At 37.1% G+C, this 136,264-nt stretch overlaps 3 protein-coding genes and 1 long non-coding RNA gene across 5 annotated transcripts; 1 reads left to right on the plus strand and 3 right to left on the minus strand.

Moving 5' to 3' along the window:
- Positions 1 to 746: 746 nt before the first annotated feature.
- Positions 747 to 42,271, minus strand: LOC149839453 (uncharacterized). Of its 2 annotated transcripts, none has more exons than XM_090002559.1 (9): positions 41,634 to 42,271; positions 21,611 to 21,796; positions 4,396 to 4,488; positions 4,139 to 4,321; positions 3,948 to 4,050; positions 3,527 to 3,709; positions 1,831 to 3,176; positions 1,210 to 1,748; positions 747 to 1,114 (listed from the first exon to the last, which is right to left on the minus strand). In XM_090002559.1, the coding sequence occupies exons 1-9, from the start codon at positions 41,844 to 41,846 to the stop codon at positions 1,102 to 1,104; spliced, it is 2,859 nt and encodes a 952-aa protein (XP_089858685.1). In that variant the 5' UTR covers positions 41,847 to 42,271; the 3' UTR covers positions 747 to 1,101. The 2 variants fall into 2 exon arrangements, with proteins under 2 accessions (XP_089858685.1, XP_089858684.1); XM_090002558.1 differs by having other exon boundaries at positions 747 to 1,124.
- A 53,043-nt stretch (positions 42,272 to 95,314) lies between these two features.
- Positions 95,315 to 105,479, minus strand: LOC149839454 (sugar transporter ERD6-like 7). Its single transcript, XM_090004132.1, has 12 exons — positions 105,363 to 105,479; positions 103,965 to 104,029; positions 103,780 to 103,872; positions 98,944 to 99,024; positions 98,757 to 98,841; positions 98,499 to 98,545; positions 98,342 to 98,404; positions 98,194 to 98,253; positions 97,850 to 97,903; positions 97,701 to 97,760; positions 97,471 to 97,585; positions 95,315 to 95,776 (listed from the first exon to the last, which is right to left on the minus strand). The coding sequence occupies exons 1-12, from the start codon at positions 105,466 to 105,468 to the stop codon at positions 95,622 to 95,624; spliced, it is 984 nt and encodes a 327-aa protein (XP_089860258.1). The 5' UTR covers positions 105,469 to 105,479; the 3' UTR covers positions 95,315 to 95,621.
- Positions 105,480 to 124,913: 19,434 nt separating this feature from the next.
- Positions 124,914 to 125,618, minus strand: LOC149839455 (sugar transporter ERD6-like 7). Its single transcript, XM_090004871.1, has 4 exons — positions 125,565 to 125,618; positions 125,412 to 125,471; positions 125,263 to 125,328; positions 124,914 to 124,970 (listed from the first exon to the last, which is right to left on the minus strand). Exons 1-4 carry the CDS (start codon positions 125,616 to 125,618, stop codon positions 124,914 to 124,916), a joined length of 237 nt encoding a protein of 78 aa, XP_089860997.1.
- Positions 125,619 to 129,272: 3,654 nt separating this feature from the next.
- On the plus strand, positions 129,273 to 131,010 carry LOC149839456 (uncharacterized). The gene is made up of 2 exons (XR_016431484.1): positions 129,273 to 129,701; positions 130,225 to 131,010. It is a non-coding gene; the product is annotated as an uncharacterized LOC149839456 (long non-coding RNA).
- Positions 131,011 to 136,264: the final 5,254 nt, after the last annotated feature.

A 136,264-nucleotide genomic window follows, 5' to 3' on the forward strand; every position in this document is an offset into this window, starting at 1 on the left:
GGGGGAATGACCAATCCATGATTGAACCGCACATTAGCACCACCTCTATTTTCTACCTGTGTACTGGCACTCAATGGATGAAAGTTCCATTTGAGGAAAAGAAAACAGAAGAGAGGAAGGGGTCTTCCGTTTTCCCCATGTTCTGTCATGCAATCTCTGTAAGCTTCAGTGTCAAAAGTCCTACAGCTCCATGCAGCCACATTGCACTGATGGATCACTTTCCTGGCTCTGAACTGAAAGGCAGATTTTCTTCAGATGACCATTGATCTTGTAAGTTTTCTCACACACAACTCATTGATCATGATAACACGGACCAACCATTCATTGTTTCCCACACACTTCCTTCAAATCATCACTTTCCATGCACCCAAAGTATCAGCAGGCCAATTTGTGACTTAATAATCCAAGTCATTTCTGAGGCAATCTACTTACGGCTACACCTTCCCAAAACAAACAACCAGAGTCCTACTCATGCTGCATCAATGAAATTGACACCACCAACACTCGTCCATACAACACTGGGTTGACCAAACATCATCATCTGAATGGAAACCAATTACAGTACCAGATAAGCCAACGGCCATCTCCCTGCATCAGAACCCATATCCATGTGACAGAGACATGCAGCCATCAAGAAACAGACATGGTCATACCATGCAGAAAAAGTTGGAAAGCAGAAACTCTCTTCGGCAATTGCAAGAAAATTCAACATGCAAAGATCGAATCAACCATAACAGAGGAATCACATTAAAAAATCCAATCAATCTTGGAACTAGCCAATGATTTTCTATTTTGTATATTGGTGGAATTACTCTATAATATCATTAGCAACTTGTGCCGCCCACTAAAAAAAAGGGAAAAAAGGAGCGGCTTTCAATAAAAAATCTAATCCTGCAGTCACTATATAACAAAGAAAAGAAGACAAAAATCAGGCAAAAATGTACAGACCGCCCCTTCCGCTACTAAACTTTACAGTTTAAAATTAGGCTAAATTCAGATTTTGTTAGTGCTTGCTGTTTCCATTTTCTACTTCTCAATTGATCTTTATATACCACCTTCCTAAATGTGCTTATACAGAAAGAGGTGGGAAGTCTTCATCTTTCAGATGATATGACTGCAGGGCCCTGCGTTTTTTTTAGTTAGCAAATGTCAACCAATAAACAGGTATTACCTGAAAATGAAGAAATTTTAAAGAGATTGCACACTTACTTTTCTTGGCTCACACCAAGTACTGGCCTCTGTACAGATGATCTTGGAAGCGTAGCCACAGATGCTGCTGTATATACAGAGCTCGGTTCCTGTTTTCTACTCTGCTCTCTTTGCAGAGAACCCCAGGGTGGGGATCCTAAAGAACCAAACTCAAGCCCCTCAGTGGAGGGAGACAATCCATTTGTGCCAGGAGGATACCTCATAATTGGCCTACCACTTAGGAATTCCGCCGAGTTGCCACGACCACTACCAAAAGGATAAGCAGGCTCTGTTGCTGGTGATCCCAGTTTTGGCCAACCAGTGCTATTGGGGGCATTAAGTGCAGGATAGGATGGTTGCGGTATTTCCCGTCTGGAGGGCTCATTACTACCTCTTTCCTGCAAGCCTGCATCAATGCCCTGCTGTCCACTTGAGTTAACATCAATGGTAGCAATAGCAGAACGCCCATTATTACGAGGTCTCTGGGATGATATGTGGTTAGACAATATATGATGTCTACCTCTACCTGCAGACTGGCGCTCCCTGTACATGCGTTGACTCTGTAGAAGTCCAAGGCATGAGAAACCAAAGAGAACAGAAAAAAGTTTAACACTTACACCCATATTTTCAGAAATAACATACCATGTTGGGGAAGTACGTGCCAATTCCTCTAGGCTTTGGCAAATCTTCAATATTGAAGCCACCAGAAATAATAGATGAGTTTGTATGATAATAACTGCCAGTCATAGAGAAAGGAGGACCAGGCATCGCTCCATTTGCAGGCACATAGGGAAACATGCACTTTGATTGTGAAGAGTGATGAATCCCTTCATATGGCTGTCTGTTCTGAAGATAGGGACTTGGACTTGATACTGCAGGAAAAGGAAGGACAGGCCCAAGCAATGACTCATAGCACCACCTACCATATGCTAGGCTTTGCATATGGCTGTCGATATCACCAGTTAGATCAGACAAATGGTTGACAGCCACACAATTTTCAGCAGCTGCAGTCATTAGACCGGCATCTGGCATATCACTACTGCTCCCAGAAGGAACCATGCCAATGGAAATTGCCTGTGATTCACTTGTCTGGCATACAACATCATCCGCTGGGTAGGATCCCATATCGTGGAGCGAAAAATCAAATGAGCTCTCATTGCTTCTGCAAGATCCAGGTGCATCACTGGTCACAGATACATTCTTCTGTATATCCTCTGAAAAAAGGCAAACTTGATCATTGGATGCTCGCTGCCAAGAAGTCTCAAATATATCAGAGGTGCAAACATCTGACTGATCAATATGGGCAACTGCCATCTTTCCAGGATATGTATTTGACCGAGAGAATCGAAGATGAGGCAACTCAGGAATTCTTCCAGATGATGAAGTACATGGCTCATGACCAGACTCTATGTTGGTCTCTTTTCTAGAACTTGGAACCATAATTCTGTTGCTGGCAAGATCTTTCACATCTTCCACCAGACGGCTTCCTGAAACAACAGCTCCTTCAATAGATGCATCACTGTCTGATCTCATGGGGTTGTAACCCTTCTTGTAACTGCTTTGGGACATATTTTGTACATTGAAGTACTTTGACCCTATTTGAAGCTTAGCACCACCATGGTCTTCCCTGTCTTCCATCTTAAGCCTAGCAGTGTCCTCACACAGTGAATCACAATGATCGGTCAACCGTTCAGCTGCTGTGCTAGTATTCTCAACAGATACTATTTTGGAGAACCTTTGATCCTCCATACATCCCTCAGCATCAAAGCTCAATGCAGCTCTGAATGCACTAACACCAAATAATGCTGTTTCAAGAAAAATGGGACTAAGATCTTGCACATCAGGCCGTTGCCCACTTCCATGCCGATCCAATGTGTTCATAAAGAACTTGTTAAGTTCCCCTGAAATGTCTTCCTCTGAAGAAAGAAGAATCCGCCCAAGCTTTTTAGCACCATATGAGAATGCACTACGGATCCTGAAAAAATTACCTGTGCAAGAAAAGGGCAATACATCAGACGGTAACGACTTTACAGGATAAACAGAAGGTACAAAGCTAAGGTCAACGAAAAAGTAAGACTCCCAACTCGAGATGACCAAATGGATACACTGAGCCATCATGTGGTACCACTCAGCATATGTCAGGTAAGATCCAGACACTTCGTGATGATAAACAGTTATGGCGTCAGTTGCATGTCTAGAAGCTTAGCCTAGAATATTGTATAAGGTAGTAGCAATGCCAAAATGTCTTGATTTGAGTATGACATTTACAGGTATTTGAAGAAGAATAACATAAAAACAAAAAAAAGGATAGCAATGAAACAGAACAAGAGTTGCTGACCTCTGCTGACACTGCGTCCAAGATTGTTGTTTTCTTTCAAAGGATCAACTATGTTAAGATGCTTTAAAGGAAATGAGCGTGAGCTCTCAGACATTTTTGTTGGAACTGAATAAATTTCCATGCAATTTCTAAGAAATTCTTTGCTAAGCAATAAATCACTCACATCTGTTTCTGGTGCCTCCACTGCAAATAAAAATCATCTTGTAAAAGACAGAATATAAGAAAGAAACTGATCAGATCATTCATAATTGACACTCATATTTCTAGAACCAAACATATCCACGACCAATGGATTGCCTCATGTTTCTAGATGGAAGATATATAAGGCAGATAGCCCAAAACAAAGCCCAAACTAATTCATAATTCTTACAGCCTTAATAGTTTGTAGAATACAAGCACACATCTGTAGACCATTTCTTACCTGTCATTTCTGGAAGAGCAGATATTGGAACAGGACCATTCAAACTGACACAGTAGTTATCCCAATCAAACATGGTAAAATAGTCCAGAAACCTGTACAGAACCTGCCAAATGATGCAAGTTCAGTAAATACTATTGCATAGAATAGCTACCTTCAGCGAATCAATTGTAGTCTCTCATAAGTTGCTTTACCTCCAAAGGACCATGTAGGGAGGAATGGAAAAGATGGAAGATGTATAGGACCAGCGTTTCCAATGCATACGTGGAAATAAGGCCATGGTGAGCACCAAGAATGCGGCTTTCATAATAACACCAAGCTTTAATCAGTATGATGCTTTGCTTGAATAAATGCTCTTTAGCAATCATCCGATCAACCTGGGTAAGCAACACACTATCAAGTGCCTGAATGCCAAAGTTGACATCATGAGTAAACATCTCACAATTCTTGCCTGCTCAAGAAAACAGAGAGTACAAAGCCCTCCTAACTGATTAAAGGAGATGTCCACAACAATGTTCTGAACAAGGCATTTCACTAGCTTGACCTACAATCAGAAATGACAAGGAATCAAGTGATGTCGTGACAAGTAATACATGTAAATCTTGTTCAGCAAAATGCATCATTCAAAACCAGAAACATATTATACAACCCAATAGGTAGCAATATCAATGTTCAACTCCTTTAAAAGCATACAGGAAAATTGAAGGACAGCAGGATCAATTTCAATTTCAAACATATGAGAATTTCGTTGGGGCGTTCCCTACTGAGCGACGCGCTGTACTCTCTAGGCCCGGAGGCAGTGATAAATGTGCAAGGGTTGCTAGGTCGTCGCCCAGAAGCGACGCGTCACACCGGCGCCCGGGTGTGGTGTCAAATACGCAAGGGTTCCCTCACTTTGTTGGACGGGTGGGGGTAAAGAAGTTAGTCCAAGACCATAAAATTAGGTTAGCCACTTGGAACATAGGGTCTTTAACTGGTAAGTTGGTAGAGTTAGTAGATGTTATGTGTAGGAGAAAGATTGATATTTTATGTCTTCAAGAGACCAAATGGGTAGGTGAGAAAGCTAAAGTGATAGAACCTTGGGGATATAAGATTTGGTATACAGGAATAAATAGGAATAGGAATGGAGTAGGGATTGTTATGAGTCGTCAGTTTATAGATAATGTAGTTGAGGTCCGTAGGAAGGGTGATAGAATTTTACTTATTAAATTAGTATTAGGTACGGATATTATTAATATTATTAGTGTTTATGCACCTCAAGTAGGTTTAGATGATTCCATTAAGCATCAATTTTGGGAAGATTTAGATGGAGTAGTACAAGAGACATCTTATGGAGAAAAGCTTTTCATCGGCGGTGACCTTAATGGACATGTAGGCATTAGTAGGGATGGATTTGAGAATATCCATGGAGGCTATGGTATAGGAGAAAGAAATGAAAGTGGAGAAAGGATTTTAGATTTTTGTTTGTCCTATGATATGATCTTAGCAAACACTTGGTTTAGGAAGAGGGAGTCTCACCTAGTAACATTTAAAAGTGGGGTTAATACGAGTCAAATAGATTTTTTCCTACTTAGAAAGAGAGATAGGGGTTGTTGCATCGATTGTAAGGTTATACCAGGAGAAAGTGTAGCTACACAACATAGAGTCTTAATTTTAGATCTTAGAATTAGACAATGCCGCAAAAGGGATAGACATAGGATAGATCCTAGAATTAAGTGGTGGGCACTGAAAGGAGCTAAACAAGGAATGTTTGTAGAGCAGGTAGTTAAGGAAGTTGATTGGTGTCTCGAGGAGGATTCAGAATCAATGTGGAATAAGATAGCGGGTGGTATGAGAAAAGTAGCTAAGGAGGTATTGGGTGAGTCTAAAGGCGGTGCACCACTAGGTAAGGATACATCATGGTGGAACGAGGATGTCAAATTAGCTATTAAGGTTAAAAGAGAGTGTTATAGAAATCTAAGTAAGAGTCGTGATAATGAGAATTTGAAGAAGTATATGATAGCAAAGAAGGAAGCTAAAAAAGTTGTTCGAAACGCGAGGGCTAAGGTATATAAGGAGGTTTATGACAAGTTGGATACCAAAGAAGGCGAGAAGGATATTTATAGGCTTGCAAAGATGAGAGATAGGAAATCGAAGGATTTGGGTATGGTTAGATGTATCAAAGATGAAACGCAAAGGGTTTTAGTCAAAGATGAGGAGATTAAGGAGAGATGGAAAGATTATTTTGATAAGCTATTTAATGATAGTCATGCTCAAGATCTTGGAGACTTCTCCATTCCTTTTTATGAGATAAATCGTGACTTCATGCGCAAGATTCAAAAGAAAGAAATTGCAGAGGCTTTGAAGAAAATGAAATCAAGAAGGGCAGTTGGCCCAGATGGTATACCTATCGAGGCTTGGAAATGCTTGGGAGAGAAAGGTTTAGAATGGTTGACAAATCTTTTTAACTTGATTTGGCGAACAAATAAGATGCCTAATGAGTGGAGGAAGAGTACTTTGGTGCCTTTATATAAGAATAAGGGTGATATACAAGATTGCACAAACTATCGTGGTATAAAACTCATGAGTCATACTATGAAACTTTGGGAGAGGGTGATTGAGTCTAGGTTGAGGAAGGTTGTCATGATATCGGAGAATCAATTTGGTTTTATGCCTGGAAGATCAACTATGGAAGCTATACATCTTCTTAGACAACTTATTGAAAGATATAGAGAGATGAACAAAGATTTGCATATGGTTTTTATTGATTTAGAGAAGGCATACGATAGAGTACCTAGGGACGTTCTCTGGTGGACAATGATGAAGAAAGGTGTTTCTCTCAAGTACATTAGTATAATTAAAGATATGTACGAAGGAGTAGTAACCAATGTCCGCACTTGTGGAGGGGTGACAACCAATTTTCCGATAACGGTTGGGTTACATCAAGGATCTGCTTTAAGCCCTTTCCTATTTGCGATAGTGATGGATGAACTTACGAGATCAATTCAAGAAAATGTACCGTGGTGTATGTTGTTTGCTGATGATATTGTTTTGATTGATGAGTCTAGAGATGGGGTTAATGCTAAGTTAGAATTATGGAGACAGACATTGGAAGCTAGAGGTTTTAAGTTGAGTAAGAGTAAGACTGAATATATGGAATGTCGGTTTAGTAAGCAACGAAGTAGTGATGGGAGTGTAGTGAAGCTTGGTGAGCAAGATATACCGGTGAATGATTATTTCAAATATTTGGGATCCATCATTCAAAAGTATGGAGAAATTGATGGAGATGTAAATCATAGGATAAAGGTTGGGTGGATGAAATGGAAAAGTGCTACTGGAGTGCTGTGCGATCGTAGAATGCCATTGCGGTTGAAGGGAAAGTTTTATAGGACGACTATTAGACCCGCTTTACTATATGGTACGGAATGTTGGGCTGCCAAGAGACATCATATTCAAATAATGAGTGTAGCTGAGATGCGGATGCTTAGATGGATGTGTGGAAATACAATAAAAGATAAGATTCGGAACGAAGAGATACGTAAGAAGGTAGGTGTTGCACCCATTGAAAATAAGATGCGAGAGAATCGTTTACGGTGGTTTGGACATATTCGGCGAAGGCCTAATGATGCTCCAGTTAGAAGGTTGGAGAAATGGGAAAATATATTAGTTAAAAGAGGTCGGGGTAGGCCTAGGAAGACTTGGATGGAGATGATAGGAAAGGATATGAATGCTTTGAACCTCACCGAGGACATGGCGTTGGATAGAAATGATTGGAGGAAAAGGATTCATGTGGAAGACCCAAAATGAATTTCTTTTTGGTTCATATCGCTGACCCCAATTGTTTTGGGATGAAGGCGTAGTTGTTGTTGTTGTTTTTTCTTCTGAATCCAAAGGAAAGACATGTATCAAAATCAGAGAGGATAACCCATGCCTAGAAGGAAGAATTTGAGGATCATATTCAAACTCAAGCAGATGCCTGAACATTATTTTGCTGGTCATGAGCTCTGTGAACAATCCCCCACAAAAGACAATCTTTTAAGTAGTGATTGCACATAACTTGTCGATCATCCACATGGAAAAACTACCAGTGAGTTGATATGCTTAATTATAGCATTTTCCTACTTTAAAATATACAAATAAACCTCCAATATACCCGTTTTGAACCTTGCACCTCTAGGCAATATAAAGCGAACTTTTTATGACAAATAAAAGTTTGAAGAAGTGATAGCAGTCTCTGTCAGATCTGTGACTCAGATCATGGCAAGTTTTTGCTGAAATCACATAATGTATCCATTGCAGATAATGAGTGCAATACAGGGTCAAGGAAGATACGTGCCAGTAGGAGATTATTCACAGGAAATTCCAAGCCATTGAAGCTATCCTTATTTATGGATTGTTTTTTGCCAGATTGGTTTAACAAGTCTCTTACTGGCTGTGTGTTTTTTTTTAAGTGAAGTTGAGTTAATTTAAAGACAAAGAGAGAATACAGTATGAGCTCAGTGGTGAGGTGATTGAAAAAAATGGTAGTGAAGGATGGCTTTCAAGAAGTTAGTTATGCAGAGAATTCATGACAAGATATGTATATATGCATTACACGTATACCAAATATTGGGTGAGATTCCTCTGAAGAAATAAATATACAAAGAGAAGTAGTTGTCATACAGTGCAACTGTTAAATCTTGAGCAAATAATTGTTTTAAAGGAGACTCGCTTGGAGTCCAAGAGCACAATTCAGCTAATTATGCAGTTAATGAAGACAAAGGACAATAACAAATAAACTGTCAAGAAGACAAAGCATTATTGCCCAAGACATTCTATATGTTTAAATCAGTATGTCAAGCATTTTAATCCTTTGTTTGGCAATCCTTCTCAAAGTCCAAGCATCTCAAATCAAATGTGTGGCAGTTAGTAGGTTTCTGTTACGATCCATTCATTTGGACCAAACTATAGGGAGCTAAGAGTTCAATGTACCATTTGGAAGAGCATAGTTGAAAGAGAATAAAGTAGTGCCATCATCCTTCTACCATTGCTTACAGATTCCACCAACAATGGAAGCAGAAGTTGGAAACCTGAATCACTTTAACAATATAGAGGCATGCTGATTCAGCCCTGTCAAAGGCTTGGCTGCATCATTATCCCCTAGGAATCCCTATCCCAACTGCTGGAATAGGAACTATAAACTCTTTCTTTTCCTTTCGAAAATAGACCCCACGCATTGCTATCCTCCCAGGTACTCTATTTTCTGTTGGATCACCATTGAAGGATGATGGTTAGAGTCCCAACTATTTCCACCCAGTGCCTAATTCAGAAATTAAAAACAGACAAAACTCAGTCACAGTTGCTCAAAGACACATTTTGACTTGGACAACATCCCTGTGGTAAAGCCATCTTATAGGCCTGAATCGCTTTAAAGGACAGACAGTTTTCAGTTATGACATCTTAAATTAGAGATTTGTGTTATATATATATATATATATATTATGTATATGTGTATATATAGTTTTATGTTTTTTATTGTTTAGATTGTGCCCGCCTAGCTAGAATCCACTCCTATTTTGAACCTTCAACCTACAACAAAGCTAAGGAACATTTTAAGTGGATGGCTGTTATGAAACTAAAATTAGAGCCCTTAAAAAATTTAGAACATGGAACATTCAAGATCTACCCAAGGGTAAGAAACTAGTATGTTCTAGGTGGGTTTACAAAGTTAAGACTAAAAGTAATGGATCATTAAAAAGATACAAGGCTAGGTTAGTGGCCAAGGGTTATTCACAAGAATATGAAATAGATTATAATGAGACCTTTGCACATATCACTAGAATGACTTTGATTAGAACCTTCATAGCAGTTTCTGCAGTAAAAGGATGGCCTATTTATCAAATGAATGTCAAAAATGCATTTTTGAATGGAGATTTAAAAGAAGTCTATATGGATCCACCTCTTGGATATGAGATTCCTTATGAAAAAGTTTTTCATCTTAAAAAAGTTTTATATGATTTAAAAAAATTCCCAAAGCCTGGTATGATAGATTTAGTAGTGTTATGGTAAAACTTGGATATATATCTTGTTATAGTGACACTGACTTGTTTACTAAGTCTTCTGATGCAAGTATTGTACTTTTACTTCTTTATGTTGATGACATGATCATCATTGGAGAAGACAAATAAGCAGTCAACAATACTAAAAGCGCTCTTAAAGAAAACTTTAAAATGTTAGATCTTGGATATCTTAGATTTTTCCTTAGAATTGAAGTTGCCTAATTCTCCTCGAGGACATTTGCTAACTCAAACTAGGTTTGCCAATGAGATTGTTAACAGGTCGAGAATTTTTGATGAAAAGAGAGTTGATACCCCAGAAGTGATCAATACAAAAATGAAGATCGGTGATGGAACACCTCTGGAATACCTTACGTCTTATCGTCCAATGATTGGAATTCGTACATATTTATCCATTACTCGACCTGACATCTCATGCAATTCATATGGCGAGTCAATTCCCTACCGCAATGCATATAACTCTGTGATGAAGACTGTTAGATATAATTAAAATTCTTTTTTTAAGGACTTTTGTTATCTTCTTTTCCTCTAGAGTTAATTGCTTGTTCTTATTCAGATTGGAGGGGTCCTCATGATAGACGCTCAACCACTAATTTTTGTATCTTTTTAGATGTTTTACCGGTGTCGTAGAAGTATAAGCAACAACATAAAGTGCTATTATCATCAATAGAGGCAGAGTATCATGATATTGTTAAGATTACTCTATCCTTTTTATATGTATATAATATATTATATATATGTACATATATATATGTGTGTGTATATATTTATATACATATATATTCATTGTAGAGTCAACTAAAGTTACTTTACACTAGTTGTTGGGAACTCAACCCAACAACTAGATTTGTGTTGGGAACTAAGCCCAACAGTCTAGTTGTTGAGAACTCAGCCCAACAACCAGATTTGTATTGGGAACCGAGCCCAACAGCTAGATTTCTAGTTCAATGTCTAGAGAGGACATTCTCTCTCCTCTCTTTACTCTATCTCTTCCTCTCTATATATACGGGGTGTGTCTGCCTATTGTGGGAGAGGGAGTGATGGATAATTTTAGGTTCTTTTGTGTGTTTTTGAGTATATTGTAGTGAGGCCCTTATGTATTTATTTCTTTTATGTATTTTGTTCATTATGAATGAAATCATTTATTCATACAACTTGTACCAAGTTTTGCATATTGTTAGTATATATCATAATGAAAATTATATTTTGCAAGAATATGTGGTTTCTTAGAATCTTAAATACTATGCTTACATGTTTTTTATGTTTACAAAAAAAGCCAATTTTTGTTATATGTATTGTGCTTATCGTAATTGGTGACTTTATGCACACGTCAAAGCATGATCTTTCAATTTTATATGTACTTAAGAAATTTTAAATTCTTGTATGTGTGCTTATATGTCACATGGGTGCGGGTGCGGGGGTGCGGCACTTTCAAAAACCTTGGGTGCGGGTGCGGCAAAAAAAAAAAAAAAAAATATATATATATATATATATATATATATAGAAGGGGGGTCCGGGGGTTCCCCCGACGCTTCAATAAGATTTTTTTTTTTTAAATTCCGCAGCCCATTTCATAGGGCAATTTTTTTTTAAAAAAAAATCCAAAAAATGAACCGAAATGACGCTGGGTGCGGTCAACGCACCCATGGTCGGGTTGACCGCACCCGGTGCCGCACCCACACCCGCATCGAGTCGAGTCGACGCGGGTGTGGCACCCTGCTAGCCGAATCCCTGTTACATAGGTGTGCTCTCATTAGTCATGCCATGGATGGTTTGTATGATCTCATGAGTTTGCTCTATCAGTATATCATCTACATATTCATGTGTCATACACATGTCCATGCAAGCTTTTATGTGTCATTAATGATTATGTGTCATTTCAATATTGTTGTTTGGTATTTTGTTGAAAAATTAGATGTGTTCTCAAATTAATTGAAATTAATATTTTCTCTTAAAAATGAGGTATTGTTTTATTGGTTCTTGCATAAGCATGATAATTCAAAAAATTTATTTTTGGTATGTTAGTATCTTTATGGCTATTTATGCATGTTCATATACATATCTTATGTGATCCTTCTTAAGCTTTTGTATAGGATGTGTCTTAAAGTCATTAGATTATTGCATATACATGATATATATAGAAGGGGGGTCCGGGGTTCCCCCGACGCTTCAATAAGATTTTTTTTTTTTAAATTCCGCAGCCCATTTCATAGGGCAATTTTTAAAAAAAAAAAATCCAAAAAATGGACCGAAATGACCCTAGGTGCGGTCAACGCACCCAGGGTCGGGTTGACCGCACCCGGTGCCGCACCCACACCCGCATCGAGTCGAGTCGACGCGGGTGTGGCACCCTGCTAGCCGAATCCCTGTTACATAGGTGTGCTCTCATTAGTCATGCCATGGATGGTTTGTATGATCTCATGAGTTTGCTCTATCAGTATATCATCTACATATTCATGTGTCATACACATGTCCATGCAAGCTTTTATGTGCCATTAATGATTATGTGTCATTTCAATATTGTTGTTTGGTATTTTGTTGAAAAATTAGATGTGTTCTCAAATTAATTGAAATTAATATTTTCTCTTAAAAATGAGGTATTGTTTTATTGGTTCTTGCATAAGCATGATAATTCAAAAAATTTATTTTTGGTATGTTAGTATCTTTATGGCTATTTATGCATGTTCATATACATATCTTATGTGATCCTTGTTAAGCTTTTGTATAGGATGTGTCTTAAAGTCATTAGATTATTGCATATACATGATCTTTTATCTCTTTGAGAGTATTCATGATTAGTTGTACTTGTGTATGCTCTTAGTTTTCTCTATGGTTCTTTGAAAAATCTCTATATAAGTTTTGGCCCATTTAACGTTAAAAATCACTATTGTCTCATAAATAGACTTATAAAGTTATAATCTAGATTGAGCTACCTCTATATAGCTTGTTTATATTGGCCATGTTAATCTTTCATTGTTATTGATGTAATCTTATTTTGTGAAAAATTATCAATTGTCATCTTGTTATGCACACGATTGCATTATATTCATTCTAAATTTTTCATCTATTGTTATTTGATTTGATTTGAAACTTTGTTTTTTTAAATCGGTTCTTATATATGAAGTCACTTATTTGGAAATTAATTTTCGTGAGTATTTATTACCTTCTTATGGCATGTGGTTGTCCATCTAAGAATTTTATATGATGCATCATTTTCTTTTGGCCTTTTTTGTTGGGGTGAGTTATGTGCACCTCAGTTTGTGTCAGTTTAGATTATCAGCTTGTAGTCCGACTCTAACTGACAATTGTTTGATTTCTAGTTCTATGAGTGTATCGTATCACTCATTTGTTTATTTGGCCATTGTTATTATGGATGCTTATAATTATAATTATATGTGATGGCTATCTATTTTCGAAACCACAGTGTTTTGAAAGATTATTAAAATTGATATTCTTATTTTTCTTGATGACATTAGTTTGTTTTCATTACAAGCTCTCCTTACCTCGTATGTTTTCTCTTATTATGCCTCTTATTTAAGTATCATTATATGTAGACAAGAGATGTTTATTCACACTTTTGTGTATTTTTTTAGCCTCATAAGTGGTGTTGCGATTATACTCTTGTTCTAATAGCTGATACACTTATTTTGAGTGTCATTGGTGAGTTATGTGCACTTGTTGATTATTCACACTTTTTGTGTGTTTGTTTAGCCCATAAGTGGTATTGTAATTATACTCTTGTTTTAGTAGCTGATACACTTGATTTTTGAGGTTTGGAGGTCTAGTAAAGTAATTGCTTGTGGTGGTTGAACTATTATTGAGATTTGTAAATATCATTCATTGTATTATGTGAGATTTTTAAATCTCTATAAAATTTCTAAATTTAACTACTCATTTGTCTTTGTATGAAAAATGGTTATTGAAATATTTTCAGGCATTTTGCATTAAATATGCTTTAATTGCATGATTAAGGATACTTTAAATTTGTTTCATCGTTGTCTGCCTAGTGTTTTTGCATATATATTGATATTCACAAACTATCATTTCTTAATATTTATGGGATTTTAAATCTCTTCGTATGTCTTCTAAGGTGTTGCCTCTTAAAAGTTTTTCATTGTTATCTCTTAAAATTGGTCCATAAGTGACTTTTTCAGTGATTCTAAACTATTGCATGATTAATTCATATATGCATTAGTTGTGTGGTTAATATTGCTTCTAAAATATAATAGTTAATTGATCCATGATTATTTGTATCTTCTTAAATCCTTATTAAATGACTTTAATCATTTCTTATATCTTCCATTGTGTAAAAATGATTTGTTCTTGAAAGAAAATCTAACTATAAGTAATTTACTCTCCTTTATGGGATTTTGGGATTTAAACTCTTTTGTGTGTTATTTCTTCATGGTATTGATGTTGGTTAAAAATCTATGTCTTTTATGCATTAATGTGCTTTTCGTGATAGACATATGTGAGTATTGACTTTGAATAATACATGTTTTCATGAATTTTTAAAGTAATTAATGATTTATGAGTTTATCTTTGAGATATTTTATGCATGCATTTCACTTTTTGATAATATGCAATTATATTCTCTTATGAATTAAGAACTAAGATTTCTTAAAATTATCTATTGAAGTGTCTCTCTCAATGATTAATGTGTTTGAAAAATTAATGATTTTCAAAATTAATTTTTTAAATTAATTTTGAAAAATATTAAATTGTCTTATTAAAGTTGAGTAAGAGTAAGACAAAATATATGGAATGTCGGTTTAGTAAGCAACAAAGTAGTGATGAGAGTGTAGTGAAGCTTGGTGAGCAAGAAATATCGGTGGATGATTGTTTCAAATATTTGGGATCTATCATTCAAAAGTATGGAGAAATTGATGGAGATGTAAATCATAGGATAAAGGTTGGGTGGATGAAATAGAAAAGTGCAACTGGAGTGTTGTGCGATCGTAGAATGCCATTGCGGTTGAAGGAAAAGTTTTATAGAACAACTATTAGGCCCGCTTTACTATATGGTACGGAATGTTGGGCTGCCAAGAAACATCAAATTCAAAAAATGAGTGTAGCTGAGATGTGTATGCTTAGATGGATGTGTGGAAATACAATAAAAGATAAGACTCCGAATGAGGAAATACATAAGAAGGTAGGTGTGGCATCCATTGAAAATAAGATGAGAGAGAATCGTTTACGGTGGTTTGGACATATTCAGCGAAGGCCTAATGATGCTCCAGTTAGAAGGATGGAGAAATGGGAAAATATATTAGTTAAAAGAGGTTGGGGTAGGCCTAGGAAGACTTGGATGGAGATGATAGGAAAGGATATGAATGCTTTGAACCTCACCGAGGACATGACATTGGATAGAAATGATTGGAGGAGAAGGATTCATGTGGAAGACCCAGAATGAATTTCTTTTTTGGTTCATATTGCCGACCCCAATTGTTTTGGGATGAAGGCGTAGTTGTTGTTGTTGTATTAAATTGTCTTATTAAATATTTTTATATATTATATTTTTTGTGTGTTTGACCATCCTCTCTCCATAATATATAACTTATGTAATTTATTTTTGAAATCTTTTATGTTTTATGATATATATGTGTATAGTTGGGATTTTTTGTTAACTCTATTTATAGGTTGTAAAATATTGAAGATTCTAAAGACCCTATGTATAATAGAGCAAATGATTGAAGATCAAGAGGATCCTTTAAAGAAGCAACGAATAAAAGAACTTGATGAAGTCAACGAAGACATTTTATGTAATGGGTTCTTTCTTTGTAATTGTAAACTCACAGTGAGTCACCACAAGTTTGAGGGGGGTGTTAAGATTACTCTTTCCTTTTTATATGTAAATAATATATTATATATATATACATATATATATGTATATATATTTATATACATATATATTCATTGCAAAGTTGACTTCACACTAGTTGTTGGAAACTCAGCCCAACCGCTACATTTGTGTTGGGAACTCAGCCCAACAGCTAGATTTGTGTTGGGAACTAAGTCCAACGGCTCGATTTCTAATCCAATAGCTAGAGAGGACTTTGTCTCTCCTCTCCTTACTCTCTCTCTCTCTCTCTCTCTCTCTCTCTATATATATATATATATATATATGTGTGTGTGTGTGTGTGCCTATCGTGGGAGAGAGAGTGATGGGTAGTTTTAAGTTCTTTCGCATGTGTTTTAGTGTATTGTAGTGAGGCCCTTATGTATTTATTTCTTTTATGTATTTTGTTCATTATGAATGAAATCATTTATGCATACAACTGGTATCAAGTTTTGCATATTATTAGTATTCAAATACATTTTGATTGGCATTTGGACTACGATTTGTAATGTCTTGGGTTCCATGCTATTCCGTGACAGCTAAGAGATTGCATGGTTGATAAGATTTCTTGAGGATATGAGGGTTTACTTAAAGACATAATTTAAAAACTCGCCGGGTTGACCCGATGACTTGGTTGACTTGGCCCGGATCGCCCAATCATCGGGTCAAAAACCAGGTTGATCTCAGCATTAACAAAATTCGACCGAGTCATGGGCAAGTCAGTCGAGTCATGGGCGAGTCATGCATATATATACATATATAATATATTTTACATATAATTACATATATTATATGAAATATAATATAAATATTATGTATATTCTATATAAAAATATGATTATATATGTAAATATATTAAAAAACATATCATATACTATATATTATATATAATATATTGGTAAAATACTATAAAATATAGATAATAATCACAATATATACATATATTTATATATTTATATAAAATATAAAGTTAACATGACCCGACTGAGCCACCGAGTTGACCCGCCCGAGCCACTCAAGGACGAGCCGAGTGATGAGTCACCGGTTTTTAAAACCTTGCGTAAAGGCACCCTCAAAATTATGCATTGATAACGAGAGTGTCATTTATATAACTAGCAACCATACGTTTCATAAAAGAACTAAACATATTGAAATAGATTGTCAGTACGTTCGTGAAGAATACATGAACAATACTTGAAGAAGACTATCACATTGCCTTATGTTACTTCTGAGTATCAGTTGGCTGACTTCTTCATCAAGGCACTCCCGTCTCCTCGATTTCACTTCCTCCTTGACAAACTTTCAGTGATATCACCGTAAGTTTGAGGGAGAGTGTTATTATATGCATGTATATCTATGTCACACGGACTCGGCTAAGGAGGTGCCGCACCCGAGTCGACACGCCCCGACACGGGTGCGGACTCGGGTGCGGCTTCGGACTCGGCCCGGACTCGGTCAACGCCGAGTCGGACTCGGTCAACGAGTCCAGGCCGAGTCCGTCCACATTTTGGACTCGGTCAACTTTGACCGAGTCCAAAAATGTCCCTAAAAAACTAATTTTTTATATTTTTTATTTAAAAAAAATATATATTAAAAAAGGCACAGTGCAGACTGTGACTGTGCTGCGTAACTGTGACTGTGCACAGTCACAGTCTGTAACTGTGCACAGTGCACAGTGTTGTGCCTGTGCACAGTGCACAGTGCACAGTGTTGTGCCTGTGCACAGTGCACAGTGCACAGTGTTGTGCCTGTGCACAGTGCACAGTGCACAGTGCTGTGCCTGTGACTGTGCACAGACACACAGACTGTGCTGTCAGCTGTGGCATTTTAAAAATAAAATAAATTATATATATATATATATATATTTATTTATTTATTTATTTATTTTTTTGCCGAGTCCCCGTGTCCAAAAATTTTAAAATTGTGCCGCACCCGTGTCGCACCCGCACCCGCACCCATGTGACATAGATGTATATTCATATGTACACACACACATAGATTGTATCAGGGGTATTCTTGTAATTTTCCCTTTTATTTTTGTTTGTTTTATTTTCATTTTCCCTTAACGGCATTTTAGTAAAATGGCAGTCTAGCCATCTCCCAACGGCTAGTATGACTCTCCATTTAGGTGTATATATATAAGGGACTTATGTCCCTTGTAAGATATGCTTCTCTTGAGCATTTATTAATAAAACATATTTTTTATATTGCGCACTTTGAGATGTGCTTGTGTGCAACCTTGTGATTTATGAGTGCCCTTAGTGGCCTATGTTATTTTGCCCATTAGTGGCTTTGTATCTTTGTATTCTTGAAGACACTTCATTACAATATGCTCCTCTCTAAGCATAGTAAAAGGTGTCCTAATGTTGCCTACAATTTGAAACTAAAATGGTTTTTTATATGATGTTCGTCAAAGAGTCAAACATCACAAAATCTCTTTCTTCAATAGAAGTAATGAACCATTTGACCTTGCTTACTTTTAATTTGGTGATCTGCCCCGATTAATGCTCACTGATAAAGAATTCCTCTTACACCAAATGTGCAAGTACATCTTAAGTAATGGTAATGGGCAGTATGCATCTTCCAAATGATCAATAAAATGGTGTGGCCAAAATGGAAAACATCACTAGTTGGAAGTTATTTCAGCTCTTATTCTTGGTGTAAATGTTATCAGTAGATTATTGTTTGAAGTTTCCTATTATACAATATCTATGTGTGTGGCAGCACCCAGCAGTACTGACATCAGCACGCATATGCTAGGCATTTTGAAGTACCCATGCATCACAATGTGCATAAAAAATAAGCACTAGAAACTTACACACACACACACACAATATCATCAGACGAAAGTCGGACATGCGGCGCATACTTTTTTTTTTTTGAAAATTTTGAGTTTTAGCGGTGGTTTTGAACCGCCGCTGATCGCGCGCCCGATCTTGTGTTGGACAAGATGGGTGTATGATGATACACCCATCTATCTATCTATCTATATATATATATATGTGTGTGTGTGTGTGTGTGTGTGTGTGTGTGTGGATTATCCTGACCCCTTTTTTGTTAGGACACTGTTAGGGCCCTCCACAAATCATAGTTTTAGGCGTTTTATGCTCAAACTGAACCATTAGATGTGGTTTTCATTGTTTATTCAATAGACAATATGTATTTGATTAATCATCGTTATGCTCAGGTGAGTATTTTAAAGAGGTAAAAAAATCAATAGTTGATATTGTACTAAAATTTTATGTTAAAATATTCACATTTTTACATCAAATCAATTTGAAAAAAAAAAATCTCTTAATAATAAGCAGTGATAAACACATCTAACGGTTCAGATCGACCATAAAACACCTAAAACTATGTTTTTTTGGAGGGTCCTAACAGTGACCTAACGAAAAACGGGGCAGGATAATCCCCACTCTCTCTCTCTCAGATATATATATATATATATATGTGATTCTCTAATTCTAGAGACCGATGCCTTCAGGAATAGTAGGTGGTCGGACGCTGGTTAATCAACGCCAGGTGAGTTATTTGGAAAGAGGGAAACAGTAGGACCTGCAAGGAGATTTGGCACTCGGTTGATATGCTACTGAAACAGATTTATGTGGATGTAATCCAGTGTGTCAGATCCAAATGGGAAGGATCTGATCTGTCCTGGCTAAAAATCTTTGAGGCCTCGGCCAGGTTGACACCTTGTCATCCTACTATGCGTCTGATGTTTTGTTCTCTCATCTATATTCCTTACTTTTCTTCGAAATAAAATTCATTGTCTACATCTTAAACTTATTTGTCTTCTTTCTTTTTATCTTTTTTATTTATTAAAAAGCTTCTATATCTCTTATTTATATTTTTAGCAAAAAATAGTGATCTAAACCTATTAATTCTTATTATTGTTTTATTTTTCTTTTTTAAAATGTGCTATTATTTCTTATTATTGTTTTACTTTCTTTTTTAAAATGTTTCAACAACCAAGATTTATCAAAAAACCCTATAATCTATGTCACATGGGTGCGGGTGCGGGTGCGGGTGCGGATGCGGGGGTGCGGCAAAAATATAAATATATATATATATATATATATATATATATATATATATATATAAAGTCCAAAAGTTGGACATAAATGACCCTGGGTGCGTTGACCGCACCCAGGGTCAGGTTGACTGCACCGGGTGCCGCACCCGCGTCCCGAGTCCCTGTGACATAGCCTATAATAATCGGAGATTTTGCCTTACCAAGATCGATATGTGACTATGATATACATGCAAGATACCCAAATGAACTTTGAAGAAATTGTCTACTAAAATATTACACGGCTGTACAACAATGTTAAATATACATACAGGTTTGTTGTATACATGTAGTTTCTAATGCTTATTTTGAAATGTATGTGCACTTAGGCATGGATACCTTTTACTTCTTTTAACATACATATATAAGTTAGGTACTTTTTACACATCACTGTTGCTCAGGAAAAGTAGGGTCTTAATTCTTAACTTTCTTGAGATTAATATCTTTTGTGAATTATAAAATACAAAACACAGCATTGTCAGTTGCAAGTGCACAAGTTACCGGAGAGTGTTCTCATCTGGTCACAAGAAAAATCACAACTACTTATTAGAATCATATATCAGATTGCAATTTTAAAAGTTTGGATCTGATCAGGGAAATGCCTAATCTGGTTTGACCAACATCCTATATTGGATTAAAATTGAATCACATGATCTTCAATCAAATCAAAGTACAAAAATTAATGGTGTATTGCAGTTCAATTTAGTATAATATATGCGATCTTCTTTTACAGAAAGTGAAGTACCATGCTTGCAATGCTTATTTTACCAGACAAGTCCTAGAATTGTCACCCAGATTGTATAATATAAAGTCAGACCAAGTATCATAATTTTTACTTTCAAAGAAAAGCTTTAGCTTAAGCTTTTTTTCTTCTATAAATGATTTTGAATTTGACCACATATTGTAGATTATCCCCTTAAACAAGCCTCAGCCATCACACATGCTGCTCTCATCTGCCTATCTCAAGTCTCACTTTCCATCTTCTCAACCTTTTTCCATTTGTGATCAGTAGAGTCATCAGTTTTACTTGATAAGATTACCCCTTAGAGAACCTTTGCAGGAGGCTTCTGGTGTGAAGGAAACTTTAGCCACTGTAGTTGATAACAAGTGACCTTATAAATGGCAGGAAGCCTAGACAAACAGAATAGATTTTCATGGAATATAGGCAGATGTTAGCAACTAATAAACATGGATTTTATGGGGATTGTACAGTCTTAGGGAACTGCAGCTGCTTCTGGTGGCTTGTAGACAGTGTGGGTGCTGCTCGCCTTGTGCATGTGCATGTGTGTCTACACGTGTGTGCATGAGAGAGAGAGAGAGAATTGGTTCATACAAAAAACCGATAGAACTTGCTAAAAATACTCATTTGGAAGTAAATGCCAAGCTGCTTCTATAGCATGGCATGCCACTTTGTTAACAGGTACGAGTTGCAATTTCTTCTCTTTTTAGTTTAATGTGGAATAGTCTATGTAGAATTCTAGATATTTACTAGTGCTGAACAAGCATCATGAAGCACAAATCTTCTCAATCAACATATGCTGACGGTCTTCCTGTGAACTTGTAATGAAAGTCAAATTGATGTGCTCACAACCATCAAAATGCTTGCATCTTTTGAATTTATATGAAAGTCATGTAAACATGACACAATAGAAAAAAGACTACAAAGCACCTTGAGAAGACCATGACTTACAGGCAAGATAAATGATAAAGAAACAAGACAAACCTCCGCATTAATGTATTGTATATCCCTCACTTCAAACTCTGTGACTTTGTTTTGTTCTTCTCCTTCAAGGACCATACGGACATCATTGGCCAAAGCATCCTCCTTTCGAAAAGTGCTAAATGCACTCAGATCAATATCACCATCCGGAAGATAAGTTTTCAATGGTACTGAACCAAATGGAAAAACCTAAAGAACGTTGACAGCAATAAGTGGAAATGCAGTAGCAAAAGGTGATTGAATATGAGACATATGCACCCTAGCGAACTTATTGTTTCCACAACAAAAGTTGCAGAATGCAAATTAGGCTCTATAAGTATTTGAAGAGTGCAGCTTTGTAACCTTCAACACATTGTAATAATATAAAAAAGTATATGTAACACACAGAAGGGGGAAAAATTGGACCATCAAGGAAAAAGTCATAGCAATCAATCAGAAAGTTAAAAAAAAAAGAAAAAAAGGAAGAGTAAGGAAAGTTCAGCAAGTAGAAGAGTTAGCTTGAGAGAACTATAATTACCTATTACCTATCAGAAACGCAAAAGGACAGAATATATGCATGTTAGGCAACTTAAAGAGCAAATATTGAGCATTACTTGGTTAATATTTTTCATTTCATAATAAGTGACACTTCATTAAGATGCATGGTTACTTAAATATACAGTACAATAAAGAATCATTTCTGAGTGCCAAATATGCATTACTGGATGAGTCATACCCGATATCACACACAAGATAAAGCTACAAAATCACAAGAAAAAATATATCCACTTCAAGCATGATCTCTTATCTAAGAAGTTGACATACTTCTATCTTATTGCTGTAAACTTTGAGATTGCACTCATCACAAAACAAATGTTCATTATGTATGCACAATTTTCAAGTATGCAAGATAATGTGCAGTTTTTAAGCTTGCCAGTTGAGAACAGGATCACACTCTTTCCAATCATAAGGTGGTAATGTAAAACCCATGTATATATAAATATATATATATATATATATACACACACATCGGACCCGGGTCGGGTCTGGACCCGACCCAGGCCCGTCCTCGTTAGGGTTTTAAAACCCGACTCAGGGAGAGGATTTTTTTTAAACAAATCCTCTTCCCGAGCGCCGCACCCCACCCGTGCCTTCGACCTGATAAGGGAAACGCATCAAGGTTTCCCCATTTATCCCCCCCCCTCCCCAGAGCTCTTTAAGAGCATCACAGGAGGGCAGAGGGGGCACGCCTCCCTCTCGAGTCTCCACCTCCTCCTCGCATCGGCGCCCCTTCTCGCGAACCCCGCTGCCGCCGCTGCGACCACCGCCGGCGACCTCGAAGGTACGCCTTTTCCCCCTTCTCCTCTCTCGTTTTCTAATCCCTCTCCCTCTGTGTCAATCAGAGGGCCGACAGATGGCCTATGAGCCCCTGTCGTCTCCCCCTCTCTCCTGAGGTTGCCGGAGACCCAGCAGGGGGTAGTCACCCCTGTGGCACCCCCTCCTCCCCTGTGGGCTATCGGGCAACCGATGGGAGGTCGGGCGACCCCTTGTCTCACCCTCCTCTCTCTGTCGTCTCGCTGGGAGGCCGGCAGGAGGCCGATGGCCCCTGTCGTGCCCTCCCTCTTTTCCCTCTCCTTGAGGGCTTGCCGAAAGGCCGACAGACGGCCTCTGTCATGCCCTCCTATTCCCTCTATGCCTACCTGAAGGGTGGCAGGGGACCGACACCCCCCCCCCCCCTGTCGCACCTTCCCCCTTGTTTCACCATTGTTTCGTCAGGCAGGGGTCAAGGCCCCTGCCATTATTCGTTTCGACAGGCAGGGGTCAAGGCCCCTGCCGGTTGCTGTTTTGTCTAGTAGAGACTGAAGCCCCTGCCATTCATTGTTTTGCAGGGGGCGAGGCCCCTGCCAATTGCTGTTTTGTCTAGCAGGGACTGAGGCCCCTGCCAATCATTGTTTTGCAGGGGCCGAGGCCCCTGCTGGTTGTTGTTTTGTCTGGCAGGGACTGAGGCCCCTACCATTCATTGTTTTACAGGGGCCAAGGCCCCTGCCGGTTGTTGTTTTGTCAGGCAGGGACCGAAGTCCCTGCCATTTGTTGCTTTCATGAGGCAGGGGCCTCGGCCCCTGCCGTTCGTTGTTTTGGCAGGCAAGGTCCGAGGCTCCTGTCGTTCGTTGTTTTGGCCGGCAGGGGCCGAGGCCCCTGCCCTTCACTGCTTTGTCAGGCAAGGGCCGAGGCCCCTGCCATTTGCTGCTCTGTCAGGCAGGGGCTGAGGTCCCTGCCATCCGATGTCCTGTCAGACAGGGGCCGAGGCCCCTGTCATTCGTTGTTTGGTCAGACAGGGGCCGATATCCCTGTCACTCATCTGATTCTGCCGACAGGGTAGGTCTTACCACTGGCCTTTTGTTCTTTTTGACAACTACGTCATAATAACTCTCACACTCTTGCAGATTTACGCAACGGGTCCCGTTCGTGCTCCGCGGCCCGACCCTCGTATTATCTACACGCGTAGGCGTACGCAACTACACAACATCCCGAGGTAGGGGAAAAATCGCACGAAGACTTTGGGAAATGTTTGGATTCTGAGATATTGCATGTTTGTATAGATAAGTATGACTTATTCCTGTTTGTCTCGGACTTGCTGAAACCTTAGTGTTTTTCCTTGTATCTTGCATGCAGGAGCTTGTACTACGTTACTTTGCCATTATTGCTTTCCCTGTACTAGTTAGCTATTGCTATCACATTGTGGATGCTTAATTTTGCTATCACACTTTTGTTTAGAGTGCCGCCCTCAGGCAAGCCTCATAGGGTGCGTAATTGCACATACAATATTTCATAACCGTTGGAAGGAAGTGTGAAATTGAGTTTAGGCACAGTAGTGCCGATGATAGGGCCTTCTTGGTGCAAGGCTTGACTTATCGAGCTCAAAAGCATAAATATAAAGCAAATGTCTCTCTCTGTAAGTTGCTAGTTATAACTATCTGTACTTTGTGTTCTTGGGTCAGAAAACTAGCTTGCTCGCATATATTATGCCATGCTGTGTTGGATTATCTCTCGAGAAACCCATGACCTACCATTGTAGTCGGACCTCTAGAATTGTACTGCTTGTACACTACGATGAGTAGGATGTAAGGTCGATGAGTACCTCAAAGCGTGCTTTGAGCATTGGATTGAAACATATAAGAATAAATTGCAATATAGTAGATTTAAACCAAATAAATTGTAATATAGTAATTGTTTCCCCTCTCATCGTAGTCGTACCTTCAGACAGGTACGATCGTACTTTTGGACAAGTACGTCACTTTGGTGTTACGATGTTAGGATGAAGAGGTTGTGGCAACCTCGAATTATGCTTATATCAGATTATTGAGATCACATACATGGTGATTTTTCGCCTTCACAGGCAAGATGTTCAAGTGGGTTGATAGACCAGAGCATAGAGATTGGGGCGGCGTTTAAGAAACCTCTGTCGTGCCCTTTCGACCTCACGGTTCATCAAGGGAGATGATAGATGGTAAAAAAACTCCGATGGATAGGTTGTTAACAACCACCCTACGGGCAAAAGACCCGGCTTTCCCAGTCATCAGAGTTAGGGGAATTGGGATTACCATAAATTATCCTAGGTGGTAACTCCCAGGCACTTCTGCAGAAGTTGGATGCATCCATGGGCCACGAATGCCTTTGGAGATTTACTCGCTTGGTCATTGACCATCCCTTTAGGAGCGGACTCAGTCAGCCATCCGGGTTAATAAGAAAAACACTTGACATAATGGACCCTCGGATGGGTCTCGACTGTTTATATGTTTCGCGTCTGTGCGTACCCACAGGCCATATATATATATATATATATATATATATATATATATATATATATATATATATATATATATATCAAAACTTAAATAATATCCTGCTCATAGAAGTTGTAGAGTTACATTAGTGGTTATTTCTGCCTATGATATATGCCCTGTGTAGTATAGTGATAATCATGATGAAATGCTAGACTTAAGTCTCTTATTTTCTAATTATACTTATTGTTACTGTCACTGCACTGAATTAAATATTGTTTATCTCATGCATATCCTGCTATATTCTATATTGTCTATTTGTGCACCCTACTAGTTTATCACAAAACTGACCCATTTCATGGGCAGGTGAGGAGTAGGACTTCGCAAGTAGCCGATGGCGCAATGCAACATGGCTCAAGTTTTTTCTTATTTCTACTGGCGTTCTGGCTCGGAGTTTTGGGATTTTTGTTGGGTTTATGGATTGTGGAAAAACTGTTATTTGTTAAACAGCAAAGTCTAGAAATAAATGATTGCTTTTGTTCCTTACTACTCTGAGAATTTGTTTGATGATTGGTCTTCGAGCTAACGTACCCAGAATTCATCTTCCCTGAATTGCTTCCGCTGATGTTTTCGAAATTTTAAAAAGGGTTTGTTACTAGTGTTTTCAAAATCACAAGTGGTAAATTTTGGGGTGCAAGAAAAATCCAGTAACTCCAACATGATTCCAAGAATTTCCTCCCCACACCTATTCATTTTGTATGAAGAACCTATATTCTGATAATAACAAACAATCAACTAGTTTTGGCAGAAAATCTGTATCAGGAGTCGTGCAATGAGATAACTTGTGGAAGAAGAAATAAGAGAAGATAGAAAAAGGGGGTTGTTCCTCTATTGTGAATCAAGAGGATGCCCTACAGACTTCATTATATATATATATATATATATATATATATATATATATATATAGTACAAAAATACCCCTGTTGAGGGAAACAGTTACAACAAGAGTACAATAACAATAAAGACAGAAATACCCTGATAAAATAACAGGTCACACACACACACACATACTTAACACCCCCCCTCAAATTGTACATGGGTTAGGACCATGGACAGTTTCCTTTTAAGCATCCAATGACGTGTCAAAGGCAACGGTTTGGCAAAAAGGTGAGCTACTTATTTTTCTCCAGGAAGAAACAATGGTTGTATATCCTCATCTTCTACGCTTTCTCAGATAAAATGTTGATCTCAACATGTTTCATCTTCCCATGCTGAACTGGATTAGTGGCAATGGCCACAACACTTCGATTATCACAAAAGATAAGGGATTTGTGCACATATTGTCTTAATGCAGTAAGAAGATGACGAATCCATAGGATCTTTGTAGTAACAACTGCCATTGCCCTATATTCTGCCTCAGTGCTTGATCTCGCCACCGTTATCTGTCATTTGTTGGACCAGGAGATCAAGTGCTTGCCCAAAAATACTCAATAACTTGTTAATGACCTCCTTGATGTAGGATCACTGGTCCAGTCAGCATCAGAATAAACAACAACCACAAGCTTTATCGAATGAATGTGACCTGTAGAATTGGAATACACAAGATCATCGGTAATTGTGCCTTTAATATATCTAAGAATTCTTTTGACAGCATCCATATGGGTGCGCTTAGGAGCATGCATAAATTGTGACACTTGGTTGACAGTATAGGCTAAATTCGGGTGTGTAAAGGTAAGATATTGTAGCCCTCCTACTATGCTGCATAATCTTTCAGAAAAATCAAGTGGAGCATCATTTTCATAACCTTCATGCAATTTTGAATTCAATGCCATGGGTGTCTTAGACGGCCTGCATTCCAACATGCCACTACATTGTAAAAGATCTTGAGCATATTTGCTCTATGTGAGGATCAAAGAATCTCGTGTTCTATCAACTTGAATACCAAGAAAATATCTTAAAATGCCAAGATCCTTCATATGGAATTTATCATGAAGAAAGCCTTTGAGACTTTGAAGGTGGGACAACTTGCTTTTGGTAATGATTACATCATCAACATAAACAATAATTAACATTATGCCATGGTCATCAATGCGGATGAATAAAGAATAATCACACTGACTACGCATAAAACAAATCGATCTCACCGTTGTGCTAAAAGTCTCAAACCATGCCTTGGATGCTTGCTTAAGCCCATAGATAGCCTTCTTTAGCCTTAATGCAGTCTTTGCAACGTCATCTCCTTCAGGGTACCCAGGAAGATGCTCCATATATACTTCTTCAATAAATCACCATGAAGAAACACATTTTTAACATCTAGCTGAAATAACTACCAACCAAAAGTAATAGCAAGAGAAAGAATAATTTTGATAGTTCTCATCCTGACAACTAAGCTAAAAGTTTCATCAAAATCAAGGTCGTGATCCTGAGTATAACTTTTAGTTACTAATTTGACTTTATCTCTTTCAATGCTACCACCAGCCTTATACTTAATTTTGTAGACTCATATGCATCCAACGATGTTCTTATTCAAGGGTCTATCCACAACTTCTAAGTGCCACACTCATGAAGAGCATTAATTTCCCCATTCATTGCATCAATCCATCGAGCATTTTTACACGCCTCAAGAAAGCTACCCGATTCCTTTTCTTGATTAAGAGCGGCTACAAACAATTGAAAATCATCTAAAAAAGTTTCATAGATTACCCACTTATCAGGCGGATGACGTGACCTAGTGGATCGTCTCAACTGCCCTTGTTGTTCAACATCATTAGGAAGGTTCAGCAGCTGCTCTTTCACTTTCTGCAGCCTCATGTGCAATTCCTTTATGATCATCAACATTCATTTAGGGTCACCTTGTGTATACTAGAGGATGATGTTGGAACCGAGCTGAACTGAAATCTTTATAAGCATCAGCAGCAGGAGTAAATAAACCATTATTTTGATCACTTTTGATGTAAAAATGTCATCGTTTGAGTTATGAAATTTTGGCACATTGTAGGCTGTTGATTTTTGGACCCTTTTAAAAACCTAATTACTTGTCATAATCACAAGGTTCAAAACAAGTCGCCTACTAAACAAACCATGCAGATCACATCTGCAACATTTGATCTACAAAAAATTGGAATTTTTTTACGAAAAGAGTGATTTTTATTCATTAGTTCCATACCTTCATTAGTAGCCAATACTTATCCTATATAGAGAGAGAAAAATTGGTAGCTGTGAAATGGTTAGGTACTAAATCGGTGGTCAATCGCGTTGGTCGTCCATCGCGTGCGTTGATGAACAGTCACGCGCAAAAAAAAATAGCATCAAAATGCTGAGTTTTTTCGCCGAAAGGGCATTAGCGGAGATAAAATTGTTGCCACTAATGCTCAATCGAGCATTAGTGGCGACAAAAATCGCTGCTAAAGGTCATTAGGGGCAATTTTTGTCGTTGCTAATGCTCATTTTTTCACCCAGAGCATTAGTGACGATAATTTTGTCGCCACTAATGCCCATTTTGCTGAAAAACTCGTCAAAAATGCGATTTTTTGTTTTGCTCTAGCCGTCCATCAACGCGGTCGATGGACGGTCAATGCATTTGACCACAGATTTAGTACCTATGGATTTCGCAACTACCAATCACTATATATATATACCCTCCCGCACCCCCGCACCCAAGTTTTTTTTAAAGTGTTGCATCGCCGCACCCGTACCCAAACCCTCACCTATTTGACATAGTTGTTGATGTCACAGGCCAGAATTTCGCAATCGACATAAACTGAGTATGATCATGCTCATCCACAGGGACTGCACATTCATTTTCATTAAAAATCACAAGATGAGATATCATGAGATGATTAGCTTTTAGGCTGAAGCACCAATAACCTTTAAATTCCTCATCATAGCCCACAAATGACAAGCTTGAGCCTTAGGTGCAAACTTATCCAGAAGAGAATCATCAACATGCACATAGCATTTGCAACCAAAAGCACAAACAACAATAACAACAACAACTACACCTTCATCCCAAAACAATTGGGGTCGGCGATATGAACCAAAAAAGAAAATCATTCTGGGTCTTCCACATGAATCCTTCTCCTCCTCCAATCATTTTCATCCAATGCCATGTCCTCGGTGAGGTTCAAAGCATTCATATCCTTTCCTATCATCTCCATCCAAGTCTTCTTAGGCCTACCCCGACCGCTTTTAACTAATATATTTTCTCATTTCTCCATCCTTCTAACTGGAGCATCATTAGGCCTTCGTCGAATATGTCCAAACCACTGTAAACGATTCTCTCTCATCTTATTTTCAATGGATGCAACGCCTACCTTCTTACGTATCTCCTCATTCCGAATCTTAGCTTTTATTGTATTTCCACACATCCATCTAAGCATACGCATTTCAGCTACACTCATTTTTTTAATATGATGTTTCTTGGCAGCCCAACATTCCGTACCATATAGTAAAGCGGGTCTAATAGTCATCCTATAAAACTTTCCCTTCAACCGCAATGGCATTCTACGATCGCACAACACTCCAGTTGCACTTTTCCATTTCATCCACCCAACCTTTATCCTATGATTTACATCTCCATCAATTTCTCCATACTTTTGAATGATAGATCCCAAATATTTGAAACAATCATCCACCGGTATTTCTTGCTCACCAAGCTTCACTACACTCCCATCACTACTTCGTTGCTTACTAAACCGACATTCCATATATTCTGTATTACTCTTACTCAACTTAAAACCTCTTGCTTCCAATGTCTGTCTCCATAATTCTAACTTAGCATTAACCTCAACTCTAGACTCATCAATCAAAACAATATCATTAGCAAACAACATACACCACGACACATTTTCTTGAATTGATCTCGTAAGCTTATCCATCACTATAGCAAATAGAAAAGGGCTTAATGCAAATCCTTGATGTAACCCAACCGTTATAGGAAAATTGGTTGTCACCCCTCCACAAGTGCGGACATTGGTTACTACTCCTTCGTACATATCTTTAATTATACTAATGTACTTGAGAGAAACACCTTTCTTCATCATTGTCCACCAGAGAACATCACTAGGTACTCTATCGTATGCCTTCTCCAAATCAATAAAAACCATATGCAAATCTTTGTTCCTCTCTATATCTCTCAATAAGTTGTCTAAGAAGATGTATAGCTCTCATAGTTGGTCTTTCAGGTATAAAACCAAATTGATTCTCCGATATCATAACAACCTTCCTCAACCTATACTCAATCACCCTCTCCCAAAGTTTTATAGTATGACTCATGAGTTTTATACCACGATAGTTTGTGCAATCTTGTATATCACCCTTATTCTTATATAGAGGCACCAAAGTACTCTTCCTCCACTCATTAGGCATCTTATTTGTCCACCAAATCTTGTTAAAAAGATTTGTCAACCATTCTAAACCTTTCTCTCCCAGGAATTTTCAAGCCTTGATAGATATATCATCTGGACCAACTGCCCTTCTTGATTTCATTTTCTTCGAAGCCTTTGCAATTTCTTTCTTTTGAATCTTGCGCATGAAGTCACGATTCATCTCATAAAAAAGAATGGAGAAGTCTCCAAGATCCCGAGCATGACTTCCATTAAATAGTTTATCAAAATAATCTTTTTATCTCTTCTTAATCTCATCATCTTTGACTAAAACCCTTTGCGTTTCATCTTTGATACATCTAACCATACCCAGATCCCTCGATTTCCTATCTCTCATCTTTGCAAGCCTATAAATATCCTTTTCGCCCTCTTTGGTATCCAACTTGTCATAAACCTCCTTATATACCTTATCCCTCGCGTTTCGAACTACTTTTTTAGCTTCCTTCTTTGCTATCATATACTTCTCCAAATTCTCATTATCACGACTCTTACTTAGATTTTTATAACACTCTCTTTTAACCTTAATAGCTAATTTGACATCCTCGTTCCACCATGATGTATCATTACCTAGTAGTGCACCGCCTTTAGACTCACCCAATATCTCCTCATGCCACCCGCTATCTTATTCCACATTGATTCTGAATCCTCCTCGAGACACCAATCAGCTTCCTTAACTACCTGGTCGACAAACATGGCTAGAATAATTAGGGTGTTCTCCGAAGAGCCTAAAATACGGTGTGTCACCATTCAATCCATACAAAGGCATACGATTAATGAGGAACACAGCTGAGTAAAAGGCTTTTGTCCACAAATCAGATCTCAATTTAAAATTTGTCTTCATGGCTAGGGTTGTTTCAGTTACATGTCGATGTTTTCTTTCAACATCCCCATTTTAAGTTGGGGTCCTTGGACAAGACATTTCATGTACAATGTTATTATCACGAAGATATTGAATAACATAACTCAAGGTATACTCACCACTCCCATCACTACGAAAAGCAAGAATTTTTCTAGAAAACTGAGTTTCGACATAGGCTTTGAATTGTTTAAAGACAATGAAAACCTGATCCTTGGACTTTAAAAAGAAAATCCAAGTATACCTACTAAAATCATCCACAAAATTCACGTAATATTTAGACGTAGAATGAGACAAAATAGGTGCAAGCCCCCAAACGTCGAAATTGGATCAGATCAAACAGGAATGAAGTTCTTTTATTAGAATGGCCAAAAGACAACTCATGACTTTTACAAGTACGACAACTATCATAAGAAATAAAGGACTCATTGACTTTGTTTCTCAATTGAATGAGATTTCTATTACATAAGACATGCAAGAACACATAATTACAATGACCGAGACGACGATGCCATAACTCGAAATCACTAAGATGACGATCTACTCCCGACAAGAGCAACGAACAGAAAGAGGAAGACATTATAGAATCTAATGAGGTGGAACTTCATTCACCACATAAAGACCACCACACATTTTCTCTTCAACGAACATTTGCTTCGCGTGAATGTCCTTCACAGAAACAGAGGACGAAGAAAAGGAAACATGAGAATTCATTTGATCCGACAATTGTGAAACAAAAATAAGATTGTGTTTAATGCTAGGTGCAAGAATAGTATTGGGCAAATAAAGGGGACCTGAACTAGTGGGAACTAAGACAATGCCTATGTGAGTGATGGGGTGGTGTGCACCATCTCGTCACAATTCGACCCTGTCCTCGATAAGGCATGACATGAATAAATTTATTTGAATTCCCTGTCACATGATGGGCTGCTCCTAAGTCGAGATACCAGGTATTTTGTGGAGATGAAGAAGGAAGTTGTTGTCCCTTATTATTTGGCTGCACATATGAACCAGAAGGCCATGAGTTCATAAATGAAGGTTGATTCACACTTAGCTGATTGAATGTTGTACTCAAGACATCATGATCATGCACAGATGCTACCGAAGTAGGATATGATGAATATGATCCCATTCCAGATGGTCCTGGGAGGAGTGTGTGGCCTCTAAGCCCCAAAAGGAACTCCATCAAGGGACCGGAATCACTCTAGAATAGGAACCATGGGTGGACAATATGTAGGAACATACCTCCAATAACAATCGGAGTTGATATGCCCACATTTCCCACACATCTAGCACTTAACATTATTGTTGGGATGTGGTCCACCACCTGGAGTAGGTAAAATACTTGCCCCTCTGCCAAAGTTATTAGACTTGCCACGTCCTCTACCTCTGTCTCCACGACCGGGTCCCATAAACGAACCTGAAAAGAGTACTTCATTGGGTCGTTGATCGACATTCTTCTTCCTAGATACACCACTTAAATCAAACATAGATTTGTGTTAAAATAACATGGAACACAACTGATCAAAAGGTGGCTGATGTCTCATCCCCGTATACATAGAAACAAGCATATTGTATTCGGGACCTAATCCTCATTATCTTCTGCATGCAAATCTCTTCATCAGGAACTGGTGCGCCTATAGCAGTCAATTGATCAGTGATAGATTTCATCTTATTCAAGTCGTCTATCACGTTAGAATCTCCCTTGACAAGTTTCCAAACTCCCCTTTCAAAAAATAAATTTTGAGAGTTAAGATCTGCTCAAACCAACGGTGAAGAATCGGTCAAAGATCACAAGCTCGCGCACCCGTGGGAATGTGAAGCAAAACCTCACGGGAAAGAGTGGTCGTCATATATGCCACCACAACTTGATTGTTTCTAGACCATACAGAGTAGTCTAGATTTGGTTTCAACATTTTCACCTGTTTTCCATCCTTTGAATCTGAGTTCAACAGAAATTCTGCAAGAACATGCAGAGACCCATCGAGATGCCCCATCAGACCATGGCAGTTGATAAACAGAGTAATTTGCTTCTTCCAAGTAACAAAGTTGGAAGAATCCAACTTCTCAGTGACGAGTTGATAATGATAGTAATAGAACTAACACGTTAGAATCTCCACTGAAGAAAGATGCATTAATTGGAAAACTTGAGACTAAAGAGGACATGAGATAATGACAGAACTAAGAAGTATTATTTTTTTTGAAATACGACCAGATATACCAGATATATTTTTGGCCTTCCTTTTTTTTAAATATATGAATGAATTTATTTTTATTTTTTTTGGTCGATACCTTTTTTATCGTATGTAAGAGAGGAATCAGGAAGAGGAGCAAGCAGGATCAGATGAGTCCTACAGAAATCTATGCTGACGGGTAAGATTTTTATTTTTTTTGGAAACCAAAGAAAAAGGATGGATTTTTTTTTATGTTGATAGACAAGAACACAAATAGATATTGGATTAGTATGTTGGGTTTATGCTTGATTTACAAAGGAGAAACAAATAAAAAGGACAGGCCTTGTCTCAAAACTGAAAATACAGGATAGATCATGAAAGGAAAAGAATACGACCCAAAATAAAAATGAGAGAAAAGGAGAACAATCAATAATCTTAACGACAAGAGCAGAAAAGAAGGATTGAAAACTGGATGGAAAGATTGAGAAGAGATTGGGAAGGAGAAAGAAAAGAAGAATAAGAGAGGAGAGAATATAAGAATAAAAGGAGGATACCAGCATACCTTTGATCTGATGGGGTGATCACTCTCGCTCCTGTTCTGATGCCACGTTAGTTTTAAGGAAAAGTTGTCTTGGGAGTCGTGCCCTGAGATAACTTGTGCAAGAATAAATAAGAGAAGATAGAAAAAGGGGATCATTCCTCTGTTGTGAATCAAGAGGACAACCTACAAACATCATTATATATATATATATATATTATTTATATTTTGTTGTACAAAAATACCCCTGTTGAGGGAAACAATTACAACAAGAGTACAATAAGAATAAAGACAAAAGTACCCCTGACAAAATAACATGTCACACACACACATAACACATACTTAATAATAGCATGGTAGTGATGAGAGGCAGCAAAATGCAGGTCAGAACTATCAACGAGATCCAGAGAGGAAGCTTGCTATCACTACATGACAATAAGCTGAACGCATAGGTGACATGTCAAACTCTTTTGATCCTTCATAATCCAGCAGAAGAGCATAATAACATTGAGAGGAAGAATAAGACGGATGATGGAGACTTGCAGCCAAAACCCTAACCTTATTATGAGATTAGGGTTGGACCTCCACTTATAATTGTTCTTATAGTCTTAATTACATATACATGGACCAATATACCCTTAATGCAAGCTATATAAGGACTCTTATTATACAATCTGACCCATATAGTTAAGAATATTACAGGTTTGCCATCAACTCACATTCCAACAGAGTGACGCCTCATCCTAAGTTATGATCATTCCATGCTCCATACATAGCCTAGTACAACAAAAGGATGAGAAAAAGCCACCTACCTTGATAGTCAAGGGCAAGAAAAAATATTGATGCTTAATATACGATCAACTTGCTAAACGCATCGCTAGACACTTCCATGGTTTCGTTAAGGGAAATGGCACATTCTAATTCTCCACGAATAATAATACAATCCACATTTTCTTGCCTCCTCTTGAGTTGAGTGATCCAAGCTAGTTGCAGCCATAACCTATCATGTCCTTAATAAGTCATGTATCAAGCACAGATACCTGTAAGGCTGTAACTTTCTCCAAATATATGACAGCATTGGAGACATCATTCACTGTCTTTAGCTGCTTAGTTTATATCATGTCCCATGTTGATTTTCATCATCTTCTTGGGAACTGATAAAATCATGACAATGCACATACTTTTCTACCTGATATTTGACTTCAGTCACCGCAGTAAGTAGTCTGTACTATACAAATTTCAAGAACACAAAATTTTCAGTCTTAATGTGATAAGATGTCATTGATAGAGGAATCCCAGGTTAGATATTTAGACTGGTAACTACTCCTGTCTAATCCAGGGTAGAAAAGAATCAAAGTGTTTAATGAAGTGTAAATGCTCAGCAAGATACCTTCATGTGGTATTGGGGATAGAGGCTTCATATATAACAAATCCAAACTCTAATCCCTATGTCAATTTCCTAAGTCTCTCTTGTGAAACCTCACTTCATCATAAGGCTTTGGCATGAAATGTAAATGCAGTGCATAAACAAAGAAAATCCCATACCTGTGCATGTTGATAGTGTTTAGCGAACTTTAACATCTTAAATATACCCCACCTGCCATCTGCCACATCAATTTCACTGAAAAGGTTTTCCATCACATATCTTGCTGGGTCCAAAGTTTGAAATTATAGGACATACTTTGAAAAAGGAGAGGAATACCATATCTATTCACCTAAAATTCAAGAATAGATTTCCTGCTTATGCTTTTTCTTACATACTGGGTGTATAATTCATAGTTCCATTTCAAGAAGTTTTGGTAAAAGGCAACAAATATTATCAGTTGCCCATCAAATATTACAGAGCAACACTTCCATTTGAAGATCATGTAAAAAAGGAAATGTTTTATGTACATTCTTGTTTTCATACTACTGCCTATTCATTTTCCATTTAAAGAAAAATTATCAAACTTTTGTAGGTGGCAAGATGCTTCCAAGGGTTGCCTATCAAAAAACAAAAAGATGCTTCCAAGAGTCACCAGAAACAAAAGAACGGTCAACAATCACCAACGGGGGCTCCGGTTGTCTGTTAGAAGCAGTGACTGCACGTCTCCTCATGTTGGGACGTTGAGAGTTCAAATCCCAATGGTATGGTTATATAATTGGTGGGTGTCTGCCTAACCCCAGCTTGCCTATCAAAAAAAATAATCACTCCTATTTTCTTGAATCCAAAGATACAAGATAATACTTCCAGAGAGTTAGAATTGCTAAAAATTGACTTCTTTTAGTCTACCACTGACAACTTTTAAACAGGAGAATGCAAGAGGTCAGCTAAATGAAATTAAAATTCAATGGAAATTATAGTCATAAATAATAGCCACAGGACCAAGAAGATAGGATTACAGACTATACACTAAGGCCCTGTTTGTATGCATTTTTAACTTATTTTTACAAACATAAATAGAAGCACATTTTATAAATAAGAAATTTTGTCTTTATTTATAATCAAGTCAAAGTTTGGATTACAAATCATTTTAAACTAGGACGAGCAAGAAAGAAAGAAGGGTAGGTGGTGGGCAGGAGAAGAAGAGAAGAGGCATAGGGAGGATAAAGACTGGGCATGGTGGTGGTGGTGGTGGCGGCGGCCTTGGTGTTGAAGGATTGCTACGGGTCTTGATGGCAGATTTGGTATTGATGATGGTGGACGGTGGTGGTGGTGGTGATAGCCTTGGTGATGAAGAAGGGGAAGCAGCGATGGTGGTGAAGAAGGGCTAGTAGTGGTGGTGGTCATGGCAAAGAAGAAAAGGTGGTGATAGTGGTAGTAGTAAAGAAAGCATGGTGAAGGAGGAGCAGTGGTGGTGGTGGTAGTACAAGAAATGGCAGTGGTGGTGGAATGGTAGAAATAGAAAAGAAAAATAGGTCGCCTCCTTGTTCCTGTAAAAGGGCATGATTTTTACTTTTTCTTATTAAAACTTGTTTTAAAAAGGTAAAAAATAGAACTTCAAACATGAAAAGTTGATATTTAACATAAATATAAATAGCAAGGAGCCATTTCTAAATACATGCAAACAAGGGGTAAGTGGTGTCAACATGTCACGTGCTCTACATCCTTAACAGTGACGGACCCTTTTAGGTCAATGTGGTAAGTAGGAATTTAGGAAACTCCTGGAAACTCAAATTCCTTCAATATTCTTTTATAAACTAATATCAATTTCTTTCCCTTCTCAAAGAGAATAAAACTGGAAAGCAGAAAAGGAAAATGTATTGAAAAAGAAAAGTGGTATTCAATTTCCCCAACCATATACTTTTATACTTCAATAAAAGACCATAAACAAATTTTTTCTGGCGATAAAGGCACTGTAATAGCATTGAAGACGAAGTTTTTGGGCACAAAAGAGGATATCAAAAAGAAAGCCACTGACAGAAAGATAGGTAAAAAGGAGAACCCAACAATTTGATCTGACCCCAGCCAGAACAGATTTCCAAACGAAATTACATAACAATGTCTCAAGACTCGACCAGACATGATCTTGAAAAGATTGCTCTTGATCACCAAGTGCATGCACAAATCGCTTTTCCCCATAAACTGACCACATGGGAATCACCAGTCTAAAAAAAATTCCTACAACAAACTTGTGGCATGTCAATTGTTTCTTGCAAAAAAATCTGGTCATCTAAACATGTAATTTAGCCAAACTAGAACATACAGCCTAGAAAATATCATTAAGCAGCTCTGTAAGGATAAATAGCCACACAACGCCATCTCCAAGGTTATCAGGATTCAAACAAAAACAGTGCACAGTGAAATGGTGGACAAATGGTCAACATACTTATCTAAAAAACACTATCATTCTTTAAACAAATACTTCCAAAGCTACACTCCAGTAAGTACAATACATAAGTCCATAGAAATATATATATATATATATATATATATATATATATATATATATATATCATAGTTTCCAGAATGGGAACAGAAAACAGGAAGCAGTAATCAGGATCGGATCATTTCAAAATTTTGGAGGATTAGGGAATCGGGCAGCAAGTGGGAAGCGAGTAAGAAGCTGTATGAGAAATTGTTTAGGAAACAAAATGTGGAATCATATGAAATACTCATGAGTTGATGAAGATAATAAAACTTTGAAGAAAAGAAGATCATCACCAACAACTATATCATCCTATTAAATTTTTTTACATAACTATGTTAAGAGAATAACACCCAAACATACATGGAACAAAAGTACAAAATATTAAAAAGGCAATTTCTTAAAGCTTACTTTGGACACTATATATTAAAATAATAAAGAGTTTGTGCAGTAATTTATGCATACTTTATCACATATATTACAAATCTAGGCAAATCATTGATATTTTCATCTAAAAGACAAACTTATGAAGCAACAACAAAATATTTTCATATTATCACAAATTTTGCAAAAGAAATCTTACATCCAATAGTGTTATGACACTATAGTTTTATGGAAATTTCTAACATTCAAATAGTGCCATGACTTGGAATCGGGATTCCGGTAACTATGAAATATATAGACAATGATTTTACTCCTTCGAGGATAATATAAAAAAAAATCCAAAGCTACATGTGGGTAAGTGCAATAAATCAGTCTACAGAAATAAGAAAATAAACAATTCCAGGCTAATAATAAAAATTAAGAACACATATGTACTTGTTAAAACATTTTCAATTAGGATGGAAACTGTATAAGCCAAAAATCGCAAGCTAGGAATAAAAGAAGAATCACCCATCAATCTAACATTGAAGCTAATGGAACCATCAAGATTTCTTAAAACAGATAGAGTTATTCACAGAAAAAACAAATCTAATATGTGAAATAATAAAAACACATATAAGAAGAAAATCATTTCACTAAATATTAGGGCCCCATTTCAATTACATTTTTGGAAATTATCTCTGATAAAATACTTTCCAAAAATAATTTATCTGAAGCTAAAATTTTAAACCAAAATTTAGTTCAGAAATATGTTTGATTGCAAATTTGTGTTAAAAATATTTTTTGCAATTTTAATAAAAATTAAGATGAGGATCTTTTTGCACACCAAAACAGGTGACCCTAACAAGGGGGTGGTGGCAAGGGTCTCAAGCTCAATTCGTCGGTTTCCACCATTCTAAAAGGAGATGGATGTGGCATTTGTGAACTCACCAATCCTCATATGAGATTGGATCAGTGGGCTCGTACAAAGGGCCACCTGCATGGATTGATGAGCAATCAGGCCCCTTACATCAACAATCCCAATAAAGCAAGCTTGCAAGGCCATCATCTTGGCACAAACCAATGTCCACTCAACACTGTATGAGTCACCCTCAACCTCGCACGACACACCATGTCCCAAAGTCATGATTGCCACCAAAAAGCTTGCTGGAAGGACAGAGGTGGGCTTTCAAGTAGGAAGAAGTATCATGAGCATGGTCAGGTGAAGAACAAGCAAAAACTGTGATTGCTAGCCGTTTCTAGTCATTGGTAAGGGTGTGCGGGGAGTTGGGGCTCAAAATTGTTATAGAACGACATCATCTTTCTGTTCAACCCATGGCCAAGGGATGCCAGAAAATGGAATGGGAAACATGTGGTCATTGATGAAGGGCCAGAACAAGGAAGAAGGGGAGATTAAAAGGGAAACAACCCTCAAAAGAAAACAATGTTTGTGAAAACATGGGTGTTCTTTGTTTTTCTAAAAGCAGTTTTCGGATTACAAAACATATTTTTTATCTTTACTTCATTTTGACAGCCAAAATATTTCTATTGTGGATTCATTTTCATAGTGCTGTTTTAGGTGCTATCCAAAATAGCCCATAATTTGGTAAGTAACCAGAAAATATTTCCAAAAGCCCACAAATTTGAGCCAGCAATGGCTGATATCTTAGCCAAAGAAACTTTTGATCTTTGATTACAAGGATAGATCGTGCCTTTTATGGTAAATGGATGGACAAGCTGTAGACGTGGTTGTTGAATATTTACAAGAAATGATTGATTCTTGAAGGCCATGTTATCACGAGCAAAAGTCAAAAGAGCAACAATATAACAGTTTAATATGTAGCATATGGAACTTCAAAATGGTGAAAGCATTTGGAATCCTTTTCAAAAATATATATATTTAAAACAAATAAAGCAAAATGATGAGCTCAAAATAGAGAAATCCTAAAAAAATGTGACTACTCTATAGAAAACATTGTTTTGAAAGATGGAGGTAAAAAAAAATAGTTAAATTCGGAAACTTTTATAATTGTTTCTTGCCAATAAGAAGATATCAGGTGATGATGCTCGCAATTAAAAAGGCTAAATAAATACACAAATCACATATCCATAGCATCGATGGAATGATACGAGGATTGCATTCACTCACAAGCGGACACGAGAATGCCTGACAAAGTTACTATAAGTGACACGAGTACCAAATATCCAAAGGAAACTCAGAATCTGTACAATATCAGTATCTAAGCTGCAAGCCATCCTTGTGAGGTAGCCAAACCCCAGAATAGGTAGCAGGAAGAGACATTCCCGCATTAACATTTTATTAAAACAGCGATCCATCAATCAAGTGTAAAGCCTGAACCAAAGCATTATACACGAAAACAGAAGCATGCACATATACAGGCACGTGCATCAGATCTCCAATCTCCAACGATCCATGCAGCGGCAGGTCTGCAGCATCTCACAGTAAAAACTGCCAAAATGTACACATTTATGACATTTACCTCACCAGGACACTAACACTTTCTCCACCCATACATGATTCACTTTTAATTCTAAGTTGAACTCTCCTCTTCCCACACCATGCTGAAGGAAAATGGTCAACCAGAGGCATTATCATTCAGATACAACATACCCCAGTCCCTTATTCCAAGCCAATGTGTCTCGAAAAGAACTAAAAAGGCCTGATTGTACATACTAAATCTGCAAATTGAATTCATCAAAATTTCACCTGAAGATCATCTTAAGGCACTGTCACTCCACAATGCAACAACACCCATGTCAAAATCTAACATAATTGTTGATTATCAGAAGGAAGCAACTACCACCATTGATCAAATTGTGCATGTTCCATTGACAATCCAAATTAAACAGCATCACACACGACTCAAATCCAAGCAACAAACTACAGAACCATTTGAACTGAATCGAAGTTAGGATCGGCACAATCACCATCTCGAAAAGCACCACTAATCAAAATGGAAAACAAAACTGAAAATTCACTTACTCGTTTTGGAGAAACAAAGAAGAGAACCATGCATGCAAACAGATACAGGAGAGGAAAATGATGAATGAGAAAAGAAAAAAAGTAAGTAAATTTCTCACCTCGGCACCCAGGCATCCACGAAGAAGCCTCTGCACATATTCAACGACCGCCTTCCTCCTCGTTTCCGAGACAACAGTCGGCTGAATCCGGCATATTATCTCGAGCGTCCGCTCCTCTACTCGGCTCCACCGGTCACGAGGGATCGAGGATGGGTGGGGATTCTCCTCTGCCAATCCGCCATTAGGCTGCCCCCAAGCTTGGTAATCGCCCATGCAAATTCCCGAAAAGAAAAAGAAAAAAAAAAACGAACCTAAAACCAACAATTATCACGAGAACCCTCTTGTTTTCAGGTCGATTTTCCTTCGACCCAGATCTTCATCAACCTAGTAAGCCCTCCAAACACCACCAGAACGCAACTACGCCAACTGGGTAGCCCAGAATCGCGAAGTAAAATGGGTGTTTTCGCAGAGAAGAGGATTGCCCACAAGCAAATTCACGGTCAATTGAGCGAGAACCCAATTCAACTAGACAGAGAGGAGGAAAGATACCCCTCTTGATTTATATTGAGAATGGGCTATCGCTGGAGATGGCAACATAGGGCCCTTTGGGGGGGGGGGGGGGGATGGGTAATCAATATCCAAAAAATTTTCTCCCTTTTTAGTCGGCCGCCTGCTCTCTCTCTCTCTCTCTCTCTCTCTCATGTAAGTAGAAAGTGAAAACCAGTTTTACTTGCCACCAAACCTTGGTCCGTTTCTTGCCATGCTATTTCACACCTGCTTAAGTGCAGCCCTCCTCATGTTTCCCTCAAGACCAACCCAACCTTGGGTTTCATTGCCTTTTTTTTTTTTAATGCCCATGAAAGTGTGCTACTCACTCTCAATGCATGAAAAAAAAAATCAAAATACGTTCCTTGGTTAGTTTGCTTATATGATAATTCATAATTTTTCAGTATTTTTCTCTTTTTTCTTTTATTATTTTTCTTTGTGTTTGCAAAGTTATATTTTCAATTATTGTGAAGCTTTTTTTTTTTTGAAAAATTGGATTCTATAATGATTTTACGTCTTTGTTTCTCGGTAATAATGCCATCCAGTTACTGCAAAGAGAAGCATATTTATATTTCAATGGCAGATAGAAATTTTCGCTAACCAAGCAGCTACTAGAATTTTTCACTAGCATCTGAAGAATACATTACCATGATGATATGATCAAGACACTCATATTAATAGTAGCTGAATTTGGTAGCTAAAATAATTTGATAAAAATCGATCGTGCAGACAGACTTACTCAACCATGATTTCATATGATAAATCAAGCGTACATATGAAACTATTTCACAATAATCACATATGGTAAATAAGAATACAGACTAATCTGCTCAACAACCTCTAACATTCTATGTTGGACTTACTTTCATGTCAAACACTCATTCTTTTCTTCGAATAGCAAGCTAAAGATTGTCACTTATGAGATTTAAATTAGAGATCCATCCGTTAGGATGTGATCATAAGTAATCCAATGATCTTATGCGACCCATACACATTTTTGTTAATAAGCTAATATTTAAGAAGATATGTGCAACAAAATTTAATTTCAGGACTAAGGACTAATAAGCAACGCATTATTGCAGCATGATAAATAAAATAACACATCTTTCTATAAAATTTTGCAAAATGCCACTAGTATTGAATTATAGTGAAGTAATCTCGAGTGCGATGTGCTCAGTGGCAGATGGTCAATCCCGGAAGCGCCCCTATAGTAGGGGAAGCGCGCTTCCCCGATATGCGCTTTGGAAGCGCGAAACGTCGCGCTTCCGAAATGTGTGGGGAAGCATCCCCTTTTTTTGGGAAGCGCGCTTCCCCCACACTTCACCCTCGCTTTCCTCTTTTTTCTATTTTCTATTTTATTTTTTATTTTTTTTATTTTTTGCTTCCCCCTCGCTTCCGGTTCGCTTCCTAGGTCGCTTCCGAGACAATTCGTAACTCGCTTCTAAGTAGTCTCACGCTTCCCGCTTCCTAAATTTTTGAAAGTGCCTCGCTTCCCGCTCCTGCTTCCCGTATCGCTTCTCGTTCCCGCTTTTTCGACTGGCAACCATGGTCAATCCTTATTTCATGATGTTGCTCCATTCAAATTTTTTATACCAAATTGGAATTTGTTTTTTTTTACATTTTAATTGTGCTTTTGGATATATATGAAGTGTCCACTGTTATCGGATGCTTTTCCAACGCTTATCGCACAAAGATCAGCGATGGGAAAAAATTTAGAGCTAAAACGGGCATTAGCGGTGGTCATGCCCATTTTTCTGCCCAACACATTACGACCGCGACAACACTATTTTTGCACAAATCGGATGCGCAAGGCAAATCTGACGCAAGTTTGATGGAACGCCTGTCCACTGTTATGGTTATATAGAGAGAGAACTTTGTAATTGCACAATAAGAGTACAGTTGCGCTGGCTGTTGGATCTTAATAAGATATATGGCTAGCAACAACCCTACTTAAAAGTGAACTGCAGCCTTTCTCCCCCATTTTCGCAAGTCTCTCTCTCTCTCTCTCTCTCTCGTGGAGATCTCCGAACGTAATTGTCAAAGAGGAGTCTTTTGCGCTTGATCTGCTCTTGGGCCCTATTGAAATTAGACGATGCAAGCGGTGGTGACTGATCTGGAAGACATGGTTGCTTACTACTTGGTGGTTTGTTTGGATGGCACGCAATGATGCTACTTTCCGTCAAATTCCGGTCATCCTTAATCATCTTGTCCATAAAATCCTGGTTGACGTATATGCGATTTTACGTATGCATCTTAGAGACCTCTCCTTTCATCTGAACAATGTTCACTCAACGGTGGTTTCTTCTAATCCAGCCGGTCCTGGTTGAGCTGGCTTTGTTGTTTGTTGCTAGCTGTTTGTAGTTTCTTTTTCTTTAGCTTTTGTTTTTTCTATATTTTAGTTTTGTTTTCTATTTTGTTCGGTTCATGGGTTCAACATTTTGTTGATCTTCATGAGTATTAATGTTGATCTTCTTTCGTCTCTCTCTCTCTCTCTCTCTCTCTCTCTCTCTCTCTCTCTCTCTCTCTCTCTCTCTCTCTCCTGCTCTCTCTCTCTTTTGTTGAGCACCGTCGGAGGAGCCTCCCCTGAGATGAGCATTATCGGATCCCCTTCCCCTCTTGTCGTCCTGCTTCACCCAGTCGCTCTCTCTCTCATCACAGGTAGGGGTGTCAACGGGTCGAATTTGGTTCGGACCCAGGTGGAACCCGACTTGGACCTGATTTTTAGGTATGATATTGGGTCCAAATCCAGTATAATCGGGTCCACTATAAAAAAAACATACTCAGACTCAGACCCGATAAGAACTACATGAACCAGACATACTCGGTAAAACCATATTTTTTATCATTTTTATATTAAAAATTTGTGGGTCTTAATCGGAACACGGGTCAGATATAAAATTTCACAAACTATACCTGGGTCTATGTATTAATCCTACTTTTGGGTCAGAACCCAGGTCTGGGCCCTATAGGGGTTGGTTTGTGTCGAGTCTGGGTAAACCTGACCCGTTGACACCCCTAATCACAGGAGTTGCCTCAGGCTCACAGCCTGAGGTGAATCCTTTCTTGAGCCAACCTCAAGCTTGCACTTAGTTGAGCTCCACCGACCACCATCACCATAGAAATTTGAGTTAGAACATGCACACCAACCGTCGAAGGCTTCTTTCCTTTCTTATTTAGTGTTTTTGAAAACAAGCATCTAAGGACAAAGTAAATTTGTGGTACAAGTTTCTATCCCAACTGTACATCTTGCTAACTAATAAGTAATTGATTGAAGAAAAACCTCATAGTGGCTATTTTTCAAGGCATTATATTTTCAAATCTAACATCAATCATACAAATAAAACATAGCTTCCTATCAAAACTAGGTTGCACGTGCTGTTAGTGAAGCCTTTCCTCTTTTAGTTTTTATTTGAGTCTCTCTTTGATGTGTTTCTTTTCAAGAAAGCTTTGACAAACATCATGATTTATGCTAAATAGTAAAATATTAACAGAAAATTTGCAATCTTCAACGAGGAAGAAGGATGAATTCACTATGAGCTTGTTTGGACAGTTTATACAAGATATGAAGTTATGCTTGAGTTGTGTATTTTTATGTTGAGATCATTGTTGTGTTTATTCTTGGGTATGTTGCAGATTGGTTGGTTGTAGATATTTTTTGATGTAGAAGCATAATTAAGAAGGTGATCTGCAGATTCTACTGTTGTTTAGTTCTTATATTTATAATGTTGCTTGAAGATCGGTTGATTCACACTTATGACATTTGTGGTGTTGGTTTTTGGCTTGTTAACATAGGTTTTGTTTATTTTGCACATTTTGTAAATGTGGTTAACTAAGTTCCATGTTAATTTAATGTAATAAGTTGCTATATATCTTCTTGTTTTTGTAATAGATTCCTTTAATCATGCCAAATGTTTAAGCTTGATGCATGTCTCTGTGTTGTTTGCATCCTACAGAATTTGCCAGCCATCATAACTAGAAGCATTTGAGATGGTGTGCGCACGTCATAGTTGTGCTCTTTTATACATATGAATGTCTGCAAAGTCATCATTTCATGTGTAGCCTTTTCCAAAAGGCTGGAGCGATGTAATTAGTTAACACTTGAAATGGTGTGTGCATGCACGCAGTTGAACATTATTTATCTTCAGTAGGGCTTGAGATACATACATACTTGGTACAAGCACACAGATGGCGTAAAAAATTACTCATTGAAATATTGTAGATGCATAAATTGCATGGATATGATCTGTACATGATTAATCTGTGATGGGAAAACTATTGATATCATACACATGATAACGCATCCTCCAGCTGCCATAATTGGGACTAGGAAATGGGTTGCATGTAGATCACACCTCTATATGTGCCACAACTATTGAAAAGGAATCTATTTGGATCAATCATTGCAATTTTTCATGTTATTTGGATGGATACTGCAAATTTTCAGGTGACTGATTTTCTTGTTATTTTTGTGGTGACTGCAACTTTTCATGTTATTTTTGTAGCAACTGCAATTATTTTGATGCCTTGATAAGCATCAAAATAATGAGTTGTAATGTGATACGCCGCCCTTGCATTAGGTGTGAATGTGGTGAAGGGTTATGCAAAAATTTTACACCAAATACGGAGAAAAATAAAAATAACAAATTTTACAAGTGCCCAATGCATGCAAAAAAAATTATTTTTATATGTTATTAATGAAAATGTTATATCAATATGATATCTTAGTTGTAATAAAAAATTTGCAGGGTGCGAGTGTTTGTGTTTTTTTTAATGGTGCGATGAGTATGTCGGTACAACCAGAATGATACCTACACAAATTATAGCACCTGGCATATGCGACAGATTCCCTGCTTTGTCTATAGAGCTGGGTTTAATGAAATCATAACTTGTGCAATCAAAAACTCAAATTAAGCACTTGAAGATGAAACTTGAGCTTGTCTAAGTGAAACATGAGGTAGAAAAGGATAGTTGAGAATATGAAAAGACAATTTTGGTCATGCCTGGCATGTACATTTAAGGTGAATTAGAATCATATGCCAAAATCAAGTATTTTTGGCTCATTTCAAGGCAAATATAACTTTGACTTTATTTTTAATCTTTTAAAATAACATTTTTAAGGTTTTTTTTCAAAAGATGAATTAATCTAGAGGATGTTAACTTTAAAACAAGCAAAAAAACTAAGTCAAATTAATATCAAAGTCAAAAGTTACGACCAAAACTAAATGACTTGTTAATAAAAATCTTATTTTACAGGTAGAACTCAGTTTCAGTTAATTTTAAACCACCAAAATGATCTGGAAGATGTTGACTTTCTAACATACCAAACCATGCCTCAATAACGGATTCGAAGTACAACCAGATTTAACAAAACACAAATTGCAGTGGGGCTCTAATAAAAGTGCAATCATCATTTCACAATGAATGGTGGTGATTGAGGCCCTGGACGGTGGTGATTTCAAAACACAAAAATCACTAGATATTTTTGTGTTTTCCAGAAAAAGCGATTTGTGAATAGTGACTATATGGCCTCGGTTGAACGAGTCAAAGCATAGAATAATCACCCCCGGCCCAAGTTGCTCGTAGTGTACGTCATGATAAATCCGTACCTGAATTGGAGTCATCATTTTCTCCCTGTAAATACTTAGCTTGTCGACCAGTCGCAGTTGGTTCCGAAGGAGAGGCACACCTGTGACCCTTTGCAGTTCACCACCTTAATTAATCATGTCAACTTCCATTCAGTTACAAAAGATCACGGTGACAGAAATTAATCAAAGCAGGTTATATGTCCCCCCCAACAGGGCACTTAGCTACATCTCATGTTCGGGGTCCTAAAGAACACCACGTATGTAAGCATGTGCGTCTCCTATCCCCATGTTTGTCAGCATTAATTAATGTTGGAGTTTGATGCGCTTGCAAAGACTTAAGTACCCTCTTCTCCATTGGTGCAAAAAAATGACGATTCTTAAAAAAAAGTGGTTGTAAAGACTTAAGTGCCCCGAAGATGATTATTTAAGACTCAGTCTCTGCACTGCAGGATTATCCGAGAAAAAAATCTCTCTTGGAGGAGGCTATGAACATCAACTCTCTCACTCTCTCTCTCTCTTCTATTTCTGCTTCTGTGCACATCCAGTAGAAGATCATACATTGCTCCATCAAGCACCGACTGACCTGCACATTGACTGTTGTGGAGCCTGATTCAGAGTTTTTACCCTTACAGGAAGAGGGTTTGGAGGCTCATCCCAACGTGGGTAGCATCATTCAAATAAGTGAGTTGTAAATCCTGATTCAGAGTTTTTACCCTTACAGGAGAGGGGTCTCGGGGCTCCTCCCAGCGTGTGTAGCATCATTCAACTTGAAGAGTTTGTGGAGTCTGATTTAGAGTTTTTACCCTTACAGAAAGGGGGGTCTGAGAGCTCATCCCAGTGTGGGTAGCATCATTCAACTTGAAGAGTTGTGGAGTCTGATTCAGAGCTTTTACCCTTACCGAAGGGGGGTTTGAGGGCTCCTACCAGCGTGTTCATGGCCTTTTGCCCTTACAGGAGGGGGTCCGGGGGCTCATCAACCCTCTCACTCACTCTCTCCCTTCTATTTCTGCTTCTGTGCACATCCATCAGAAGATCCTACATTGCTCCATCAAGCACCGACTGACCTGCACATTGACTGTTGTGGGTCCTTACTGATGAGTTGCCTCTAAATTTATTCGACTCTGGGTCCTTACTGCACTTGAAGTTGAGTCGTTGTATTTTTTGTTGTTTGGTGGGTGGTGAGGCCCTCCTCTACTCTCTCAAGACTCTTAGCTTGGGCAATCTTTCTTTTGATGATTGTAGTTGTAATGTATCGTTGAAGTTAAAATGGGGAATGAAATGACAATAGAAATCACTGAAAATTTACAGAAATAAACTAGACTCAATAACGAAAACACCACTTTTTACGGATTTGGAATATGACCTCCGGTTAGGGAGATATGACCCTGACAAGTTGGTCTTAATTCGTGTAGCGATTTACAGCGATTTGCTTACTGAATAACACTGCAAATCGCTATAGCGATTTGCGGAAGACACTACAAATCACTATAGCGATTTGCGGAAGAATCTACAAATCGCTATAGCGATTTGCGATTTGTAGTGTTTTCCGCAAATCGCTATAGCGATTTGTAGTGTCTTCTGCAAATCACTATAGCGTTTCATTGGAGACCAAAAAATACTACAAATTGCTATAGGAAAGCCCGATAATACTACAAATCATTGTTGGAAGGCCCAAAAAAAATGTGGTCTGGAGGGCGCTGCCCCCCAAGCCCCCCGCCAGGGGCGGCCCCCCTGGACCCCCGCTCGCTGACCACGCAACGGGATCCGCGCCGGGGGGAGCCCCCGGACCCCCCTTCTGTAAGGGCAAAAACTCTAAATCAGGCACATAAGTAGAGAGGGAAGGGAGAGAGAGAGAGATGGTTGGTTTTCATGGCATTCTCCAGGATGAACTCTTTACCTCCCTTGATTTCTTCTCTAGAGAGAGAGAGAGAGAGGGTTTTACAGTGTTTTACGAAGAAGGAAGAAGAAGAAGATGGCGATGGATCAATGTAGGATCGTCTGTTGGATGTGCACAGAAGTAGAGAGAGAAGGGAGTGAGAGTGAGAGGATTGATGTTCATGGCCTTCTCCAGGAAGAACTCTTTGCCTCCCTTGATTTCTTCTCTAGAGAGAGAGAGAGGGTTTTACAGTGTTTTACGGATAAAGAAGAAGAAGACTTTGAAGAGTCAACATCATCCTCGACTTTTTGGATAGAGGACATGTTTGTCCTTTTTTTGAACAGAGAAAGAAGAAGAAGACTTTGAAGAGTCAACATCATCCTCGAATTTTTGGATGGAGTACATGTTTGTCCTTTTTTTGAACTGTTTGTTTTTTCTTTTTTGAATGAAGGACATTTTTGTCATTTTCTCAAACCGTCACTTTATGAGAAGAATAGCAAGAAAGGGTACTTAAGTCTCTGCAACAACACCACAGTTCGATGCAAAGTTATGTCAACATACACGGGAATACGAGCCTCATGTGCTTGTATACGTGGTGCTCATTCAAAGCCCCGAACACAGACGTGGGATTCAGTGAATCATCGGGGGCGAACATACACCACCCTCTCGAAATTAATAGGGACACTGCATGTTGTTGTGCATGCGGCCTCCCATTCACGTCAAAATACTTGTTCATTTGCCGCTAGTGCAGTTACTTCCTCCATTGCTTCTGCACGGCACTGCCGCTGGGAACTGGGCACCCTTTGCACCCGCCGCACGAGCTCAAGCTTCTTTACGAGCTGGGCTGAACGTCAGGGGCAGCCTTCCGATTCGGCATCTGCAGTGGTCGGGAAGGCACAGGGTTCAACTACCACTGCAATGATTGCAACTTCGACGTCCATGCTTTGTGCGCTCTCATGCCTTAGACAGTAAAGAGCCACGCCCACAATCACAAGCTTGACCTCTTGTTTAGCTCGCCTCAACCGGGGAAGCGCTTCGACTGAGACATTTGCCGCAACCCTGTAGAGCGTTGCGGCTACAGGTGCAGCCGTGCAAGAGTTGCAATTATAATTCACACCCAAGTGAGTATTGGATTTAGACACAATGAGCATGTCTGTCAGCTAATATAAACTTGTCCATTATAATTGCAATCTTGCCTTCCTTAAAAAAAAAGTGCAATCTTGATTTCTAAATGGAAAATAACTCCAGGATTTCACAGTATCGATTACATGTTTTTTTATATTCCCGTTTCTGGTATTGTTTTGCTTTTCAGAGTTTATCAAATACATGTAGACATTAACTCCTTTATGTTCACTTCCATTACATTCAACGGCTATAAAAAAATCTTGCCGCAAGCAATAATGGTGAGATTTTTATCCCGGCTAATTGATAGGTAATAGCAGAAATATAAATATATTATCGTTATTACTCTACTACAGTCATGAATGTCGCCACTATAGATTCATCAATAAGGACAATATTTATGTCTTCACTAATGCCTTGCCCCAATACACATCACACTGTTAAAGACTTATATATAACGGTGAGGTTTTTTTACCGTCAAATATTGTGTTAAAATAGATTAACAAATATATTTAACGGCCATAAGATCACATTGATTATTAATCAATAAAGGTGAAATCTAGTTGTCGCAGTTATAGAGTAAAGTCAAAGCCCCCATTTGACCAATATTTGAAAAATCTTTTTAAGAGGGGGGCCCCAACGAGGGGCCTCCCTCTCTTCCTCTTTCTCTCATCTCTCGATCTTCGCTGTTCACTCTGGCAACCCCCTGCCTGACTCCCTCACCTTTCTCTCTCTTTATATTTCTCTCATCTCTCCCTGCTCTCTAGTTGTTGGCACATATAGGGAAGCATCTCTACAATATTGATCATTGTTGCAAGGTACTCTCTCTATGAATCCTGTGGTGCATGCAACTCTGATTGAATATGGGTTTTATTTTTAGGGTTTTTGCCATGAGGAATATGATTCAACTAAGGGTTTTAGTTGATAGCCATATGCTTAAAATGAATCAAAGGCTCAGACTTAGGGTTTGATTCATGTTTGATTCATAAAGAGCTTGATCAAACTCGTAAAAGAGTCCTCGTGTCTCATGACTCTTTTTCTCATGAGAATTTGCTTCATATGAAAAGTTTTTCTTCAAATGCATATGAATAGAATTTCATAAGCAAGGCAGGAAATGTATTGTATATTGATAAGCATTTGTTACCCATGTGGAAAGCGGTGAGAATTTTCATGGGGAGTGATGCAAAAACATTTTCACACTGATGGTGGCATTTTTCAATGTCCCGTGCTTGAAAAAATCACTGTGAGACATGAAAATTGGATTTCTCATGAAACCAAACTTTTTCTCCATCTGAACATATGCTAGAAATTGATGTGTCCATTTGGATTATTATTTAGACTTGTTTTTCATTTCTTTTATAGTGCACTATCTTTTTGTTGCACTGCATTAGTTATGAATAAATATTAAATTAATTTCAAAGAAAAGAAAAATAACAACTTTTGTTCTTGAATAACTAAGGAGAACCACCTCGTGAGTTCATTGGTGTAAAACTTTAGGTCCCCTTAGCCCATCAGTGGGTTTGTTTAATGCAAGCTCAACTTGGTTTTTGTGGTGAACCGAGTTGAGCTTGAATTCATCGGCAAGCCATGATAAACAAAATGAGTTTGAGCTCAGGTTAAAAAAGACATTATTAAAATAAAAATAATAGCATTTGAACTGTAAATGTTTGTTTTTTTAATAAGAAAAAAAAGGTTGAGTTCAAAATCTATTTTTTATGTAAACCTTCCAAGCCAATCTAAAACCAGCTCATTGACAAATAAATACATTGGTTTTTAAGAGCATTTATACTTTAAATTTATTTATTGCAAGCAAAACACTTCAACCATTCCTAAAATCATATAAAAACATATATGAAATATTTTTATAACTAGCTAATAAGGCTATACAAGGTGAACATTAATTGCCCATCTTTGGTTTTCTGATCTTGTTTTTATGAGTTTGAACGAGCTCTTTATGACCCAAACATGAGTGTATCTTATCTTATTTCCTAGCCATACCCATTAGGGTGTACTCTCAACCCTAGCCTTGTGATAAGGGGCATGTGATATGGGTTTTGAACTTATGATGTCCCTTCAGCTCAGGAGTCACCCTTATAGTGACAAATCATGCTAGATTTATGAAAATTTTGTGAAAATATCTGAAAGTAAAATATGGTAATTTCTCATGATATTTTAAATTTCTTGTGAGTTTTTTTGTTAAAAATGTAAGTATCATGTTTAAATGTGATATATATGTTCATTTTTTTGGACTTTTTGTTGCTCTTTAGAAAGAAAATTTTGCATTTTTTTTTGTTTAATATATGTTTCATGGTTGTCTCTATTTTTTCTTCTCTTTCTTTAATTTTTGTAATTTGTTACTCTTGGATAAATTTGGTTGATCTTTTGATATGTGTGCCTTAATAGGTCATATGTGTTGTTTTGGGATTCGTAAACACTACAGCATGTCTCCATCACAAGCAGAGAAGAAAGACTTTGTGTTGTCACTAAGTATTAATTGGTTAGAAGACTCATGGCTAGACCCATAAATTGATATAAGTGCAATTGAACATTTACCTAATGAAGAATTGACAAAGCAACTAGGGTCACAAAGGAAGTGTAATGTAAGTGCATATGTTATTGCTCTATTTTCTTCCTCTATGTTTTTTTTTCTTTTGAAAATGAGTTAAAAAATGTATATGACCCTTATTTATATTTCATAATTGTGTATTATCTTAACTCCATGATTTTGTTGTTATCGTTCAGTTGATATATCTGTAATTTATGAATAAGTTATTCGTAATATATATCAAATTTAATGTTGTTCTTGTATGATAGTGAATATTCATGTATAATTCAATTATGTACATTATAGTTCAATCTAGTATTGTTTGCTACAAATGTTGTCATATTTACGATGTGGATGTGGGCATTCTTCCGCTCTTAGGATAGGTTTACCACCCGCCAGCCAAGGTGAACACCTAGTCGGGATAGACTTCATATCACAAGTAGGTGATACTTCAAAGGAGGGAAGAGATGACACTCCACACACCACAGGCCACTGCAATTCCAGAGTTGTTCACAGTGACCTCAATTAAATATTAATCAAATATTTCTTTATTACAATTAAAAATTTATTATTGTCATTCCTCTTAGTATTTATTTTGTTTCTTAATACAAATTAACAACTACATAATCTTTTCAGTGCAAATATGGAAAGAACAAATGCGCAGCCCACCAAAGGCAAATCAAGCAACGAAATGTGTCAGTAACTATCAAGTCTCGGATGTAAGAAGTCGTTGATGAGGGCTCCTCTATATTCTCTAGGAAGCTTTCGTGCATCATCAGGAAACATGTTATACTCACTCACAACTCATAGAAGAAGGTCTAAGATGATGATGTATAAGATAGTTTATGTAAGTATACTGTTTAACTATAGTTTGATAAATAGATTAATCCATAAAATAAGTGTTACTAACTATATTTTGATAATTTGGTGTAAGAAAAGTTTGATTTAGATAAAGATATAGTTGAGCATCAAATGTGCAATGAGAAACAGTTTTAGCTATCATACTCAGGAGTGCGAGAAGGTTTCTACAAGCATTACCAGAAGTTTTAAAACCATAACGTAGCAGAACAACATTCTCCCAAGGGAGTCAACTATGAAGTATGGAAAGGGATTTGCATATTTTTTATTGGAAACTATTAAACGATAAATATTAAATGTATATATATTTATAAGTAAATAAATATTCAAATTTTTAAATTTTCATCTACTAATTAATCTTTCTTTGGTTAACAGTGAGCGTCAAACAAAAATTTAGCAAATAAAGCAAAACAAATGTTCATACATACTAGTGGATCATCTTCATACTTCTAGAGGTATCATACTAGGGTAAGTTTCTTATTCCCTAAGTTTATTTTTTCATATAGTATAGTGCTAAATATGTTTGATCTAATAGATTCTTAATTTGTTATTTGCAGACTAAAATAGATAGGCAAGAACTGATGATGAGTGTGTTCTACAAAGAGACACACACCCATTCAGATCGCACAACATTTATCTATAGCGAAGTAGAAGATAATCTTGTAAGTAACTCACACTTTATAGTGTCACATTCATTCATTTTATTTTGTACATTGTCATTAGTTATTGATAACAAATTTTTAACAACATGCAGATGAATTTGCAATATGTGGAAATTGAAAATTCAATATCTTTTTCACATGAAAGCTCATCGATAATGCAACAAGATGTCTTTACCAACGTCCTTGGGAGCGATAAAGACATGTGAGGGAGATGGGTCATTTTTTCCTCTATCCAAACCATCATACTCTGGCCAGACCCAAACTTCACAACTATCTATATACTTAGTTGAAAGTGATGCAGACGAAGGTCCAACAATTAAGAGATGAAAATGCGAGAGAGAGAGAGAAGCAACTAGGAAATTCAAAGAGGAGATACATGCCTTCATGGATGCACAAAGACGCCCCCCCCATCCTAGATCTAAATTTTTTATACTCTTTGCTTATATGAAAAGTGTATATGTTTTGTTGGATTATTTTTTTGCTATAATTGCTACAATTAAAATTTGATTTATGTGAATATTAGAAGTGTATATGTTTGTTGCAGGCTTGAAGATGATAAAATGACGTGTAAGGAGTTTGTATTTGAAGTGTGTTTGTTGCAGGCTTGGAGAGGATGTAGTGGATTTGTATTTGAAGTGTATTTGTTGTAGGTTTGGAGATGATGAAATAGAGTGTAAGGAGTTTATATTTGAAGTATGTTTGTTGCAAGCTTGGAGATGATGGAGTGAGTTTGTATTTGAAGTGTATTTGTTGTAGGCTTGGAGAGGATGTAACGGGATTTGTATTATTGAAATGCATGTTTATTTTTTAAAGTGTATTTAAAGTTTTTGTTAAATATATGTTTGAAGTGTATGTCAATAGTTTGAAGTATGTTGAATGTTTAAGGATGTATGTTTGAAGTGAATGTTTAAGGACGTATGTTTAAAGTGTAATATTGTTTTTATTGAATGTATGTTTCAATTATTAATTTTAGTATATTTAAAATGTTGTTGAAGTGTATATTTTTTAATGTAATTTTTTTAAACTAATTGGTAGTTTTTAATTTACAGGTTTATATCATATAACAATGGCATTTTTGTCTCGTTGCTATATGTGAGATCTCTTTCTTGCTGTTATAGTCAGCCTATAACGGCAAGTTAATTTACTATTATATCCTACAATGGCGAGTTAATGCTTGCTGCTATAGGCTATGACAGTGACACAAGAATGTTATAACCTATGGGTAGCCTATAACGGCGATTCAGAGATCTCACTGTTATAGGGTACCTAGCTGTTATTAGTGTTCCTAGTTTCGACGAGTTATCTGACTGGTGTTGGGTTACCTTTAACAACAACCTATAAATATCGTCGCTATTGATCAACAAAGATCATTTCTTTATGATGACTTAACGGCAAAAATTCTTGTCATTATATGCCAATAGCGGCAATAAAAATCACCGCTATTGACCCTCATCCTTATATTGTGGGGTTAGGCAGTCCCCTGTCAGTTATACATGCCATACTATTGGGATTCAAACTTGCAACATCCCAACAATTGCTCCTGCAGAGCCCCCATTAGTGTCGTTTCACCAATGTTAAAAGAGCATTTTTCACATATTGTGGTTCAATGGCAGCTTGTTTAACTTGGAAACCATCAACCAGCTCAGCCAGCAAAGTGTCCAAAATGGAAATTGTAACTCTCTGTCTCTCACGTGATGTACATCATTCAATTAGTGAAAATCAGCATTTAAATCACCGAAATCCTAGTGTGCAGGATTTTTAGACTATTCAAAAATCAACAATTGACAAAACACAAAAAAAAAAAAATTAAAAATCATATTTTTTCACGTAAGAATGCAACCACATCTGATTTTGTATGAATCTGCAACAGGAAATACTATCTTGAATTTGGATTGAATAAATGACAAATTAACCCCATCTATACATACCATAGGAGTTTCTCTCATCCTTTTTCCTGAGATCTAAGAACCAGTTTTAAAAAGTTTGACGTCTAGGTTCAAAAGCTTGGCGTCTCATTGGGTCATGGGGTAAGCCCTCGAAGTTTTATGCTAACATGAACAGCGATCATAGAATGGCAGGCTAAGCCAGTGCGGCTAAGTCTTAGTGCTTGGGGCAGTTTCTCAGAGTAAAAAAAAAGAACAGTTTTAATAAATGATACCCATATTGGTTCTGTACGAATTGCAGTAAGTCAAGTCAATCAGGAGCTGGCGTCTAAATTGGGCCACCCGAGATCCAATGCCATCTGCTTGCTATTGAATAGGTAAGGTGGGGTATGGGATCATCAGGATGCTATCCATTGTCCAATGAACTGCATCCACCTCAAGGAAGATTTTTTTAGGCAAGGAAAAGTTATTTGGTGAACAAATTTTTGAGGAAATTATTCTCATCGTATTTCTTAAATACTATAATAAAAACAGAAGCATGGGTAGTGAAGGCCAAAATGTTTATTCTTTAATGAAATTTATCGTGTCTTTATTCAATGAAATTATAGATTTCTTTGGGCATTTGTAACTTTTTTTCACACAAAGGAATGCATAAATTACATGGCACTTCTCTAATTTTTTGCACAAAAATAGGAGTTACCTTTCCATATAAAAAATATTGGCATTTCCCAAAACATCTCTCTCTTTCTCTCTCTTAATATTGTCAATTATCAACCTTTTCTGTTTTTTTTTATAACCGTCAATTGCCAACCTTGGACGACCGAACAAGTGGTATAGAAAACTATTTTTTGTTTCAATAAACTTTTCATATATATTTTTTAAATATTTTAGTTTTAGATGTATACATATTGTTTATTAATCATATTTTTGTCATAATAAATTTTTTTAATATAAACTTATTTATCTAGAGTCCGGACATATGGACGGGCCACAATAGCATGCTTGTTTCACTAAAGAACATAAAAAGATTGAACAAAACTATGAAAAAACAAAAAGTATATAGAATTAGGATCAAAACGATAATAAATTAGAAATAAGCAAAATTTTTAATATGTCATGATTCTGTCACGAACTTGAAATCCTATGAAGTTTTTGAAATAAAACTACTAAGAATCGAGCTTGCAACTTGAGAGAAGATGCATGGTTATATTGGAGCTAAATCATGCATGGTTGATTCAGGTTTGGATGTGTCTTTCATAATATCCAAATGGCTGGGTTGGATTCAGGCCTCCTATCATAAAAGTGGATCCGAGGAAAGGTTGGAAACTATGTCACAGAGACTACAGCCATTTTGGCTGTGTCACCCTGGAGACACAAGCGGCCATGCTCAGACACGTTGAGATGGACACAGACATGTACGATATTATTTTAATATTTTAGTTTAGTTTAGTTTTATTTCAATAAAAAATCATTTTTAATGTTAAAATATTCAAAAAATAGTTTTTATTGATTAATTAAAAAAAAAAACTCTGTCCTCGTGTCCCATTTTTGAAAAAAAAATGAGCTTTCGAGTCAACTGTGAATCCCATCCTCGAGTCCACGAATCATTGTGACATAGGTTGAAAATGAGGGTTTACCATGCAAAAAGTAGAAACAGTGTCCTAGCTACACACTGAACCACGGGATTTAGAGAGAATCAGGTCAAGGTCGCCCCTGATGGCGATATCGTCCATCTTGAAAATGAACGGCATCCATTAGATGTGTACATGCAGTTCTTTGTGAGCCAGGGTGCCCTTGGTCTTTGACCTGATCCTGTCTCTCGGGAGTTTGGCCAAAAAACTGGAGACAAGGATAAAGTCAGAGGCAGATTACCCATTGACGAGAGGTGGAAGGAATTGGGAATTATATGCCTGCCTATTGAGATTTGGAAGACCACGCCAAGTTGGTGGCCTTTCTATGAGCCACCCTTAAAAAAAAGATCATACCAACCAACCAAGAATGTTTTTACTTTGATGTAACAACTTCTTTCTCACTCAAAAACTTTAGTGTCTGAGGATGAGAATTTAGGAGTCTATGTTAATCCACTTTTTTTGTCGATGTCTTTAGTTTTTATCTAAAATAAAAAAAAAGGAAACAATCTCAAATTTCAAAACAAAAAAAATCTGATGCTTCCCATTCAACAAATCACTTTCTAGGATAGAGCTTAGAAGGAGAAAATTGAGGAGCTCATAAAATTTCTATTTACATGACATATAGTCATTCTTACCCAATTCCTTCAGAGTTAGTGCATGAGCAATCATTCCCTTGTGAGTAAATTGTTAAAAATTTAGTAGAGTCTATGCATGTCAAAAGGTGTGTTATTATTGGGCAATCATTTCAAGCTAATGACTTGGTTCTTAATGAAAAGCTCTGTGGCATTCAGATTTGTAAAGACCATATATTGTCAAACAATCTTAGGGCAGTGCCATGCATTTGAAAGGTTTATTATTTAAGATTGGGTCAATTTTTAAAGTCTTGAGAATTGTTCTTTTATGAAGGTTGATTAGGGATGATGTCATTGAAAACAAAATCTAAATGACTAAGTTATAGAAAAGGTGAAGAGGTGGTGAGGTAGAGTTATACAAATTATTATATCCTAAATAAAAGCTTAGAGAGATGAATCATTGGAATTCAAGTTAGTAATCCTATAGACTGACATAAGATTACATAGGACCTACTTAGGTTACTAACTCCAGCTTAAAAGCAGGATAAAGAGCAAAAAAAAGAGGCTAAATGTGAAAAACATGTGTAAAATGTGAGAAAAACCTTGCTTGATGGTTTCTATGAAAGATATTGTTCGGTCTTAAGTTCAAGTGATAAAGGTCAGAGAGGTGAAAAGAGCCCAAATGGTTACACACGGATAAACATATTAAAAAAGGAGTCAGAAGAGAGTGTGTGAAGGTAAGGAAATGGAGAGGTTGTTGGTTGAAGAAAACCGTGAAAAGGTTATATGGCTTAAGGCAAACCTAAACTTATAGTAATTATCTTTTCTTTCTCAGGGCCAACAAAAATTTCCATAAGTGCCTTCCTTGTTAAGAGGCATATAGAGTTTTAGCGCCTCTGCGACTCATTATGTCATTTTCACATGAAAATAAGTTTTTTGATGATTGATTATACAATGGTGTCATGTAATTGGCTACTGCACTGCACATACTCGAGCTCTTAACCGCTCCCTGGATCCCAACTCTTTACATGTGCCATGTGTTTCAATATATATTTTAACAAAATAAAATTAATTATCATAATGGTTAAGTCCTTGACAAAATTGTCATAGAATCTTTTTATTGCTTTTTCAAATTTGTTACACTTAAAATGCAATGTTTTTTGTTTCCTTTCTTTATAATTTTTCTTCACAATTTTACATAAAAAATACAAATCTTATGATAGCAATTGTCACAGGCTTATCTCTTCAATAGGCTAGTGCGGTGCAACAGTTCTTTCTTACCACTACAAGTCTTTCGATCGCTCGCTCGCTTGCCGCTGCAGAAGTTTTGATAATAGAGAGTATAAGAGAGCGAGAGAGAATAGAGAGTGAGAAATCACAATCATTTGAAAGTAATCACAATGAGGGTGGACAAAAGAGAGCTCAACGCATTTGCATTCATTCATAATTTTGCCCGCAGACTCATTATAGTTCAAATCTACGGGTTAACCCTTCAGGGTATTGATAAACCTAAACCAAAGTGCAAGGATGGCCCGAAGAAAGTTACAAGTAACTCAATACTTACATCAAAACTCAACCAAAGCAAAACAGACTCCATATACAATTATACAAAGTAGGTCACAGGGGAACAACAAGAGTGTAGTTGCTAATAAAATCCATAGGATGATATTTGTGATGGACTCTAGTGCGACAATACATGGTCTCATGGCCTATGTTCTTCACTGAAGTTGCATGCACTTATAATGCCACAGACTCATGACCGCATTCAGACAACACAACTTAGTGGCTGGTCTTCAACCGAGTCAATGGGATGACCCTTCAAGGAGAAAATGGATCTTTTGAAGGCAGAGGACAGAAGTGATGGGATCTCCCTTGCAAATAGGGGTGTCAAACGACAGGGGCTCCACTTGTCTGGTAGGAGCAGCTAGTATACGCCACCTTGTGTTGAGACGTTGCAATTTCAAATCCCAATGGTATCGTTGCATAACAGGTAGGGTCTGCCTAACCCCAGCTTGCCTTTCAAAAAAAATAAAAATAGGGTTGCCAACCGATCAGGTTTGGTTTGGACCCAGGTGGAACCAGACCTGGCTCTGATTTTTTGGTATGGTATGGGTTTGAACCCGGGTCTAATCGAATCCATCATAAGAGAAACCATACCCAGACACGATAAGAACTACATGAACTAAAACCAGCTATACTCGGCAAATTATAATTTTTTTATCATTTTTACATTGAAAAATTATGGGTCGTAATCGAAACTCGGATCGAAACTGGTTATGATATAAAATTTCACAAACTATACTCGGCATCATGTATTAATGAGATCTTTGGGTCCAGACCTGGGCCTTAATTAGGTCTTCTTATTTATCACCATACCTAGACCCTATAGGGTTTGGTACAACATGCAGCTGAAGAGGTTTGACAATTTATATGATTTGCAAAAAAAGTTGGAAAACATATTAGTAGTATACAAAATGAAAATAGATTGTCCCCTTTGATTACTTCAACCTTTGACAATGGATTTAATCATGACTTCAACCATCTACAGGAATGATTTCATGACTGACTCAATTGGTAGGCCTCTTGATTCCAGAGTCTCCAAGATGGCTGGTTAGTTATCATCGCACAAACCATGAACACATTTTCTTTTATGACGAGGAACCCTTGCCGAATCGAGGAAAACCCCAGGTCGGGATAAACCATGAACACATTTTATGTAGACCATAGTTTGGTATTGTGCATGACATATACCTCGCGCCACAGGCAAAAGTTGGCTGGAAAAGGAGTTTGAATCAGCACTGCAAACTCTTCGCGGGAAGGATGCTGATATTATTCAAGCGGTATAAATTCAGGTTCATAACTTCATCCCCATGTATCAAAGCAATATTGTAGAAAGATTGACATGGAACTCATGCAAAGTAGTTAATGTTTGAACCTAAAGTCTCTGCAACTGAGGCCTCAGGTTATCCTGTGAGTTGCGACTAAGCTGTGCAACAAAACCCTGTTGAACTGGAATTCTATGAACATGTTATGAAAATGGATCATATCCTATGACATATGATGCTGCAAATCATATGTTGATCCTGGCCATCCAACAGAATAAGTCCTCACCATTCACATTCTCACCCGTTCATACATATGATCCTAGCTATCTAGATGCATTCAATTGGACAGCTAGGATTAACACATGATATGCATGTCATATGTAGGATGTGATCTTTTTTCGTTTGCTTATGTCAAAAAACAAAACAAGGGATTACAAGGTGACAGAAGCTGACAACCCTAAATAGGAAGGAATGGAGAAACATGACCCATGTGCCTGCTGGCCCCAGGTAGTTGCCATAAGTTTGTTTTTATATCCTAAGAAAAACCACCTCGCCAAGTCCATTGGCATAAAATCCCAGGTCATCCTTGTTCACCATGGATTACGCCCAGTTTTGCCCTTTACGCAAAGGGCGTGCACCTGTGGGTTTCCAACTCGTGATGTCCGCTCAACTTGGTGACATTCATGAGTGGCCTTTACCAAATGAGCGGGGTGAGCAGATTTGATTATGACATGACTACTATTAACGTGCAGGATTATACAGAAAGTCAGGCACTCCTTACTAAGGCTAAAATACAGGATTTATTTCAAAAGTATGCTCATCCAATCATTGTGAGTATACAATTTAGTCCCAATTCCTTCTTTCTTTACTAAATGATTTGGTGTTTTATCTTGTTTTAAAGTCATTTCACACTGATCTTGTGATACTGACGATATGATCCTCTTTGATCGTGCCTCAGTGCAGCAAATATTGAGATTCAAGCTTATCCTTCAGTTTTTCCTCAATCTGTCGGGTTTATCTCTAAATGGCAGTAAATGTTGCTTGTCCATGTTCAATGCCCCCCCTTCCTTGCTATCCTTTGGGTATCAGATTTTTGGTTGTGCTACTTCGGATCTTCCAATTTCTTATTTGGGCCTTCCTTTGCAATTAATGTGCATCCCCTCAACTGCTTGGAATGCCACTCTTCGAAAAGTCCATACCAAAATTTCCTCCAGGAAGGCTTCCTACCTTTCCATCGCAGGTAGTCTTACCCTCATCAAGCATGTCTTATCCTCTATCCTGGTATTCCTTATGTCTATGTTCTTGATGCCCTCAGGCATGGAGAAGAAATTCTCTCGTTTGATGGCAGATTTCCTCTAATCTAGCTGTCATCCTCAGACTAAGCATCATCTGGTGGGTTGAAATTCTCTACTGCTTCCTAGGTGTATGGCAGGTCTGAAGATTCTTGCTCTGAGACTTAGAAGTATTGCTCTCGTCATGAGGCAATGTTGGATGGTGCACCATCGTGGCAAACCATGCACTCCCTTACTGCATGCTAAATATGGCTCCCTTGAGTCTTTCTTTTTTTATCGTCGTCATCACAGGGTTCCTACTTTGCACCTACGTCGCATGTGGCTTAAAGCCATGTATTTCGTCCTCATGAATAAGGGCGGTCCCGACCCTGCCACCCAGCTTTTGCATCGAGCAATTGCGCCTAGCAGTGCTTTCTGCACCAAATCTCTTTATCGGTCTCTTCTTCATCCTGAAGCTGACTAGCTACTTGAGCATTTGTTATGGGCTAAAAGCCCAACTCCGCGTTCTCGGTTCTTAGCTTGGTTGATTCTGCATGATCCGGTTCAGATAGACAACTTCCTCAAAAGAGTGGGTTTTCAGCTTCTGAGTCGGTGCATTCTGTGCAATGCGGCGGAAGAATCCACCTATCATATGTTTTGGGCTTGCCCCATCTTTGTGGATCTCTTCAAGAGTACATGGAACAAACCTGATGTCAACGTGCGACAGAACTCCTTCGCGCTCGATCTTTTGTGGGGTCTGCCGCAGGTGCGCGGTTGCAAGAGATGGCAGCTAATCTGGAGAACTTGGCTCCTCACTACCTGGTGGACTGTTTGGATGACCCACAACAATGTGATATTCCGTCAAACTTTGATTGTTTTCAATAAGCTCGTGTATTGCATCTTGGATGATGTGTACTCAATTTTGCGCCTCTGCTGCCCTGGTCTCTACCGCCTTCAGCCGCCCTCTCTTCCTCCTGACCCTAGCTGAATTTGTCAGATTTTTGTTCTTTTTTGGACTTTTTTCCTTATGTTTTCTATTTGCTTTCATGTTTTCGGCCCTTGGTTTGGGTCTCTTGTTTGTTTGCTCACAGGTTCAACGTTTGTTGACCCTTTGTCTTAGTAATGTTGATGTTTAGTTCGTCTCTCTCTCTCTCTCTCATCAGCCACAAATTTCGGCAACTTAGGGTAAGCATAGAGCAAGGCAAGAGAGTAGGGTGAACCCACCATCAGCTTCCCACAACAGCGATTGTTTATGGAAGGATCAATAGTGAAGGATGCTTCAAGGTATTCACTATCTTTTCTTATAGTTGAGTAACATGTATTTCGTTAGGCATAGGCATTCAATCATGGTTGGCATTCTCGAGACTCGGTATCGTATAAGACACATGCAACTTGGCGACTCGGACTAGTGGTGACTCAGGTGAGTCAAGGTTTTTTATTTAATTTATTAAAAATGTATAATATATATTTTTATGGTACAAGAAATTTTAAATTAATATATGAGTGTGATTTATTATGTATAATAATACACGTAACTTAAAAATTTATGGTGACAATTGGCAATATTTTCAAAATATCACAGAAAAAATAAAAATATGTTAGTTACTAATAGGGCAAAATTGGCATCTTTTTTCAAGGAAAAGTGAAGTTTAAAATTTCACGATGCCTAATAGGGCAAAATTTTCTCATTGTCCAAATTTTTAATCATTTCCGAGGGTCTGGCATGATTAGAAAAAGGGATGTTAACATTTTCCATCTGTGGCCAAAAATTTCTCATAAGAAAGAAAAGCAGACATTGTTTTTTTAAGGAAAGGAAATCAAACTTATATTAAATTATTGGAAGAATTAGACCATATTACAATAAGTGATGAGGTATCAATTCTACAAAAACAGAAAGAAAGAATTGGCTCTCATGCAGAAGCTCTAACAATTCACCCTCTGGAAGCCACCATGACATTACTGCGAATACTATCCCTGGTCCTACTACTCCCTGTCATTCCAAACAGGAATCCTACAATATTAAATCAAGCCACTGCCATCCATCTCCGTGTAGAATCTGAACTTCTGCACTATAGGCTGTTTTGTGTACTATCTGCCAGCTATGTCACAAAGACACCATTCAGGAGATCGTGTCTAGGGGACATGACACAACATGTGGACGCGGCATGTTATTTCACATAAAGGCATTATTTTATTTTTGATCATTTTAGTAATATTTTTACATAGGTAAAATACCTTTTTACATATTAAAATGTCAATAATATTTTTAAGATCAACTGGCTTGGACCTGGCACCTTTGCTTGGTTCCCAATGAGAATAAATGTGGGAGAATAATTCTCACAAGCCCATTTTCACACCATCCAAGCAAACATGAGAAAATGAAGTAGCGTATAAATGAATCTCACAAGCCTGTTTTCACACCATCTACCAAACGTGCAAAAATGGTTCTGTATAGATGAATGATATGATTCAAAAACGTGCAAAAACCCAACTTCTCGAATCTGAACATGTTAGTCTAGGTTGAACTAGTGAGTGTCTCGTGCACCACTAATTACTTTTTAATCATGAAATTTTGGTACATTTTGGAACATCAATGTTTGAAGCCCTTGGAAAACCTGCTTATGGCAACAATCTTTGCATGTGAAGCTATGAACCCTTAGGAACTCAATGATGACTCCGTAGAAGACAAACCAAATATAACTTTATGCTCGTAAATCATGATGAGCAGCTTGTCATGTGATTGCCAGCAATTAATGCATGCTGAGATGTTGAAAAATTATTCGCTCAGTGGACAAGGCAAGAACGCTTGAAACAGGTGCACTCTCCCTCTAGGCAATCCCACGCTATCTTTCATGTCTTTAACTTAAGATCAAATTTTTGGTACAATGAGTATTCATGCAACCTTGATCATTGGAGTTTTCACTTAAAGGTAAGACTAAGATCGTATCCTAACTGACTCCAACATATTTTTTTTCATAGATCCTTTAAGTGAGATCCAAATGTATTTCAGATTAGACCTTCTCGAATCTTATTTGCATATGAATTTAGATTTGGATCTATTATTTGAGATGAAGATTCAAAAGAAAGAAATTGCAAAGGCTTTGAAGAAAATGAAATCAAGAAGGACAGTTGGCTCAGATGGTATACCTATCGAGGCTTTAAAATGTTTGAGAGAGAAATGTTTAGAATAATTGACAAATCTTTTTAACAAGATTTGACGGACAAATAAAATGCCTAATAAGTGAAAGAAAAGTACTTTGGTGCCTTTATATAAGAATAACAGTGATATACAAGATTGCACAAACTATCATGGTATAAAACTCATGAGTCATACTATGAAACTTTGAGAGAGGATGATTGAGTATAGGTTGAGGAAGGTTGTCATGGTATCGGAGAATCAATTTATTTTTATACCTGGAAGATCAACTATGAAAGCTATACATCTTCTTAGACAATTTATTGAGAGATATAGAGAGAGGAACAAAGATTTGCATATATATTTTATTGATTTGGAGAATGCATACGATAGAGTACCTAGGGATATTCTCTGGTGGACAATGATGAAGAAAAATGTTTCTCTCAAGTACATTAGTATAATTAAAGATATGTACGAAGGAGTAGTAACCAATGTCTGCACACGTGGAGGGGTGACAACCAATTTTCCTATAACAGTTGGGTTACATCAAGGATCTACTTTAAGCCCTTTCCTATTTGCTATAGTGATGGATAAGCTTACGAGATCAATTTAAGAAAATGTGTCGTGGTAAATGTTGTTTGCTGATGATATTGTTTTGATCAATGAGTCTAGAGTTGGGGTTAATGCTAAGTTAAAATTATGAAGACAGACATTGAAAGCAAGAGGTTTTAAGTTGAGTAAGAGTAAGACAGAATATATGGAATGTCAATTTAGTAAGCAACGAAGTAGTGATGGGAGTGTAGTGAAGCTTGGTGAGCAAGAAATACCGGTGGATGATTGTTTCAAATATTTGGGATCTATCATTCAAAAGTGTGGAGAAATTGATGGAGATGTAAATCATAGGATAAAGGTTGGGTGGATGAAATAGAAAAGTGCAACTGGAGTGTTGTGCGATCGTAGAATGCCATTGCGGTTGAAGGAAAAGTTTTATAGGATGACTATTAGCACTATAAGAAAATAGTGAATTAGCGACGACAGTTAGCGACAGAATTATTCTGTCGCTAACTAGCGACGGATTAACGAGAGAAAAAAATCCGTCGCTAAAATCAGTAATATTTACGAAAATAGCGACGGAATAGCTTTCGTCGCACAATCCGTCTCAAATTAGTGACAGAAGGTTTTGTCGTAATAACCCTGACATTTAGCGACGTATTTTGGCAAGGGACATTATGTCGTCGCTATCTAGCGACGGATTTAGAGACAGAATATTTCTGTCGCTAACTAGTTATGTAGATTTACGACGGCTTAGCGACAGAATAATTCCGTCGCTAAATCCGTTGCTAAATGTCGCTTAAATCCCTAATCAGAGCCTTCTTTCTCTTTCCTGTTTCGCTCTCCCACCCGTCGGTCGGCCTCTCCTCGGCCCCCATCGCCCACCGCTCGTCGATCGACGCTCCCCGTCAGCCTCCTGCCACTCCCCGTCAGTCACCCGCCGCCCGGCGATGCTCAGGTATATTAAATTCGATTTTTCCGGCAGGGGGGTCGCCCCTCTGCTTTTTCGGCAAGGGGGTCGCCCCCCTGGTTTTCTGGTAGGGGGTCGCCCCCCCTTCTTTTCCAGCAGGGGGGCACCCCAACGCCTTTCTGGATGGGGGGCACCCCTTGCCTCTTTGGTTTTTTCGGCAGGGGGTTCGCCCCCCTGATTTCCCTGCAGGGGGTCACCCCCTTCTTTTTCAGATGGGGGGGAGCCCCAATGCCTCTTTGGTTTTTCTGGCAGGGGTTTTCCCCCCTGGGTTTTTTGGCAGAAGGTCGCCCCCCTTCTTTTTCTGCAGGGGGGCGCCCCAATGCTTTTCAGGATGGGGGGCGCCCCCAGCCTCTTTGGTTTTTCCGGCAGGGGGGTTGCCCCCCTGCGTTTCCGGTAGGGGGGTCGCCCCCTTCTTTTCCGGCAGGAGGTCGCCTCCTGGTTTTTCGGCATGGGGGCGCCCCAATGCTTTTCCGGATGGGGGGCGCCCCCTGCCTCTTTGGTTTTTCCGGTAGGGGGTCGCCCACCTGCGTTTCCGGTAGGGGGGTCGCCCTCCCTGGTTTTCCGACAGGGGGTCGCCCCCCTAATTTGCCACTAGGTGCTTGGGTGCTCGGCTTCTCAACGCCTCTGTCGTGCTCATGCTCGTGTGCACGACATGTGCTTTTTGGGATATCTGTGTTTGCTTTTCCTTTGTCGTAGCGGAATCATGTCCCTATTTGGTGCTGACAGCTCAACTGCAAGGTTCCTTGTGCATCTTGCCGGAGGGCTTGACATGCGGTTTGGCAGACCATATTTTATCATTTTGTGAAACTGTGAATGGCTCATTAAATCAATTATAGTTTGTTTGATGGTTCCTACTACTCGGATAACTCTAGTAAAGCTAGAGCTACTACGTGCACCAAAGCCCGACTTCTAGAAGGGCCGCATTTTTTAGATAAAAGGCCAATGCAAGATTTTTTCATTTCAACAGACGGTGACTTCATTTTAACACATTGTCTCTTGTAAATTTCTCAACGGATCCCGCTTGTGCCCCGCCACCCGTGGTAAGTAACTTACAAAATCAATGCAAATTGGGTCAATACTCACGATGAGTACGTAATGCAAGTGCATCACATGTTATTTAATTTATTTGATGCAACACTTTACTGTTCGCACACTCACTTAGTTGTTGATATTTAGGACTGTTTTGTTGGAGTTTGAAGATTATGCTGAGTATAATTTAAATGTATGAGAATAAAAGTGTTCTTATTTTTGGAGTACGAATTTCATGTTAGGCATGGTAGTAGTTAGCCGAATATTGGAGTGTGTTTGCTGCAGGTACATGTTTGACATTTTTTTGATATGAATAGTTTTTATGTATTGCAATGTTGAATGTGATTGTATTCATGCTTGCATGTAGTTACTTTCAATTTGTTTATTATTTACATGTGAAATTGTATAATGAAAGCATGCTTCAAGTGAATGTATTGTTTAATAAATAGTTTGCACATGAAAATATTAAGTTATCAATGCACGCATCATAATTCTTCTGATTGTATGACATCATATATTGCATGATAAATTTAATATTTTCTTCATCATAGAATTCTGATGGTTCTCTTTTAACTGATTAGGATACTATTCATAACATCATACGACAAAATGACTGCAAACCGTGAATGGACCGGTCACTCAATAGAAAGAGTATCCAAAAGAGAAAATAGACAGATTGTGGTCCTCATTCACGGTATACAGTTGTTTGTCATAGTTAATGTGTTTCATATTTAAATTTTTTTATAGTCATGTCTACTAACTTTCTAAAAATATATATAGGCTTTGAATCGCTTTGCGACTACAGTGAAGGAACATGATGCAAGGAAGGTGTGACAGAGGCTGACTGTCAATCGATTTGCAGACATGCTGCACAATATGAAGACTGCAGCAAAAAAAACATCTGGCGGAATAGATGATCCACTACAGTGGAAGGGCCATGACCCTATTACTATCAGGAGAGATTATTGGGAGAGAATGCGTGACAAGTGGGCGGGGGATGCATTTTGAAATCGCTCTGCGAAGGTTGTACAAAATCGAGCGAAAATGCCCGAAACCCATCTACACACAGGTGGATCAAAGACTTTTGGGAGCCACTTGAAGAAAATGGTAACTCATCAATATATATATTATCAATTTTATAAGTATTATTGCAAACCTGTTAACTAAATTTTTTATCATTTAACTTTGCAGGAAGCAGAAAAAGGAGACATTGTACCATATAAGGATGTGTTTGTTGAAACACATAAACAGAAGACCATCGGAGACTTCGTATCAGAGAAGGCGAGAACGACAACAATATGTATTTATTCTATTAATAATCATTATAATATACAAGTTATCATAAACATTATAATTCTTAATTATTAATGCATACTGTAAACATTATTTTGTAGGAGGCATATGAGCAACAGATGATAGAGCGATATGGCGATAACTCTACTCAGCATCCATCATTTGATCCTGCAGCATGGGTGACTGCAACAGGTGAACCCAAAAAGGGTCGTGTGTTCGGGTTTGGGAGTAATATGAACACCTCACTTGTCGTTGCTTCCTCCAGTCACGGCTCACAGACTTCTTTCGTCGATATAAGCTCCAAGCATCCTATTTTTTCTGGTGATGATGTATGACAGATCGTTAAGGACACAATGCGTGAATACTTCTATGAAACCATCTCAGACGCTCTCCGAGCTGAGTTCAACAGTTTTTGCTGAACAAGGGAACTTCGATTGCAGGTGCCTCTTAGGTATGAAAGTTTCATGTGATATATTGCATGTCGTTAGATTTCATATAACTTTGATTGCCTTAACTTAGGTGCATTAAATATAATTTATTTCAGTATAATATGTTTACTGTCTTTGAACACATATACAACACGAGCATGCTATAATCACATATTCAGTTTTTTTGACCGCCTTAGAATACATATGAGCATGATAAAATCACATATACAGCTTTTTGCCTGCCTTAGAGCACATATGAGCATGGTAGAATCACATATCGAGTTTTTTTGACTGCTTTAGAACACATATGAGCATGATATAATCACATATACATTTTTTTTACTGCCTTAGAACACATATGAGCATGATAAAATCACATATAAAGTTTTTTGCCTGCCTTAGAGCACATATGAGCATGATAGAATCACATATAAAGTGTTTTTGACTGCCTCAGAACACATATGAGCATGCTATAATCACATATTCAGTTTTTGACTGCCTTAGAACACATATGAACATGATAGAATCGCATATACAGCTTTTTGCCTGCCTTAGAGCATATATGAGCATGATATAATCACATATAGAGTATTTCTGACTGCCTTAGAACACATATGAGCATGATTTAAACACATATAGAGTTTTTTTACTGCCTTAGAACACATATGAGCATGATAGAATCACATATAATGTTTTTTGCCTGCCTTAGAGCACATATGAGCATGATAGAATTACATATAAAGTTTTTTTGACTGCCTTAGAACACATATGAGTATGCTATAATCACATATTCAGTTTTTTGACTGCCTTAGAACACATATGAGCATGATAGAATCACATATACAACTTTTTGCATGCCTTAGAGCACATATGAGCATGGTAGAATCACATATAGAGTTTTTCTGACTGCCTTATAACACATATGAGCATGATATAATCACATATAGAGTTTTTTTACTGCCTTAGAACACATATCATTCATGATAGAATCACATATAGTGTAAAATTTATTTCAATATATTTTGTTTATCAATACTAACATTTCTTTTTTTGTGTAGGTTGCTGGCGATAATCAGCCTAGTGGAGCTGAAGGGACAGATCATGGCAATGAACAAGAAGACACATAAAATCTTGGCGATGATTAGATTAATGTGTTGAATTTGTTCTACTTTCTTTGTGTTTCGAAAATGTAAATGTTGAATTGTAAATAATTAAAACTTGTGGATTTTAAAGTGGAACGATTAATTGCTTTAGTTTCCTATTATATGTATTTTTATGTGTACTTTGTTTTTTATTCACAGGAAATATAAATTGTAGCACGAGAAATTTTTTCTTGATATTTAATTTTCAAATATTTTTTTAATTTTTTCCTTGTTTGCGACGGATTTGCAACAGATATATCCATCACTATTTATTATTCCTGTTGAAGTCAGCGACGGATATAAATCCGTCGCCAAACTGAAGTCGCCGTTTAGTAACGACGACCTAGCGACGGAAATTGCCATTTGTTACTCCGCCGCAACTTAGCGACGGAACTGGCGACAGATAAAGTATGTCACTACTTAGCGACAGAGTGGGCGACGGATATATGTTGTTGCTTATTAGCATCAAAAAAATTGCGATGGAAGATATATGTTGCTACTCCGACGCTAATCCGTCGCTAATGTGGTTAGCGACAGATTAGCGACGGATTTAGGTCGTCGCTAATCCACTGGATTGTTGTAGTATAGGCCCGCTTTACTATATGGTACGAAATATTGGGCTGCCAAGAGACATCATATTCAAAAAAAGAGTGTAGTTGAGATGCGTATGCTTAGATGGATGTGTGAAAATACAATAAAAGATAAGATTCAGAACGAGGAGATACATAAGAAGGTAGGCATTGCATCCATTGAAAATAAGATGAGAGAGAATCGTTTACGGTGGTTTGAACATATTCGGCGAAGGCCTAATGATACTCTAGTTAGAAGGATGGAGAAATGGGAAAATATATTAGCTAAAGAGGTCGGGGTAGGCCTCGGAAGTCTTGGATGGAGATGATAGGAAAGGATACGAATGCTTTGAACCTCACCGAGGACATGGCATTGGATAGAAATGATTGGAGGAGACTGATTCATGTGGAAGACCCAAAATGATTTTCTTTTTTTGGTTCATATCGCCGGCCCCAATTGTTTTGGAATGAAGGCATAGTTGTTGTTGTTATTGTTGTTGTTGTATAAGGATCTAACTAGATTCAACTCGAGTCCAACCTATTGGAAGCCCTTTTGAGAGAAACCATTGCTGCAGTTTGAAAATCTTGCTATGGGCTGAGACGTGCAATGTTTAACATAGCTCAGTTTCAGTGTCCATTTACATATAAAACTCTGCTAGAATTTACCCCTACTGATCAGGGATAGTTCTCATTGGCTTGAGCCTTTATGGCAAGGGATGCACACACGAACTCTTGATGTCCTCCAACTTGAACGACCTTAAGCCAACCCACCTAGCTAGGTGTGCATAATCCTAGCTTGTGGGGCTAGAATATATATATATATATATATATGATTAAGTAATATCCATACATGTTATGTAAACAAGCTCCTTATCTGTTTACACTCACCGCAGAACGTGTGCAAGGGGGTTGATCCATCAGGACCTTGAAAGCATAGTGACAAAAGTTAAAAACGGCAAAATCTCGGCAAGAAAAAAACTCTCAAGAGATTTTGAAAATTTTCATAAATCTTGATTTTTTTTGGAAAAATTGTGAGAATAAAAAATATAAAAAAACAAAGTTTTATAAGAAAATATAAATGAAACACATTTAAAAATAAAAATCTTGGGGGTTTTCATGATAAATATTTTTTAAAAATATAAATATCACGATATTTGTCACAGTTTGAAAATCTCACAAGAAATTACCGTTATAAACTTTCAGGCAAATTCTTGCAATTTTTTTTATAAATCTCACTATATTTATCACAGAGACTCAAAGTAAATGTCATAAAAAAGAGAACATTAAGGAAAATACTGCTTCAGTATATGAAACGAAAGGTTTAGTCCTAAAAACAAAATCAAAGAGGGACTAGGTAGCTTGCTCAAGGTACCCTGTGTGGTTTTCAAGTAGGGGTCACAAGTTCGGGCCTAGTGCATGTGTGTACATAAATAGTAGGATTGCAAACTGTTCGGATTCAGGAAGGGATTTTTGCAAATTTTGGCTGTCCCGAATCCGATCCTATGCGACTTCCCAGTGTGTTTTGGGATCCAAAATCCGAACCGTTAGCATCCGTAAAAAACAGGGTAAACTTCATTGTTAGATGTGACATATAAAGCTTTTGTTGATAGATAAAACAGACTGCTGCCTTAAGCCAAAATGCTGTTAGTAATGCTTCAAATTCAAGCATGAAAGAGTTCAACGTATTTTACACCAGTTATCATAGTATTGCAGATTTATGTTGACATAAAAAATGGTGATTTGTGTGTTAATATCATGAATTGAATTTATCATGATATTAACATAACTAAAACACAATTTTTATATTTTTATTTTTCTTTATAATGTTATAATTTGTTCTTAGATTTAACATATGCCAATATTTTCCTGAGAAAAATGAAGGGTGCGTTTGCAATGCCGTGTGAAAGTGGGATTTTTCTCAAGTTCTGCTTACAAATAAAAACCACACAACTTTCGCAGGGCAACACAAGTGTGAAATTCGAATCACATGTTGAGGAATCACATCTGTGACCAAAACAAAAGTACCAGAAATGTTCTAATTTATCATGAGATTTTTCTTTAGCCGAGAAATGCGGGGACTTGTGACATTGTCATAGAAGCTGCTTGTACAAAATGGAAGCTTACCAATTAGTGCTAGTGTGTGACGATTGTTCCCAGTATATAACCAAATGATGAGCCAAGCATTTCCATTAGCTGTGAGATTAGCAAGATAAGCATAAACAATTAAGTACTGGGAAAGTTGACCAAATATATCAGTTGGAGCTTATGAAGAGACCTGGACACCCTATATGACATGACAAAGATTTGGCAGCCATGGAGAAGAGATCTGGTCATATTCAATGTCACCAACATTTGGTGATATTGAATTTAGATCATGAAAGTGTCAGTCTTTGTGGTCCCAATCTGATGGATAGGAAATGGGTCTGTTAAGATTTAACTAAGTGTGTCATGCCATCTTATTTTCATCGTCACCAAGGTATATGTGTAGTTCACGTTCAGTATCACCAATTTTTGGTGATATTAAATATGCAGGATCTCTTCTGCAAGCCATGCAAATCATTTGCCAGTTTAATATAGACCCTCTTTGGAAAGGAAAGTAGAAAGAGAAAGTTGAGGCTTATGAAAGTTTTAGCTTCACTCCTAAAGGGCTCGAGTGATTTGGCCTTCCTTTCCTGATAGCCAAGTTGAGACAACCCTAGATGGTAAAGTCTCAGCTTAATGTTGGAATCCAGGGATCGTTGAACTACTTGCTTATGTGACACTAGCCAATCTAACAGATCCAAGAACACTATGAAAGGTAGAACAAGCTCACACGCACAGAGAGAAAACACGCACAAGGGCAAAGCAATGTACGTGGTTCAGTCAGGAGTAACCTACATCCACCAAAACTCTCTATTCTCTCTTGAATATAGATTCTGCTTCTAATTACATCATTCACCATTGGGTTGGAAATACGCTGGACCATTGCGCGCTACAGGATCATGCTGGCCATCCATCACAAGGCGTGATGGATGGCTAGCGCAAAAAAAAAACATGGAAAAAATGCTGGAAAAGCGAGCTTTTCTGCATTGAAAAGGAATTAGCGCGCTTTCAGAGCGCCACTAAAGCCTATAAAGGACGTGCCCATCCTTTTAAAAGAACTTTAGTGGTGTTCAGAAAGCACCGCTAAAGCCATTTTTCAGTGTTTTTGACTCTGCGTTTTTCACAGAAAAACCGTGTTCAACTAAATAGATTCAAGTTTAAAATTTTCAGTATTTTTTTTTCTTCGAAAATTGGCGGTACTGTACAAAAACAATGATGTGTTCATCAAAAAAACCTATAAGTTTTGAAAATCCTCTCGTTGTCCAAAATCACAAATGTTTGGATTTGAAAAGAGTATTTTACCCTTCACAACACAATATAACCATCTGCCTATCAGCTATCGCAAACACTCACTTAAATGTAGATTCATACAATTTTTTTTACGAACCTCATGAAGTTCACATAAATAAATTTGTGGACTTCTTGTTAAACTAAAACCTCGAAATGTCACAAATATTTCACTAAATTTGCATATATAGTATGAAGTTCTCCTAGCCATATATGCAAACTTCTAGTAACTGAAACTTGTAGAAACTTCACAAATATTCTACTAAATTTGCATATATAGTTTGAAAATTTGCATATATAGTTTGAAATTTGCATAACCATATCTGTAATTTCCTTCATGGTTGAAACATTGCAAACTAATTTCGCATATATAGTGTGAAGTTGGCACAACCAAATCTTTGAACTTCATGTAACTAAAACCTCTGAAAACTTGCAAGATTCACATGAAAATAACATGTTCATACAACTTCATTTCATTCATTCAAAATTGAACCTTCTCATTCATATATTTATTTCATTCATTAAAAAATGTACTTGTTCTTACAATCATTTATTCATTATATTAATTCAAAAGTAAACATCCTCGTACAATCATTCATTTCATTCATTCAAAAATAAACTTGCTCATACAATCATTTATTTTCAATGGAAACTTTAGTACAAACTTTATGAAAATCATCATCATCTGACTCAGGTTTTGCCATTCATAGAGGCGAAGGGTTGGAATGCTATACATGCCCACTATGAGGCATATATTTGTTCATGCATGGACTCTTTATGTAATTGGAAGATGTGTATCCTGAATTCTAAAGTTCTCTACTTGGGTTCGACGGACTATATGGTACAAGGTCATTAATTGATGAAATAGGGAAAGGCTCAACATCAGGGGGTTTGTTCTTTGGCTTCTTAATGTCAGTTGAATTGCTGTTTTTGTCTGCAGATACTCTCTTCTCTTAAGCAAATGATTGAGGCAAAACCATATCCTTTGAGCTTGCAAATCCTGCAATTTCTTTGAGCATGCACTTGATCTACCAAGAGCTCATATTCTACCTTCTCAACATCCTCCTGCACACTCTCCACAATCGAGGCCTTATTTGTAATACCTATAAATTTTTTATAATTATTAAATCGTTATTTATATATTATATTGATGAAATTAAGAATTTATCTTATTTTCAATTTGAGATTGAAATTATAAATTGAATTGAGTCAGTAGTTGAAATGAAATTTAATATTGAATTTAATTAAGCGTGAAATGAGAATTTAATCATAAATAAAAATTTCATTTTCACATTTTCCTCAATTTATGCCTTTATTTTTCTATTTTATTTACCATGAATGATCACACCCTTAACCCTTAATTAAGCTAAAATAAATAAAGGTGTAAAATTTTTTATAATAGAATTCTCTCGCACACTTTTCATTCTATTCCAATCCAATTGGTTTGGCTTTGTACCCCACTGTACTCGATGCAAAAATTGCATCCTTGAATTGAGTCAGCTTAATGAAAGCAATTAATATTCTTGAATAACACATGAATGACAAAAGTACCCTTGATCGTTATCAATAGTGAGAGAAGCACATGCTAATAAATTATTTCAATTAAAAATAATAATAGTACAGTACATCAAGCTTGACCACCAGCAGCATTATACATCTCAAAGTTCAAAATGATGCAATTTCCATTCAGAAGGCAACTATGCCAAGAAACAAAGACTCCTGCCCAGGGGGTACCTGCAACCAATGCATGGTGCAGGAAAAACCACAGAATTATATGGGTAACTCCCAACATATGACCATAAATCAATCAGGCAAAGTGTCATCCTTCGGGACCAAACGGGCTTAAGTTACTGTATGCCATCTCGGAGATGGGTGACATTGGTGCAGTTAGCTCACCATGCCTCCACTAGGGATGGATCTAAGATCAGTGTTAAAGACAATCAAGGGATGTGGGCACTGATTTCTTGCATAAACCTGAGAACAAAATCCCAATTGATTTTCCCCAGTGGTGTGTGTTTGTGTATATATAATCAAGGGAACCAAACAACCAACCAAAGGATTTAGAACTTGCTTTCAATTCACCTTAGAAAGGCCACAGGTCACCCCAAAGAGACCGTCGAGCCTGTTGGTGTAGGGTCGGGTTCTTATGTTGCGTGACAATCACACGTTCAAAGCAGCCATCACGTTTTGCTGATCGGCACACATCCATGGATATGCGCTTACCCCTTCTCACAGGTGTGAATATAATCCTGCCCCCATCCACTTCCAAGATCTGCAGGAACAGTTTCGTCTTCAATTTCTTCCTCGTGTGTAGCATCAGCTTCTGTGAGATCGGAGACATCACTTCCTGGATCCACTTCATATGGTATATCCTCAATCTCGGACAGAAATTGGTCCTCTGTCCAATATTGGTCATAGTTAGTACCAAGTCTAACCACACGAAGGAAAATCGAAATGTAGCATAAGGCAAATTCATACGTGGTTAGCACATAAGTTTGACCCTGTAATGTGAAATGACAATTTATGTGGCACTTCATTCTTTGATGGGAAGAATTGAAAGTTGAAAGCTATGCCTAATTAGTGAAAATGGGGCAAGCATCTCACCAAAGTCAATTTCAGGGTCTTCAGGATTCCGTTTAGCATGTTGTTCTTTCAAGGTTTCAAAACTCATACCATCAAGTGGCCAAGCTGCCCTGCGATACCAGCTTTAGTTAGAAAACTTAATAGCATGTCAAAGTAGATGCTTATGTGCAAAATAAAACAGAGATGCAAGACCAAAATCAAACCAGTCATTCAAGATCCAATTTAGAAATGCAAGATCAAAGGCTTATAGACTAAAGCTATGTCACATGGGCATTTTAGACAAAATCGCATGTCAAGAGACACAATAGGATGACATAAGGCCTGCATGTTATGATATGCATCAGACGTACATTATTTTTGTATCTCCTTAATTATTTTGAGTTTCATGTTTAGTTAGTAGGCATACAGTTGAAGAAAATAAGAATTACTTGATAACGAACACTGGAGCATATGATTTTGTATCTCATGTCGATATCCCCGTCCGTGTCTGTACCCATGTCTATATGACATAACACTGAAGTTACCCTTAGTAGAAACCATGTTCAGCAGAAAAGAACAAAGCATGTATTCTTTCATAAATGAAGCAGAAAAGGAACACAAGCATCTATGCAGAGAGGTTGGCACCACCCTTGAAGTAATTTAGTATATTAATATCTTATATTAGAGATGAGACTCTTGCTTAGGCTCATCTAATTTATAAATAGAAACCCTCATGATAGGAATGTGCATCTCTCCCTCCTTCTTTACATCTCCTTCTTACTCTAAGCCAAAAGTTCAGACCTCCACTAGAGACCTGCAAACACCTTGGTGAAGGTCTAATCTAACCCAAAATGAGGTATGAGTGAAAGAAAAAGTGACTGTCATTGCGAAAAGTGTATTTTCTGTAAGGAATTTTTATTTTTATGATGTTCGGTTCGTGATGCATTAACATATCCGATTTTTTATCCCGGGCTTATATCTTCAAGTAATCTATTTCTAGAACATCTATGGCTATTAGATCTATATAAAAAAGATTTTTGAAAACCCAAAACGGTGTTTTGGAATATCAGTCTTGAGAAAACGATTTGAAAAAGACTAGTTTTGAAACCCTAAAAAGCTAAAATCATGTAAATAGATAAATTTATATTTTATTTGATTATTCAACATGAATAATGAATGTAGAAGCATGTTTTTTAGTATTTTTTTATGGATCTTGATGCTATAAACATGTCTTTTTCTTAGATCTTGGTTAAAAAATGCATAAAAATTATTTTGAAGAAGGTTTTGCCAAAAACATTTTAGGGTATATTAGGACATGCATATCATGATTAAACAACATGTTATTGCATAAATAATTCATGATTCTATGTTATTTTTATGTCTCTTGTGATTCTTATATAGATGAAATCATATTTGAGATATTCTATGAAGGTTTTGTGATTTTTGGATTATGTTTGTTAATGTTTTAACAAATTTAGCCTAAATATGCTAAAAAATATGTTGTATGATGTTGTAAATATGTTTAAAGCATCTAAAAATCGTGATTGTATGAGTTTCACTATATTTCTTGTTCTTGCTTAATAGATCTTGCATGAGTTTGAATCTTGGTTATTTTGTCCTTATTTTTTGTTTCGATTAGTCTCAGAAAAAAATCAACATCTCTATAAAAACTAGGTCAATAAAAAAAATACTGAAGTGTTCTAAACATCTAGGTCTTGAATTTAAAATCTTGTTTCATTTAGTTTGGAGGTCGAAACGTCTATTGCAATAGAGCACATATTTTATACTTTGTCAGCAGGACTGTTCTGACTAACGATTTTGAAAGCTCTAAAATCCTAATAAAAACTGATCAAAATAAATTGTAAAAAATCTGGGTGAAAGGTCACATGTATAAAAAGATTCTATAAAAAAAATTTTGTCAAAAGATTTTTTTGTAAATCTTAAGAAATTCCTTAAACCGAATAAAATTTCTACAGTTAACAGGATCTGTCTGATATGTTTTCTGAATAAGGTTCAGTCTAAGATTTTTCTTGATTTTATTACAATGATTTTTATAATTTAGTTTTTTAGACTGTGTTTCTAAGATGATGGGGCAATCCCAGTGTTAGAGAAAATGAGCTAATTCATCTTATTGAGGAACCCTAGACTCTCTTTTATAGAGAGAAGAGAGCTAGGAATAGAAAGAGGCAATTACAATCTATCCATATCAGTCCACGGTGAATATGAAAAGAAAAGATAACGGAAGTCATAAATGGACATGATAAAAAATGAATGACAAAAAATAGAATTCTAACATTCCCCCTCAAGCTGGAGTGTAGATGTCTATCAAACCCAACTTGTCTGATAGTTGGTGATGCCTCTTCTTGGGAAGACCTTTAGTGAAGATATCAACAATCTGCATCTTAGAGGACATATAGGGAGTGCTAATCTTCCCTTCCTTCACAATATTTCTAATAAAGTGGCAATCAACTTCAATATGTTTAGTCCTCTCATGAAAGATTGGATTAGAAGCAATGTATGTGACTGATTTATTATCACAAAACATAGGCATAGGACGTGCAACAAAGATGCCCAGATCTTCAAGTAATGCCGCAATCCAAATAAGCTCACAATTTGTTTATGCCATCACCCTATATTCAGCCTCAGCACTTGGCCTTGCTACAACAGACTGTTTCTTACTGTGCCATGTGACAAGATTGCCCCCAAGAAAGGTACCATAACCGGTGGTGGATTTTCGATCATCGGGAGAGCTAGCGTAGTCTGCATCGGAGAATGCAACAATATATACATGGCCATTATTTTTGTAGAGGAAACCTTTACCAAGAGATCCCTTCAGGTAGCGTAGAATAAGGAGTACATCGTGCCAATGACTATATCGAGGTACATCCATATGTTGGCTAGCCCGACTCACAACATAACAAATATCAGGCCTGGTAACAGTCAAGTATAGGAGTTTTCCAACAAGGCTCATATACCTGCAGGTGTCCTCAAAGAGAGGATCATCAGTGGATCTTTGTGGAGCCTCAGCAGGAATAGATGAAGGCTTTGCACCAAGAAGACCTGCCTCCTCAAGTATCACTAATGCATATTTTCTATGACTAAGAACAAGTCCCTCAGAGTGATGAGTAGCCTCAATACCCAGAAAATATTGTAAAGGTCCAAGGTCTTTAGTAACAAAGACACTTCGAAGGAAATCTTTGGTCTCTTGAATACCTGCAGTATCGTCTCCAGTGAGAATCATATAATCAACATAGACAGTTAAGACAACAGTCCCAGAGGTACGAGAATGAACAAACATAGAGTGGTCAGAGCTAGAATGAGTAAAACCAATGGTAGATATTTTAGTAGAGAGATGATCAAACCATGCCCTTGGGCTTTGTTTTAAGCCATATATAGCCTTCTTGAGCTTGCATACCAACTCCCCCTTTGACTCATAACCTGGAGGTTGTAGCATGTAAATATCTTTTGATAGATCCCCATAAAAAAAGCATTATTAACATCTAATTGATAAAGAGGCCATCTTCTATTAACAACTACAAACAAAATAACCTGTATAGATCCAAGTCGAGCCACCGAAGAGAAAGTTTCAAAATAATCCACCCCATAAGTTTGTGTAAAGCTCTTTGCCACTAGTTTGGCCTTGAGGTGCTCAACTGAACCATTGGATTTATATTTCACTGTATAAACTCAACGGCAAGCAACAATTGTAGCATCTTTAGGGCAAGTCACAAGTTGCCAAGTACCACAGGAAACAAGGGCTTCTATTTCATCATCCATAGCTTTCTTCCAGCATGGATCTACTCATAAGAGCCAAAGAAAATCGTCTGTCATTAGGAGCAAGACCATCCAGGGATGTATAATGGGAAAGTGAATGTAATGTACATGATTGTACCAGTTTTCGTAAAGCAATTGGTAGTTCTTCTACCACTTCGGAGGAAGCTGGAGGATCATTCAGACTAGATGTAGTGGGAGATGAGCTCTCAGAGTGGGTCGGTACTTGGACTTCAAGAGTCACAGTAGGCAAAGGAATAGAGGAAGACATTTTTTGTCGATGCTAATAAACCTTTAGAGGAGGGGATTGAAGCTGAATATCCCCAACAGGAGAGTCAAAGTAGCTGGATTTTTCAAAGAAGGTCACATCAGTAGAGACATAATAGCAACGAGCAGTGGAATCATAACATCGGTACCCTTTTTGAGTTCTAGAGTACCCAAGAAAGACACATTTGATAGCACGAGGAGATAATTTATCTTGGGTATTAAAAACATAAACAAACGCAATGAAACCAAAGATACGCAGTGGTAAAGGAAAACATTCAGTATCAGGATGAAGTAGCTTAAAAGGAATGCCACCGTGAAGGACAAAGAGGGTGCTCGATTAATAAGATAAGTTGCAGTAAGAACTGCATCCCCTCAGTACATTTTAGGGACTTTCATAAAGACAAGAAGGGTCTTGGCCACCTCCAGAATATGTCTGAGTTTCCTCTTAGCAACACCATTTTGCTGAGAGGTATAGGGACAAAAAGTTTGGTGAAGTGTTCCCTTTGAAGCAAAAAATGAAGCCAAGTCATACTGCATGAATTCTAAAGCATTGTCAGATCTAAAGATTTTCATAGTAGAAGAATAAAAAATTTGAATTTCATTGAAGAAGCGCTTGATGACATGATTGATTTTAGACCGATCCTTTATTAGAAATACCCAAGATAAATGACTAAAATCATCAACAAAGACTATAAAGTATATGTGACCAGACACAATACGGACAGGACATGGGCCTCATACATCACAATGAATAAGATCAAAGGATGCACGACTCTGAAGCTCGTGATGACTCAGAAATGATGCTCTATGATGCTTCCCAAACTGATAAGCTTCACAATCGAAAGACTTTAGCTGAGGAAGATCAGAGAACATCTGACAAAGTTTAGAAGCAGAGGGGTGTCCCAACCGACGATGCCATAGAATAGGATCGGTAGAAATAGAGCTAGCGCAAGCAAAGAGAGCTTGAAGATCCAGGTAGTATAGACCACCCTTTTCATATCCCCCACCAATCATCTGACCCATCCGGATGTCCTGAAAATAGCAAAACTTCCTGTCAAATATCACACCACATGAAAGTTGTTTGCAAAGTTTACTAACAGATAGCAAACTCAATGGAAATTCAGGTGCACAATAAACATCAGAAATCTTGAGTCTAGAAGTGAATTCAACTTTCCCAACAGACACAATAGGTGAGTAAGTCTCATTAGCAATCCAAACAGAAGAGACCTTGGAACATAGTTCATTGGTAGTAAGGAGACTACCCTTACCAATAAGATGATTTGATGCACCTGAATCCACCACCCAACTGGAAGCGTTGGTGGTAGCCATATTTGCCACAGTACCTGATGCATTAGCAAAGGCTGCAGAGGTATCTGAAGAGGTAGGAGCAAAGGACTGAAGTAACTGCATAAGACGTCCATAATCTTCAGGAGTAAACTAAACAGAAGACTGAACAAGAGGAGCATTAGACGTGTCTGCAGTAGGAGGGTTAGTAATGACTGATGTTTGGTTAACCCAGGCTGGTTTTCCAAACTTCACCCAACACTTCTCGGGAGGGTGGTTTGTGCACTGACAATGAGTACAAGGTGGATAAATGTGACCACGACCTCTGCCACCATCACAGCCTCTACTACGTCCAGAAGCACAACCACCACAAGTTTCTCCAGCAGTAAGGAGAGTAGTAGACTCAGGAGCAAAAGAGGTAACCAGAGGAGGATCTGCATCCAGTTTCTGAATTCTGCTACAAATAACTTTCATCGAAGGAATAGCATCAGAGGCCAAAATCTGGTCCTTTGCTGCCTGGTATCTAGGACCAAGACCATCAAGAAAGCGATAAACCTGCCACTTTGCCCTCTGATTAGTTTGTTTAGTACAACAAGCGGGATCAAACACGGATAACTCCTCAAATAATCCCTCCATGGTGGTATAGTAATCCACCAAGGACATGTCTCCCTGATTTGTGGACCAAATACGTCTCTAAATATCTACAAGTCTTGAATCATTCATCTTTTGGGAATACTTCTGAGCCAAGCTATCCCAAATAGCCTTTGCAGTGGACTTGTAGAGTAAATTAGTAGCAATCTTGAGCTCAATGATGTTCATGAGTCGGTTCATCACCAAGTAATTGTCCTGCTCTCATTGTTCATACTCCTTCATCTTTGAATCAGGCGCATCTTTAATAAAGATTGATAGCTTCTTCTGGCCACCAACAAAGATCTAAAATGCCCTGGACCAAAGTATATAATTCTCGACCCCCTTAAGTTTTATAGAGGTGTCTTAAATGATAAAGGAAGTAGAAGAGGCTAGTGGTTTAGCCTCAGAGGTATTAGAAGATCCAGAAGTCATCATAGGTACCAATAATCTCAACAATAAAGAACAGTCTAACAGGAGCAAGATAAATCAACAATTAAGACAAAAAAAATAGGACTGTGGCAGCACATGAAAACCAACTAGGTGTTGAAGTATGCACAGGAGCATGCTTCACAACAGCAATGGCATGACACAAAGTCAGCAGCGCAGCAGAGGTAGCGATGTTGTCTAGAGCAGCATGCGGCAGATGGTAGCACAAGACCTTCGTGCACTGGTTGTGCTTAGGGCCATGCGCACGAGGTGTCACCTCGCTGTGGTAGTGGTGTGGAGGCCTCCTTTGCAGGTGACACAACTCCAAGAAATTAGGGTTAGAATTTATTTGATGGAGACTAAAAAGAAGAGAGAGATCAAGGCGGGTATGGAGCACCGACCTAGGATAGTAGCTCTGATACCATGTTAGAGAAAATGAGCTAATCCATCTTATTGAGGAACCCTAGACTCTTTTATAGAGAGAAGAGAGCTAGGAATAGAAAGCGACAATTACAATCTATCCATATGAGTCCACGGTGAATAGGAAAAGAAAAGATAATGGAAGTTATAAATGGACATGACAAAAAAGGAATGACAAAAAATAGAATTCTAACACCCAGTAAAATTTTGAAAGTTAAATTCGGTACCTGTGATTTTTTATGGGATTTCCAAAATCATGTTAATAGGGATCCGAACTGCACAGTATAGCATGTGTTAATGTCAAGTTGTATTTTACTTTTTGTAGTATATTTGTTGATGCTTAAATGGGATATTGGACTGATATGCATGTTAAATGAATGCAGTTCATTATTGATTGAATTGTGCATGCATAAATATCAATGATTAACTTATCTTGATTGTGTAAATGCATAATGATTGCATTATTTTATTGATTTTATTATAAAGACTAATCAAAAGCATGCATAGAGTACCATGAATATTGTTTCATTTGAACCCTAAATATGATTGCATGTCTGTATTGACACGATTAACAAGAGAGTTAATTAAAAAAATCAAAATAAAATTAATTCTCTTGAGACTTATTGAGAGAGTAAGCATCGTATTGATGGTTTTATAGGATATTTGGCTTAGCACTGAGGGTTACTTTTGTCCTCCATTCACATGACCAGTAACCGAATGAACTATCATGATTTATCCATGGTGTGGTTGGTAAGACTCATGAGGAAAATCTGAAAAATCAGGATTACAGAAGTTAGAAACTCTCTCTATAAAATTATATTCTCTCTCCAGAGTATGCACACTTGAGGCATCACACAGGTTAATAAGACAAAATTGTTTGAAAATACAAACTTGGTCATACCTCTATCTGGGAGAGTCTATATTGTACCCACATACAAATATTGACAAGTGAAACAAGATTTTGAATTGCATATAAATAGAACATGACATGCATTATTTAAGTAAGAAAACAATAAGTGAAAATAAGAAGTTATTTATGCATGAAGGATTCACAACACTAAAATGGTAAGTTAATGCATATTGTATATGTTCATGCATTTTTGTAAATATTCATGCATATGCATAATTTATTATGTTGATGCAAAACTTAGCATGAATGGATATGCATATAACTGATCTGTTATTTTAATTGTTAGCATAATTTTTATGTTATAGTCTGCTAAGATGTGTATGACATGATTGATATATCTGAGGATGCATTTAAATGCATTTTGATATCGTACATTATGCAAGTATGTTATTGTCTACTCAGTCTCGGGTTGTCTAACCCCTTTACTTGAAAATTTTTTAGGTTTTGGGGAGGTCGAGTGATATTACGTTGTTCAGTTGTTCACAAACTTTGTACACTGCCTGCCGAGGTGGTGGTTTTGGTTTCTTGTGTTTTTGAGGATTTGGCTAGCTTGGACATTGAATTTTAGTAATGGTTCCGTAACTAGACAAATGAATAATATAAACTTTATTTTAATTCAATTTAATTGATGTCGATATACTCTGCTTTCTATAATTTAATTCAGTGTATGGTTTGATACGGTAATTGTGATAATCTCGAATTGCATATTCTGTTGTTTAAAAAAAATTATGAGAAAAATCAAGTTATAAATCGAGGTCGTTACATTATCCTTTGGATGAGAACCATTAACATCATTTACCACCTCAACATCTCCTCCCCTATCTTCTTTAAAATCTTCTCCTTCTTAGCCATGACATTCTCCACTTGTTGTTTCAGTCATAAAAGATATGTTTATTGTCGCTTTTTAAAGGCAAAAACAAACCCTAAAATGTGAACTATACAAAAACAAATCTTAAAATGTGAAGTATCATTTTTTAAATATTGATGCATCATTTTAAATATTTAAGTTTCACATTTAATGCTAATAGAGACATTCACAAAAATATGGGGAGGTTCTTAAATCTTTAAAAATTTTGTTAATCTCACGTGCAATATTTGTGAGGTTTTGACATATTTTAGTTACAGGAAGTTCATAGAATTAGTTGTGCAAACTTCATTCTATATATGCAAATTTTATAACTTATCCTCAAGGAGATCTATAAATATGGGAGATCTGCTAAATAATATGTTACAAAATTTTATGAAGTTTAAACTAAAAAAAATCCATAAATGAGGTACTAACTTCGTAAATCATGACATTGTGAATATGCTCTTTATATGCGGATTTCCTGAGAAATTTGCAAATTTTCATATATATCGCAAATATTATAGATGAATACAACCACTGGTCCCCAAGGCCATTTTAGCATAAACTAGGGTTTTGGCCCCCCAATATACTTCCCCTCGACAATCATTTTTGGTGAATCATAGGCAATGATTCATTGATAGCACTTTATTGGTGGAAAATCATCAACGACAAGTTTCAGTACATCTTTAATGGTTTAACCTGTTATTTTTTTGAAACAGTCGCTTGAATCAGCTGTTTTTTTTTAAACATTGGCATGAGTTAGTTATGTTGCTGAAGAATTGCATGGTTTTCAAGTTATCTTTGCATGTTTAATGGAATATTTTATTTTTTCTTTGATTAAATCATTTGTGTGTGAGTGTCCATGTGATTATATGTTGTGTATCTTGTATTATGCAACATCATTCCTACTCCATACCAATTTTTTTTGGCCTTGTTCCTGTGACTATTTTTCAGTGATCGTTAATGATAGCCTCTGAAAGGGTTAAAGTACACTATTGTACCTATTTTGAACTGCCAAAATTGAATCTGTTGGATCTCGGTGAACTCTTTGTCAGTAGGCCATCTTGGATTTTGGCCTTGCCCTTGGTTTTGCTTGGGAGACTTTAACTTGTTCTTCTCTTTGAGGACTAGATATACTAACTTGGCTTTCAGGCGACTCATCCCTTTGAGGTCTATCATTTTCATACCCAGTATTGACCGTAATCTCATCGTACATGTATCTTTTGAGGTTCGACTCCATCCAAATGGCAACATAGATCAAATCCACAAAGGTCTCACACCTTTGAGTAGCCAAGAGGCCCTTGAGGGGTTGATAAAACTCATAAATTAGGTCTTTCATGCGATGATACACGTATCTCCACCGATTAATAAAGTCTTGAGTGTCTTTATTCTTCTTTTGCCTAAAATCATAAAACTAACTGATAGAAGCAATCTTCTTCAGAGGCATTGTCAATCCCAATGTCGACAAGGCTTTGATACCAACTTGTCACAGGCTAAAAGCGAAGGCCCCCATGATGTGCTCCGGTGTACTTCAACACTAAAACAATCTTTCACATGCACAACAAAAATTGAGCTAATCACCGCTCATCAAACATGTGGATGCAATCACACAAACATCCACACACACAATCACATAAAGAGAGTGGGGAGACAAGAGAATATAAGAAGGCAAGAATGCAAGATCTTCTATTAGCAAAAGTTAACGAGTACAAAGAGACCCGAATTCACCTTGAACCTGAGGGTTCTTAGGGCAAATCCTATTACAAGCACTTAAAGAAAGCAAAGAGGTGTTACATCAAGAAAACAAAGTGAAAAAACAACCACCCTAAAAACCCATATTCAATGCTTCTGCAGAGTAAACCATAGCCCCATTAATGAATATTAACTAAAGGACAAGCAAACATACATAAATATGCATGGGGCTATTAAATGCTTACCTTTCGACCTAAATTGGGATATCAATGTGAAGGATACCAAAACCTAGTTGGAATGCAAAAGAAAATTTCACGAGAATCACCGCAATTTCACGAGAATCATCACAAGGGTTCTTCCAAAAACATGCTAAGGGTTCTAGAGGGAAAAGAGTTAGGGTTCTTCCATAAACAAATGAGAAAAAATAAACAAAAATGACTTTATATATATGATTCAACAAGTATGTGAATATAAGAAAAATTGCATAGATCTCCCCTTATTTGCATATGTACTTGAGTGGCTTAATTGAAATCTGCACATTTCTATGCGAACTTCGTACTATAAATGTGGTTAGTTTGCGATGTTTCGATCAGAAAGTTCACATATATGAGTATGTGAACTTCATACTATGTATGTAAATTTAGTGAAATATTTGCAAAGTTATGATATTTTAACATAAGGTTTGTACTATATCTCGTAATTTAGTATGATATTTGCGACGTTTCGAGGTTTGAGTTATAGGAGGTTCACAAATTTGGTTGTGGACTTCTTGAGGTTCACAAAAAAATTGTGTGAATCTACCTTTAAGGGAGATAGTGCGATACTCAGAGAGTGTACATATCGTAACTTAAGAGGTACACTATGCATTAAAGCTGGACATTTGTGATTTTGAACATCTGGCAGATTTTGGAAAATTATATGATTTTTTGAGAAACACTTCAATTTTGTTGTATAGTACGGTCATTTTAAATTTTTTTGCTCTTTCAATAGTAGGTTGAGGAATAACCCAAGGAACTTGAACCCGAGAACCATCAATTATGATAGTGTGACCTGATCTGCTGTCTCATTTTGCTTGTTCCATAATCATAATGTTGTTTTGTCTCTGGATAACCACCGGAATGAGGCAAAAGGTTACTTATTGTTGCACCATGTAATTTAGTCAACTGTTCATGGGATGTGGAATTTGCTTAAATCCCCAAAATCATAAAATGATGTTGGTTTGTGAGAAAGAATCCTATCTACACCAAGATAGAATGCAATAGCTTGTTTTCATAGACAAGATGAAGGGGCTTGAGTTATGCAAGAAGTGTTCAGGATGAGGCATAGAAATGTTTTCTGGTAGATTTAAAATTTCAAAGTAAAATTGGTTTTAAGTTTTTCAGATTTGGAGGCCAAAACATGCTTGATTTTGCTTGAGTCAAGCACTTCCTTATCAGTTTCAACATTAGAGCCCATACTATAAAATGTACGGAAATCGAAGCTCATAAGCACATGCATGATTTGCGTTCAGTTCACGTACAACCTACATCCACGGCACAATCTCTCTCTCTCTCTCTCTCTCTCTCTCTCTCTCTCTCTCTCTCTCTCTCTCTTCTTATTCTTCTTCCCCCATTTTTTATTAAAATTTTCAATCAGGTATAAGTTCATGGCAAGTGCCATATGGGATAGGGAAGACTCCTAAGTGGTTACACGAATTCCCTGTACAGATAGGCGACTTTGTTGACAAAGAAGTTGGAGGCCTTGTGCTTAGGAAAACTATTTGAACTTCTATCTCATATCTTCTTTCTAAGATCCTCTTTATTACACATTTCTGGATTGGATTGTGGACATTGATCTATCACTTTGCTTGGTTCATGTCTTGATTTAACACTCCCATAAGCTCATCCCTCCGTGAGCATGGATTTAATGGAATCGAAGTGTGAACCAGCTAGTGGATTTGTGAGGATATATCAATGAGTTGATATCTAGAAGAGATTCATGGGACCTCAAGCTCATTTCTTTTTACTTTTTCTCCAACAAAATGAAAATCTATTTCAATATATTTCATTTGAGCAAGAAATATAAGATTGACTGTGAGATGTGTTGCGCTTATATTATCACATCATATGGCCTGAACACTTGATTGTGGAATCTGTTGTTTTTTCTACAAATATGTTAACTATATACTTTTGAAACTACAGTATGCACCTTGGTTGAGCTCCAAGATATCAAATTAGATCAAAAAAAAAGTGAGGTGGCCATTTGTAGATCTCCTATATATCACCTGGACAACCTCCCTAATCAATCTATGCATTTCATGATCTGTTGAGATCCTAGTTGCAATCAAGTTTTCTGGAATTGAATATGTTCCTTTATTCTATAGGATAGTTAATGCCGTTATGTTGGCACTCATCCTTAATGTTTCCACTGCTTATAGTGAACATTTTAAGCAAGTCATCACAACCTCGCCATGAGCAGTGTTTGGTCTGGGTATCGATGTGAATCGGCTGATTCGTATTGTATCAGCCCAAAATCAATTGGATAAAAGGCCAATTCAGCCCTCAACTGATTTTTAATATTTTAATATTTTTAAGATTTAATAAATTTTAAAATATTATATTTTTTTAGAATAATTTAATAATCTTTAATTTTTAATGTTTTTTTATATTAAAGAAGTAAAAATGGCCAATTCAGCTTTGATTCGGTTCAAGTCCGGATTGACCTTATTCAATTCAGGTCCAAAACTGATATTAACATTGAGTTTTTCTGTTCAAATAGCTTTTCCAGGCAATAAAGCAACCCCTTAAAGATAACAATGTTATTGAAGATCACATTTCAAAAAGTTCAAAAAAAAGAAAGAAAGTAGCTAAATGTAATTTTCCTATTGCATCTTAATTAAATAAGCTAAATGAAACTCCATATTTTTGGATTTGAATACAAGGAAAGTGGATCATTTAAAATTCCTAAACATGAAAAAAACTTGTATTGGAGCATTAGGTGTTTGACGTCTAAATGAGCGTCAAACACCTATGATCCCGAACACACTTTTTCCCTTTTGGAATTGCTATTATTTGAATGAAAACCCTGGTTAAAGATAGGGATGACTATATTTGTCCTCTTTTATCACTTTTAGATAATCAAGCTATGATTACACAAATCTACCAGTTTATTAGACACAACCACCAATACATTTGATAAAATATTAGAAGACCATTCTTGAGGTTTATCCTTTCGCATATGATCTAGAGCCAATTGACTTACATAATTAAGGAAGAAATATAGGTGGATTATTCATTTCTTTGAGAATATACAAACTATTCAATTAACCCAACTATTTTGCAAATTTTCAACTGTCAAAAGAAATAAGGGATTTTCACAAAACATTATTTGATAGAACCAAATTGGAGAATTCTGAGGGACTAATTAACACCTTTTAATTTCATGGTGAAGAATTAGAGGAGAAAAGTGTTAGAAATATCTTTGTAATAGGTGGGACCAAAAGCTTGGAGGCATGCAACAATGACGCTTTTTTAAAAGTGACAGCTGCCCCCACTGTGGTTGAATCCGAGTGCAGTAGGGTTGGACACAACCTCGCTAATTATGAGATACAACCAAGTCTGCACCTCACAGGCAATACTAGTCACTCTTAGCACTAAGTAGACTGGACACCACGACACGGCTACCATGAACAACTTAAAAAAAAAAGCAAAGAAATGAAGAGAGTGGGAAGAAAGATAGTGTGAAGAAGAAAATGAGAGCAAAAACTTGTTCATGCCATGATCGAGGCACTTGATGTATATATAGGCCTCAACAAGATCATTTTTATGGGCCCATAAAGGCTAAACATACAGCATGCAATCGTTAATGCTCAAACGGGTAGCATGCACCCATTTAAGGCCCCAAACAACCACCCAAACAAACTTCATGCTCCCTCTAGCATCTCAATGTGTCCAGGGACATTGAGGCTAACCGTTAAGGCTGCGTGTCGCTCCTTAAGTCAAAAATGACTTTTGACTGCCTTGGTCAACCACCAAAGCATTTGGAAAAAATAAAAGTTTTTTAAGAAATTTTATGAGGTACAAAATTGTTCAAAATAGGTGATTAAAAGATTGGTCAAAGTCAACTAAAGATCAAGACCAGACCAATCTAAGTTGAACCGAACTGAGTCAAGCTAAATCTCAATCCAAGTCCAAAGCCAAAGCCAAATACCGAGTTCAAAGTTCGTTTGACAAACCGTTGAGGGCTTTGCCCAGCAAGTCAACTCTACCCATTTTAAACCTAATATTTCTCAAAAATATTCAATATGGAACTAAACATATTTAATAAAGTAAACTTTCTCTCCAAAATCTATTTCCCAAAAAACTAGGCAAAGAGAGGGTTATTTGGCCAAAGAGTTTGGTTAAAAAACCGGTATAATTTTGAGTCAAACAACAACAATCCTCCACGTGGTCAAAATTATAAAAAGAGTAAACATGAAATTGTTCATGAAAGTCATGCATAAATGAATGTACCTTTTGAGTTTGAACATTCACTTAGTGTGAACAAGATTCATACAGTTTTAAAAACTAAATAGCTAAACTTTAAACTTAATCTCTATTATGTACTTCATAGGCCCATTCACACCCACATTCCTTTTAGGTAACCATATGTATCATTAATCTATAGAGATTGCATATATTAAGGGTCATATGCAGTATCCCACTTCATGAGTCCTCTAGAGACAACCTCAATCTCATAGAAGGGACCCATACCTTCACACTCATATAAGTGAGTATCAAAAGTGAAAAATTGTTTAAAGCACTTTAGCTAATTTGGCCTGCATATCTCATTAAGAGTCATGAATAAGTGATGAAACAAAGCATTTACTTATGAATATATAGTCCTTGGACAATATTAAATTATTGGATTCAAATACAAGCTTAAAACTATGTGTGGTCAGTAAGAAGGCTGATACAAGATTCTTAGTCATGATAGGTACATGATACACATTCGTGAGGGTAAGACATTTTTCATATATGAATTAGAGTTCCATAATCCTTTTCCCTTCAACCATCGCAAGATAAGTGTCTCTCATGTAGACTCGATTGTCTTCTCCCACAACATCGTATGTTTTAAACATACTTCAATCATTACAAGTGTGAATTGTAGACCCTGAATCCGCATACTACCCTTTGTCTATTTGAACCATAAAAATCAAACTTAATATAATCAATAGGTTCTCTTTGGAAGCTTCTGCCTTAGTACATTGTCTTTTGTGGTGACGACATTCTCTCGCATAATGTCTCGGTTTGCTATACATAGCAGAAAATAATATCACATTTGGATTTCTTAAAATATTTGAGTTTCTTATTTCTAGACTTCAAACTGAGCTTGAACCTTGGCTTACGATTCATCATATTCACCTTGATGCCAACTTCTTTAACTTCTTCTATATAGATGTGATGAGCTTCTTCTTCAATTTGAAGATGAGAATGAAGTTGCTTCAAAGTGAAATCATCATTTTTATGTTTCAACATATTACAGTAATCTTTTCATGAATTGGATAAATTTTCAATTATCACAACTACTTGGAAGGACTTATCAAGGTTCGCTTTCTAACTTAAGTTGGCAAGCCAACAATTGCATTTAATCAACTTGAGGTAGAAGTGGTTTATCATAAAGAAACTTTAAATTCATATATTTGCTAATGAAAAACTTACGGTTACCCGCATCCTCTGTATTGTATTTATTCTAAAGAGATTCCCAAAGCTTTTGTGCAGAGTCCACTTTTGAATAAAGATTAACTAATGAGTCAGACAATGCATTTAGAATGTGCTCTTGACATACATAGTCATCTTCCTTCCACTTGCAACACTTCCCATTCTCTAGAGGACAAGGTTCAATCAACACATGTTACCTTGGTCATAGTAAAGAAGATCATCACTTTGTTTTGCCACCACTTAAAATCGGTCCCTTCAAATTGGGAGAGCTTAGGAAGCTCATGGTTCATGACCTTCACAGTTGACACCATGGAGTTGGATGTCGCTTTTAAATTGTTAGAAATATCTTTGTAATAGGTGGGACCAAAAGTTTGGAGGCACACATCAATGACGCTTTCTTCAAAATGACATTTTCCCCACCAGAGTTGAACCCGAGTGCAATAAAGTTGGACACAACCTTGCCTTTGGGATACAATTAAGTTTGCACCTCACGTGTAATACCAGTCACTTCTAGAACTAAGTAGACTGGCCACCATGACACAACTACCCTAAACAACTTTGAAGAAAAAGCAAAGAAATGGAGCGTGGAAAGAGAGATAGCATGGAGAAGGAGAAGAAGAGAGCATTAACTTGTTCAAGCCATGACCTAAGGCACCTAAGGTATATATAGGCTTCAGCGGGACCGTTTGCATGGGCCCATAAAGGCCAAAAGGGTAGCATGCACTCATTAATCCTCAAACGAGTAGCATGCACCCATTTAAGGCCTCAAAAAGCCACTCAAAGGCTTCATGCGCCCACTAACATCCCAACGTGTTCATGGACGTTGAGGCTAGCCATTAAGGTTAGGTGTTGCTACCCAAATAGGTCAAAAATGACCTTTGATTGCCCTGGTCAACCACCAAATCGTTTGAAAAAAATAATAGCTTTTTAAGAGGTACAAATTTTTTCAAAATAAGTGATAAAAAGATTGGTCAAAGTCAAACCAAAGACCAAAACCGGACTGAGTCGAGCTAGGCTGGACCAAATCCGAATCCAAGTCCAAAGTTCAATTGAAAAGCCCCTTGATGGCCTTGCTCTTTAAGTCAACTCTAAACATTTAAACTCAATGTATTTCTCAAAAAATGTTCAATGTGGGACTAAACATATTTTATAAAGTATAATTTTCCTCCAAAATCTATTTCCCAAAAAACTAGGCAAAGAGAGGGTTATTTGGCCAAGAGCTTGGCTCAAAAGGCTATAATTTCGAGTCAAATAACAACAAAAGGTACACTAAATACATGAAAATGGATCATATATGGACTTCCAAACTCTTTGTATACATCAAACAATTGGCTGGCCATTTTCTACTGCCCCAAATGCAACCATAAATTAAAGCCCAACAGCAACTATATCATGGTAATCAAAAGAATTGCAATATGAACATCTACAATCTCAAGTACATATTAAAAAATGTTGCATAAATATATTCTTAATATTTACCATTGTAATTAATCCATTCCCAGCTCATCTTATACATATGAACACAAACAACGCCTCTAATATAATTGGTTTCCTCACTTGTTGCAGATAGCAGGCTTGACAAGGTGGTGGAGCTAGCCAAAACGTTCATTGAATTCATATCTTATCAATCAATAAGAAGGAATAACATTTGTTTATGCACCTTTGTTGTGTCTAATCTAAGTTGATGCACAAGATTTCTAATTAACATTGTCAACATTCCTTGAGCAGAATAAGTTGAGTGGCTCCATAGAGGCTTGAATCTCCTCAAGAGTTCTTCCTTTGGTTTCTGGTACTAACTTCCACACAAACATGATAGCTAGTGCACAAACTCCAGAGAATATGTAGAATGTGCCTGTGAATTGAAGGCATTTCAGTTTCTTTTTATTTATTTTTTTCAACTTGGAGTAAATGATAATTTATTGAAAATTATTTGCTTTTCTCTCTCAAAAAAAGATAATTCATTGAAAATTTGATCTTAAGAACAACTATTCTTATTTCTTTTAGGTATTAAAGCTGACTTGAAGGCATAAATGTGCACTAGATAAAATGGTTTAATAAGTTTTATATAGATCTTATGCTAATTTCATCATATGGAGACATTACTTCAAATAAGCTGGTACAAAATTGCTTCTGAGGAAATAAATATCTTCTCAAAAATATAATGAAACTTTGACATAGCAAAGGGCTAAATTTTTAAGAAGGCGGATGCAATAAGATGGATGGATGAGATTTATCTTTAATCGATGGTTGGAAAGGGAGGGAAAAACAAATATTCTTCAAATAAATAAGGGGAGAGGTGACTTGTGTTCAAGTAGTCCAAGTTTGGAGGACACAATTTTATTTATGTCTGTGTTATCAATTCTAACTTGGGTCTTGTCTTGGTGTTTTTCTTCCTTTTAGTCAGATAATTGATGTTAGAATGAAAATATTCAAATCTAGTGAAAGGTTTGACCAAGTAAAATTTGACTCTTAGAGTGGTGAATTTAGACTCAATTAGGACTTTGATCCAAGTTGGATCTTGACATGGCAACACCAAAGCTGAAAAATATGGCAACAGTGAAACATAGTTCGATATCATACTAATCTAACTCAAAAAAGTCACTTGAACAGGGGTATAGATTGAACCAGATGCTAACTGATAGCTTGAGTTCCAGCTGACCTTTGAGGATGTTCCCTTTTAACCCCAATGAGGAGGCATACACTTTGACTAGTTGAACATTTAACCATTAAGATTGAGTGTTGTCACCTCCAAATCCATGCCATTAGAAGTATTTTTCAAAAAGACCAAGGTCAAATACAATTATGACAATTTATAGACATTTTTTTCCAATCCAAGATCTTAAGACAAAACCATGTGAACTCCATTTTATTGGAATTTGAGTGGGCTTACATTAACCATGATCTCCATATATACAACTCAAGATGACATCACTAAGAGAGTGGATTTAGGGTTGTTACATTTGACTTCAATTTTTTAGCAAATCTAAAAAGTAGTGTCTTTAAGGTTGAGGGCCTAGGAATAAGGATCATTAACTTCAAAATTTCCTTTTGAGGAAAAAGTCTTACATTAGGAGGTTAGACCGTTAAAAAAAATCATGTATATTAAATTATGAGGAATAAATTATTTTAGATCAAACACCCTTAAAATTTACTTGCCCAAAAATCATGTAGATTTGTTTTAAAGTTAAAATTGTCACAATAAAGGTTCTTTAATCAAATGCCACTTTAATCATTTCATTAATATGATTGCCTGAGTGCATTATATATTAAAAGGATGGATGTTATGTTTACCTCTCAAAAGTTTGTTTTTTTTTAACTTTTGGTTGCCATTGCTTTTAATAGATATATAGTGCTAAAGCTTTTCTTATTCGTACATTCTTCTTTTATGCCACTTATCACCCATTTTCTAAAAAAAATTGAAGTCAAACATCTTATTTCATAATCTAAGTTATTATTGAATTTTGACTTTAGCTTTTACCATCATAATCAAGATTGTTTCTAATGTATCATTGCTCTTTCTTCCCCTTTTTAATCTCTCTCTCTCACCTGTTGTACTCCAACTCTCCAAACCAGAAAATGTGTAGGTAGTAACCCAAGAGCAAAACCAAAACGTCAAGGCTACCAAACTCCCTGCCATACCCTTTATATTTATAGGAAACATCTGCAATACAAATTATTAGGTAGCATTAGGCTTGTGATACTTTAGTCACATCAATTTTAATTTGCTAAAACAATATACTAAATGATTGTTTTCTTGATTCTGAGTAACATCTTACCTCAGCCATTATAACCCATGGTATTGTACAAATTCCTATTGAGCAGAGGGCAGCATAAACCTGATTGCAGCGTTGGAGAGGGCCATACAGATCAACAAGCACAAACAAATCACAAATTAATTAGATATCCAAAGGTTTTATGTTATTACCAATATGCCTGTTAGGGCTATGATTGGAGCAGACTCCTTCAGCCAGTCGTGGGCCTATGTCAAAGAGGAGAGAAACCCATAATTAAGAGAGAGAGAGAGGGGACGCTTTTTTTGTTGCCAATATCACTAAGGAACCCCTAAAAAAAACTAGATATACTTCGGCATCTGGTCCACTCATATATGTTCTTCACAGTATGGTGCTTCATATAAATTCTAATAGGTTGCTTCATCTATATCTATTTTAGATTCTCAGATGTAGGTTCTTATAAACAGCCAACCGCAAACATGTTGGCCCATTTTTATCCTTACTTTCTTCACCCCATGAATAGCTGGGTGTTGGGTACCTTGAACAGAAAAGATGTCCCAACTAGAAAGCAGCCCAAGCATGTTCCCGTAGTGCTAATCTGAAAAAAAAAGGTCATGTCAAAATATTTGCACTGCTCTTTTGAGAATGATTAAAACACAAAGGAGTGATGAAATCGAATGTTTTACCAGTAGGAGTGGTTTCCTTCCCACTTTATCCAATAAAAGTACAACCAGTAAGGTTGCAAGCACCTAAAGATGAGAAGAAAACATTTTATAATATGGGATTTATTTAAGAATTGATTCATTAAAGGCATCAAAAGAAAGCTTAAGGAGGCAACAACACCTTAGTGACAGCAGTTGCTATTGTTCCAGATTTACCAGAAGAAAAACCTGATAATATACACATAGATTATCTGAAAAGCCTAAATTGAGATAAAATGAAGGAGTCAGCTTGGTGAATGAGTTAGCACATGCTGGACAAGACATTAGTGAAATCGGTGATCCAAAAAGTCTAAGCACAGTGTGAGTCAAGATCATTGTGAATTGGTTTGTCTAAGGTCCTTTGAATTGGTTTTAAATTATGAAGCTTTTAGTAACCAACCTGCATCAACAAAAATCTTTGTTGTATAAAACTCAATTGCACTAGCCCCTCCAAACTCTTTAAAAATCATCAGACCAACGCCCACCTGGTTACCACAAGATCAATATGCAATAACCAACTTTAGCACAAAGCTGAAAAACCACATCTTTAATAAAGAAAGGAATGTGAGACTAAATTGTATACTCACAATGATTGCACGAGCATACTTCCTCTGAAATAAATCCGGTATTTTAGCCTTAGGAAGAAGTGATTGACTTTCTGTGTAATCCTGCAGGTTAGTAGCAGTAATCATTGAGCATGTATCAAATCTTCTTTGCAAGTATATAATAGTCATGTCATCGTCAAGCCTTATCCCAACTGCATAGAGCTACCCACGTTTTTCCATTCTCTCTTATTTAATCAGAATCTATCATTCTATAATTTGACATGTAAATGAAAATATTCACAGAACTCCAAACTGATGGAATTCGGTTTAGTGCTATACATGAGTTGAGGAGGGTTCAAGCCATTGCTGTTCGAGTTTGGCTTGTATATTACAAACTCAGGCTTGAGCTTGTTTCAAGCTTGACAAGCTCAAGCTTAGTTCTTGGGAGCTATACATAGATATAGTTTCTACCCTACTGCCAGCCTATCGGGTTTTTGAAGAGTTTTTTCAATGTTTTACTTAAATCTGACAGTACAGATGTGTTCTACATGCTTGATTTTACAGGAATTGACTCTTGGATCATCTGATTCTGACATGCAGGTAGCTTTTTATAAGATTTAAAAATTGACGGTCTAAAATTTTCATAAATATTGAAGACTTAAAAAATCACGTTTTTTTATCGAAAAACATGATCCAAGTATCTTTTCCTAGCAAATAGTCCATGCTAAACACACCTGTAGGGTCAGATTTGAGAAAAGCAACCCAAAAATGCCCATTCGCTTGTGGTAGGCCAGAAAAGTGGTAGGCAGCTAACTTGCTAAATGAAACATGCTAAATGGGGTTTTCAACTTTTGCGGAGCTTTTTTCATGATTCTGACCCCATAGATGTGTTCAGCATGGTCAATTTACTAGGAATCAACACTCGGATCATGTGTTTTTTTATGAAAAATATGATATTTGGAGCCTAAAAATTTTATAAAGATTTTGGATATAGAAACCCACCCATGTGTCGGAATCGAACGCTCCAAGAGCTGATCCTTATAAAATCAAGTACGTAGATCACATCTATACAGTTAGAATTTAAAATAAAACAGAAAAGCCTGGAAAACCCATTTAGCATGTTTGTATCACTATATATATGAGTGGGGGATAGCTTTTAAAATAAAACAGAAAAGCCTGGAAAACCCATTTAGCATGTTTGCATCACTATCTATATATGAGTGGGGGATAGCTGCTTACTCTGGTTCATGCCTACGAAGCTTCTGAAGTTTTGTTTTCCTCAAATTTGGCCATACGAATATGATCTACATGCTTGATTTTATAGGAATGGACTCTTAGATCATCAAATTCTGATGTGTGGATAGGTTTTATAAGGTTTGAAAATTGACGGTCTACAATTCTCATAAATATTCAAGCTGAAAAACTCACATTTTTTCATCAAAAAAACATGATCCAAGTATTGTTTTCTAGCAAATCGACCATATCGAACGCATCTGTGGGGTCAGATTTGCGAAAAACACTCTGAAAACCTCTGCTCTCTTGTGGTAGGCTCCTAACTTTGATAGGCACCTACTCCACACTATATATATAGTGAGAGAGAGAGATCCACCAAAGCCAAGGAAGGTACAAACCGTCCAAACCACCTTTATATATCAATTGTAGAAGTGTTTTTTCGCAAATCTGGTCATACGGATGTGATCTCCATAGTTGAAAACCTAAGAACCAATCCTTGGAACAAAACTTTTGGATGCATAAAAAAGGTTTTATAATGTGCTAAAACACAACAGTTTAATTTTTTAAAATTTTCTACATTATAAAAACCCTATCACATGGATGTGGATGCGGGTATGAGATACGATGCAGATTCACTTGGTACAATGTGCATTTTTTAAAAATTAGGATTCGGGGACACGACCATACATACATTATATATATTTACATAATTATATATAATAATAATATATATTTTTCATTAAAATTTTAATTTATTTATTTATAAGCATACTTTTTTATTGTGTCTGACACCGTGTCATGCGTGTCAGACACTGTGTTGGCCGTGTCCTGCACGAATCACACCGAAACTCGTGTCTGGACCCGTGTCATGTCATACCCACACATGATTCACACCTTGAGGGGTGTGTCCCTGTAACATAGTAAAAACCTTATTTATGCATCAAAAAAATTTGAACCAGGGATTGGTTCCTAGGTTTTCAACCATGGGGATCACATCTGTATGGTCAGATTTGCAGAAAAACACTTCTAAAATTGGTATATGAAGGTGGTTTTGACAGTTTGTACCTTCGTTGGATTGTACGGATCCCATTCTCTCTCCCTCTCTCTATATATAAATGAGTAGCCCCTAAACAGTTTATGTCCTATATCATCCCAGACATCCCTAAAAACATAGTTGTATGTAATTTTTGCTTGATCCAAACCTGTAGCTGTGTTACCTATAGTTTACTTAGCAGAAAACATATAGTAGATTAGGTCATTTTCATTTTTAGATGTGTTTTTAGAGTAGTAAAAAATTTACAGCTCATATTGCACTAAAAACTTGATAAAGTAAAAGTCAAAGTTTCTTGTCATATCAGTTGAATTCAAAACATGGGTTTTAGTGAATAAGCACTAAAAACAAAGTTGTATGTAATTTTTGCTTAATCCAAACCTGTAGCTGTGTTACCTGTAGTTTACTTAGCAGAAAACATATAGTAGATTAGGTAATTTTCATGTTTAGATATGTTTTTAGAGCAATAAAAAATTAACGGCTCATATTGCACCAAAAACTTGATAAAGTAAAAGTCAAGGTTTATTGTCATATCAATTCAATTCAAAGCATGGGTTTTAGTGAATAAACACTGATTAACACATCCAGAGGTTTGGATTAACCAGAAAAATGCATGCAACTATATTTTTCAAAGGCGCCTGAGGTGGTCTATGACATAAACTGACTGGGAGCTACTCATTACTCAACATATATATATATATATATGAAAATTAATGGCCCAAAATTTTCATAAATATTCAAGGCTAAAAAATCATGTTTTTTGGTCGAGGAAACCATAAATATTTGGGGTTAAAAATATAAAAAAATAGTAAGAAAACACCATGTTTATACAAAAAATACATATATAATAAAAGAAATAAGTAAAAAATATAAAATAAAGAAGAAAAACATATTTAAGATTTTAAAAATAAATAAAAACAGTAAAAATAATTGATAATATCACGAGAATATTGTGATATTCTCGTGATAATATCCCGATATTATCAAATTGGCGATATTTTTAAAATATCACGGTATTTTACCTATATTATCATTCACTGAAAATACAATGATAATATCACGATATTTTGAAAATATCACCGATATCTATGACAATGGAGGAAACACAATCCAAATGTCGATTCCTAACAAATCGACCATGCTGAATGCATCTGCAGCATTATATTTGCACAAAGACCTCAGACACCCCATTCACTCGCTATCAGTGCTATTTCCTCTCTCTCTCTCTCTCTATATATATATATATATATTAAATGTTAAATGTTAAATGTTAAATGTTCAGTACTAATGAAAGCATAGAACTATTGAGTAAATTACCTTTTCTTCATATGACTTTTCAATTGAGCAAACCTTAAGGATGTGATTTACATGGTCTATCTACTAAGAAATGGGTTTTAAATCATGTGATTGTGATATTTAAGCAGACTTTCTAAGGGCTTAAAAAAACCAATGGCCCAAAATATGAAAAAATGTCAACTCACAAAGTTATCTTCTTATGCCAGAAGAACATGATCCAAGTTTGATCCTTAGCAAACAAATGATGCTAACACATCTATGTGATTTGATTTTCAGCTCAACAGTTCCTTAGATTTATTAGTACATACTTAGCCTACAAACACATGCATGCGCCACGTGCGTACGCGCGCGCACACACACACACACACACACACACACACACACACACCTACGTTACATGGACATTTCACTTAGCATGTGTATCCCTTATCAACACGATATGACGCTCGAACACTTCATGAACATGAAAATGACACTTCATGGACACAGTCAAACCAGATTCACACAGTCAACATTGTGTCATTAACTTTATGTAATTTCTTTTATGATCTTATTTATTTTTTCATATTCACTTGAATTCTTTTTCTTTTAAAATTTATCATCAATTACATTACATTTCAATTTCAATTTACTTTTATTATTTGATGTTCCTAATTATAGCGATTTAGAATTGTTGTTTACAAATACACACATGCATACATTTATGTGTGTACAGCTGTGTTCCTGTGTCCTAATTACTGAAAAATATTGAATCGTACCAAGTGAATCCATATCATGTGTCCCGCTCCCGCATCCGTATCCATGTGACATAGACACACACATATAGGGTAAATATTTGGTACTAATAAAGGTACGAAAGTCTTGAGCTGAAGATCAGAGCTGGGCAGAGGTTCGAACCCCTAAGCTCAACCTTAGGAATATAAAGGGAAACGACTACACGAAAGGCATTTTGCTGTGATATCATGTAAAAAATACCTTACTCATACGTAATAAACAAACTTTAATGACCTAAACTGATACTTAAACATAAACTTGTCTATCTGATCGAGCATATGTTAAGCATAAGCCTAACCCATTTTGTAAATGAATGAGCTTGACACCAAGCTTTAGCCAAGCCAAGCTTGAGATACTCGCCTTGTTGTGCACCTCTAGTTTAGCTTCTCAGGGCTTATTCACAGTTCACATGATAGAATGAGGCCTTAGTTGCAAGGAGTTTAGGCTGAGACAGTAACTACTTTGCATGAGTTCCAAATCAATCTTTCTACATTTGTTTGATCTATAGAGATGAGGTTATAAACCTGAATTTCTGCTGCTTCTTGAATAATATCAGCATCCTTCCCACGAAGAGTTTGCAGTGCTGCTTCAAACTCTTTTTTCCGGCCAACTTTTGCCTGTGGCATCATCCATATGTCATGCACAATACCAAACTATATATGGTCCACATATGATGTGTTCATGGTGTGTGTATGTGTTGCTAACTAACCAGCCATCTTGGAGACTCTGGAATGAAGAAGAGGCCTATGGATTGAATGATGCCTGGAAAAATCCCTGCAGATGGTTGAATTCATAATCAAATCCACTGTCAAAACTTAAATGCATCAAAGGGGAAATCTCTTTAATTTTGCATGCCATTAGTACCTTTTATTTACAAATTTCTTTCGCAAAGAATATAGAATATCAAACCTCTTTAGCAGCATATGTTGGGCCATAATTAAGTTCAGACAAATGCATGGGCTTATGTGTATGTGTGTGTGGGTGTGTGTAAGCAGGCCTGTACACAAGCATAAATAGAATAAAAATTGATACATGCCCCTCTTGAGCCAAAGGATCATATCTAGCCTCCTTGAGGACCACAACCATATTGTGTATTTTAGTTTGGGTTTTCCAATGTACTTTGGGTTAGACTATGTACTTGATTGGTTTGTAACATAGGTTGGATACTTTGTACTGGGGTTGAGATTTCTAATTGGATCTAGCAGGGAGTATTAGGATCCAATTATTGGAAACTTGTAAGGGAAACCTCCCATATGGTTATAAAGAGGGGCTGCTACTTGTACTTAGCTAATTCTGGATCAACACAATCCTTAAGAGACTTCTCTAGAATTGTAGGGTGCTTTGAGTGGCCTCTCCTACCACTAATTAGGAGAACTTGGGCTCCTATAGGAAGATTCTTCTTCCATGGGAGAATAAACTATCTAAGATCCACTGCACCTCACCTAAGCCTCTACTTTTCCCTGCCTTTCCTAACCATCTCTTTCATTTCCCTCCATCATCTCCTCATTCTCTATTAAAAAAGAATCCCTAAATTTCTTAAGTAGCTATGGCCTGGTATAAAAAATTCACGGTTAGATGTGTTGCATAGCTTGAAATCTGCATATAGTTACATATAACTTCTGTTGATAAAAATGAGTTAGCTGGATGGTCAGGTTGCACTATCACAACTGAGGGATCTCGCTTCAAATCCCATGAGGGTTATCTCCCAACTTACATATCCAAAAAAAAATTAATGAAAGAAACCGCTCGCTACCTTAAGCCAACTAGTTAGTGATTCTTCACATTCAATACTATGAGTTTAGCATACTTTGTACCATTTACCCTAGTCTTACAGAACTGGATTGAATTATAGAACTTCCCCATAAACTAATTTCAAATTTTTGTTGAAAAATATCTGATTTCTCATGATATTAAGTAAAAAACAAAACATTTTTTATAGTTATTTCTTTTTTCTTTTATTTTTCAAGGTTTATATATGCCAATATTTTCCTAAGATTTCCAAAGATTTTTCTTTTTTATTATCATGAAGTTTTCCCTGCTAAGGTTTTCCGGATGCCAAGATTTTCTGACATTATTGTAGAAATGCTTACATAAGACTGAAGCTTACCAATTAGTGCTAATGTGCGCCATGTGAGGATTGTTCCTAGTATGTAACCAATTGATGCTCCAAGCATTTGCATCAGCTGTGAGATTAGCAGGATATGAATAAGCATGAGCAAATAAGCACTTGGAAACTTGACGACCAGATATATTGGTTACAGATCATCAAGACCTGAACACCCCATACAACATGGCAAAATTTTAGCAGCCATGGAGAAGAGATTTGGTCATATTCAATATCACCAAATATTGGTGATATTGGATTTAAACCACAAACTTCTCCATGTTTGTGGTCCCAATCTGATGGATAGGAGACAGATCTTTTAACTAAAAAATGTGTAGCATTGTCTTCTTTCCATCAGGTGGGGAACACCAAAGAGCATATGTGTCTCGATCACATTCAAATATCACCAATATCACCCATTTTTGGTGATATTGAGTACGATAGGATGTCTTCTCCACACAATGCAAGTCCTTCCTCAGTTTATTGGAAACTTTCCCCTTGAAAATGGAAAGTGAAAAAAGAGAAGGTTGAGGCTAATGAGAGTTTGCCCATAAGGACTACCATCATCTGAAAGAGGCAAGTCGTGAAAGTCACTAAGTTGACGGAACATCATTAGTCTGAAACCCAAGGTTATGCATCCCTAGTAAACAATGGACTTAGGGTTTTATGCCAATAAGCTTGGTGAACAAGGCAGTTTTTCCTCAGTTGTCAAAGAGAAAGTGTAACGCCCCAGAATCCCGAACTTGTAATCTTTTAGGAAAATTTTAAATGTTTTGCAATCAATCCTTTTTCAGAGTTTAAAATGGTAGTTCAACGAAAAAATAGTGTTTGAAATAACAAGTCAATGGACCTTGGGTGCATTACAAACAAACTTTCCTTTACACAATAGATTTGTATCTCCATATAAGCATTGAAACCACATAGATTCAAAAAGAGTTTTTTGATATTAAAAGTTTATACAAAAAAGAAATTTCAAAATAAACCCTTATACAAAATTACAAAACATGCTCAAGAAAGAAACAATAGAGAAAGAGAGAGATATTGATATTATCATGTCATCGTGCCATCTCTTGTCGTACCGACCTAATCATCACATATACCCCATAAAATGGTTGGTCTTATAAAAATCTGATAGGTGCATAGATATCAAAATTCAAAACAAGACTAACATATATATTGTTCCTTTCGTGATGTGCAATTCAGAATAAGTAAAATAAGCATGATAATCTTGTTTCAATAATTAACTGTCCTGAGAGTGCGCACAGGAAAAACATAGAAACAACTAAGATTGCCCGGGGGTTTGTTATTCTATGTGTTTTGATACCCCGAACAATTAGCTGAGTCTGCTCCTAAGAGGGACGGTCTGTAATCGAGAGAGAATTCTCTAGAGCCATAAATGGCAAGGGGTGCATCCGATGTAACACCCCAAAATTTTGAACTTGTAATCCTTTCAAAATAATTGAAAGAGACTAGAAAATCCTTTGTTTTTTTTTCAGAGTTTTTGTGTTAGTAAATCAGCGAAAACAGTTTTTCGAAAATAACAGACAAGCCGACAACCTTGGACGCATTAGCGTAAAAACCTCTATTTCACAATAAATTGAATCTTCGCAAAACATTAAAAAACCATATGCATTACAAGAAAATTTCAAGTTTAAACAAAATAGGATTTCTCGAAGAAACCCTTATACAAAATGTAAAAACCCAAAATGTATCCAGAACGCAAAAAGCCAACAGAAATAGTGGGATCTTGAAGCCATTTTGCAATCGCGTCATCGCCCGTCTCGTAAACTTAATCATCACTTGTATCCATACAATGGGTCAGTTTTATAAAAAACTAGTAGGTGCATAACTAAGACAATATAGAACAATTATAGCATATACATTTAATTAATACATGATATGCAATTCAACAATACGACAAATCTAACATAAGCAGTTAATTAATATATGATGCTCAATTCAACAAGTAATGTGAACAAATGTGACATATGCATTAAATTCATACATGATACACAATTAAACAAGTGATGTGAGCAAGATAACTTTGTTTCAATATTAGCCGACCTACAGGTACGCATATGTGCGAAACGTAGAAATAGCTAAGACTAATCTGGGGGCTTATTATGTCATGTATTTTCGATACCTCAAATAGCTAGTTGAGTCTGCTCCTAAGGGGACAGTCGGTGACCGAGAGCGGATTCCTCAAAGGTGTACATGGCAACGGATGTATTCAACTTTTGCAGAAGTCTATGAAATCTACCACCTAGGATAATCTCTAGTACTCATGTCCCATAACTCCGATGACTGGGGACACCGAGTCATTTGCCCGAGGGGTGGTTGTTAACAACCTGTCCATCGGAGTTTTTATACTGATCCATCCTCTCCCTTGACGAAAATAAGATGCGAATAGATGCATCAAGTTTTATTTAACTGATAACCCATTATACATGCTTTGGTCTTTCAAACCAGCTCGAGCATCTTGCCTGTGAAGATGATCATCACCATTTATGTGATTTCAATAAAGTGTCAATCACATGTTTCGAGGTTACCACAAACCTCTCATCCACTCATCGTAATACTAATATGTTGCGCCTATCTAAAAGTATGGCTATGATGAGAGGGGTATTGGTTTCTTAAAAAAAAAAACCAACTCTATTATTTTATAAAAGAAACGATGCAACAAATATTTAATTTGACATAATCTAGTCTTTTTAAAACATTTATACATCCTTGTGTAATTTGCACGATATGAGATCGCCACAGACCTCTCATCCATTTATCGCAGTATCGGCATGTTGTGCATGCTTTACGATATTGTGTGATAAACGGGGTGTGGGTTTCTCAGCTGAACCCGCCCAAACACATGCTCATGCCCTCAACCGGGGTTATCCGAGTCATATCGAAAGCTCCAACCAAAGTTGTAAAACATTTCTCCCAAATGCGCCGACTTGGAAAAGCTTAGTTGTAATTTCACAACTCTTTGGCACAATCATTTCGGTCATTGTGGTCGTCATTTTATTGAAAAACTTGTCTTAAGTAGTTTCATTCTCAAGTCCAGTCTGAGTCCAGAAGCAACTGATATAAAGTGTCCAAGTTGTCATTTATTTAAGACTTGTGTTTTACCTTTCAACTCAATTAATAAAAGAGCTTCAAGGCCTTTTGAGGTCATATGTTCTGATGTCTGGGGCTCTGCTCCAATTGCTTCAGTTTTTGGTAGTAGATATTACCTTATTTTTATTGACAGTTATTTACGTTATACTTGGATATTCATGAAACACAAATAAAAAGTTTTCAGATTGTTTTAAAGATTCCATTCTTTTGTTAAAAATCATTTCTCTGAAAACATTCTCAATTTCCAATGTGATGGAGGAAAATTCTTTTCTAGTGATTTTATTGATTTTCTTCAACATAATGGAATAAAGAAAAGAGTGTCTTGCCCTTACACACCTCAACAAAATGGGATTGCTGAGAGAAAGCATCGACATATTGTTGAGAGTGCGATGAGCATGATGCACGATAGTAATCTCCCTATCACCCTATGAACAGAGGCTTTTCACTCTACAGTGCATGTGATAAATCGGCTACCCATGACGATTCTAGAAAATAGGTCACCATATTTTTCCTTGTTCGGCATACACCCCGATTATCATGAATTGTGTGTGTTTGGATCTGTTTGCTATGTTCACATTGACAACTCATTGAAACATAAGTTTCAGGACAAAGCCTTGAAGTGTAGGTTTGTGGGATATGCTGAAGACTACAAGGGGTATAGATGCTATGATCCATTGAGCAAACATGTCAAAATATCGAGAAATGTTGCTTTCGATGAGATGAATTTTGACAACCAGCCTGCTAACCTCCCTAATTCAAGTTCTAACGTTGAGGTGTACTACCCATGGTTAAATTTAGAACTCTTCTCCAACATTAGCGATGGATGTCCTACCGATTGCAGTTAGAAGGAGACATGTGTGAAATCGACATATGCATCCCAATCAGAAGAGGTTACTACGCAATCTTTGGAACCAGGAAGGTATAAGGGTGTTGTATACACCTGGCGAGAGAAGGAACCTCCATCCATCCCTTGTAAAATATTGATCCTCCTACTACTTCTTCATAGACGTTAGAGATTAGAAGATCCACTTGGACCCGACATCCACTAGACAAGTGGGTGAGTTATAAAAAAAATTCCTTGGATTTTCAACTGTTTTTAACGTCCATAAATAAAGAGGATGAGCCTCTCACATTTTATCAAGCCGCAAGTTCTAAAATATAGATTGAAGCGATGAATGAGGAGATGGAAGCCTTATATAAATATGGTACATGGGTAGTTGTGCCTAGATCACTAAATAGAAATGTGGTTGGGTCAAAGTGGGTGTACAAAATAAAATATAAATTAGATGGGAGCATTGAAAGATATAAAGTTAGACTTGTAGCCAAAGGATTCACACAGGAACAAGGACATGATTTTGATGAAACTTTCAGCCCGGTTGTAAAGATGGGGACCATTCATATCGTGTTGAGTCTAGCCATTAAACATGGATAGACATTAAGCCAGCTAGATTTCAAAAATGCCTTTCTGCATGAGGACCTAAAAGAAGAAGTTTATATGGAATGGCCCACCGGATATGCAGAACAAAATGCCAATCAGTATGTGCAAGTTGAAAAGAGCACTCTATGGCTTGAAACATGCTTCCCGTTCTTGGTTCGAGAGCTTTTCACTGGAGATACAGAGGCATGGTTTCTCTCGGTCTCTTCTAGATTACTCATTATTCATCTACAAGGAACAAAATGCCAACACTCTTCTATTGATATATATAGATGATATTATTATTACAGGGAGCTGCAGAGACCATATTGAGGAAGTAAAGAAATTATTAAATCGGAGATTCAAAATGAAAGATCTGGGAGATCTGCGGTATTTTCTTAGGGTGGAAGTTGATAAGACGTGTGATGCTCTTACCCTCACTCAACATAAATACACGATGGACATTCTTAGTAGGGCAGGCATGAAAGATTCTAAGCCATTGGCAACTCCAAGCATCATTCCTCAGAAACTGAGTTCTAAAGAAGGGGACATATATGAGGATCTCACTAGGTATCGTAGCATAGTTGGCATGCTGCAATACCTGACCTTTACTCGACCCGATATAGTGTATTCAGTCAATCAGGTATCCCAATTCATGCATAAACCTCATATACCGCACATGGAGGCAGTTAAGAAGATATTATGGTATCTAAAGGGCACGGTTGGTGATGGGTTGGTGTACAGGAAAAGTGAATTGAATCAAGGTGTATATGAGATTATTGTTTACACTGATGCTGATTGGGCGGGTGACCCAGATGAACGACGGTCAATATCTAGTTATTGTCGTTTCATTGGATCAAACATGGTCTCTTGGAGTAGTAGAAAGCAAAAGGCTATTGCTAGGTCGAGTACAAAGGCTGAATACAGGTCGATGGTTGTTGTAATTGTTGAGGCTACATGGATAAGGCATCTCCTAACGAAAATGGGAAAATTGATTGCTCGGTCACTTCTGCTATGTGACAATCAAAGTGCCATCAATATTCCTTTCAATCCCATTTATCATAGTCGAGCAAAGCACATTGAGATAGACCAGCATTTTGTTAGGCAAAAGGTTGAAGAAAAGGAGATTGAGCCTATTTTTGTGCGAACTGAAGAGCAAGTTGTGAATATATTCACCAAAGGGCTGACAAAGGATAGATTCTAGATGCTAAAAGGCAAGTTGTTCATGGTCCAGGACCATGTACAACTTGAGGGAGGCTGAAAATAAGTCGTATTTGGGTCTCAGACCCAAGTCGGGTCTGGGCAGAACTAGACCCGACTTCTGTACAGGACCGGATCCGAATCCAAATATACAATATTGTATTTCTATTTTTTATTAGAGGGTATTTTCATACCCTAAAAATTATGTACCATCTTAATACATATAACTGAATACAATGAAACGCGTTAAACCAATTCAGACGTGATTTCCTACAACCCCTTTTCTCTATATTGTTCTTCCTTGCGCATGTGAACGTGGAGATCATATTTTAACAGACCGGACGTACGTACCACCTAGGGCTACGTAGTCGAAGCCTTTCCATTATGCTGGTTTGAGAAAAAAACTCAATTGTGAATACACAAACGCAAAATACTTGTTTTGCTTTTCGAGATAGCGAACAATGCAAGCTTAAAATCTAGCATGTGAAATCCTTTTTAAAAACAGAGACTTGGCGAGGATGTGCAATTCTGCATCTTTACAACGTGACAACAAAGTAAATGATATGAAGCAAGGCTTGATATGCAAAATCACATATCGAGCTAAATAAATTATGCAAGCGATGTCTGATGTATGAAACCATACATCAGGCTAAATAAATTGCGTAAGCGATGTCCGATTTACGAAACCATACATCGGGCTAAATATATATGTATATATATAATATAATACATATAAGTTAAAAGTATTCCATCATTTATTCTTGTATGCAACTTTCTCCTATCTCGGAGATGGTCTGAATCTCTGAAAATTTTGAGCATAGGTTTTTAAAGGCTCATGCCTTAGTAAGCGTGTCACGTCCATTGTGGCGAATAGTGCGCTAAAAAATGGTTTTTATCGTGCTGCGAATATAACAATGTAACAAACTTAATTTAACAGAATAAGTGATGTTTGTGTCACAGGGGTTGAACCCGAACCCAATTCAAGCCGACCGGACCAAGTCGGACCCAACAAAGCTAGCTGAGTTCAGCCCGGCGGCACCTGACCAGGCAAGCCAAAGGGAGGGCAGGCAGGGCAACTCGGTGGCTTGACTGAGTAGAGCCCTAGGGTGCACCCTGACGGAAACCGAACCTAGGCATCAGCCTGGGGCTGCGAAATAGAGGGGGTGGGTGTTGGGTGGAGCTGGCTCAGTCCCTCCACCCGGCCAACCCAGCGAGAGGGGGAGAGGCAGATGGGGGGTTTGCCAAACCCCACCTGTCTTTCCAAAAAAAGGAGGCAGGCGCATCCTGCGCCTACTCTCCATTCGGTCAAAGGGGCAAGAGAGAGAGGCATCTCCCTCGGGCTGCCCCTTCTTAAAAAAATGGTAGAGAGGAGGAAGGAGAAGGTGCTCGGCACCCTCTCTCTTGGCGAGCTAGAGCCACTGCCATTTGTGGCTCTAGGTTGTCGGTGAGGGAAATACAGCAGGGGGGCTGACAAACGGGGGGGGGGAGGGGAAGGGGGAGAGGCGGGGTGGGTGCGGTAGGGAAAAAGGGGCGGCAAGGGAGTGGCCTCAGCCACCCCCTGTCGGCTATCCCACCATAGCAGCAACACCAGCCTATGGCTGCTGCTGGAATCAAGAAGGAAGAGGGTGCTGGGCACCCTCTCTCTTGGCGAGCTAGAGCCACCGACGTTGGTGGCTCTAGGTTTGCTAGCGAGAAAGCTAAGGCAGGGGGTGGGTTGCGGCTTCAGCCGCCCCACTTGGCTGGCAAGGGAAGAAAAACGAAGAGGAGAGGGTGCTTTGCACCCTCCCGCCTGGCGAGCCAGAGCCACCACTGCAGGTGGCTCTAGTTTGCCGACAAAATGGGGAAGAAGAAAAGAAGAAGAGAGGGTGATCGGCACCCTCCCTCCTAGCGAGCCAAGGAAGAAGAGAGAGACGAGGGACGGAGCGTCGGGGCTCAGGCATGGATCCGACTTGTGAGGGTCGGGGTTGGGTGCTCCGGTGTGGCTCCGACGTGAGAGGGTCGGGGTCGGGTGCTCCGACGTGGCTCTGATGTGAGAGGGTCGGGGTCGGGTGCTCCGGCGTGAGAGGGGAGAAAGGGAGTCAGGAAGGAGAGAGACGAGAGGCTCGGGGGCTCTGGGTTTATAAAAAGAAACCCGCCTTGTGGGGGTTTAAATAAACCACAGGGGGGGGGGGCGCAGCCTGGATCTGGTCGGATACAACGTGGATCCAAACAAATTTTTTTTTTTTTTTGAAAAAACTCAAGTCTTACATCTTACCCCTTAAATTAATTTCATTCTCGAAATTTTAAAGAAGTTAAAACTTAAAGAACAAGTCAGGGTATTTCACCCTAATGTTGGCTTCTGGTTTCCATGTACATTCATCGATTCCATGATGTTGCCAATGAACCTTAACTAGGGAGATAGTTTTTTATCTTAGTACCTGATCTTGTTTGTCCACGATTTTCACTGGTCTTTTTTTAAAGATTAAGTCTTCTTGAATGTCCATGTCATCATATTGAATAACGTGTGTCGGGTTATGAATATACTTTCTTATCATGGATACGTGAAAGACATTGTAGATATATGTATAATGAGGAGGCAACACTACACAATATGATGCTTCACCGATCCGATCCAAGATTTTGAAAGGTTCGACATATCTAGGACTTAGTTTTTTCTTTTTCCCGAATTGAAAAACACTTTTAGTCGGAGATATCTATTAAATGTCATCAAATAGGTTAGACCCGTTTGGGTCGACGGGTCAGATCCAGACCCGAACTGCATATTGCGTGTTTGACGTCCTTGTATCATTCTTGTAATATTGTATTTACTTCAAAACTGTTTTGTAACCTGTGTTGTATAAATATTAACTATTAGGTCACGTATCATTAAGTGAAATACGTGAGCCTATTGCAGCTGATAACTCTCTGTTGTTTCTCTCTTCCTTTATTTTCTTTTCTTCTTTATTTCTCCTGATGCAGATCGACTCAGGTGGAGACTCAAGATTTAACATGGTATCAGAGCAACGTTGAATCTAGGGTTTGGTATTGTTTCCAAAAGGTATGAACATAGAGATCACTGACTACTTTTAATCAGGAAATATCCCTCCTGCATCGTTCTTGGCTTTTCTTCTCTAGTAAAATCTGGGTTACTCTATTGTCTCCTTAACAAAATTTGTTCTCTCTTTAAACCTATTTTGGGTTGGTCGTGTCCTCGGCTGAAACATTTGTTCTCTCTTTAAACCTATTCTAGGCTGGTCGTGTCCTCATCTGAAACATGTCCTCTTTGTTAAAATCTATTCTTCCTTCAAATCGGATGCAACAGGTAACATCCTTTCTTCCAAATCGTTACCTAAATAAACATGTTTCCTTGAATCAACAGTTTTCAGACCATTTGCTGTGATTCTTTATCTTAGAATCATGAATTTTTTTATTTCTATTTTTCTTATTCTCTCATCTAAAAACTGATTGGTGATAAACCTGAAAACACAATATCATGTTTTCTTTATTGACAATTTTCTTATTCTCTCATCTGAAAACTGATTGTTGATAAATCTGAAAACACGATATCATGATAAATCTGAAAACACGATTTTATCGTGATCCTTGTGTAACGATATTTTCTTAAAGGTCTATTAGTGCTAATCAAACATGGTGTGTTCAAATGATCCAGTTCATGAACATTGAAGTTCATCGCAATATTCACGTGATCTGGTCCCGGTTATCAAAAAAAAGAGGGACAAATTCGAATTCAGTTGTAATAGGTCCTCTTAGTTCTCTCTTTGAGTACTTTATCTTCAGATTTACGTACCTCATAATTATGGATTCCTCTTCAACTCAGTCCAGTCTGTCCTCAAACTTTCTTAGCCAGCTTGTCTCTGAGAAATTAAACAATTCAAATTTCCTGACTTAGAAGAGACTAATAGTTACCTTTATCAGGAGCCAAGATCTCTTTGGTCATCTGGATGAATCCATTCTAGCCCCACCAGAGTTCATCACAAAGGAGGAAACAGACACACAAGGAGTTGCATCTACTAAACTTGTTCGAAATCTGGATTATGTTGCTTGGATGAAGAAAGATCAGGCATTAATTACATACATCATATCTACCTTATCTCAGGAAGTTCTAGTTGTTATTCCTGATGACTGCACTGCGATGAAATTATGGATCAGGTTGACATAGATCTGAAGCCAGAGTTTTGTTTCTCAAGCGTGAATTTCAGCTTCTCAAAAAGGGCAACCTATCAATCATGGAATATTTGAACAAGATAAAGACCATTACATATCAACTCGCCATCATTGGATGTGAAGTGTCGGACAAGGATAAAGTACAACAGACGCTGAATGGTTTGGGCCTAGATTATCACGTCTTAGTGGCATCATTGTTGTGTTTGCCCATTCTTCCCATATTTGAGGACCTCCGGACAAAACTTTTACAGTGCGAAATGTCGTTGAAAGGTATTGCTGAAGATTTTGGTGCTCAATCTGATTCCCAAGATGTTTTGGCCACTGGGCACTCTTTTGGTCGTGGTCGTGGAGGAAATAGTTTCAGAGGAGGAAGAGGTCGTGGCAGATTTGTTGGTCCAGGTTTGCTTCCTACACCCAATATGTCGTTCAATTCTAATACGAGAAACCAAAATCAAAGAGTTGTTCCAACATGTTACCTGTGTAATAAAAATGGACATATTAAAGCAAATTGCTGGTTTAATCCTCAAAATAAAGAAAAGTCACAAAACACTGGAAGCAAGAAGGAAGATAATGTTATCAAAACCGATGGGGAGGTAAAACAACTTCTACTGGCAGCATTGTTTGGGCTGCACTTGAAGCTGAATGATCAAGGACTGTGGTATATTGATTCAGGAGCAGTGACCCATATTACGGGAGATGTTGGTAAGCTCTCAAACTCGATTTCTTATTTTGGTAAAAATAGTATTGTCACTGGAGATGGCTCTCACCATCATATTTCTCACATTGGAGATGGAATCATTCTCTTGTCAAAATCATCCTTTAGTTTGTCAAATGTTGTCCATGCTCCTAATATCAAAAAGAATATTATTTCTGTGTCTAAACTTGTTGATGATACACATGCTTATGTTGAATTTACTCCCTTTTCTATGTGTGTCAAGGATCTTCGAACGAGGGAGACATTCGCTGAAGGGGAGCGACAAGGAAATATGTACATCTTCAAGGAAGATCCATTTGCACATACCAGTTCTGTCTTGAAGCCACCATTGAAGTCTAAGTCTTTTCGGTCTTAGTTATCTGTGTCAGGTCCTGAGTCTGTTTTTAGTCTTTCCAAATGTAATAAGCCAAGTCTTTGGCATGACCGTCTTGGTCACTGTAGTCATTCATTTCTTGAAAAACTTGTTTCAAGAAACTTGATTCCTAAATCGAGTTTAACACTTGATAAAAATAATAAAAAGTGCTTCAGTTGTCAAATGCATAAGAGTCATGTACTTCCTTTTGATTCATAAATAAAAGAGCTTCAAGGCCTTTTGAAATTGTTTATTCTGATGTTTGAGGCCCTGCACCTATTTGTTCCCTTTCTGGCAGAAAATATCATCTCATCTTTATTAACATTTACTCTCGTTATACTTGGATATTCTTTATAAAACATAAGTCTGAAACCTTTTACATATTTCACAACTTTCATGCCTTCGTTCAAAACCACTTCTCTACCAATATTCTGCATCTCCATTGTGACGGAGGTGGTGAGTATACATCGAAGGATTTTATTGATTTTCTCCAAAGTAATGGAATAAAGCGTAGAGTATCTTGCCCACATACACCACAACAGAATGTGATCGCTAAGAGAAAGCATAGGCATATTGTTGAAACAACCATGAGCATGATGCATGACAATAATCTCCCCATTAGTTTGTAGACATAAGCATTCCATTCAGCAGTTTACATTATAAACTGTTTGCCCATGACAGTTTTACAAAATAGTTCATCATATCTTTCTCTTTTCGAAATTCAACCTGATTATAATGCTCTGCATGTTTTTGGATGCACTTGCTATATTCATATTAATGATTCTCTCAGAAATAAATTTCAACCAAAGGCTTCCAAGTGTAGGATCGTGGGATACGCAGATGATTACAAAGGGTATCAGTGCTATGACCCTACGACAAGGCGTGCCAAATTTTCCAGGAATGTTGTGTTCGATGAGAATGATTTTGGATTACTTAATACCTGCCAAATAATTCCCAAAGAGGAAGTTTATCATCCATGGCTGAATGCAGAATTATTTGCAAGTATTTATGGCGATTGCTCACCTCAGTGTATTCAGGAGACACAGTCGGCTGGCCAGAATGACATCGACTCAGGCCAAGCGTACTTACCTCAATTGGGTGATCAGACAAATGGGGCTTCATATGCTAAAGAATGTGTAAACTCACAGACTCACCCCATTGATAAATTTAAAGGTAATGTCTACGTGCGAAGAGAAAAAGGTACTTCTCTTGTTCCTCACATAGAACCAAATACCCATGTGCATGTTGGAAGCATGAGGAGTTCAAATAGAACCAGACATCCTATTGACAGGTGGGTCAGCTACAATAATTTTTCTATGGATCTTCAACTCTTTTTATCTCAAGTTGATAAGCAAGATGAACCCGTAGGGTTTCATCAAGCCGCGAAATCAAATAAATGGATTGAGGCCATGAATGAAGAGGTGGAAACGCTCCATGAATGTCAGACATGAGAAATTGTTCCCAGACCTCCTAACAAAAATGTTGTTGATTCCAAATGGGTTTACAAGATTAAGTACAAACCCGATGGCACCATAGAACGATATAAAGTCAGGCTTGTTGCGAAGAGATTTACACAAGAATATGGGCAAGACTATGATGAAACTTTTAGTCCCGTAGTCAAAATGGGAACAATAAGAATTATATTGTCTTTAGCGGTCCAACATAAATGGACATTGAGTCAGTTGGATGTCAAAAATGCATTTCTTCATGGAGACTTGAAGGAAGAAGTTTACATGGAATAGCCTCCTGGATATGTTGAGGGAGACCCAAGCACACATGTATGTAGGTTAAACAGAGCTATCTATGGCTTGAAGCAAGCCTCACGCTCGTGGTTTGAAAGCTTCTCTCTAAAAATACAGAAACATGGATTCTCTCGATCCTTCTTAGACCACTCACTGTTCATCTTCAAGGACAAAGGCATCACCTCCCTGTTGTTGATATATGTTGATGATATCATTATTACAGGAAACTCAATGAGCCACATTGAGGAAATAAAAGGACTCTTAAGTCAAAGATTTAAGATGAAAGACTTAGGAGATTTGTGATACTTCCTTGGAGTTGAGGTAGACAGGAGGCGTGATTGCTTAACACTGGCACAACATAAATACACATTGGATTTATTGAGGAAATTTGGCATGCAAGATTGTAAGCCTTTGCCTACACCAAGTGTCTTACATCAAAAGCTCATCTCTTAGGATGGAGATTTGTACCCAGATCCTACAAGATATCGAAGTGTAGTCGGGATGCTTTAATATCTTACTTTTACTCACCCTGATATTGTTTACTCAGTCAATCAAGTGTCTCAGTTTATGCATGAGCCGCGAACGAGATATATGGATGTAGTCAAGAGAGTGTTGAGATATTTAAAAGGTACAGTTGGAGATGGGTTGATATATAAAAAAAGTTGGAAAAGCGAAGATATGCATGACGTCATGGTCTACAGTGATGCCAACTGGGCAAAAGATCCTGATGAAAGGAGGTCAGTTTCTGGGTATTGCATCTTTCTTGGGGGAAACTTAGTATCGTGAAGCAGTAGAAAACAAAAAACAATAGCTAGATCAAGTACTGAAGCTGAATACCGATCAATGGATGTTGCAACTGTTGAAGCTACTTGGACAAGGCGTTTGTTGAATGAGTTGGAAGAACGAATCTCGAAATCTATCATATTGTGTGATAACCAGAGTGCCATCAAAATATCCTTCAATCCCATTTATCACAGTAAGACAAAACATATTAGATAGATCAACATTTCATCCGACAGAAGGTTGAAGACAAAGATATTGAGCCTCTCTTCATCTCTACGAAAGACCAGGTGGCAGATTTATTTACAAAGGGATTAACAAAAAGTAGATTCTGGTTCTTAAAGAACAAGTTGTCCATGGTACAAGACCACACACAACTTGAGGGAGGCTATTAAATGTCGTCAAATAGGTTGGACCAGTTTGGGTCGGCGGGTCGAATCCAGACCCGAACTGCATATTGCGTGTTTGACGTCCTTGTGTCATTCTTGTAATATTGTATTTACTTCAAAATTGTTTTATAACCTGTGCTGTATAAATATTAACTATTAGGTCATGTATCATTAAGTGAAATACGTGAGCCTATTGCAGCTGATAACTCTCTGTTGTTTCTCTCTTCCTCTATCTTCTTTTCTTCTTTATTTCTCCTATTGCAGATCGGCTCAGGTGGACACTCAAGATTTAACAATATCTTGACAAAAACTCTATTTCCGATCGAAAAAATAAGTTCTCTATGTTGCCGATCAGCATAACTCTTTTGTCGACTGTGGGCAGTCTATAGTCTTTCTCGGATCATCAGGACTTCCTGAGTATAGTGTTGTAGTACCATTGGCGGATCCATCTTCCGCTTGCCAACTTTGTCCCAATAGACTGACCATCGACAAGGCCTCCCATACAATGCTTTGTATGAAGTCATCCCGATGCTAGTGTGGTAGCTGTTATTGTATGCAAATTCTGCAAGACTTGTATGAGAATCTCAATCCCCATTTCAAACCATCATGCATGCTTTAAGTATGTCTTCAAGAGTCTGTATTGTTCGTTCTGATTGTCCATCGGTTTGGGGATGAAAGGCCGTACTGAATTTTCACTTTGTACCCAAGGCTAGTTGTAACTATTCCCATAACCTCGAAGTGAACCGTGGGTCACAATCAAAGATAATTGAGACTGAGACTCCATGCAATCTCACAATTTCTCTAACATAAAGGTCCGCCAGACTATCCAATGATTGGTTGATGCATATATAACATCCCCAAAATCCTAGACTTGTAACTTTTTAGGAAAATTTTGAAAGCCTTATAATCATTCTTTTATTAGAGTTTTAAATAGTAATTCAGCGGAAAATAGTATTTTTGGAATAACAAGTCAATAGACCTTGGGCGCATTACTTGCGAAACCTTTCCTTTCACAACAGATTTGAAACTCCGTATATTAAAAACCAACTAGATTAAAAAATGCAGTTTTAATAATTTAGAGTTTATACAAAAGAGAAATTTTTAAGAAAACCCTTATGCAAAATTACAGAAATGTCCTCAAAAGCGAAACATCAGGGAAAGAGTCTCATCTTGATACCATGACATCATCCTGCCATCGTTAGTCGTACCGACCTAATCATCACATGTACCCATAAGATGGGTCAGTTTAATGAAACACTGGTAGGTACACAAATATAACAATTTAGGACAAGACTAACACATACTTTTAATTCATACATGATATACAATTTAGAATATGCAGAAATGAGCATACTAATCTTGTTTCTGTATCGTTCCTATATCATCAAATGTCTTCGAAGAGTGAGCAAAATTAGCATAATTCAGAACCAAACTAACATATATGTTGTTCCTTTCACGGCATGCAAGTCAAAATAAGTAAAATGAACATGATACCTTTATTTTGATATTAGCTGTCCAACAGGTATGCACAGGAGCGAAACGTAGAAACAACTGAGACTGACTAGGGATTTGTTATGCTATTGATACCCTGAACAACTAGCTGAGTCTACTTCTGACAACTAATAACCAAAAGAGAATTTCTCAGAGGCCACTTGTTCAAGGAATGCATTCAACTTTTGCAGAAGTTTCATGGGATCTGGCACCTAGGATAAATTTTGGTAGTCCCGTCTCATAACTCTGATGACTGGGGATACTGAGTCATTTACCCGATGGGTGGTTGTTAACAACTTGTCCATCAGAGTTTTTGTACCATCATATCCTCTCCCTTGATGAAAACAAAGAGATGAATGAGTACGTCAGGTTTTATTTAACTGAAGATCCATTCTACATGCTTTGATTTTTCAAACCAGCTCGAGCATCTTACCTGTAAAGGCGATCATCACCATTTATGTGATTTCAACAATGTGCCTTTTGCACCCTTCGAGGTTACCATAAACCTCTCATCCAATCATCGTAGTACTAATATGTCGTGCCTGTCTAAAAGTATGGCTACGATAAGAGGGATATTGGTTTCTCAAAAGAAACCTCAACTCCATTGTTTCGTAAAAGAAACGATACAACTATATTATTTAGTTTGACATGATCCGGTCCTTTAAAACCACTTGTACAACCTTATGCAATTTGCACGATACGAGATCGCCATGGATCTCTCATCCATTTATCGCAATATCAACATGCTGCACATATCTTGCGATACTGCTTGCGATAAACAGGGTATGGGTTTCTTAGCAGAACCCTGCCTAAGCACATGCCCATGCCCCCAACCGGGGTTATTCGAGTTATATCGAAATCTCAAACCGAAGTTGTAAAACATTTCTCCCAAATGCGCCGACTTTGGGAAAACTTAGTTGCAATTTCGCAACCTATAAGCTAGAGGATCCTGTTGAGCTAGTGAATCCTGTTGAGCTTAGTTACAATTGATGGTGTTGAGTTAGAGGATCCTGTTGAGCTAGAGAATCCTATAGTATACATACAATTAGTTGGGAGCCTTATATATTTGACTATATGTAGACCATATATAACTCATGCAGTTCATGTAGTGAGTTAATTTATGAATGCTCTCAGATCATTCATTTGGCAACAATACTCAAGATTATCAGATATGTCAGAGATTCTATGCACTATGGCATGTTTTTCTCGTCCTCGTCCGATAAAGAGCTGAGAGCCTTTTGTAATGCTGACTTTGGAGGCTCCACTAGATATCTACTTTCCACTACAGGATTTTGTGTTTTCCTTGGAAGTTCTTTGATCTCATGGAAGAGCAAGAAACAACAAAGAGTTGCATTGTCCACTATAAAAGCTGAATACAGAGCGATGGCTCAAGTTGTGTATGAGATTATTTGGATTGGATGGTTATTAAAGAAATTGAGAATTCCACGTGAAAAGAAAACTCAACTATATTGTGACAATATGAGTGCTATTCATATTGCAAAGAATCCAGAGTTTCATGAGCACACTAAGCACATTGAAATAGATTGTCATTATACAAGAAGGGCTTATGAAGAGAGATTATGTCTTTGGAGCATGTTAGCTCAAAGAATCAGATTGCAGATGTGTTTACAAAAAGTCTTTCTCCTTTGCATTTCAGTTATTTACTTTCCGAACTTGGAATGATTCCTTTACCTCCTTCCAAGTTTGAAGGGGAGTATTGAAAGTCTATATAATATAGTGTATCATAAAGTTATGTAAAGTAACTTATTAGACAAACATGTACATACCCTAAAAAGAAGGGGTATACTAGTCTTTTTATTTCTTTTCCTTTTGATGTCTTAAGGAGGGTCGGCCCCTTTATTGTAAGTGGCTCTCATTCATGATGTGTATTGAATAGAATATGAGTACTCTACTTTTTGTGTTGAGCCTCCTCTAACCTTAACCTCTCTCCCTCCTATTTCTTTACATCTTTAACAATTGACAAGTTTTAAACTGAGTTTCACTAACTATGTTTTGGAACAAAACAATCAGATAACTACAATTAGCAACAAGAAGACAATGCCATTTCTACCATTGAGATAACTTTTACCACATGTATTGTTGATAATCCTCCTCTTAGGTCTTTGGGTGCTATTTCGGCAATGTACACTGGAATCTGTTAAAACACTTTTTTGCATAAGTTTCTCGAATGAGTGCATGTACACTAGTCAATATTTCAACAGAACATGTTAAAAGGAAAAAAAAGAGCATAGTGACAAAGTATAGCTTGCAACCATTATGTCTTTTTGTAAGATTAGTTCTGCAAAAAAACTTGACATGTCACAGCTATAATGTTAATGTTATCAATCTAAGGCTTGGAAATTTAATGGAGTGGAATTCAGAGAACTTGTTTCCTTTTTAAAAATGGCATAACAAGAACATCAAAAAGATTCTTTTGAAGAAAAAGGTAGAATCAATAATTAGAAAGTTATGAATATTCCATCATATGTTCCTAGACTACAGACATGTTCTTGTTCTTTTTTACACCAAGCTGAAGGACATCGCAAGTTCGAAACCCACAGGTGTGCATCTCTTGCCATGAGGTTACGGCTGGCAAACAAGCCAAATGATCTGAACACAGTGTTAAGGCTCAGCTCATTTACTAATCGATTGAGCTCGGGCTGGGGCTCGTGCTTGTGTCTAGCCAAGCTGACCTGAACTCAGCCTGTCCCAGAGTAAGATGAGCCAAACACGAGCTGGCTCATGTAAAAAATTGTATGTGTCCCAGAGTAAGATGAGCCAAACACAGGCTGGGGCTCATTTACTAAAGTTTCATACTATTGCAAAACAGATACTCACTTTGTTGGTCAATGCCCAAAGGCTTTGCATCAGGGGGATCAACATTCAGGTAGATGGCCATCAATTAAGAAAGGTTTGAATCGGGCGTAATCCCAAAGACAGTGAAACTAAAGATCCAAACATGTTCTCTGTGCTGGGTAACTTAGAGGATCATGATGAGGCTAATGTTTCTAGGACTGGTTTAGATGAGCTTGATGATGTCAATGCCAACACTTACAGCCTTAGAGGCATCCCTTTGGAGAAAGATGTTGGGGTTGCGTCTTTCAAAATTCAGAATTTTGATTTTACTCAGGCTGAATCAAAGAATAATGATGCTCTTAAATTGTCTTCGCAGTCTGAATTTGCCGATTTGGTGTATGAGACTCACCAATTAAATGTATTTTCTGATTCTTTGCAGGAAGAATGTGGGTCGAGAAGGTCTGGGCAGAATGATTTTTCCGGCCATAGTATTTTGGATGGAAATTCTGATTATTTTGAGCAGTCTAATGTTGGACAGGTGGCAACTCTTGACAAGGTTTCTGCTGAGGCTGGAGAGGAAGTGGGGCCTAGACAAGATCAGTTAGAGGTTGGGCTTGTGGTATATGGGAAGATAACTCCTATGTTAGCTAGGAGTCCTAATTATGATGCTGGTAAAAATGAGAAGTTATCTTTTAAGTTCAGTTGAATGATTCAGGAAGGAGTCCTAAGTAGGAAGTTTTTTTATTTAAGAGGGACCCAACAGTTGGTCCAAGAAAGTGCTCCAAAAGAGACTTTATTGGTGCAATCTAATGTGGAGCCTATAATGGACATTAAAGGTGGGTTGCTGAAAGGATTTGGTACTCCATGTTATAAGAAAAAAGTCGATCTAAGAAGGAAACTCATCTAACTGTGGGAGACGCGGGATCTCAAATGGAATCAAGTTCAAGATCATTAGCTAAAAATCAAGGTCCATCTTAGTCAGTTTTGATTTTTTACTATGGAATGCCATAATCTAATTAGTCATGTTTTTCAAAGATTTATTTGGTTTGTCTTCGTTGGATGTGCTTCTAGAAAGATCGTTTGTAATTCTCTATATTTGATTACTGAAATGGAAGGGAGGCTATCTTCCAACGGTCTTCAGAAAAAGAATGGTAGCTGAACCTGTTAGAGGAATGGTAGTTTGGATACATCACGTGCCTACATATCAAAGGTGTACAAAATATGGCCAGTATTTGGGACAAGATAATAGAACAAGTACCTGAAGCTATATATGCATATAGAAATTGGTTGGTAATAATTAATTTAATCTCCTGTCATACCAGTTCCTAAAAGCTTAGTTGTTGGTCCTTTGCTGAATCTGGACTTGCAGACATACTCTGTAGCTTATAAGTAGAAAATATTTAGTACTTTTTATATTCAAACTGTTTCTTTAGTCGATCAGCGATCAACAGCTCACACTGCATTAAAACTTTATGATTAAATTAATTTGATCCAAAGCCTATTTTTCAGTAAATAAGCGATAAAACACATTTACAGATTCAGATTAACGAAAAACACCTGTATCTACAATTTTGAAGTGGTTATGATAGCTAGGAGAATGGTTAGGAGCTCAAAGAAAAGAGCATTAGTAGCGAAATTTTGTTACACGTCATAATGCAAGTACTATATTCATTCTGTTAAATAGGATTAATATTTAAGCTGGCTAGAGTCTTAGTAAGATCTAAAACATAGTTTGTACAAATAGCTTACCACATAAGAGAGTAGGCCAAGTCCAAAGCCTGTTGATAACCGTCCAAGATCTAAAGGCCAAACACCCTGTGACAAGAATTTCAGTTGTTTAAAAGAAGATGGTTCTTCTGAAACTTTCATGTCAATGCATTATAGTAAAGAAATGAGACCTTAGACAGCGAAATGGCTATCCACCCAGCAATGAAGAAAACAGATGATGTTCCCATTGTCTGTATTTTGTTTGGTCCGTAACCAACAATAGATTAGATGCAGCAAAAAAAACACTAAAAACTTCAACTCTAGATATCAAATAGTATAAGTACCGCTCTCCGGCCAATGAGATCAGCTACTCGTCCACTTGTTATTGCACCAACCATGGCACCAACACTCAAAATTGATCCAAAAACAGAGTACTGAATCCAATTACCAAAAAAGAGGAAAAGTGTCAAGTTGTGTTAAACTATAGGTTCAATGAGAGGATGACCAGTGCTCAAAATGGGCACCTTGCAGGTACTCGGTCCAATCATTAGTGAGATTCGTGGCATGACCGGGTCGAGTACTGGATCTGCTCTCATGTTTAAGTTGGTACAAGTTGGAAATTTGTTGCCCACTTGACAAAAGGCGATGTCACAAATATCTCAAAATATCTTGAAAAATCTGGTTTTCTCAAGGGCACGTTTTGAAGCCAGAAAATGGTAAGTAGAATGCAAGTAGGAAAGAAAAAAATGACAACTTTTTCAATCATTCCAAATGGGGAGATTTTTTCTAAAAAATGTGATTTTTTATAAGAAAAATTCTTTCACCTGGTAGGGTGGAGAAAATTTTCTTATAATTTTTTTTTTATTACGGCAACCATTCACCCACAACACATCTCATCCCATGGGCTAACCACAAGAAGAGCCTTCTCCATCTTCATTTCCCTCCCACCCATTTTCAGGTCTCTCTCTCATTGGGGACTGATCGACCCCCCTCCCCCTCTCTCATTTTTCTCACATTTTTTATTTTATTTCTCTCATGCTACACGAACAAGTAAAAAAAATTTATTTAGAAAAGTTATCCTATCAAAACTTTTCCTAAGAAATTTTCTTTTCTGTTAGAATCTTTCTTGCTTGCAAACGTGCACTTTTAAAGTGAGAAAATAGTAGGAAAAGTGAAAGTATAAAAAAAAAAAATAGAACTTTTCAGCCGTTCTAAATGAAAAAAAAAACTTTCAAAAGAAAGTTCTAAAAAGTCTGATTTTTTTAGGAAAAATTCTTTCGGTATTAGGGCACCTCCAGCTTCATCTTCCTCCCATCCACCATCATTTTCAGTTCTCGCTCTTCATCTTCCTCCCACCACCACCATTTTCAGGTCTCTCTCTCTCCCTCACTTTTCCACACTGTTTTTTCTCAAGTTAACAAATAAGTGATTTTTTCATTTGGAAAAGTTATCATATTAAAACTTGTCATAGGCAAAATTTTCTTTTCCTATGAAAGTTTTTCTTACTTCCAAACGCGTCCTACGAAAAATCTTGAAAAACTATAAGCACATATAAAAATGTACATTTACAAAATCATAATAAAAAACAATAATAGAAATATTGCACGAAACTGTTTCCTTCGATGTCTCGATAAAAACACGATATTTTCATGACAGGGTACCTTGAAAATATCACTTTTTATGGACATTATAAATACGCACCATTTTGAAAATATCAGTGATATTTGTGACATAGAGATAAAATCAGGATCCAGTACGGACCAAGGCACGAGCCAGGAGGAGTGAATGGAAGTTGGTTGATCAGCAGACCTGGGCTGAAGAAAGGTGGAGGTCTGCAGTGATGGCTGATTCAGTTGGAGACGAATATCCCACCTGAAATTTCATACACACAACTGAGAAAGGAACCACCAAGACGAGAGTACTCTGGTATCATGATGATGAGGGGAATTTGAAGATTAAGAGAGAGAGAGAGAGAGAGAGAACCCACCGCTAGTCCGGCAACTAATGAGCCACACACAGCCACAGACGTCCCGAACAGAACCATCTTTATCGATCCCTTCTCTTTTGGAATGAGGGTGTCCTCTATCTCAGACGCCATTCTCTCTCTCTCACACACAATCTTACTTCCTTTGCTATCGCAACTCAATAGGAAAAAACTCAAGTCTCTCTCTCTCTCTCTCTCTCTCTCTCTCTATATATATATATATATATATATATATATATATATATATATATATAATATGCGTTCCTTAGGCTCCTTTTTAGTTAGGTCTCGTTTGGCTCCTTCAAAAATCTTAGTTTTACTGTGATCCATTTTTCCGGTGATCCAAAATCAATGGCTAATGAAGGTACCAGTTTTTCCCTGCTCAAGAAAATATGGTCTTTTGTTTAAAAAAACATGATCCATCCAAGAGTCTATTCTCACTAAATCTAGCATCCAATGGTTTAGATCTATTATAAAATACTTAAAAACCTATGGAGCAAAACAGGACAGAACAAGAAACGGGGCTAATATGTTCAGTTCTTCTCTCTCTATATATTTAGGCAAATGCATCGCAGGATGTGGAGATATAAACTGGTCGGATCTAACCATTACCGAATCTGTGAGCTTTAGGATATATCATAATCGGATCTGGAGTCAGATTCAGAGTTGGATGGACATCAGCTAAAACGGAATCCGAATTTTAAGACAGTTACACATATTGGGATTCAGGTCGCAGATTAGGATTTTATTTGAACTCAGACTTGGTTTCAGATGCAAAACTTAATAATGAGCCCGGATCCTATTATTAATCAGATCCAACTTTTGGCTACTGAGTCCGACTAAACAGATTTAGATTCGGTTGGATCCTACTTGAATCCTAACTGTTCACCACCTACCAGACTGCCTCTATTTGACTTAAATTTTCGTCACAAAAGAAAAGGCAAAAGAGTTAGAAACAATGGTATCATTAATAGGAATAGAGAGTGTCATCAAACACTCAAGAAATTCGATGGAAGTTGAACAAATTGGCCTGAATCAGTGTTCGATGGCGCGTCCGAGCATTTGAGCAGTACTTGCTGTTCGATGTTACTCCTTGTCCTTAATAGAATCAGTTCGAATCGGCAGCTCACAAATTCAATTGAAAATTGACCTGAATTGTTTTCTTTTCTTTTTTAATTTTTGTGATAGCTATGATATTCATTTGCTATAATATTGTTTAAGAATTGAACGTGTATTTTAGAGTTTTATTAAACACTATAAATCATCATTTATTTCATTTCTATATTTTCCTTGTTTCAGACAAATTTTCATACAGTTTTTAAAATTTTGACTTTCAATTAAAAAATAATTTTTAATATAATGGTTCAAAATGCTTTCTGAATCTTTTTGAAAAATTGTTTGGTTTACGAAGAAATTAAAACATTACACAAGCTGCCAAAGAGAAAGATAGGAAATGCTTATATTTGGTGAATGGTTGTTGATTAAAAATATTGTTAGATGAGTCACGAATAGAAGCAGATCCAGTGTTCTGCCCCTATAATAAAAGGGGGGACCCCAGTGTACTGCTGCATTGCCTCTTCCCCCATGAAAGATGCTGCTTCCACAATGACTGGTAGGTATTTTGTCTTAAATAATTCATTTGGTAACACACTAAGGGTAAGTTTGATGGCATGTGCGCGGGACAAAAAGCACAAAAAGATCATGTTTTTTGACAAACGTTGGACGCGGCGAACTGCGTTCCACGCGTCCGTGTTCTTTTGGTTCCACGTACCCCTGTTACAAAAATAACAGGGACGGGCAGAACAATAATAAAAAAAAAAACATCGACGGGTGCGCCGCACACGTCGATGCGTCGTCTCTCTCCCCCTCATGATGGGTAAAGTCGGTCTGCATAAGAGGGAGAGCTCCTCGTTGAAGGCGGCGGTGAGGGGCTAGCGGAGCTTCTCGTAGTCCTCGTTGAGGGCATGCTTAGGTTGAGAACAGATGCCTTTTCCACTCGTAGAGGGACCACAGAAGCTCTGTTTTGAGCCCCAAATGTAGGGTTGGAGTAGAGATTGTACTAGAGATGCAGAGTTTTGAAGGAAAAAATTGTGGGTCTTTCTTAAACGAGAGATTGAAGGAGGAAGATGAGTTTAGGAGCTGTTCTGCGGAGGATGACGAGTGGAGGGACGCGGTGGAGTTCATAGACGATAATCTCACCAAGAAATGCTTCCATGTTGTCGAAGATTCTGCGGATTCCGTCGTCGGGGAGGGCTATTGCACACTCTACTTCAAGGGGGTATCGGCCAGTCCGAGTGTGGATGGTGTTTCGGCAATTGGGGTTGTCCTGCAGGGACCATCGAAGGACTATTCTGTACAGGTTTAGAAAAAGCTTGATTTCTATGTCGAGGAATCGCTGGTTGAACATCTCGAGAGAGAGGACGGTCTATTGGCTGCACTCCAGAATGGCATGCACCGGATTTCGGCGTTCACCGATTCATAAATTATTTATGATCAGGTGAGGTTGTCGAATTCGAAAGCCTTCTCTGTTTGAGTCTGTTCTTTGCATTATCTGTTTGGTGTTTGCTTTGAAGTTTGATGAACTAATCGATCATATGGTAAGGTGGATAAAGTTCATTGTGAATAAAAAGAGATCTTTGATTACGAATTTGTGATTGGTATAAGATCAAATTTACTCATTTTTGCATTTTTGGTGGAGGAATGAAAAGCCCATTTCCTGGAATGCTTTATGACATACATGAAATATTGAATCTGCATTCTACAAAAGATAGGGAAAGCTATTCCTAGTTATTAGTTAAGAATCCCTTCTTTCATTTTCTGTAGCAGATGAGAACGCCATGCACTGTCAAAATTCCAATTTGTGGAATCTAATTTCCACTATGTGTGCCAGAAATAGTTGATAATTAAAAAAAAAGGTGTATCTGGTTGTTAATAATGATAGTGCCACTGAATTTTGAAATAGGTGAACTATGGTGTTCGGGATCACACTGAAGGGTTATTAACTTGTTAAATATGAACAGATTGCGAGTTCCAAGGAGGTTGAAGATCAGCTACTAGTGGCACTCAAGCAGAGGATTTTGGAGCTCGCAAGTAGGTTGGAAGTGTTTGTCTTGGAGCTTGTGCCCAGCAGCGAGCTTAAGACGGCTTTGAGATTGGCTCGAGAAGCCATTGGAGTGGTTGGTTGATCTGGGGATGGTCTGTCTGGAGCTTTAGATTGTCCCATCTGTTGTGAGGAGAAGCATCCATGGCAGTTAATTTCTATCGGTTGCTTTCATAGATTTTGCACCCATTGCATGATAAAATATGTAGATGGAAGATTACGATCTGTGCAAGTTCCTATTAGATGCCCACAGCTAAGATGTAAGCATTATCAAAGATTCTAGCAGTCATAAATGCATGTAAGCATAAACACATGTACACAGGGATTGGATTTTCTAAGCTTCTTGACATTCTTATGCAGCATGAAGATTACTAGATACTCCTATCATGCTAATAGAGTGCTTGTATTCCCTTTCTATTTAAACTATTAATGATGTCTTCTGCTTATCAGTCCAGATATAGCCAAAGACAGGCTTACCTTGTTCAGTAGATTTATTAGTATAACTTGTTATTAGCATTATAGATGTTCATAGGTAAAAAGTTTTAATATTATGGTGTCCTACTACTTATTTATTTCAGTTCTTAATATGGCATATGTTGTAATTCTGTCATGTTTTTAATAAGTGTTCATAAACAACACAAATTATGTTAAATCATAAATGATATTCTACAAAGTTGCCCCTCTCTGTTGAGAGCTGGGGTCATAAGTGGTGTTTTCTCCTTCCTTTTTTCTTTTCTCTTTTCTATTGCAGACTCCATTCAGGTTTAGCATACTTGATATTTCATCGTGAGGTTTTTTCTTTTTCTTTTTTTGCAGAATCATCCATTGTGATTGATATGAGAGACTTCCATTAGAGGTGAATGAGAGACTTCTATTGCAAATTATACAAACTTTTTTTCAATGAAATTGTTATTGAGAGGCATGAGGTCATTGCTTCACCAAGTGCCTTAACTATGAATCTTAAATTCTTAATAAAATACTTGCAACTGATAAGAAGGGAAATGAAGATTGGAAACTTTATGGAGTATTAAGTCAAACCTTTTTAACCCACTACTACCATATTAGGTAGAGCTTGACAAGAAAGAATGAAAAGTATGCTCATTCCTGCAATTCATAAAAAGTAACTTGAGCAGCTATGTGTTGACCTAAGTTGGTGTAAGTAGAGGAAAACAAGCAAACACCAAGAAGGAAACTGAATATTGACCAACAACAAAAATGTATAGTTGTATGCAATATCTGAAAAAGCCATAGACATGTATGGAATTGCACCTAAAAGCTTTTTAAGCAGGGAATCATATATGACATCCGAAAGAGAAATACACCATTGATTAAAGGAAAAAAAATGCAACAACATCAAAATCTATAGAGAAGATACCTATGGGGATGAAGGTGAAATCTGCAATTCTTTGCTCAATGGTAATAATCTTATCTTGCCCCCTCAAAGGTTAAGGTATAAAAAAGGCAACTGTTTAATAGACTTGAACATGAGTGTTATCAGAAAATTAACCATGTAGAGTTGTTGATTTTGTGTCTCAAATTGCACTAATTTGTGAGGAAGAAAATGAAGGCAACACGCTCATTTTCCTTCATTTAGGACTGTGGTTGGCGTTGTTTTTCTATTGCATCTACACCAACTTCGGTCAGAATATCCCCACGAGGCTTGTCATTTCTAGAACTGCTAGAAGAGGTGCCCCAAGAACCTGAATACTCACTAACAACGTTTTTGCTCTCAACTCTAAATCTGCAAGTTTCATCCAAATTTGTTCTTCATGGCGACTAACCGATGTACTTGAAATCGATCCATAGTTCTCTCTGTCATCCACGCAAATCAATCCAATTTAAAAATCATATTCGGAGCCAAAATCCAATTTGAGATTCATATTTGGGTTAAAAATCCAATTTTTTGAAGCAAAAATACATATTCAAGGCAAATATCCAATTCAAGATCCGAGGCAAAAATTCAATTTGAGATTCATATTTGAAGCAAAAATACATATTCAGGGCAAATATCCAATTCGAGGAAAAAATCCAATTCGAGATCCTTATTTGGAGCAAAAAACCATATTCGGGGCAAAAATCGCATTCCAGATCCATTTTCAGGGCAAAATTTCATATTTGGGGCAAAAATCCAATTCCAAATCCATATTTACAGCAAACTTTTATGATTTTAGATATAATTTAGTAATTGAAACCATATCTGAGCAAAAAACCATAATAAATTTGTTAAAACATGTAAAATGGTAGACAGATTGGGTCATACAATCTAAAACAAAGTAATTCGACCCATTATCTATGATTGTCCAAGTTGTCCGCACATCTTCATCAAACATCTGTTCCATTCTTTTTGTTCATTTCGTCCAACCCTGGACAAGCAATCAAACATACCCACGAATAAAGGGTCATTGGTTTCATTCCCACCAATAAGAAAATACTTCATGGGAAAGGAGTCTCATGATCGTAAGTCCATCCTATGTATGAAAAATGCATAGGTAATTCTATTTACAAGGTAAATGCATGGTCATCATGAAAAGAAACTCATCATGACTATGGGCCTTACAGAAAAACGAAGTTGACATGTTTGTTTCTCTTGCATACGAAAAACGAAGTGTTTCATACATAAACCTGACGTGTAAATTAGGTGAAACAAACGACCTCTGAGGCATGTATGCTTAGATCTTATGGGATTCAAAATCATATGATTCCAACTTATATGGCGGACAATGTGATCTAGGGTCGCATGAAAAGTGAGTAAAATACCCCCAGTTTGATTTGAAATTGTAACCTAAGGATATGTTTGATGCGGTGTTCCATGCATCACGTAGAATGCCACATTGAACAAATAAGGGATGTGGCAAACACACGAAACACGTCCATCACATCCTTTTTATATGGTTATTTTTGTTCTACCCCCTCCCTCCAGTTACAGTTAGAACATGGATGGAAGAAATATTTAGAAAAAAAAAAGTTCGGGGAGGGGGAGGGTCTCTGTCTCTCTTAGCCAATGGGGTGAGGCCGACGAGGGTGAAGCAGCACTAGGTCCATCGACGTCGGTGGTGAAGCTGACAATGACTTCTTTGTTCTTCGTTCCTATCTCTCTCCCTTCTTTGTTGTTGTTCTTCTTTTGCTTTTTGTTCTTTTTTTTAAGGTATTTTTTTCATTAATTAGGATTTTTTTTCTTTGATTTTCATAGATTAGGTTTTTTTTTCATTGATTAGGGATTTGAATCAAATTCTTTAAATTAGGGCTTTTTGTAGTTAATTTGATTAAGGTTTTTATTTGATTTTCTCTAATTAGGGTTTTGAATCAAAAATTTTAAATTAGGTTTTTAATAGTTAATTTGATTAGAATTTTCTTTGACTTGATTAGAGTTTTTTTACTTTCTATGATTAGGGTTTTGAATAAAAAAATTTATAGTTAATTTGATTAGGGTTTAAATTAAGGTTTTTTATTTAATTTTATGGTTTATTTTTCTTATATTTTAGTGTTTTTTGGTTTATTTATGATTTATTTTCTTGCATTTTATGGTTTTATGATTTAATAGGGTTTGATAATTTGATTTTAGGGTTTATATTTTTATGATAAACTTTCATAATTAGATGTAATATGACATTGATTAAAACATTTATATAAAAAATATCAATTTTTATTATTTTCAAATTACTCAAATGTTAAACATTTTTTAGTTTTTAGATTCATTTCGAGAACTATATCTAGGGCTAAAATCCACAATAACATGTTAAAACACTCATATGGTTGGGTGGATCGAGTCGTACGATCCAAAATGAAGTTATCTTACTCATTATCTTCATGTGTTCATGTTGTCCTCACACAACGTAAAACAAACATTGAACACCAAGAACACTTCTTATACAGTCGAAACAAAAGTTTTTTTTTGACAAAAAAAACTGGGGTTAGGCAAACCCTTACCAGTTATACAGTTGAAACAATGCACCATTGACTCTTATTCCACTCTATCCACCGAAGGTGATGTGTAAACCAGGGTGACCTAAGGTGAAGGGATAAATAACAATAACAAAGGATGTTGTACCCTACAAGTGTAGTATATGTGGTGATGTTTACCACAATAAGCGGAAGCATACATAAAAGTATGTTTAAGTACTTCTTATTGCGAAATGAGTGTATTTGTGTATGCGTTTCTATGTGTGTACTTGTTAAGAAAGTTTGCTTCTATGTATTTATCAAGAGTTTTTTTTTAATGAACTGTTCCGATGTCTTATATCTTCTATGTGTATCTTAGGCCTTTCACGATATGCCACATAAAGAAAAACATGACAATAAGAAGAGAACCAAACCCCTAACCCGAAGTAAGGATCCATTTATGGTAAGATGTATAATGAAACAAATTATGTGTATATATAATTAGTAATACTACATCTACTTACTTATATTTAATTACAATTGATCATGAAAATATGTTAATGGCAACCAACCACAAGGATGTGAAGTTGTAGAGGTGTCTGAGTATGATTTATTCATGAACACTTTGTTGGCTAGTGATGTGTTAAGTTTGTATATTTGTTTGTTTGTTTATTACATTTGTATGTAGACTCATTTGAATTTAGCATAAACGTATCACATATAATGATTATGTAGAATTAATATAGATTTACAAAAAGACTTATTCAAAATCACAATCAAGATATGACAATAGAAAAGGAACAAACAAAGATCATTTAGCTTACCTCATATTTCTCAATGAGTCTCCAAAGTGACTGCCCTCTTGTTTTTCTATTGACTAATAGAAATTAACTGCTTAACATTGTTCACAACAAATGGTCAATATCCCAATATGAAAGAAGAGGCTCATTCTTTATTGGAGAACCAAAACATTCCATATGATTTTGAGGAATGTGATACTAACATTTATGTTTACACATTGCATGCTTACATTTATGTTTACACCACATACAATATGTGCTTATGTCTTGAACTTGATTTATATTACAGATTTTAATTCATCTCAACTGGAGTAATCAATGCTAGGTTACGTAGGAGATGACCATAAAAAAGAAAAAGTTTATGCTTTATAATTCTACGGAGACCACATATAATGTAGATAAGGATATCAAAAATATAGTACAAACTCATTACTTATTCAATAATATTTTACTTTTCTCTCATATTAGCTATGATTAATGTTGGATTGCAAGTTAATTTTTTTGTAGAGTACTTTAGCTACGATGCTTACTCTGATTGGATGGCTTGTCCCATGGATGGTAATCCTCAACAAAAAAATAAGTAATTACTTTGCACGTGTGTCTAAATACATATGTGTACATGTTGACTTTATATATGATTATACAAGATTGTTTGTGGTACATTTGTCTTGATGTACATGCTATATTTGGGCAGAAACATGAAACTCGATTTCACACATGTACATGTTTGTATGTCTTATTTTGTTGTGTTCTCATGATGTAAGCTAATTAGTTTTTTGCTAATAACATTTTTTTAGGTTGATACAATAAAGTTTAAGAAGCATATGGTCAAATATTATGAGAAAACAAGAAAGAAGAAAAATAAGAAAGCCCAAAAAAGGCAGAAGAATAGGCAACAAAGCAAAAATAACCGCAACACAAAACAAAGACAAGGAAAGTAAAGCCAACTACCATAAAAAGTCTAAAGGCTAAACAAAAGGTGGATGATGACAAACAAAAATAGAGGAGGAGGCACCAGAGGACCTTGATAAGGAAGTTGACACAAAGAAAATATGAAAAATTTTGAGTAATTGTTGACAATATTATAATTAAATGTTTTATGAATTATGTTGTAAATTATTTTGATTATATAGTTATGTACTTTTAATGCTTATTGTTACATTTATATAAAATTTACTTTGCTTTCAAAGTTATGCACTATTATATAATCATAAGTTATATAAAGTTATACACTAACAAATATATAGGTTACTTCACAAACAAAGGACATCAGCAAATAGA

This window comes from Nuphar pumila, chromosome 4 (assembly GCF_984573655.1).
Source record: "Nuphar pumila chromosome 4, dmNupPumi1.hap1.1, whole genome shotgun sequence".
Classification (NCBI taxonomy): Eukaryota; Viridiplantae; Streptophyta; class Magnoliopsida; order Nymphaeales; family Nymphaeaceae; genus Nuphar; species Nuphar pumila.

Bases quoted from the DNA above. Each gene is read 5' to 3' on its own strand.
- LOC149839453 (XM_090002558.1), bottom strand. From the start codon at position 41,846: ATGGGCGATTACCAAGCTTGGGGGCAGCCTAATGGCGGATTGGCAGAG. The intron at 21,797-41,633 runs GTGAGAAATTTA...AACGTTCTTTAG, and splicing joins GTGGATGCCTGGGTGCCGAG to GTTTTTCCATTTGGTTCAGT. The intron at 3,710-3,947 runs GTAAGAAATGGT...TTTTATTTGCAG, and splicing joins TGCTCTTCCAGAAATGACAG to TGGAGGCACCAGAAACAGAT.
- LOC149839454 (XM_090004132.1), bottom strand. From the start codon at position 105,468: ATGCTTATTCATATCCTGCTAATCTCACAGCTGATGCAAATGCTTGGA. The intron at 97,586-97,700 runs GTAAGATGTTAC...TTTGTATTGCAG, and splicing joins CATGGGTTATAATGGCTGAG to ATGTTTCCTATAAATATAAA. The intron at 95,777-97,470 runs GTGAGAGAGAGA...TTCAATTCACAG, and splicing joins GGAGAGTTGGAGTACAACAG to GCACATTCTACATATTCTCT.
- LOC149839455 (XM_090004871.1), bottom strand. From the start codon at position 125,618: ATGGTTGGTGCAATAACAAGTGGACGAGTAGCTGATCTCATTGGCCGG. The intron at 125,472-125,564 runs GTACTTATACTA...AACAAAATACAG, and splicing joins ATCTCATTGGCCGGAGAGCG to ACAATGGGAACATCATCTGT. The intron at 124,971-125,262 runs GTAAGCTATTTG...GTTTTAATGCAG, and splicing joins TTGGCCTACTCTCTTATGTG to TGTGAGCTGTTGATCGCTGA.